Raw genomic sequence first — 127,715 nt, forward strand, 5'->3', positions numbered from 1 at the left:
ATCTCACTCTGGTTTCAGAAAACTTTCTCTTTTGAGAAGTTGGCTGAGCTTTTGTTTGTTCGCACAGTCGTCCCTCTCTCCCAGGAAATGCGGTCGGATCTAACGTCTTCTTCTGTGAACAGCCTGGTTGGCTCACCGGGCTGTTAGGAACAGCGGGCTGGCTGCGTTTACTGCTTTTATACCAGAGCCTTAATGCTCTGACAAGTTGAGAAACGAAGAGCAGAAGATGTTTTTGAACTGTGGAGGGAAAGGAATGGTGAGGGTGTCTGGGCCTAGGTGGGGAGACAGACACCCCTTTTCATCCCGAATTTCAGTGAGACTATGAAAGCACAGCTATTATTTCCCAAAAGAGGCGTTTGGAAATACTGGGCAGATGCTTTTATTATAGTAATACAGTCACTGCTAGTACAATAAAAATTAAAGGCAACTGTTTCCCCTGAGCCAGGGAGAGAGAAGACATGCTTTGTGTGCCCTCTTTCCACAAACACTGGTGGAAGGAGCAGTACTTTAGGGTGCTTTGAAAAGCAATGGATTAAGACAGAAGTATATGGATTTCCATGTCCAAGACCTACTGCAAAACACTGTTAGTATTACAAAAGATTGCAACTGAGGTCTGTCAGCCCAGGCTTGTTTTATCTGAGCCCTGCAGAAACTCGGGGTTTTAAAAAAAGCCCAAAGAGTTGCCTTTTCCAGGTATATATCTTCAAGATCGCAGCTGTCCTGAAAAAAATTTCCAAACCAAAGAGTTGTAAGTGGGTGACCTCTGAGAAATGTCCTCTCCACACTCTCAACACCTGAGAGCAATTCTACTGACATAGACTTGGTTGATCCTGAATGATTTCTCTGTCTGATTGGAAAATCTTTCCTTAATTAGTAAATCAGTGCATAAAGGAATAGCTCCAAACTCCTTTTGAGATTGCTATGGCTTGAGTCAGGGTCCCATTGACATTCTTCTCCAGTAGCGGTAAAGATGCGGTAAGACTAGGAGTTTCTGTGGAGGTCTTGCTCCTCGATCACTCATTGAGCCTAATCATGCCATGGACATGCATACAGAGAAAGAGAACATCCCTGGCTAGAAGGCTAAAAAAACGCAGATGGGTGCAAAAATAGCAGGGAAGCATGAGGCAACAGCAAGACAGTTAAAACAAGCTTGAAAATACCTTGGACCTCTTGACCCTTACCACATCCCCACTGTGGTGTTTTAGCTATTGTGTGCAAACAAAGAGCAGGGAGGAGAAGCTTTAAAAATGGCTCTGCAGTCAAAGAACTTTTTAAAAATTCTTTACACTCAGCCTCCATTAGTCTTGTAATGTTAATTATGTCTCCTGGGAAGTAAATGTTCTTCCAGGACAGCCTTTTGCTGGGAGGTAGAGTACAGACTGGAGGGAAGATGATCGTTCTTTGGGAACAGAAGGCTCAGAAAAGGCCTTTGATAATTCACAGGTCTGGCTTACTTGCAGATTCCCCATGGTAATACCTGTTTATCTATGTGGGAGAACCAACATCCAGGAAATCCAATAGAGAGGGTTAAGTCTTCCTTTGTGTGGTCATAAGGGCCCCAGAAAATGATGGGCCTTTATAAACCAATCCTTAGCCTCTAGCAGTTTGTTGTTGAGGGCTCCTTAGAGCTCTGACTATCATCAATGATGTGTCTGATATGTTTAATGCTTAGATTCAACTAGCTAACTACCAATAATTAGCCCTTAACCAGCCATACTTGGCCTTTGAAAGTGAGAGGAGATACTGCAAGCTTCCCAGTGTGTTTCTGTCTAGGTACTTCAAAACCTGTGACAGCAGGAAAGGCTCCACCCAAGTGGATGACCATCTGCATCATGGTGCTCAGAGGGTTTTGATCCATTTAAGCATTTCCAAGGAACAACTTACCGACAAGTAAAAAACTTTAGCCCATCTTCCAGGAGAGCAAGGCTACCAGTATATTATACGACTACATCACATAACCTCCAGACAGAATATGTTATTAGGATTTATTAGGTTATAATCCTTTTTTGATTAAAAATTATAAATCAGCTCATGTTTGATGTTAACCCATAAATGCATAGCACATGTCAAGCAAAGTGTAGTATACATGGCCCCTGGGCATGCATGGAGGAGGCCACCCTGCTGCTTCCACCGCTTTGCAGAAAATAATGGACCCGATCAAAGGAGTGTGGCCCGCGCTGTGTCGGGGACATGGCTTTCAAGAGGTTAACTCTCAGAGATGGAGCATGCTAAGCTGTTGCATTTGATTTATTGTCCCTCCTTTCTTCTTGTTTCTCCTTGAAACATAAAAGCTTGCAGCCCACAGACTCTTGACATTTCTTTTAAATGCTCTTGTCATTCAGAAATTGCCACAGTCATCTCCCGTAACTTTGCACTTAGTGTTCCCAGCCTGTTTGGGATTACTTGCAGAAGTTGAAAAGGAAATACAAATAGATTATAGGGCTCAATTCTGCAAGGTGGAGAGTCTTCTAGCTCTGAACCAATAAAGCACTTAACCATTTACTTAACTTCAAGGGTGAGAGTAGTCTGACAGAACCGTGTTACCACTAACTGAATTATAATCTTGAGAATGAAATTGTGAAGATGTCTGCAAAATAAACAGCCACTCTAGCTACTGAGGGCAGGTGACACTGTGTGGGATTTTTAAAGGATCTTGTTGATTTATGAGCACAGTTATGGCTTGCACTGGAACCTGCCTCTTAAATGCTTTTCTAAAAATCTGCCTCCCTATGATTTGGGGTTAGGTCCCTGGGCTCCTTGAATTCTCTTTCACACAGCAGGACTGTTTTTCTGCTCATCCTGCCCGTACCATGCACGTCTCCCTCTCTCTAATGCATGCTAATGAAGGAGTCTTTCAACATGCAAGACAGTTGAAGAGGTTTGAAACTTATTATCCCAGACCCAAACAGCTCCTTCGGAAACTCAGTCTCTGGCCTTTGTAGCCATCTAGGGTTAAGAATAAAAGTTGAGGGTTAAGAATAAAAGTTAAGAAAATCCTGGGCTTTTGGGAAAGCACCTTTATTTACTTCAACACAATCCAGGAATGCCAGGTGGAGCTTTCATCTGTTTATGAGCCATTGAGCTAACAGCACATTTTTTAGCTCTATTAGCTACGTATATGAACAGGGATAGAGATAATCATCTCGTAAATGGCACTCCATTCAATATGAAAACAAGCATAATACCACCTTCAATACTGACTTCTGAAAGACAGCCAAACAGAGTGGAGACACCTATCAGGACCTTCATCAATCTCTGATTGACAGGAAAGGTCCTATGGTTCTGACCTGGCTGGTGCTGTTGATCACTGATAGTGCTTGGGTTTGGTTTCTTACCTGTTGTGAACCTTATCCTCCGTCCAGTGGTCATCTTCAGGAAACATTCCCCGTGATCTAGTCCCTGTATACAATTTTCTTTTTCTTTTCTTGGAAATTTTCTTGATTTATCCTTTTTGGTAGAATTTTTATTTTTGTGACTAATGCTTCCAAAATCCTTTCTTTTCAGCCCTGAGCACTAGGGAACCTGAATACTAGCCAGCTCTTCCAAGGACACGTGGAACTCGTATTTCCTAGCTGAATCCTGACAGTTCACTGGGCAAAAAATCTTTTTTGTCTCATGCACACTATAAATTGGAATAAAAATCTTAACTTTTTCAAGTTGCTTGTGGCTGAATGTAGCAGTTGTTTCAATGAAAAGGTCATGCAAGAAAAGCATGACAGGGTGGTGGCAGATCAGGGTTTCAGATCTCCTCAGACAGAAGAAGGGAATGGACCCAAGTTTTCAACTTCTTGGGTAAGTGCTTGAAGACAAGGTTACTACGGAAAATCTGATCCCTTCTCTTTTCACTGTACCCTTTCAAATGCAGTGCTGCTGGAGTCCAGAGAGCACCTCGCCTTCTGGCGAGGGCATTCCGGGCATCTCGGGCAAGCAGCAGTGTTTGTGGACACCAGAGTGTGGGTATGGGACCTGGATGGGCTTAGTGAAGACAGGAGCATCCCCAGGCATGGGGAACAGCAAAACTTCAAAGAGTTTCCTTGGAAGCTTTTGCCAGGGAAATGGAGACACTTACAACTTTGCAGGCACCCAAGTGGGATGGCATTCTTTTTTTTCATAGATCTCTCAGTTCAGTTGAGGTGTCTATATTCTGTGCAACTGCTGTTTTAAATGTTGCCCTTTGTGATTTACAAGATGAGGCCTCAGGTGGCTTCAGGAAGCCGTGCTGCACTGAACAGGCACAGCTTTCTCTCCGCAATCCTGGGTAACATACCAGCGACAAGTGACGTGAAAGGTGCGTTTTTTCATGATGTACGTGGAAAAGCCAATTGCATGTAATTAATGTTGGTTAAATGCTTTGAAGATAAAAAGCTTTTATATAAGTGTGATTAACATCTATTCTGTCATAATGATTGTCTTTCTAATGTTTTAAGAAGCCTAATAGCATGTTTCAGCTTTTCGGTGTTTATCTCTGAGATGTGATGACCCTATGTAAAGCATTCACTGGAAAACTATATAAGAAAGGCCTTCAGTGGGAGTTGATGTTGGCCACAAACCAAGAGTGAAGACTGAGAGACTGTGGGACAGAGATGATTCACCTGTCAACAGCTCAATCTCTTACAAAGGTTCCTAATCAGCAAACCAGTTCAGAGATGCTGAAGTATTGTCCTGATACAAGGTCTTAAATTGTGAGTGCTCACTGCTGGATGGCTTATGGAGCCTATGAAAAGATAGTCTGTGCACGCTGGATCTAGTTTTAGAAGGTGCATGGTAAGGCGTACCAGCTTACGCTTAGCAGGAGCCCAGGATCTGGCACAGGACTGAACAGACACCTCCATATGGGAATTTTGCCACCGATTTCAATGAATGCAAGAAAAGACTACATTTTAGCACGCACAAAAATAAGCTGTTATTGACTGAAGGCTTATAGTCAATTGTCTTGCTCCGACATATTTTGCTTTCCACTGTAAATAAAGTGGGTTTCATTGTAAACCACTCACAGGAGATGAGAAACAATAAGGGTCGGACACTGAACAATAGGCGTTCTGAGAAAATAGTGAGTTCATACATTGGCAGTTGTTATTTTCTGAAAATGAGTGCAGATGTTTTAGTATGCTGAAATCACTCAAGACTTTTATGGCAGAAAGAGGCCATGGAGTAAATAAACTGGTGACAGGTATAATGAAAGGCATTCAGTTTATTTGCTTGTTCAGAGTTATTTTATTCAAGGGAGCCCTGTTTTGCCTACCACAGGCAAATCCTTGAGACCGTCTTGAAGAAGTATCTCCCTAGAAAAAAGAATCGTGCAAGACCATGTAGCAAGCCCAGGGCTTCTGGATGACAATCAAATGCGTTACTTAATTCTTTGTAAGCAATTCCTAGAAAGCATCGGTTCCCAGAAGAGACATATATGAAGGCTCCACTCTTTATTTGCTGGTGGGGAAACACAAGGGCTGTACCTCCAGTAGTGAGGGGAATGCCATTTGAATCGTTCATGGTGCTGTTGCCAAGAAAAGAGTCCAGATATCACTGAACATCATGCTGTGATTAAATCAGCCAGATAAAGGTCAGGGAGGTTTGCAGGGCTATAGGAATGAGCAGAGATCATGCTCTTTCCCTCCATCAGTTACCTTCCCGGATGAGCTAATCGCCTGGTGGGTTAGGACCAGTCCCTGCAGGTTTTCCCTGTATGGTGGAGGTTGCAAGAGAGCTCCGAGAGAGGGTTGCTGGGATCACCTTTGTCTTAGCCAACCTACAACCCCCTTCCCTGCGCTGCCCTCCTGGAGGTGGTGGGTGAGCGGGTGCTGGGGTCAGTATTGGCATCAATTGCAGCGGTGTTTGCTACCGAGCATGGGGGCAGTGTCACTCTGAGCTATCATCCTTCAGGACACCTCTCTTGAAGTTCAACGCATCCCTCAGAAGTACCAGTGATGTGGTGGGGGGCATTCAGGACTCACGAGGTGCCACCTTTACCCAGTTGCAAGGTCTGTGCTTACCTTATCACTCTACACATGGCAAACCAGGTGAGACCAGCCGAGCTTCACTTGGACCTGCTAGCACACACAAAAGATGGATGAGGTCCTCAGGGCTTATCTCTGTCAGCTCACATGTATTAATACTTTGGCTGCTTACCCTGCACTGGGATTTTTCCTTGGGTTAATTACTCTGTATTTGCTAATGCCATGTAGGAACATATATTTTTTCCCCCCTGGTGAAGAGGAGCTGGATCCAGAGAGGCTCTCACCTTTAGTGCAGCTTGTGGGAGCATTGGCAGCTTTGTCATTTAAAAAGGTGATTGGTAAAAATGTCAAAACCGCTTCCATGAGGCTGTTGCCCCAGATGGGGATTCAGGTGCTCTCCCACCAGGCACCGAGGTGTGCTGCTGGGAAAAGGAGCATTACTTGGGCTGCACCTCTCCCTGGCACTTACCATGCATCAGGTTTTCAAGTCCACCACCTTTCATAAACACTAAATGCCCTGAAAAAGAGTTTTAGAGGAGAAAGCTGCAAGACAACCAACCTTTCCCTTGAAGGGAGGTGTATGATAACTTCAGCTTTTGTTCCTGTGACCTGCCCTTGCAGGACTGAAAAGAGCTTTGAGCACACACCCAGGAGAGCAGGAAATCTCTCCTACGGATCACTTGTAAAATGGCCCGGTTTGAAAAACACGCTGCAGAAAGAATGAAGCCTGACTGCAAAGGAGAGTGGGGTTTTTTTGCCCGTGAATAGGATTTCAAACTAGCAGCCAAAGTGAATCATTATACATCCTTGCCATATGCCACTTTCAATCAATAAGGCCTTATGCTCTGCTAACAATCATCCTAAACTATACCTATTAACAAGAATGCACATTTTCATAGTAATATTCCATGCACGTCACCGCACACAGACTGCAAACAGTCGAGAGTGATCACAGCCGAAAGGAGACGGAGTTTCTGAAACAACGGGCTAAGTGTGTGGACGTACACCACACTGTAGAGGCTGCCGCTCTTACACGTGTAGGCTGGTTTTTGCTTTTAATGGCATACGCTCCTACAGACTGATGAGGGGTTTTTTTCTCTCTTTCAAGCGTATGCTTTCCTGATGACCCAGCCAGTTTCTCTCCTGATGACCCAAGACTTTCTCAGAAGTGGCTGATGCACTGAGGATAAAGTGCAGCAATAGCCACAGGGGGATGAGATATGGCTTCAGCAGGACCCCTTCAGTTTGGAGGGAGAGCGATGACAACAATCATCATGAACTAACCATCAGTATGATTAGTTCGTACCTGAACTAATCCCTCTGTGAAGACACGGAAACCTGCTATAAGAGAAGCAGGGTTTGAGGGACATGGTGCAGGAGGTGCAGACTTTATTTCCTACTGATCACAGGGCACCTCTGTTTCCCACCCGCTATTTCTTTTGTCTACTTAAATTGCAAACTCCTCCTGATGGGTGTCGCTTCTCCAAAAATACTGTGCTTGCCGCTGAAGTTATTGACTGAAATGCCAGTCTGAGCTTCTCAGAGCAGCCAAGTCTTACACTATGGGCACGAAGTACTTGGTAGATTCACCCAACTAAAGCAGAAGTCTGCATTTGAGCTAGTCACCCGTGGCTCCCTTGCTAGTCAATGGAGAGCCAGTCAATACAGTCAATGGAGTCTACAGTGATTCATCTCTTCCTGAAGTAGATGGTTAAAACAGAGCAGATGAATTGCATAACAAAAACACTTATTTCTTCTTGCAGCCTGGAAAGCCCAGTGTGTCAGCTCGCATTTAGAAGTCTACTCTGTAAATACCTGAAATGAGGCGAGTCTAATCCCACCACTGCCCTCATGGCCTTCCTTCATGCTCTCTGTGCATCTCAGGCATTTGCTGGTGCAGCTCGCTCTGTATCTGTATGCCAGAGCAGAGTGGCAGTCCCACACACAGGTAGCTAAAACGTACCACCCCTGACCAACATCCCACAGCCCCAGGCCCTCCCATGTGTCCCCAGACCCCAGCCCCTCAGTGCCACTCATGAGTCACGGCCACATGACTCGAAACGCAGCATGTGAGCTGTGCGTTGGGACCGCATCAGCCCTGGGTGTCTGGTTGCGCAGGAGCTCGGGCTTGACTATACAAAGTTCTTATGTCTACGGATCCTGGATTGGTAGAGCATGTACAGTGCAGCATGGTCCCAATACAATGGCCTTCAGACGCTACCACACAAAACCCCCTTCTTTCTCTCAAAGGGTGAATTTAATCTTTGCTTATTTCTAGGTTTTATAACAAAAGGCTGTTTCTGCAACCCCTGTGTAGATATCTCACACACGGTCTATGTGACCTTCATGAGTAATCCTTGTGTGTTTTGCAAGGTTCAACATAAAAATTCTTTGCTAATCAAAAGGCATTACTGCTCAGATGTTTCTGTGCTGCAAAATAACCCCCAGTCAATCAACCCCTCCTTCAAACAATCCCTGCCTATGCTTATTGCTTTGCAACCTTGTTTTCTGCAGGTGAAGGTGGGAAAGGAGAACATGCTTACCTTTGAGCAAACTGCTGTGCAACTCTGGGTGTCAGTAATACCACCAAAATACACCTGAGGTGGTGCAGTGCCCTTTTGATGACTTTCTGTGCAAGCACATATCCGTAATAGCACCATTTGTTGTGAAGATTTCACTTAGTTTCTTCCTCTCTGGCATGGTATGCACTCATTGAATCTTGAAGTCCTCATTCCTCAGACAATTCCTCTTGCCTTTGCTAAAGATCTGTAATCCTGGAAGGGCTGTTGAAAATTTATACGACTAATTTTTCATATTTGGAGATATTAATGATGTACAAGTTACTGGATTCGGTACAAGATAACTGGCCAAATTGCTGTAGTCTATTTTATACGTGAAGTAAATATAAGTGATCAAAGGATAACTTCTGGCTTGAAAAGGCATTAATACTACTAATATCAGCTGAAGTAATTAAACTGCATGTATTTGTTTAAACACTTAGTGTAGCTGTTGACCCTACGGCATCCTCTCCCTTCTTTTTAACATCCATAGACATTTTGGCATTGGTGGGATCTTTAAGAATGAGGACAGTACAGCTGGGCAGAAAATAAGCTTTCCCATCACAAGAATGTTCAAGATCATGAAATAACCACACTCTTTTTCCAAACTGGGATGAAAGCTCAAAATCACAGCCCCAAATCCAGTCCCGGCAATGACAAAACCACACACAGTCCCATCTAGTTTCACATCTGGAAAAAATAGTCAAACACCTCTTAACATTTTTGGCTGCTGCTTCTGGCCGATGCAAGATGCACCTGCTCCCAAAGCAGCCCTGCATCTCTGGGGATCTCGTGAAGGCACGCGATGGGGGTGCAGGTGCTCCCTTACAGCAGCTACATGGGGATAAAGTCAAAAGATGAGTTTAGCTGGGTCTGAGCAAACAAGGTGGTGGGTATTTCACACAGAAATGTTCCTTTTACGTTACTTTAAAGGGCTGTGGCTAGTTGAGAGGGAGATTTGCATCTGCCCATGGCGATTCATCCCCATGGTGTCCCCAGGCGTGACATACTGCACGGTTTGGGACACACGGCTGCTTTCTTACACGGCTTCTGTGATGTTTTAGGAAGGATCTCAACTATCGAGATAATAATTTTGTTATCCGGACTATATCCAGAAGTGCAGCGCAATCTCATGCTCCGAGTCTGTTGTTTCAGACACAGCCAGTGGGGCCGGCTCTGCACGGACATGTTGAGCTGAATTTTGAGCAAACTCAACTCCCTGTGCTGCAGCTAATTAGAAGGTGCTTCCAGTGGGTGAGATACTGGAGAGGAGCCTTAGCCACAGCAAACTGTGATCTCCAGCCAGATTCAAATCCACACCCCCACCAACTGCAGAAGTGCGTTTTCTACCCTGCGCAGAGGACATTTATTAATATTTGTATGTCATCAGTTTTTTCAGCCTTCATTTCCCTTTACATAGTTTTATTTTTCCCAGTCAATGAGAATGATTTTATTCTTCTTAATTAGGGTTTTTTTTTAGGTTTCCCATAGTAATTAATGTACTTTTCTTCAGCAGTATAACCTATTACAGTAGTTAAAATATTAAATCATGACTGCTGCCAGATCTAAGAGACCAAGAAACATAGGTTTTTCAATAGCCACTTTGTCTTCATCTTTTGAATTAGTTTGCAGCCTGCTTTACATTTTTGGGTAAGTAATAAGATTTGTTGATCTGAATGAAGAACGATATAAAAATAAATTGCATTGTACTTTTAATTACATAGTCTTAATTTTTGTGGTGACACTCCAGGCTCTCATATAATGTTGTTTAATGTTTACTTCTCTTTATTGATTTGATAATTTAAATACAAAAATGTTGTTTAACTTGCAAATTTCTACATTCATCGTTGGGGTGCTGTGCTCATTAAGAAATCAGGGGAATTCTGTCTTTTCCCCCATCTCTTTCATGCACACGCAGGCCTGTGTATGATCCATATTCGCTTTCTCTTAGGCACCAAATTTCATCTAGAGAGATGCTTTTCTTCTCCACTGCTGTGAGACTGTGATTCTCCCTATGCTCAACATTTCGAACCAGGGGACTTGGTGTGAAATGGGCTGCTGCTCCAGGGAGCCCTTTTTATGGGACTCCTTGGAGGTGGATGAAGATAGCAGTGGGTAAGTCAAGAGGCACTGTTGGACACGCTAGCCTTGGTGGGCTCTTTCTTCACCTGGGAAGTCAAACACCCTCACAGCACTGAGGGTGGCTTGAGTCCACCCATCCCCTGCAGAGGACACAGTGGAAGCAGATCTTGCAACAGCCCACAGAAATGGTAGGAAGAGCCCGGTTTGGTCTTCTTGGGTTTAGAGTAAGGAGGATGTCTTCACTGCTCTCCAGGTGCCATTCAGAAATAGCTATGAGAATGCAGCAAACCAACAGCAAACCTTCAAACCTTCCTTCCTCCATCAAAACCAACATCTCTAACCTGCCTCTTCCACTCACCTCAGCTCTCTTGGAGAGGAGCCACAGATACCACTTCATCCCAGCCCAGGCCGTGTCAGCCACCCGGCTAAAGCCCAGCTTTGTGGACTGGTATTAAGGTGTTTGTCTTTTAGTTTTGGAGCTGCAGGCACATTTCAGAGTTTCTAGAAGTTAAGCAAAATTAAACTTTTCTTTCAAAAATCCATCACCATAAAACTGTTTTCCCCTCCTCTTCATTAATGATTTACTTTCTGTGGAATAAATGCACCAACTGAGGACAGAATCATTATTAAAATCTCGGTTAACAACACAATATTACTTTGGTCCTTTCATTTCCTCCACTATTATAAAATTCAAGATTCATTTCATCTATTAATATTAGCAATCTATTTTTTTTTTAATTTTGACCAGGCACAAATTAAAGGGGGAATGATATTATGGAAGCGGCACTAGAACTTATTCCTTTTTTTGTAAAATCTATTTTTTCCCTTCCATCAGTTCTTTCTTTGCATCTAATATTGGCTTCTTTTGCATTGATATTCCCAGTGACTTCATTTGATACCTAGCATTACTCCCATGGAAATCAACTGGAAGAGGCCAACAGACTTCCTTGGAAGGTGATTAAAATTAAGGGTCAATGAAGAACTGAAGGCTGGCACATGGGTTTGGGAGCAAGGGAGCTGGGTTCTGGTCTTCGCCCTGCCACAAAATTGCTCTGTGACCCTGCGCAAGTCATTTCATTTCTCTGTACTGCAGTTTCCATGCGTTTAAAATGGGAACAAGAGTGTTTGCTACTCATCATTCAAGTCTCCTAGCAAATAAAACGTGATGTATCAGAGCTAACTGAGCAAGAAGGCACAGATCCTTCTCTTGAGAAATCTGTGTCCTAGAGTAGCAGCAGTGAGGACAGGGGCAGAACGGAGATGCACTCTATTTTTCCGAGAGCTCACAAATTGCTCCTGTTGCCTTTATAACAGATCATTGTCGGTGGGTTCTAATGAGATTTCCTTTGTGCCACTCTAACACTAAACAGAATTGAGATTTCTTTACAATATTTCACACGGAAAAGCTCCGCTCATGTGCAACGTTTCCTTGTCAAAGAAAGGCTGGATTTTTAATGCTCTAGAATAACCAACTTCTACAGTTATGGCACACTTATTTTTTAGCTTGTTTCTGTACCCCGACAACCCTAGGAGCTGCACACCAGCTAAATATGCATTGCATTGCTCTTGCAATCGCAAACAGGTGATTGCTATTGTGGCAGGTCTTCCCAAATGCTGAAGTGCTGAATTCCAATGGTTTCAGCAGCAACTGGAAGAAATAGGAAAAGAAAGTTGGATAAAGCCCTCTAAGAGGCCCCAGGTACAATCAACAATACCTCACCTATCCCTTTGTCTAATATCTTCCTGCAGTGACAATTCCACAACAGCCCAGGGGAATATAACCCTGTGCTGAGCTACCCACAGCACTGGAAAGCGTCTCCTGATCTTTTACCTACGTCTTTCCTGCTGAAGCTGAAGCTGAAGCCGAAGCCCATTACTGACCCTACTTGCAGAAGGTATAAGCCTTCATTGTACCACTCCTCTTTGCATCAGCCTTGCATGTATTTGGCAACTTGCTTTGTCTCACCTTGGTCCCCTCTTCAGACCACACACTCTCTCAGCTTTTTGTCAAAGGCAGGTTTTCTGCACCTCCAGTCTTTTATTTGCACCTCTCTGGGCTTTTCCCAGCTGAGCTGTATCTTTCCCGAGGTGTGGAAATTGTTCTTGAGCCAAGACCCTGCCACTGCCAAGCTGAATGGAAAGATTGTCCCATGCCTTCTGCGGTGTGCCCCTCCGCACAGGCATCCTGGGAGGACCGCCGCATTTTTGCAGTGCTGGATTTCCGATGTGCTCCCAAGCATCACAGCCCCTGATCTTTTTCTGCACGGCAGCAGCCTGGCCAATTGCTCCTCATCTTGTATTTGAGAAATTGATTTTAACTCCCCTGCCAGGGAGTGCAACATTTTAATTACTTCTGTGGATAAAGCCTGTTGTTCCCATTCTGATCAGGACTTAAGAGATAAGTAAAGCAAAGCCTATCAGAGATCCTGCAGAAGCTTGAGCTGGAACCCAGGCCACCGGAATACTCCCAACCAGTACCTCTGCCACATGTCCTTCACCCTTCTCATCCTTGTCCCATGCCATCCCTGTTTTTTTTAAAAATTATTACTGAATTCTTTTCAAATCTGCCACTTTCAACCATCTAAACTATTGTAGGTGAATAATTAAGGGTCTGTGCACTATCCCACACCATGGATAGGCCACAAAAATGGGAAACAGATTGGTTGCTTGCTGGATTATTCATAATTTCCCTGCTGCCAATTCCTGCTTCTCAACACAAATGAGTGGCATTTGGTGGCAAAAATAAAGGACAAGATCAGTGGCCTTTGGGAGCAAGAGAGTCTGAGTGGATATGGGGCCAGGAAAGTCAAGACATGAAGTGCAGCCTTCTTTCCAAAGGATGGAATTCCAATTTAGGGGACACAAAGACACCTACAAACGCATAAAGACTTGAGGCTGGCTACAAAAAATATTTCTGTCTCATCCTTCTGAAATCCACAGAGAGGCACTGCCCATGCCAGGAACCCACAATACCCTGGCATCTCAGCCTGCAGGGCTGGCTGCTCTCACTTGTGAATACATTTATCACTGATAATATTCCAAAATGTCCAAGAGTTGAATGCCAGCGAGTGCTGGGAAGGAAAGCAGGTTCTTCTCACAGGCATGACCAAGCGCAGCAGGACTTTACCTGCATCTGTATTGGCAATGAGTCATTCCTGTCTCTCTACAAAATCGATGGACCAGTGGTTGGATTCTTAACAGAACAGTGTTTATACTTTTTTATGACATGTGGTATGTCCTGTGCTATGAAGCTAAGGAAATAGTCTGAGAAAGGGCATTAGGGCAGCTGGGCAAGAAGCATTTGATAGGAGGGTAAAGAGGTAAGACCAAGGTGGAAGCCCATGAAACCCAGAAATTGCTTGGATGAGCCCCTAAGGGAGCCCTTCAGCATCCCAAAGACCTGCAGTGTTAACTGGGAGGGCTGAACCACGAGAACTCCCCCAGAGCTGAGGAGCGCGTGCCAGAGACGGTGGCATGGGGAGTCTAGGACTATATTGACCATGGTGGCTATGTCAAAATGTTATCAGTGATAGGACAAGGGTAACGGTTTTAAACTAAAAGAGGGTAGATTCAGACTAGATATAAGGAAGAAATTTTTTTATGATAAGGGTGGTGAAACACTGGCACAGGTTGCCCAGAGAGCTTGTAGATGCCCCATCCCTGGAAACATTCAAGGCCAGGTTGGATGGGGCTCTGAGCAGCCTAATCTAGTGGAAGATGTCCCTGCTCATTGCAGGAGGGTTGGAGTAGATGACCTTTAAAGGTCCCTTCCAACCCAAACTATTCTATGATTCTAAGGGAATTCAGCCCCTAAGATATGGCTAAGCAGCCCAAGGGATGGAGCAAGGGTCATGCTGCACAGCCAGAAATACGAGGAAGGGACAAATGAATTGTCCTGTTTTGGCTTTGGTAGACTGAAGAGAGACAATCTTCCCACACGTAAAAGCTGGAGCAGAGAGAAAAGGAGCAATCCGTCTCCCAGGTGCTCAGTAAGGACCAAAGCACAACAGGGAAGGCTGAGGTTATGCAGGAGGGAAAATGTTCTGCAGGCAAAGCTTGTGAAGCCCTGGGAGCCTGGAGCACCATGCAGTGCGCAGCACTGCAGGAAGAGGTCGGATGAGCAATTCCCAGGAATGACACTGGTTGAATGAACACTGCCAAAGGGAGGAGGATGGACTGGATGACACCTGAAGATCCCTTCCAACATTAACTCCCCACTTGCACATTGCCAGCTGCCAGCGTGTGGAAACAAGTTTCCTCCAGGCAATTTGTACCAGCATTCCCCCGCGACAGGCAGCAGAGACAGACACTTTATGGTGTAAAAACAACCTCTCATCCCAACAAAGACAAAAGGAAAACTACCTTGCTAGTGATGCCCAATTCATTACTCAATACCATGTAACACAGTAATGTTGCACTTTAAAGCTTAGTGCATCTGCCTTGCTCTGTTCGTACTGTGGTCTTGAGCGTTTATCACCTCCTGCTAATGGCAGTAGAGTATTGCCACAAAAACTTAATTATTTGCCTTCTTTGAGAGGGTTTTTTTTGTGATTAAAGCCCTCCTGAGAGCAATGCAGGAAGCACTCAGCCCCACTGGGCAGTCTTATCCCCTAACCACCGAAATCTGGGACAAAGGCCAATAATCTGGGACAAACTCTAAAAATACACCAAACACTCCAAGACATATTCTATTGGTCCTTCCATACCTGCTTTGAGCATGTCAGGAGGCACAAGGCCACCGCTAAGAGTAGTGAAATAAACCCTCCAGCATGGTCCGGCTGGCTGCAGGAGGGATACGGATGCTTTTCTTAGGCAGAGCCATTTCAGAGAGACACCGCACCTCCGTATGAACCTTCCTATTGTTAAAGCTTAATTGCAACCAGTTTAAAAACCCCAAGTCTAGCTTTTTAAATAAAAAACTGGAATTTGAAAGACGTTCTTCTGCCAGCCAAGCACCTGGGGAGGAAGGAAGGCGAAGGAGCTGGAGAGATGACAGGCCTTGGCTGTAGGCTGCTGTAGCCACTGTATGCATTTTAAAACACCTGCACTGCATTTTCAGGTAAAACATCAACAGCTGAAGACAATGTGGGTAAATACCTACTATTTTCTTTTACAGAGGATGGTGGCTTAAACAGATAGGGTTAGGGAACAGTCTAAGGGCAGTGACTGAACATGCTGTTCTCACTCTACAGATTCGAGGGTGGTTATATTCCCAGGCTCAGGCTCTTTTTTAGGTGTTGCAAAACTCTCTGGGATCTGCTGGCAGCCACCCAAAAGAGCACAGCACTTAAGGCTGCCCTAACCTGGTCCAAAGGCACTCCAAGCACAGAGTTAACGCCTAGCCCTTCGCCTGCCACCCCCAGCCGGTGTCAGCAACGTCGGCTGTTGTGCAAAGCAAAGCAGAATGACCAGAGTGATTCGGCAGCTCCCGAGCCCCAAACTCGCAGAGCTGCACCCCGGCTAGCCTTACCTCGAGGATGGGAAGTTTGCCCTCCTGCTTGCCCATCTCACATACAGGCTTTGTGATAGCCTTTATGCAAGCAAAATGATCTGACGATGGGACCTGTATTTGTTTACCTTCAGCTTTTAATGGAAGGAGGACAGAGTGCTTTATGGGCACAGAGCAAGAGATTAATAGGTTCCCATTACTGGAGGCTGTCACAGTCACCGGGATTGTCACCAAGAAGCGATTCCAGTGTTGCAACCACCAATTTGGGAGCACATTTTCCTGACAGGCATCCAGGCAGTCTTAAACATTTCAAGCAGAGGGGATTTTGCTGCCGTGGCACTTGGTAATCTGTTTGAATGGTTAAGTACCGTCAGCTAGTAGAAACATCTTCCTACCACACCACTGAATTTTAGATGCCTTGACTTCAACTTGCTGCAACGCGCACTCTTGAAAGTTAGAGAAATCATCCATGCTGTATTTGTATTTTACAGGGAAACTGAGGCAGAGAGCTCGAAAGCAGGATGTTAAAATGAACGTCTAAAGTTTGGTACCGTAGTTTGCTTATGGAAACACTCTGCTTTTCCTGACTCCCGGCCAACAGCTTTTGCAACAGCCAGAGCTTTTGCACCTGAGGTTCAGGGAAGTCTCCCTGCAAGCTGGAAGAGCAGCACAGCCTGGCATATTCAGGGGAATTTGAATGCTGGTTTCTATCACTAAAAAAACATAGTAGCACTCAAGGGCATAGGGCATAGGACAAAGCCGGCGGCCACAGTAACCTTAACTACAATGAATCTCCATGAAGAAAATACCTGAAAGGATCCTCAAACATCAGGCAGACCTTTGACGCTACGTCCTGGGTTAAAAAAAGATAGAAAATGCAGTCCTTTACCAATTAAGCATATACCGTCATTGCAGAATTAGTCATATGATGTCCGTAATCCTCCTTGTCTGAGGACAGAAGTCTCCAACTCGAGCATGGGCATGCTTTGGTTCCCGGCGAGCTGGCATGACTTGGGGGTACGGATTAGAGCCTGGCTTCTCCTTTTTGGGGAGGGGTAACATGCTCACAGTACAGCTACCATCCAGTGCCGACCGTCCTCCAGAGCCTTCTTGCAATTAAGTTCCTCACCCAATAGGCCAGACAAGTTCTCCCGGATTTAAAGGGAAGTAATTAGACAACAACTCTGCTGGTTACAGTGGTAAAAATAATGAGGTATACCCCAGAAGTCCTAACAAAATTCACGGACAAACAAAGCGCCGCTAAAGACCCAACCTGAACAAAGCTTTGGCATGTGGCTCTGACACAGGCTGACACGTGCCAGTAGCTGGTATTTACACTTTAATCAAAATACAACTGAAAACCCAAGGGAAAAGTTCAAATTCTGGAGGACGGCAAAACTGCCGGTTTATGGGCATCTCGGTAACAGACCTCTTTGCTTGGTATATTCCCCCCTAATCTGTCAACATCTGATGCCTTGCTCTTTAGTCTGGAGCTAAGAAAAGCTATGAAAAAATACCTTCATATAGTTTAGGGCCCATTCTGTCTGCCATATCACTCGCTATTTTTACCGGCCACACTGAAGCCAGACCGCAAAGGGCAAACTTGTCAACGTGGGTGGGCTTTTTCAGTGCGAAAACCAAGGGCTCGTACAGACAGTAGCAAAGACCATCTGCATACACGTCTGGAAGTTCAGGCTCTAATTTAAAGCTGCTTCAAATATAGAAATTCCAGCGAAGTTAATTGTAGCTGCATTATGGAGAGGTGACAGCAGCGAGTCCTTAGAAAGCTGGGGAAGGTTTAAATCTGCCTCAGCTCTGCTCCCTTCAGAGTTAGGTTAATACTGGGTATAAATCCTACTGGGAAATTCTGCAGGTGAGATACTGACCGCACAGCAACGACATTTCTTGAAAATAAGGATAAAGTTCTTTAGCAAAAGCACCTTTTCTCCACATGTTGAGAACCATGCAACACTGCCCTGCTGTTTTAACTGGTCTGTACTTTTAAAAGCATCCTAATTCTACTCACAACTGAGAACTTAGCTTACCATTATATTAAGAAACTGCTTCATAGTGTGGGTTGGTTATTACTGGGAAGCACTTAATTACAATAAAATATGTAGTTAAAGTGACGATTTATTTACTCAAGGTTATGAACATAAATTGTTTTTTCTTACCCACGAATTTTTTGAAACGGGAAGGTAGAGGCTGGGATCCCAGGAGTTTCTTCAGGCTGACCGATTTCCTACAAGCAGCATTAGGAACCCATACGGAAACTGCAGCCTGTGAACCAGTTTGCTGTCTCGGTGCCTCAGCACACATTTCTCACCTGTTGCAAGTAACGCAAGTTTTGCTTAAGAAGACTGGAAACACGTCCCTTTAATTGCATCAGAGCTCTGTAACCTGCAACGAACCACAGCCGAGCTGAAAAATAAATCCCCGTTAGTGAATACATGAAGAGATAAAGGAAACGTTGGGTCCCCTTCCCCCAGTATTTTCCATGTTTTATAACGCCTCTGTCAGTATAAATTTCCATTCACTGAAGAAATTACATTTCACGAGAGCTACAATAGGATTTTAAGATAAATGACATGCGAGCACTGCAGTTTTGTACAGGCTTAAGTGATCCAAGTATCTTTATCACGTGCGGGGTATCAAAATACATGAATTTGACTTGTTACAACAGTCACACGAGAAAGATTGAGTGTCATACGAGGCTGCAAAGCATAAAACCATCTTAGCTAAAATTTATTTTAGTGCGGGAGGCTTTTTTAACTGTTAAGTATAATTATTTAAAAATGGTCCGAGCTGTGCAGCTCTAGTGATAACTGGAAACAGAAAAAAGCTCTTGAAAACGCCGCTCGTAAGGGTACTTCTTGCAAGTACTACCCGCTCTTAACACTTGCTACCTTCCTTCACCGCTCTTTCCGAAATTCTTGGAGGCTGACGAAGTTTTTAAGTGTCATCTTGCTAAGGCTGTAACATTATCTCCAGTGACAATACTCACTCCTGGGCTTTTATGTTGCAAGTGGAGACAACATTTTAGCTTTTCAGGAGGGTAAACATCTCCCTGTGAAACAATGTAAGCAAGACAGACGGCAACCCTGGTGTTTAATAAATGAAAATTCAGGGTATGATTTATCCCAGGGCGATTTTTGCCTGTCTCTCTGTCGGTTTGCTCTTTGCAGCATCGCCTGCACCACGAAGCAGCACGCTGTCCAAGTGCAAAAGGCCACGCTACGCCCGCCTCGTTGGGTGGCTTTAGGACAAGATCCGAAGCGCCCTGGGCCCGTTTCTGCAGAAACGGTGACAGCCACATGATAAACATGCTCCCAGGTCTCTGCCTGTAAAGCACAAATTCAGGTACCGTGAAACGGGGCTTTTCATAGCGCAGCGATTAAACGCGGGAGCGGCGTTTTGCAGGAGCGTTTCAGCCGGGGCAGGGACGCAGCCCAAGCGATGGCTATGTTAGCCACGCTGCCTGCTCCCGAGGATTAATATTTTCTTGGTATGAATTAAATGTCTGGTTTTAGCTAATCATGGGGATGCCGGTACGGTGAAACACTGGGTTGTATTTTATCCCCCCACACGTTTCTCCATACTTCACCCACTTGGTAGCTGTTTAAGAACTTATTCCTTGAATGAAATAAGCAGAAATATTGACCTGTTATTTGCTTCAAAGGAAATAAGCAGCCTTATAGGAAATATTGACCCATTATTTGTCTCTTCTCTCGAGGCTCCGAATGCACCCCGAGCTGCTGCAGCCCATGGCCAGGACATTTACTTCTCCTCTGACCACTAATTTGCACTCCCTTTTGCACCCCGAGTGGCCTTCTCAGAGGTTTGTCCCACAAGCGTTCCGCGACAAAAATCAGTCCTCGCTGTCTCCAGGTTAAAAAAAAATCAAAACCCTACTTGTGAGTGCTTGTTTCTGAATAAATAGGGATCGATCCCTGACCCACCCCTTTGACAGACACGTCTCCTCCTTATTTTCTACCTGTGATTTGACTAGCTGGGTGACATTGCCCACCTTGCTTTTTCCATGTCACAGACCTGCCCAGCAGCGCTCTCCAGGACTTGTTTTTGCTGCTTTTTGCTCCACAAATTATTTTCTTGAGCATTTTCTGTAGCTCTACCAATTGCACTGCCCACCGGTGCACATGCTGGCTGTAACTTTTCCCCCAAGAGTCTCGTGTTTAAAGCCGCAACCACTATATTCCTGCTGATGTATTCCTCTTTACTTATAGCAAACATATGAATGAAGTATGATACCATGAATGATACTATTAATCAGTTTATTGCAACTCCACCTAGGAATCCCATTCACAGTTAAGACCTTGTTACGCAAGTGCTATACATACATAAAAAAAGTCTCCAGCTTCAAAGAGGTTACAAGTTCTTATGAAAGCCTCCTGAAGTTTCCTGTGAGCGTCTTACTGTAAAAAATTATACATATATCTTCTTGGAAAAAAATGCTTCTCAAACTTTTAAAGAATGATTCATATTTACTTTTATTTCCCTCCAGAGGAAAAAGCGAATGGTTTTAGAAATATTTTCAGCCTTCCTCCCCATTGGACAAATTAGCAAGAGCTGACCTGCGATTCACCATCGTGCGCAGGAGCTCTGCCGGCGCAGCGCCCGCGCCGCAGCCCTTTCTCCCGATGAGTCAGTGGACCTCGCAGACCCAAAGTCTTGGGAATGACCCAACTTCAGCATCTTCCCTTCCTCTTCCTTCCCCTTAAGATTCCTTTGGTGCTCCCTAATGCCGTATTATTTAGTTATAATTAAAATAAATTGCGGAGAGAGTTCAATTCCTGTAACCCTGGCAATAGAGAAAACCTTATTAACCCTGAAACAGCCTGAAAATTGATTTTGCTGAGGTGCCTCTGGCACCCCTGGACACTTTCCTCCTGCAAGATCTTGGGATGAAGGGACTTTTTTGGGTGCAGGGGGCTCCGGGGCAGGCAGGACACGAGCAGGGAGAACACATTCTCACCAACCTGCAAGAGGAGGATCGCTTTTTTTTTTTTTTTTGCCGGGACAGGGTTTATTCCTGCCCCCGGGGGGGCCCGCGCTGCTCCCTCCCCTGGGAAGGCGGCGGGCGCAGGGGGGGGTCCCGGCGGGCACCCCCTTTTCCCCGGGAGGCCGCGGTGGCTTCGCCCTGCGCCCCTCCATCCTCCTCCTCCTCCTCCTCCTCCCCCTCCGCCCCCGGGCTCCCCGCGGGGGCTGCGCGGGCGGTGTGCGGCGCTCCGCGGGGCGCGGCCCTGACGGGCAGCCCCGCTCCCCACTCAGCGGCCGCGGAGCCCCCGCGCCGCTCCGCCCCCCTCCAGCCTCTTTGTATCAAACATCCGGGTTTCCCCCGCTGGCTCCGCTTCGGCTTCTCCCTTTTTTTAGAAGCCATTTTGGACGCGGTTCAGGTTTTTTTTTTTTTTTAAATTATTAAAAAAAAAAAAAAAAGACCACAACAAACCTCCCCTTCCCCCCCGCATTTTTTTTTTGTTGTTTTTCCCCCTCCCCTGTACATGGCAACTCCCGACCCAGCCTCTGCTCCCGCCGCCCCCTCGCTCCGCGCAGCCCGCGATGCCGCGGCCCGCCGCCGCCAGCCCCCCGCGCCCGCTCCGCGCCCGCTCCGCGCCCCCTCCGCGGGCCCTTGCCTGCCGCTGGATGCGGGGTCGGTAACCTTGTAAAGTTTCGCTGCTGCCGCCGGCGCTGGGAACGCGTGTGCGTTGCACGGGGAGTGCGTGTGTGTGTCTGTGTGCGGGGGGGGGGGGGGGGGGCGTTGCGCGCCTTGCACACGGCTGCGCGTGCTTTGCACGGGGAGGGGAGGGGGGGAGGAGGTGCGCGCACACGGGCGTGTGCGTGTGTGCTCGCCCCTGCTGCTGCTGGGGGAGCCGGAGGGGCTGGGTTGGGAGGAGGAGGAGGAGGAGGAGGAGGGGGAGTCGGTGTGTGGTGCACGCCGCGCTCCCAGCACAAAAGCCCAGGGAAAGAAACTCTTGGAAAGCTCGGAGCAAACGCCGGGGCCAGGCAGGAGCAGGTCGAACCGTCCGGGCGCTGCGGGGCTCTTCCTCTCCACTGGATACATTTTGCAACTGCGAAGGAATTAAATCCGATTTTCCGCCCCCCCCCCCCCCCGGATTTTTTTTCTTCTTTTTTCTTTTTAAGAGAGAGCGAGAGGGCAGAGCCTCGCTTCTCCCTCCCCCCCCCCCCCTTCTTTCACTCTCTCGATCTTTTTATTTTTATTTTTGTTTCCCTTGGGGATAGAGGGGCACACGAGGAAAAAAAAGTAAAGGAATATGATTGCTTCGTGGCTGACTTTCGCCTTGCTTTGTGGAACTTTCTGTGCAGGTAAGTGCATTTCTGCGTGTTTACCTCCCGCCCGGGCTTACGGTCGCTTCTCCAAATGCAGAATTGAATGGGCCGTGCAATTATTTGCAGCCACCTTCCAAAACGGAGCAGAGCAACCAGGGAGCCTGCAAACCGGGGAATAACCCCGCCGCTGCCATCTGTTTAATTTTATTATTTTCCTTTTTTTGCTTTTTGCTTTTCACCCCCCCCCCCCCCCATTTTCTCCCTGTTCTCAGGACGAGCCTTCCCGTGCTGCTTTTTGTTCCCTTCGGGCAGCCTGTGGGAATTAATGGCAATGTAAACACGGCGCGATATCGAGGAAACTTTACAAAAATGGGCATTTACTTCTGGGCGGGTGCTGCCGGAGTGGTGGTGGCGGTGGTGGTGGTGGAGAAGTTGGGAGCAGCGAGCGGGGAGACCTTGGGGTTTGCTCCGAAATGGTGCGGAGCCGCTCAGGTAGTGGCCATGTGTGCGCCCCGCTCCTGCCGGGCTGCGGTGGTGTGAGGCGGGGAGGTGGAGGGGAGGCCCCCCCCCCGCGCTCCGCCCCGAGGTGGTGGTGGAGGGAGACCCCCCCGGTTCCCCCTCAGCCCCCCCGGGACGCCGCGGTCCCGTCGGGGTTTGCCTGTTCAGCACGAAACGAGCCGTTTGGGGTTGGCGGGCGCTGCGGGGAGCTGGGAGAAAGTTGGGGGAAAAGGGGGTGTGCGGGGCGGGAGGGGGGGGCCTGGGAGAGCATCCCCCGGGAGGAGGCTTCTGTGGCGGGGGGTGTGTGTGTGCGTGCTTATTTGGTATGTTCTTCATTCCATTTATTTCATGGAACTGGGCTGGCCCCTAAACTTCAGCTCCAACCTGGAGGGTGCGTGTTTTGCGGGGTGGAAGTTAGCCCAAAGCCCGGGCACGGCCGGGGGAGCGGGAGGGGGCACCCGGGCAGCGCTCCGGGGGCGGGGGCGCGTCCATAGGGGTGCCCCCTCCCGGACCCACGGGGGGGGGGGGGCAGGAGGGAGGGGTCAGACCCCCTGTGCCCCAGCCCTGAAAACGCGGGCACGCTTGAATTCCCCACGCTCCCCACTTTCCCTCCTTGTTTTTATTTTTTTCATTGCTATTATTGGTTTTCCCGTTCCTTTTTATTATTGCTGCATATTCCCCAGGAGAAACCGGGACGGCAGCAATTTTATGTGTCGTGTCCCCCCCCCCCCCCCCCCCCCCGCCTGGTCACCACAGCCCCTCGCCCCCTCCCGGGGGGCTGAGCCTGCCGCCCCCCGCCCCGGCGCTGGGCAGTGACTTGTTACGTTACCTCCATCCCCCAGCCCGGGGAGAGGGGGGGGCCCGGGGGGGGGGGGCTGTTTGTGGCCGAGGGCTTCCCGGGGGGGGCAGGGTGTGGGAGGCAGGGATGCTGCAGCCGTGCCCTTTCGCCGCTCCGCGATGGGCAGCCGGAGAGTTCCCGTCGGCTTCACCATCGCGGCTTTATTGTATTGCAAAGCGGGTGGGAGTTTGGGGGGGGTGGGGGTGGTGTCCCCACGTCTGTCTCTGTGTGTGTGTGTGTGTGTCCCGCCCCGGGGAAGGGGGTGCCCGGCGGGGCCGGGGCCGGGGCAGGGCGCGGGGGGAGCGGGCGGCGGAGCCGGCCCCGGGGCGCTCCTGCAGCCGGGCTTCCTTTGTTCCGAGTGCCCATTAAATATGCACTGCCACCGCCTGCCTTTGGCATCATAAACACTGCCATCGCCTCATTATTTTTTTTTTTTAAGTCACACCGAAAGTGTGAGGCGGAGTGAGGGGGGGGGAGGCAATAAAAAGGGAGCGGGCAATAAAAATAAATAAATAAAAAAATTACAATAAATTAATTTGATGGTGAGCAAAGCCAGCTTGGGCTTTTTTATCTGATCGCTGGGACACTTGTACGCAGCTTTGTTTCCATGTGTTAGGAAGGGGGTTGTGCGGGCTTGTATTTACATAGCAGTGCTGAGGGAGAGCAGGTATTTTGGAAGAAGCAGGCGGTGTGTGTGTGTGCCATCAGTATTCCTGGTGCTCGGCGTTGCTATCATCACAACAGCTCTCTTGGCTGGAAAATTCTATTATGTGCATAAAGGAGATTTATGGTCAATGTATTTTCTTTCCATATATCTTGGAATCCTTTTATCTCGGGTGATTCAATAAAAGAGATGGCTTCCGGGTTGGGGTTTTTTGTTGTTGTTGGTTTTGTTTTGGGTATGGGGTTGGGTTTTTGTTTGGTTTTGGTTTTTAACCTGGTCCTATGGCTGTGTGCATATAGTGGTAGAAATCTAAGTTGGAGGCAAAAAAGAAATTGCTTTCAAAAAATTAACCCTGAAAGCTTCTTAAATGTATCATGTTATGAAAAGGATAATCTGATAGGGCATACCTACGCTGACTTTTTCTCCCCCCTTGAAAATCCAATACCCCCAAAAATGAATATAATTCTGTTTACGTGAAGGGTCCTCTTGGATCATGAAATCAGTGAACTCGCAATTCTGTAAATCCCTCCCTCTCTTTTAAAGCTTTTTTTGCCTTTCTTGTGATATTTATGAGTGTTTATCAACGTGATCTTTATTGTCCAGTTTTTCCTAAAGCTGTTCAGTCAAAAAAAAGAAGAAAAAAAAAAAAAAAAAAGAAAGCAACCTCAAATACCCAAAGTTGCAATGTGTTGCTGGGATTCATAGCGCTGGGCTTTGCTTGAAGTATGTCTTTTGTGTGTGTACACGTTAGGACTGTGCGAAAGTGGTGGGCTTTTTGAAAATCGCTTGACCTCCATTGTTGATGCTTCTCATCGTTACCTTGGCTGGCTGTAACAAAGCAAGCATGGGCTGCTATTCTTTAAAAAAAAAAAAAAAGAAATCTGTTATGCTTAATTTTTGGAATACTGAGGATTCATTGAGGAAAACATTATGTTCATTTTTAGCCCTTTGTTTGCAAATTTTCTGCAGCCCAAATGTTCAGAAATCATGTTTTAATCTATGAGCTTTAGAAAATACAGAAGGTGTAAAAGGATTTGTCTTGCAGAATGCATTGCTAACACATTTTCCCGAGCCATTACATTACTTTTATTTTGGTGCAAGTTTAAGTAATGCCATGCAGCAATGAACTGTGCTGCAAATGGATCTGGTCTCCTCTTTCACTGTCTTGTATTTATCCTCTTGTGCTTGAGAAAGGGAATAAAACTGGCTTCATTAGCTTGCTAATTAAACACAATGAAGTGCATGGCCCAAGGTTAATGGCAATGGCCTTTAAAAACACAAAACTCTTGAACAGGTGTTTGGGATATATATTTTTTTTTTAATCTGTCATCAAATCTAGATAATTATACCACCGAGATAACCATTGTCACAGTTCTGTGGAGAAGAAAATGCTATGTTAGAGATGCAAGCCTGCAGTGTATTATTTTTAGTGGCATTATTTATAAACACCTCGCCAGGTCCTGCACAGCCTGGTTTAACACCACCCCCCCCCCCCCCTCCATTTCAAAGCATCTTCTGCACCTTCCCTTTGGTGTAGGTTTCGGTGGATCAAGCAGAGTTAAAAATTTAGTATCCCTGGACCGGAGTGAGAGTCTAACCTGAGCCTGGGTAGTTAGCTAAAGTATTTATGTGCTGAAATTTCTGCCATTTCTTCTGTCTTTGAGCAGCCCATCCAGGCTGTAAGCTCCTGCTCGCTTGATGAGATAGCAAGAAACAGCCAGTTAAAGCGGAGGTCTCTTACTCCCCGCGTTCGAGCTGTCACCAGCCTCCTGTCCACTCTGGTCTCCATCAGCTAAAACATGCTTGTCAGGTTTTTTTGTGCTTTACGTGACGCAACAGTTGTAGACCTCCCTTGCTGCCACTGAATAGATGGTAGAGAAGAAAGAAACAGGCCAGCCCCACTTTTTTCCTTCCCCCCTTTTTTTTTGTTGTGTTGTTTTTGTTCTCTTCTCTCTCTCCCACCATTTTCCCCCCTTCCCTACCATGCACACACTTCTGGCTTTGCAGGTCAACCTAGAGGGGTTTTCCTGGTTTCACCAGTTCTGGGAAGCAGGATGCAGGTTCAGATGGAAGAGGAGCAGCTTTTGGAGCGTTGGTGATGGGATTGCCCTTAGGATCAGCCCAGGAATCCCGCTGCTGTGATTTGCATCGTGCCTGTCCATGGGGTGGGTTCCTCTGCAGAAGTGTTGCAGGGGTAAAAGGAACCAAGGGATGTTTATCTTAATTTATCAAGAGCGAAGGAGGTGGATGGAAGAGATGGTTTGAAGCTGGGCACCCAGCAAAGGTGGACTTGTACTCTGTCTACATGGTACCTCTTTCTAGAAAGCCAGGACAGCTATAAAATAAAAAGAAGTCAAAGTTGCTCCACTTTTGGGCCTTGTAGTGGAAGGTGTTATGGCTGTCATGTTCCAGGGCCTACTTTTAGGAGCATTTCCAAAATTTAATGTTAATATTAGTTGAGTGTGTGGACCTGCACTAGAATAGTCAGAATTAAATGGGATTTTGGTAGCACTGCATCTTTCAAGCCCCATAAAAGATAACACCATGCTACCAAACACACCCAGGACAGTTATTTCGAGCTTAATGTAGTAGCTATGGCCTGAAAGTTGCAGAAGCGACTTGATAACCCCCCTGCTTCTGCCTGTGTGTGGCCAAGGCAAGGTAGTTTGCTGGATGCCCTTTCTCCAGGGAGTACTGCAGCCAGTGCTGGGGGCACAGCCTCTCCTTATGGCACCTCCCATCCCTCGCCTGGAAATCCATGTATCCGACGCCGTCAGCTGGTGCTGGAGAAGCGTTGCTGTAATTTGGGAAGGGTGGAGGCAGGGGAGAGAACCTGGTTGGGTTCAGTGGTGGTCAAGACCCAAGTGAAAGCCCTGATGGGGTCTTACCCTCAGCTTCAGCAACTGAAGAACTGCTTATGTGCTGAAAAAGTCTTGCGACGGCGACTCTTATGAAGTCAAGGTTGGTTGTTACCTGCTTTAGAGTTGGCTTTCTCTTGCCGTTGGACTGAAGGAGTGGTGTCAAAAAGGCAGCAGTGTTTTCCAGGTTCCTTGGTCAGCCGCGGGCAGCGTGGTGCCGTGCCTGGCACTGCCGCGGTACCCCGGCTCTGGCGCTCCTCCTGTAACAAAACATTGTGGGAAGTTGGGAAATGGGAACCGCAGAGCGTAATCTCTGCTTTAAAGAGGTGTTGTCTTTCCCTTTTATCCCTCCTTGGCCTTTGATTTTAAAACTAGCAGGGGGGTGTGATTTTCTTGCCTGGCCAATAGCGCTCCTGGATCTGAATTATTCAGTGTAGCACTTGGCATTCTGCACCCTGTTCCCACTTAAGCTCTTTTTCGCCTGTTCCTTCATGTGGAGATTTTCACATCAGTGAAATTGGATGTGTTTAAGAGAGGTGTTTGTGGCCACAGCATTCACCAGTATAAGCTCTCCTTTCCCCTGCCTTTCTCCTCCATTAACCATTGAGGATCAACTGATGTCTAGTCTTTTCTCCTCATTATTGCTTCGTTCTGAAATAATTTTGTATCTCTTTAGTCATTTATTCCTTTAAGGTATATTAAAAAAAGTATACATCACCCCCCCCGCCCCCAAAATCTTCCTTCTAAGTTTTCTTGGAGCTACTGAAGTCAGAGGGGCAGAGAAGTAAATTAAAGATGAAATACTCCGCCTGCATTCTGCAGACCCAGCACATTTTATGCTTAGATTTGAATATAACCGTTGGTCTTTTTCATCAATTTCATGTTCTTTTCTCTCTGTCATCTTCCTCCTTTACTACGGTATAGCTTCGATTGAAACAAAAAGTTAAGAGCAGCAACTGTTAGCGTACACTGTAAAAATAATAATATGCTTCCCTCTAGCACACAGGTGCCTCTTATTTTGCCAGTATTTGAGTCTCGTCTCTCTGGTTATGTTATTGCATGTGGCATTGGTCCATCATGCTACTTAAGAAAAAAATATGTTACTGATGCCTAGGTGCCTTCGAAAAATACAGCTCCTCTTTTGCAAAGTGCTGTTTGTGTAGAGAGAAGGTCCCTGCCCCAAAAACACTGAGCAGAGGGGCCAAGCACGAGAAAATGTTACTGTCTGCAAGTGCTCCCTGCTGCATCGTGAAGTGGCTCACCCAAGGTCACACCAAATATTTTGTACCTATACTAAAAAAATAAGCTGCATGAGGAAGTGTTTCTGTATCGGGTAAATCAGGCTTTAACCTGGTAGTGTGCTCTGGCCACCCTATGTGATGGTGGTTTTTTTATTTTTTTTTTTTTCTATTTTGGTGACTTTGTTGGAGGTGGATGGTGTGTTTTTGCTCTTAGAGAAGATCCTTTCCTCTTAGGTTGGGTTGCCCGCCAGCAGGGACTGGCTCACGCATTCAGGTTTGTAATTTTAAATATAAAAGAAACACAGCAGAAAGAGCGAGCCTGTTTGTGTTGGGCTGGAGGAAGATGCAAATTCCCCATTTCTCATTAACAATTCTGCAATTTCCAGCTTGGTGTGCTGTTTCATCGCAGATTCAGTTTCGGATCTTCGGGGAGCTCTGGGGGCAGGAGGTTGCTCGGAGGAGGGCGCGGGGCTGGGTGTGGGCAGGGATCCCTCCCGAGCGCTGGGTCCAGGAGCAGCCTGGACCTGGAGCACCATTTTTTGTCTCCCTGATGGGTTTGGGAAGCTCGCTGATGGGTTTGGGAATAAGGAGCTGAAATGAGCCTGTTAACATGTTTGCACAGGAGCTGTTAGAAGTAAAACTTGTATCCGTGGATGTTTGCATCCTATTCCTATAGTGCATAATTTATGGGATGTAACAAAAGTTTACGAGGTATTGCCACCTCTTTTGTGGCGGGAGTGACTTCTCTGAGATCTTGGGAGTCAGTGGCAGGGCAAGAGTGTTGCTCCCCATCGTCTTGGGTCCGTGGCTGGTGCTCTGACCGCCCTGTTATCCTTTTTTGTCCACCTGGAGTTAAATCTGTGGAGAAAAATTGAATGTTGTGTTAATTTTATGAAACCAGAGGTATCGTTTTGTTTTTTTTTCTCCTGTCTCGGTTTCATGCTAATAGATCCATATGTGAGTTCCTCCTCTTTAAATAAAAGAGAATAAAGCCCGTTCATGAAAAGATGCAGCGCTTTACAGTCTGAGCTACATTAATTTTCCATCTAAGTGGATACTCGTGCAAATTAAGACATGGATTTTGAACTCGACTCTTCATGTCTAATATCTATCCTTGTGTGACGACGAAAGAAGAAAAAGGGGCTCACGGGAGCAGAGGGAGTGCATTAATCCTCCTCCAGTAAAGCTGGAAATGAATGTATTGCTGTCACTTTTATAGAGAAAGAAACAAAAACTACGAGAGATGAGTGTGTCTCTGGCACTTTCCAGACCAGTACAAAATCCCAGGCCTGTGCTGAATGATTCCCAAACCACAGTGGCAAAGGTTGTCATTGCAAAAAGGCCACGGTAGCCGACGCTGCCCTGTAGTGTCTTAGGTGCTGCGTCTACCTTTTCTTATTTAAAGCTTTTCCCATTATAGAACTTGTTTTCTAACTGGTAGCAGAAGTTTAAATTTTCTATGTGGTGCCTGTAGTGCTAATGTAATGCTTCTTCCTAATTTATTGCTCCAAGGTGTGAGATTATAAGCCTTTGAGTGGATGAGAGGGATAAAGTTAGCTCCATTTGTGCCTGATCTATCAAATGGTCAATCTAGGTGGCTAGCCCTCCTTTCCTCCAACATTATCTATTTAAAATGCCTTGTGTAATGTGTGCACCTTTTAAAATTTGGCTTTTAGGAATGTTTTGCTTATACATAATTTACCTCTGCAGACAGTTTTGAATTCCTGGGGAGGGAGGAAGGCAGGCAACCGCGGATCTGAAATGAAGAAATGTTCAATCAAGCTCTGTCTCCTTTTTGTGACTTTTTAAAAGCATTTCATAAAATGAGGGTATTTTTAGGCTTTTTAAGCTCGTTTAGTGCTATTCTCATGTTTTGTCGTCTCCGGCTTGCTTCTGTGGACTGGTGGCTGTTGCTGGGGTTTGGCTGAGCTGTCTGCAAACTCCCCTCTCCGTGGCTCCATTTGCCATCGATACTTTCTTTTTTTGGGAAACGAGGGCACGTAAACTTTGCACAGTTGATATCCAGGCCTTTCTCTGAGGCAGCAAGCCAAGCTTTACGCTATTAAAATTATAAGGAGAGTATGGTACTGGTCTTGGAAGAGCCTGTGAGCTTTGTAGGCGCTCAAGAGCGAGGAGGCATTTGCTTTGTTTGAGACCCATACGCTACCGCCTGGGTTTGCCGAAGTCCCTGTACTCAGCAGAGAGACACTACGGTTGACTTGAGATGTGGTGGCTCAGCAAAGTGCCGATTTGCGGTTACCTTGGTGGTAGCCTTGTCCTGGCAAGTTCACTCTTGGGACAACTCAGACGTGGCAATGCAGCCTGTGGGTGCACGGTTCACTTGTTTGTCCAGGTCTTTATTCTTTCCCCAGTATGATAACAGAAACACAGTGGGCTTTTGTATTCCTGCTTTAGTTCCTGAGTGTAATTAATGGGTTAAGAATGCTAATTCCCTTATATATGTGCAGGCTGGGAAATTCAGTTGTCCTTGGGTTTTCGTGGTGGGAGTATCCAGTTACAGCTCGGTGGCTATTGGGTAGCTCTCGGGTGCATGAAAGTTTGAACTCGGAATCCCTTGCTTTCACATGCACCCACAACTTATCAGGCACTTTTATTTTTATAGGGAAGGCTCTGCTAAAGCACATTCTTACACCTGGGGCAAGGCGTTTTCCCAAATACCTATTCCAGTTGCGCTCGATAACACTCACCTGCTTGGCTCCTAAAAGGCGAGTTTGGGGCACCATTGCTGACATACCTGAAGCAGTTCCCTGCTGTGAAATTCCCATTTAAGTAAGGTGCCTGGGATGCAAGTGAAATAAAGCTTAGCACAATCCAAAGGAGAAGAGGAGGACGGTGTATTTGATGCTTGGCGCTGCCTTACCGGGGTGTCGGCTCTGGCTGCTGGCAGCATGGTGTGGTGTTGTGGGTGTCCAACTTCGGTGGTGATACTGGAGCCATAGCATCTCTGGCTGAAATGCTGCGTGTGGACCTGGGGTGGGGATGCTCTCACGCAGCGTGCCCTGCCACGGAGCTGCCTCATCCGTGCTCCCTTGCCTTCCTTTGAAATATTCCAAAGAGACGTACTTTTTTTAAAAAAAAAAACAACCCCAAAAAAACCTAATGGAGATTTTGATCTGATCGCTGTTGTTTTACCTCCCTTCCTCAGGCTCCTGGAGCATGGTTTCAAAGTGAAAGCGTGAAGCAGGAACCTGCAGAAAGGGCAGGCTCGGCATGCTTAGTTATAGCAAGAAATTACCATGTAGATTTTAATCACCTTTTAGTGTCTTGGAAGCAACACGGTGGCCCTTCGTTCTCGATTTCCAGGCTTCTTTGCACAGGCGATGAAGAAAAGCAAAGCCTGATGGAGCATTTCTGATGAGCACGCTTGCTGTGGCTGGGCAGTTCCCCTTGTGGGTGCAGCTTGGCGGCAAAAACCTCATTCAGCCTGAATTTTGAAGGTGATGGATGAAAACAAAAAAAAAAAAGGGGGGGGGGAACAAAAGAAAAAAAACCCACTGAACGTACGGTCCCTGCAAGTGCGTGTCCCTGCGGCTGTCGCCTGGCTGAAGCCCTGGCACCGTGCCTGTTTGCATCGGCAGGGAGTTTGGCCCGACGCGTCCATTCCTAGGGGGGTATTTTAACATTTATGTTGTACCTGAGATAACTGGGGAAGTCTCTTACAGATAATTTTTATGGCTATAGATAAATTTCCGTGGATAGCTTCTGCTATCATCTAATGGGTCAGAGTTAGTGCTGCTAAAAGCAAACATGAGAAACCTTTTTTTTTCTTTTATTGGTAATAGAATTTCCTTTTGCATGCAATCCGGTACAGATCGGCTATTTATTATGTAAATAACAGCTAAAAGAAGCCTTTCCAAGGTAACTGTAAGCCCCAAAGGTAAATGAGATCACTCCTACCCTGTTAGATAAGTGAGATGCAAGTGTATCTGGCTGTGTAACTGTGTCTGTAGGCTCCTTCTCAATGAATTGCTGATGAAAGAAGAAACCCCGAGCGAGGGACGTGCCGTTCTTGCAGCCTGCGCTCGAGAATCGCCCCGTTGACGTCCCCGACGCTTTTTGTGCATGGAAATGATTTTGAACCAGCTAACGTGTAAAACTTTGAAGTGCGGTGCGACAAGATAAAGTTGGCTAAAAATAGGTCTGAATATGAAAGCCAGGCAAAAACTCAGAGAGGGGGGAGCTGGGGGTCGTTTTACAGGCATTGTTGATAGAGTTTCAGGGTCCCGAGAAGGGAAGATGAATGTCTTTCTGTTATAGTAACAGCTGCTCTCTGTCCGTCGGGATCTACTGTTTGCCCATCCAACTCATAATTATTAAACAAAAGAGTTATTTCATAGCAGCCTTGGTGGAGGATTTATGTTGGAATTTTATCTTTCTCCATTTAGACTTTTTTTTGTCTATTAAAGAAAAATACAAAGTTAACCTCTCACCTGGACTGGCTCTTGCCTCTTGTCAGATCCAGCTAATTACTACTGGGAGGAAGCTAGCTGTTAACTGGGCATTCAGAGTTATATTTAAAAAAAAAAAAAATATCTCCAAGTTCACTAATGCACTTGTCCTTAAAGCGCTCTTCAGGGTTTTTGTGTCCTGAATCCCTGAGCAGTTGGGTGACTCTGCGGGGTTGTTAGTAGCTAGTATGGCTGTGTAGTGTGACATGGAGATTTCTTTTCTTTCCCCTTATTTTTTAGGGATTCTCCCCCCCCTCCCAGTTCTGAGAGCTAACATCTAGTATGAACAAGCAAACAGCTTCAAAGGAGCTGCAGATGCAAAATGTAGCAGCATTTCAGGAATGGATCTACATCGTGGGACTTTATTCAATGTAGTTAACTCTGCAAACCCCCCTTGTATGGGTCAGTCTTAGAGGAGTCACAGAGGTCCAGAGCAAGGCAAAGCTTAGTTACTCGGTACCTCCTCATGTATTCAGCCACAACTTTTAATACAATTTGGGGTTACATCTGCACTCCAGAATAAAACGGTCCCTGGCCAAGTGGCATGGCGTGGCACGACTGGTGCCATGTGCTTCAATTCTCCTCCCACCCGAGCAGGATGGCCACGTTGGAGCCCTGTCCCTGTCCTATCCCCTGGGCATGGGCTGGCAGAGGCACCGGCCAGAGCCGTGTCACTCATTCCTCCTCTTTGCAAATCTCTCCTACCATTTTTTGTCATCTGCCTCTGCGCCTACAGAGGGTTTCCAGAAGATTGCACCTAGAAATAGCTGGTTTGTAACTTTTTTTCATCACAGTGGCACAGGTTTTTTTAAAATACTCTGAAACTACCATTCCTTGAAGATCACAGGCTTGAATTTATCCAGTGCTGAAGCACCACGAGAAGCTACCTGAAGCCCAGGGCTCCTGTCGCAGGATCCTTTCCCAGGTCTTAATGGGATACATGCCTCCATGTAGCTGCCTTTTGAACCCTCTCTGTTAATTTAATACCATTTACCCTTCTCTGAAGGAGAATAGGCCCAGTTGGATGATAAGGTTAAAACCTGAGCTGTGCTATGTTTATATTAATAATTTCCACTGGTGAAATATGGATCTGAGACTTTCCTCATTCATTTAAACCTCATAGTTAATAGGCAATAGTGGAAATGTACCATGTACATGATTATTGCAGTGACCTGATTTTACATGCATTTCTGATCTAATGTCTGTTTAAAAAAAAAAAAAAAATATATATATATAAAATTGATTTTGGGAGCCCTGGGAAGGAGAAGGAAACCATTTATTTCAACCCCCAAATTCCTTTGAGCTGTAGAAACATTGTCAAAGTAATTGTAGCCTTTTCAATTTTTTCTGTGTAGATTTCTTTCTGTGTAGTCTCGGAAAAACTGTGTTCTGTTGATGGATGTCACTGTTTTTTTACTTGTGACAAATATCTCCCAAGGTATTGTTTGAGTGATGTAAAATTGGTTCATGTGTAAAATTCTAGCTTTTCATGAATACTTTATCATGGATATGTGTATGCCAGCTTCTTCTGGATTAAGGTGTTATACCTTTAGTGGTTTGCTGCAGGATATCATCTTAATCATTTTTGCTGTAATTTAATCATCTTAATTAAAACTGCATTGAATTGTGGAAAGTAATTTGGGTCTGGAGAGCAGTGGGTTTTGTATTTGTATTTGTATTTTTTTTTGTTAGAAGACAGTAATGGTCTTGGCAAGATTCTGCTAAAAATTAGCACAGTGTACAAAAACTCATGTTGCCAAGTTAGTACAGTATTTCTCCAGCTAATTGTGGCCTTGAAGGGTATAATATAAAAGGTCATCTTTGTTAGTGAACTGCAGGCTTCTCCTGCGAGACAGAAATCCATGTCCTTATCAAGAATGAAATCTTGGCTCCTTGGTTACACAATTGAGCTTTGCTATAATTTGGACATCATTAGGCTCTTTATTAAAGCAGCGGAACCCTCTAATCAATCTTGGTGCTTTGCTTTCTTAAATGTACTTCTGTACGCAAATTTGTGTTACGGCTTCCCTTTCTTCTCCTGCTCCATGAACCCTGCAAAGGGGAAGAGTCTGAAGATGAGGTGGAATGAAAAGTTGCTGTTTTCCCCTTTTTGGGGTGTTCTTTGCTCAGAAGGTTCCCATTTGTGACAGTGGTTTTGAGAGCTGGGATGTTTGACCTCCTCATCTTCTTGTGTTGAGAAGGACCAGGAGGAGACCATTCTGGAAAAAGCAGCCACTCAGTTTGTGCTGTTAAACTTAAAAAAAAAAAAAAAAACAAAACAAAAAAAAACACAACACAAAACTTCATGAAACCAAAATTTGATTTAAAAAGTGGTTGGCATTACTTTTCTCTTTCTCCAAAACCCAAACAAGATGGTTTAAATTTTTTTTTTTTTTTGGGTGGGGGTGGGGGTGGTTGGGCACCCAACCCAAAACAGATTTCTGTTTCTGTGGCATATGGTCATGGGGCAGAATTGTGGGGGAAAGAAAGGTGGGGTTTTTTTGTGCTTTTGCCCCTTTTTCATATTCTGGGTTTTGTTTTCGTTAGGATGTTGGCACTCTCAGGAACGTATTTTTGTGGCTCTGACTTATGCACTGTAAAACATAGCTGGAGCTTACCATTTCTTTGTTAGATTGCTGTTTCTTTAGCCAGCAGATATTTTTCTAGTTGGATAGATAAATGGATCTTCCCCACTTACTGGACAGTTAGATCTGATTTTCCACAGCTATAAAAGTTAGACTTGTGCTTTGGCAGAGCTTCATTTGCAAGGTTTTTGAGACTCTAAATTTTGGTGCCTTCCATCACCTATATTTGGGTGGATGATGTGCTGGAAGTGCCTGTGTCCTTGAGATACTCACTGGTGTTAAGAAACACTTGCAGAGGCAGGAACAGCAGTATCAGATCATCTCTGTAAAGGACTGTCTTCTGCAATATCCCTGCCAACTTCTCTTTCATACATCTTGAAGATGATAATCTGAGAGTACCACCCCAGCAGGATGTGGAAGCGCTGTTATTTGCATGCACAGATGAGGACTGGAGCAGAGAGATGTGCTCTACAGGAGCCATGCTTAGACCCTTGGTGGTGTTTGGGCAAGTTAAAGTCTGTGGTCCCTGATCCACAAAGACGGGGGTTTGTATATGGACCTCTAGATCATCTCAATGTTCCCATGCTGGGAGGTAGATACCTACAGTTGTTATTATTTTGATAATGTGCCATATAGATGGCTCCGCCTCAAGCACAGATGCTGTGACAAATGCCTAGTTTTGCAGCCGGTTGGTATATGTGCTGTGGCTCTGCTCAGAATAACATGTTATGTCTTTAAAAATAATTAAAAACTGGAAAAGAGATTGTGCTTGCAGGTGAAGAAAGCTCTGTCCAGGGACTTCTGGCATCCAGCAACTTCTTTTCAGGAATCCTGCTTTTCCTTGAAACCCACTTACCAAGGGCTCCCAACCTTATGCTGGTACCACCGTTCGCAGCTCCTTCCTGCATGGATGCAAGCCGAAGTGCTCAATGGCATTTGAAATGGGTTGTGCACTACCTCATTTACAACCCCGTGGTTGGTACTTCCTCAGTTTCTGCCTAACAGATACACGTGCTCTTCAGGAGCTCTCCCCAGGTTTTGCTGGTTTGTGCAAAAATTTGTTCTTTGAGCAATTACAAGAGCCAAATGTTTCTGCTCTGAAGGGGCGAGCTTTCTTGGGCTGCAAGTTTTCAATGAAAGCTTTAGGTTATGAATGTGTCATCATCTCATTACTGATCCTTACCGCTTGGCATCCTGTTGGTCTAAGCTAGTTTAACTGTCTCCAGCCTAAATTGAGTGCTGCTTTCAGTATTTATAAACTCTACAACTGTTAAAACAAACCAAGCCTCCAGTTGCAGCAATGGCAGCGGGGTTGAAGACAAGGAGTTGTCTCTAAGGAATATAGTCTATTATGTGTTGGGTATAAATCAACCTCTCACTTGTGGGTGTTGGGAGGAAGATTTCCTTGGGGACTTGTAATCCAGAATCAGCTTCTTATAAATCTGCTTGGATCTTCTCCTGAAGCCTGTGGCAGTACTGGAGAGCTGATTATGGATGTAGACTGTGGACCTGGGAGTGTGAAATACTGCTGCTCCTTCCCTTCCATCACCGCGCTGGACGGACAGGTCCGAGGAGCAGATTATTTTCAGTATCTTAGAAGTGATGAGTTTATTGTCCTGTTCTCTCCCTCCCTCCCAGTAAAACCTGCAGACTTGGCTTTAGATATTGGGAATTGAAAGCAAACAACAAATATAACTGGGTTGGGTTTATTTGCTTTCTGGGGTTTCAGGTGCAAGAACGCATACTGGTTGCATTTTTGTGCTTTTTATATTTCTTTTCCTGTTCCTTGAGGGCTGGAAAATATTTTTCTTTAAATGGAAAGTGATGCTTTACATTTTCTAAATGTCTCTGAGAGATGAGTTTGTAGCAGACAAAAATCCAGCTCTTCACTGGGTAGCAAGAAATCCTGGGAAGGAAGAAAAGGGCAGGAACTGATGCTACCATATTTGCAGGGTCAGGTTGCCTCATGCCAGCTGGACATGATGGTGTGTGTGAAGTTTGTCATTGCACGCTTTCTTCAAACAAAGTGGGTTTTTTTTGTCTTTTTGTGGTGCAGCCTAGTTGCTAGCAGCAATATGAGTGCTGCAGGTTAAGGTACCACTCACAGGATGGGTTATGTGAGCAGCTCTGGTCCTTTGGGGGCTTCCCTGAAGAGCAGATATGGTTGATGTCCTCTTTGTAGCTGGTGAAATTTTCCCCAGAAAGGTAAACCTACGGCACCTCTAAAATGTCATCCCTATTCTGTGCTAGAAAAACACCAGCAATTAGGGCAGCTTTATTCTCTCCAGTTGCCTGGTGGGTTCATTGGCCTCCAGGTCCAGGAGGCTGCAGGATCAGGCACCTCCTACAAGACGTAGGACTTGTCCATTCCTCGTGTTGGTCACCTCTTCATCCCTGTGTCCATCCTGGTTTGCATGCTGCTCAGATGTGCTTACAGGAGGTTTCTCCTAATGGGAAACATGGGCAGTAGCAAGTGCTATATGGGCTTGGGTTGTGGTTTTTTGTTAACCTTTTTCTTTTATCACTTCTCATGCAACTTGTCTACTTCTCATCTTGCCCTTTTTTTTTTTTTTTTTGGTTGTGCTCTTTCCACCTTTCTCTCTCTTTAGAAGAAATTGTCTGTTCCGACTTCAGTAAATGTTTTCTCGCTTGTCAGAACAAAAACAGCTGAGCCGGGTGGGCTTTTTTGTTCGTGTGTGTGCAGGGAATGTGTCAGGGTGTTTTTGCGGGCACTGCTGCCGAGCTTGTCAGCAGCGGCTGGGCCAGGAAAGCCAGGCTCCTTTACAGATTACATATCTTCACAGATTTTTATCTCCACTTTGCAGGGAAGGGTAGCCTGAAGTCAGTCTTGACAGTTCAGTAGAGGAGAAGGCTGTAACCACACCACTCGTGCAGTGCCTTTGCCCACCAACCCGTCCTCCTGCCTGCTGGCAGAGAAGAGGGGTGATAGACGCTGTGGCCAGAGACCCTCTCCCAGCGTCTCCATCACCGGAGAGACGTTGTCCTGTGGTGATGGTCGTATCGATCCTTCTGCTTTTGCAATGAAATCTGCTCCCTTCCCCTCCCCTCATGCATCTTGCTCCTCACAGTTGGAGGAGCCTAAATGGAAATCAAGAAACCTGTCCTTGCCCTTTCCCCATCCACGGGACAGTCCTCTCTGACTCACTCTTTGGAGTCCTAGTGAAAAATGATTTGCCATTAGTAAGGAGTCCTTAAAACCATGCACGATAGAGGCTTTTTATTTGTTTTTCTCCCAAGTGGCTGTTTGGGGGTGGATGCTTGCAATTCTTTGTGCATATTTCTTCTCCTGCTCCTTATGTTCACAGGGCCCTGGAGAGGAGCCGAATCAAACCCTCTGGGCTGGAGCATCCCCCACCCCGGGGTGAGCTCCTGTTCCCAGCACGACCACGCTTGTCCTGGTTTTTGCAAAGTCTGGGCAGTGCCTGTTGTGATCGGATCATTTTGGCTGCAATTTAAAGATGTTACAGGGTCCCCTTGCATATATGGGCATTGACACTCATCCCTCTTCCCCTATGGTATCTGGGACGCCATTACCTACAGCAGTTCTGTTGTTTGGTGGAGGATGAGCTGTCAGGAGTTAAATTGCAAACAGGCAGCAGGTAACCGGGCTGAACTAAACTGCTAATTCCCTACTAAACCCCTTCTCCCTCCCCTCACATCTTTGGAGATGCCTTTTATCTGGACTGTAAATTAAATTATCGTTGTTGATGTTGCTTCAAAGAAGCTGCAGGAAGGAGTTAATGGGAGCTCCTGAGAGAGGTCTCCTAAGAAACTCTCCTCTTAGTAAAATGTTAAGGCATCTTTTTTCCTCTCTTCCCTAATTTTTCCAAAGTTAGAATAGAAATAATCATTCTGTCTTTTCCACTTCAACTTTCATGATACGTTTACAAAGAAAAAAAAAAAAGCCCTATAAATGTTGGAAGTATTATCTTTTCTTGCAGACTTCATCGTAAAAATATTTATTGAGACCTCACTGGCTTAAAGTGAGCATGATGCTGGTTGGCATCATGAAAGTAATGTTTTTGTTTGTTTCTTTTTTAATGGTACTTTAAAAAAAAAAAACAACACCCCCCAAGAAAACCCTCGTAGCCTGGAAATGCTTGTTTCCCTGGCTTTTTGGTATTTCTTTACCAGATAGGAACCTGAAAAGGAAAAGAAGCAGTTCATTTCTGTTGTCAAAGCTAGCAGCAGAATAGGAATGTTTAAAATAATGCTGTAGTTTAGCAGTATATAAAGGTTTTTCTAAAAAAGATAAGGCATAAAAGATACACTGGTTTTTTTGTGGGTTGGTTTTTTGTTCTTTTTTCTTTTTGGAGGGGGGGAGTGGTAGTGAGTTTTTTTGTTTTGTTTAATTATCCTGGTTTTGGAGCTGTGGAGGGCCCAGTTCCCAGGGAAGAGAAGGAAGGAGAACATCAACCATTTGCACGATTTGGAGAGGAAGGAGCGGGGTAATGGGCAGATTTGCAGGAAGGGAGGCAAGGCGGCCTATCGGTGCTTCCTTGCACCCTTTTTTGTTTCTGCACCTCTCCTGCCTCTGGACCTTGGTATCATGTGACTTAATGTTTTTGATATCGGCATCTCCTGTGCATCTGTTTGTCCCTCTGCTAAACCTCTTCTGTCGAAAGCATGCTGGCTTTCGTCCGTTGGGGCTGGACAAATGGCACTTGGGCATATGGTGGTGCGGGAAGGTGGTGGCACGTGCTGGGGTGCGAGCGTACCTGGAGGCCGGCTTGCACAGTGGTTATTGTGGGTTCCCTGGGATGTAAATTAGTGATTATAAAGTAATGGGGAGATGTTCCTGAGCTTTCTCAGCACTGATGCCCCCTTTGAATTTCTCATGGAGACATTCATGTTTGTTGTCGTGCATGTAGTTGAAAACACAAACCAGCAGTGGGGTACTTGTGGGTCCCAGAGCACCACTTGGAAATCCCTGATGTCAGGAAAATACAGGGGAAAAAATAGCTTGGAAGGTATTTAAGAGTCTCAGGCTGGTATCTTTTTATGAGATGTAGCTACCTAAATTTTTCTTACTATTTCCATCTCTGTAAAGACATGGGGCTCAGCCCTGTCGTGAGCTGCAGTGGCATTTAGCCAGGGCTGGAAGCTGGGACTGATGCTGACGGTAATGAAGATCAGATTTTGATGCAAGAGATGGACTTTCTGGAAGTGACTGATGAATTAATTCCCCTCATTCGTCAATGAAAGTACAAACTTTGGAAATCCTGCCCCCGTGCCGGCCAAGAAAAGACAAAAACCAGTCGGGGAGAGTTTCTGTAACAGGGATATCGCTCCCAAACCCAGCAGCAGTTTCTTGCCTGCCAGATCACACTGCAACCTCTCCTCCTTGAGCGGTCGTGGTGGCTGATACAAACCGTATTTTTCAAGTAAGAAATTATCTTTTCCGCAAAACACAAAGGTCACCGTGTGTGTGTGCGCACAAACCTTCTGTCTGTGAAGGGAATAACGTAACCTCTGTCCTTTCGGGCTTCACCTCAGTTGATCTGTACCGCATGTCCTTCAAGGTAAGCTGGGTAAGTGGCTAGCAGTCAAGGCAGAGAAAGAGAAATCCCATTTGAGGCTGACCTGATGCCATCTGACATTTTCCTTATTTGAAAAGAGGAGGTTTGGTATGGAAATGGCATGGCAGGGCTAGTTCTGAGTTGCTGCAGCCCCTTACGACGTATTAATCTTCAGGGTGAATTACAGCCTTATAAAACAAGGTTTTTTACTCTGTGGTAAAGACTTTTTCTTCCACGGGCCACCTAAGTCTGCTTGGATCCTATAAGCATGGGTAGGAAATTTAGACTGCTGCTCTGCTTGCTTTTTCAGTCTTTGTGAAACGGTGTTAGCTTTGAGGCATCTTGATACTTTCTGTTGAGTTTGTGCCAGGGGGAGGGTTGCTCGAGCCTGCCATCCAGCTTTCCGTGACCGTACAGTTTGGAGCGTGCCATCAACACGCAGCAGATACGAGTGGTCCCGCCTTGGCGCGGGAGCCCTTATGTGCCCTGCCCTTATTCCAGCTACTGGTACTTGGACTGGCAGAACAGGTGCAGCTGCTGTGGAGAAGTTTAAGGCAATAAAATGCCTGTCATTCGGAACAGAAGTTACTGAAACTGTGTTTTTCTCACTTTTGATTGGCACGTGTGATGTCTCCAGGAGGAAGGGCAGCATCTTTTCTGTTTGTCCCCTCTCCCAACATCCAGCAGCTGGCTCGCAAGGTGGCTGCACCTCTGTCCCATCCACATCCCACCTGGTGCATAAGCATGCTGGGCTGGGGTTGCATTTCTCATTGTGCTCTCTGCTGGGTGCAGCCAAAGGGTGGGAAGAGCCAGAAGAATGATCTGATGGTCCCTGTCCCGTGAGGACGTAGGGAGGGGAGCTCTGCGTCTGCGAGCGATCTGGGCACTCTGCTGTTACGCTTTCTGCCCACATCCCCTTCTACAGTTGCATCTCGTCCAACATTCCTGATTTTCCTTGGCCCAGCGCTTGTCTCTGAGATGCCCTGCTGGGTGCTCTTTAAAACATACTGTAATGTGGACATTGGCTCCGTGTGGTCTACGGGCCACTGGCTAGGGACGGGAGCTGCTCTCTGAGGCGAGATCCAGCCTGGCCACCACAGGAGCAGGTGGACCACTGACTGCTGTGGCCTTGGGGGGCATCCACACGGCCATGCTGCCCCAGACGGATGTGGGGATGGGCCAGGGGGTGCTGAGGACATGCAGTTGGTGGGATGTGGAGTGCAGCGGGAAGGTGAAGGACATCTGGGGATCCTCAGTGGAGCCATCCCAGGAGAGCAAGGGTCGTTAGCTTCCACCTACTTGAAGGGTGCATGTGGCAGCTCTGCACACTCCCATGCCGTTTCCAGGCGGTAGTGTGTATTTCGGAGAGGTATTCAGGATTTTCCTTCCTAGAAGGAATTGCACTGGGTGACGATCCCTGCATGGAAAAGCTGCTGTTGTCCTGGTAGGATCGCGTTTGAGAGTGCCCTCTAATTTGAAATCACAGCTGAACCACGACTTGCTTCTATTTTTTTTGTGTTTTGTTTGCATTCCTAAAAGTCATCCAGACTTTTTCTTGTCTTTAAAAGCAGCAGGGCTGCAAACCTCTCCAGCTGCTGTTACGAAATGAGTGAGTTATTCTAGCTAAATCGAGTAGATTGGACTGGAAGCACTTCTGGAAATACTGTGCAGGTTGTGGACCAGCTGTTGGCAAAACTAGCCAGGGTTTCATACACGCTGGGCCTCAAAAAAGAAATGGTATTTTACCATAGTGATTCCCCCCCCCCCCCCCTTTATTTCGCTACAAGCACAATCCTGCACTCTTTAATTAAAATTTGAGCTGTTTCAGCACTGGGAGAGGGTTGTAAGTCTGCAGCACGAAAGGGCAGTTGTTCCTTCATGGTAGCTGGTTTCTGTGCTTCCATCGGGCCGTTGGTGACCTGAGACAAGAGCACGTATGAGGGAACAGAGTGGAGGGAGCTTTTTTTTCTTCTGATAGCAGAGTTTTCCTTGCCTTTCCAGCCCCCTTCATGAGCTGACTCCTCCTTTGCTGCACTCAACGGGTGGCCCAGCGGCAGAGGGAGTAAAGGAAGAGTTTGCAGTAATTGAGATAACTCAGCAGAGCATCCAGCGGGGAGCAGGAGGGGTCTATCGGGGACAGGAAGACCCGTGCTGATCTTAATCCAGGCTGGCACTTGTGAACGTCTCTGTTTTTCCTTTAGTGGTCTCTCCACGTCTGCCTCAGTTTAATGCTCTTGGGCCCAACCCAGTTTCTTGGAAATTTTCTGGCTTCCCAAGAGCATACCCAAACTCTTTAATTTAGGGCTATGGTTGTGCACGAAGGCTTGCGAGCCTCCTTCCCTGTCCGAGCAGCTGGGGCAGGTGCAGCAGCCTGGATGGGGACCCAGCACAGAGCAGCCCCAATGGCTTTTGAGTTATTTTTCTTTTGGATGCATAGTCAGAAATTCTCCCAGCGGTGTCTCCCCTTTTTCACAGGGAGGAATATTATCATCAAGCAAAATGGAGAGAGCCAGATTCTTCAGCCTACTGCTACTCTTCTTATTTGTGAAGTATATGTCCTTTTTGACTTCTTTCTTGAATATTTCCCCTTTCCAGTTGGGTCACCTCTTAATCCAATCAGGTTTTCAATCAGGCGCACATAGATAGGAGTTTTGTTCTTGTTTTCTTGCTGTACTTGCTTGTTGTCTGCTGTCAGGTATCCCGCCAGGTCAGCCGGAGCCAGCTACTCCGTCCTGCCTGTGCAGGACCCGTAAAGCCCAAACCCAGCCCGACCACTGCTGGCTAGGGTAAACTACCATTAGTTTCTAAATGAATCCAGCTTTAATGCCTTGCTGTCAGGGATATTTGAGCATAAAAGGGACCTTTTCCCCAACTTCCCAAAGATAAAAAACCCTAAATACTTTAAAGCATTGTATTCAAGAGTCTGCAACTTTCTCCAACCGGTTGACCGACAGGTTGACAGAACTGGTGAGATGCTGCTGGTAACGTCCCTGAGATGCTAAAGAAGTTTTGACTCCCTTAAAACAACTTGAATTAGTCTTTGCAGATTGAGATGTTCCTGCTCTGCACTGGGTGTAGCGTTTAAAAGTAAAGGAGGAGGTGGATGCTAGCCCCTCTGTCACTCTTTCTACAGAAAACCTTGGAGGTGCTACAGGAGGAACTGCTTCCTCCAGTTCCTTGCAGTCTGCCTTGGCCAAAGACTTGCTTCCATTTTGATGCATTTTAGCAAAAGTGTGATACTTGGAAGCATATTTCTTGTTGCAGAGTAGCAGCTGTATGGTGCTAACTCCCGCAGCTAACTTTGCAGCACCAAACAGTTTTGAAATGTTGCTTGTGGTCCAACAACACATGGCTTTAAACAATGGCTTGAAACTAGGCCACGCTCTGATTTTGAGGAAGACAAGGCAATGGGGAGCTGTAACTCGGCAGCTGAGTAGGCGTGTTGTAGCAGGGAGATAAGCTACCACGTCCTCCCTCCTCTGCTGTAAATTTTACTGGAGATGAGACACAAGTAACGTTCGTGGTGACATGGTTAGGTGACCTCCCAGGGCCTCACTTAATTGTGGGTGGGAACTTCCCTGCTTTGCCTTTGTGATGATTTGAGAGTGGTATAACTATCCTGGAATTGTTACCTTACAGTAAAAAAAATAATTTGGGGGGGAATTTTACTCTTTAGCTGCTTTATCTTAACTTGCATTGTAGCTTGAAGAAAAACACCCATTTTATCCTGCTGTGTGCGGGGTCAGACACCCTGCATACTTGTCTGAAACCCAAAAGCACTAGGCGAACTCCATGGATAGCTTTACTAGGTGTACTTGAGATTGCGGTATGCTGATACACTGCTTTAAAATGCTATGTGAGCTATTTGGCTGGGACTTTTGGTTGTGGACTCCACATGCTTTGAGAAGCACTGTTCTCCTCTAGGCAGGAAAAAGGAGGATCTGAGGGGGCTCAAATTGCCGCGATCGGCCTCGGAAATCCTCCACTGGACCGTGCCGAGCAAGAGCCTCGTTCCTGGCATCAGTGGAGAGGGATATCACCCTTTGGAAACGTTTCAGTAGCAAGAAATGCTGTCCCTCCCAGCGTGCCGACCCCGCAAGGCTGAATTTTCCCCTGCCCCCTCTTGCTGGTGTAATTTTTATAGGTGCAAAAATTTTGCCTTGAATTTTTCAAATTTGCATTATCAGCACAAATTACTTTCTCTTCTCTCTTAGGTGTAAAAAAACATTTTGAATGGCCGATCTGCTTTCCGAGGAGTTATTTAAGCGCAGTAGGTCATCAATGTATTGCACATATTACGGCCATGCCTTGGCATTTGTTTTGCATTTGTAATCCAACACCCAGCTGCTTCAGCCTCAAACTCCAGGCAGCTATTTAGTGGTTCAGCTAGTGTTGAGGAATGCATTGTGGTGCTGTTTACTTCGTTACGTGCAAGGCTTATATGGAGTACAGTGAGGTTCAATGAAAAAAAACCCAAAAAAACCCCCAAAAAAACAAAGCCAAAAGCTGAAAACCCGGGCTAGGAAATGAAGGCTTAAGGTAGATGTTAACCCAAGTCAGAGTAGAGGGACCCAACAGAGAAAATTTGGGTTATATTCCGCAGTCATTGCAAGCATTCTTGATGATGAGAGCAGAGATTACTTACAGTGTGATAGGGAACTGGACCAAGAAAAAAAAGAAAATATCCATCTACTCCTCTGCTGCAGCTGTTCTGTTGCTCCTCGATCTCTGGCTGGGCAAAAAGCCCTGAAAAAACCCCACCCAGAGCAGTAAATGGGGCTTTCCTCTGGGTCTACTCCATTTTTGCTGGTCCTGATCTAGGTTAATGTTTCAATTGTAGACTTGACGGATGGTTTCACCCAGGGTTTCCACATCCCCAGGCTCTCTAATTTTACTGAAGTGCTATGGGGTGAGTTGCCCGATGCCTTAATTTATATCTAGTGTGGTAGTGAAAGTGCGTGAAGTCAAGGCGAATTGAATTCATTATGTTTAGCTGGATAATTAGGATGCTGCTAGCTGGTTACGTAAAGGGCGGTAGTAAGCTAAGCTTTTGATCAGCTGATGAGGATTTTGCGCGTATTCCTGCTGAGGCTCTCTAAGTCTCTCGGGGGGTGAGGAGCAGTGGTAGCTCTTAAGAGGATATAAGGTACTGAAATCTTGCTGCTCCGGGAGAAGGGGGAGAGGGCAGAGCTCTTCCCGCTCTTTAGCAGGTGGAGATTGTCATGATGGTGTCTTCTCGGTCACAGAATAGCTTCTCATGACAGACGAACATGTCGTCTCTGAAATGAGGAATGATTAATGGGGGCTATTCCCATCCCTGTGCTGCAACAGCTGGCGTTGGAGGAGGGATCTGAGGATATAGAAAAATTCAGGGAGTTCAGCCCTTGTCCCTGACCATCGCTCTCGTGGATGAATTTGGTGGGGTCAGGGTGAGGGTGGTTAGCTGGACTCCCAGTTTGGGCTGACCACATACTGGGTGTTGCCAAAAAAAAAGTGAAAAATATGCTTTTCTGAGATAGAAGTTCAGCCTATGTGTGTGTAGTCTCTTGGAAGAGCCACTGCACTGCAGTAGTACCTGTAAATGCTCCAGCAAAAAGGTCATGATGCTCAGTCATAGGGATTTGCTGGTCCAAAGTGTTAGTACCTGGCTGGGTCACTTCATGGTTTTGCTGGAAGAAGAGAACGATAACCTTCTCCTCATGCTTTACAAAGCATGGGCCCGTTGAACTCAGATTTCTTTAAAAAATAACGTATGGCCTGAAAAGAGCAAAGGTGGCATTAGGATATAAATCTCAAGGTAGCTTGGCTGTGTGACCTGGGCACCTTGCACAGCGGGGTTTGTTGGGGGTTTTTTTGTGTGGTTTTTTTTTTGTTTTTTTTTTTTCCCCCTGGTTTACCCATTTGTCATTGGACTTTCTAAAGATGATATCATCCTTTTTAGTTTCTCACTGTTCTTGTGTGGAAGAAACAAGTGACATTGCCTGTAATGGTACAAGAATATATCCAGGTAGGCAGTGGGGAGGTCTGGAGTGTTGGATGGACACAGCTGTTCAACAGAGGAGGTTTAAGATTTGGGTTTATTTGAGCAAAAAGTCCCTTGGCATATGTAGCTGCACCTGACTTGGCATTTGAGTTCAGAAATCTGCTTTAAAGCTCGTGTATCACTGACACGTTTTTGGAGGATGCTGTTATATCCAGCAAGCAAACTGTGCTCGGCTCTAGGAAGGGTTTAATGAGTAAAGGTTGGAGCAGTGACCTTTTCCACATGTATTGTTTTGGATGTGATCCTGCTGTAGAGCCTGGTGTCTGACTGCCCTGCATTTGTGGCTGGAGTCAGGGCTTTATCAGCCTAACTCAGCATTGCTTATCAAATCCCGGGACAGGAGTTCCGTTTCAGTGCCAAAAGGAGAAACTCTTTTTTTTTTTTTTTCCTCCCCCCCTTTTTGTTTTTCTTTTTTTTTTTTTTCCCCCCCTCTCTTCAGAGGAATGAAATTTGAGGGGAAATAAGAGAGACTGTGGTCTTCTCCTGCTCCCCTTCCCAGGGCGTTGAACTGGTGGAGGCTGGGGAGCGAGGCTGGACTCCTCCCCACAGGTCTCCTAGAAATGAGTACGGAGGAAGCATCCATTAGAAATAGATCTCTGCACCGTGCTCCCGTGTTGAAAAGAGAGCGGGAGGGAAAAAATCTAAGCCTATTTGTAACAAAGCAAATAAGAACAAGTAGTATTTTATTGAGAAGGGACTGAGACATCCCTTAATTCCAATAAGCTCTTTGTCCTTTACAGCAGCAGTAAAGAAGGATCTTCCTACCTCAGAGCTGATGCTTCCAGAAGGGTTTCCTCCGTGTACAGCAGCAGTCTTTAGATTCACAGAGATGTTGGATCCTGCAAATGTCTTCAGCTGTGAAATGGTTATTATCCAGCTATTTTTGTAGCAGAGGGCATGTAAAAGTAGCTGTGTGGATTTGATTTGCCTGTTTTCCCTGTCAGTGTAGGTTAGGTATCTTGTCATACTCTGCAGTGGCTTTCATTAAAGTGGTTTCCAAGCAATAGCACTTCAGTGGTTTTGTTTTCTTTCTTTCTCTCCCTACTTTTCTGTCAGCACGTTTCAGGTTTGAGAAGAGTCGAAGAAAGCCAGGCACGTTTTCGGTGTTTTCTCACCTAGCCTGCAAATCCTTCCCTGCAACCTGGGACCAACTCCTACCTGTGCCCCATTTTTCCAGACTCCCAAACCTTTGCGGTACCAGGCTTAAAAAGCCTAGCTGATGCTTTCTTATATGTTATGGGATAGTCTAAAAATAGTGTGCTGCCCTTTTTAGCAGAAGCATGTATTATTAAAGAAAGAATGAATAGGCACCAGAACCAGAATAAAATCCCCCTTCTTCTCACTGAAGACTAGCTTTAAAAACCTCTAAGCCAAAATATTTGACCCTCTTGAAAAATGGGAACAACCCCTCGGGAACTGCAGTGTAAACTTTGAATTTCTCAGCTTGTGGCAAGCTGGTTGTTTGCTTTTGCAAATTTAGTTCCCAGGTGATGGGTGTGGGTTTTTTTTTGTGGGGGGTGTGTTTTTTTTTTTTTTTCCTTTCCTCCAAGAGAAGCAGCAGCAAGGAGGGAGCTGGAACCAGCATTTTCCTAACCACTCTGTGCCCTTGCATTTCTGCCAGGCGCTCGTAGGTGCTTTATATATAGTGATAACGGGGCCGATTGTATTTACCTCGCCTGGGACGTAGCAGTATAAAATACTCCTAAATTGGGCTGGTAGCATCTGACACTGCACAGTCATTCAGGCAGGTGCTGTGGTGTGTAAAACGATACTGTGCTGCTGCGGTAGCATCTTATATTCGCTGCTGGCGCAAATGAAGCGAACAAGATGCCCTGTGTCTTTTCTTATCTGAATGACCGGTTGGGACAAATTATTGCAGGGTGTTTATAAGCAGCAGGCTCTTCTCTTTGGCTCGGTTTTACTGTGTGTTGCTGGTTGAATAACAGTGTGTATAATAAGCAATTAACGTCTATACATTTAATTTTAAAGGACACTGTAAATAACAGGTTTTACTTCCCTCCCTCCCCCAACTGTTGCATTGAATTTCATTCCCTTTAATTATACTAACAAATGTGGAAAAAATTATAAATATTTATAGTGGACTGGGTGGCTTTATTCCATGAGTGAGTGAATGTCCCAAGGTTGATTACAATCTTCCATTCAATCACAAATCAAAAGTATCTATTATACAACTTCAAGAATGAAACTCCAAACTTCTGCCAAAGGCAGAATGAAGCAACATCGGATGTCGAGAATGTTGTTAGTATGAACCGTGGTGTGACGGGCCAATACGTTCTTGTTATCCGTGCTTCTGAGCAGCTAAAAAGTGAATTATATGGCTGTAATTCTGGTGTGACCGTGCATTTTAGATGCTGCCAATAACTAATTTTTGGAAAACAAATGTCAAGCATTGTGCTTTGACATTGACTTCAATTCAGCATGTCTTTTAGAGTTTTAATTTGTTAAAGGTTATTTAGCCAGGCATATGAAATGATGGGTACACAAGTATTTTTCCCACATTTTTTTACATTTAGCGTAAAACCTCTACATTCAATATCGCATTTATATTCTAGGTTTCTCTCTGACAATCTAGAAAATGCTGTATATCCATTCATCTTGAAGAGTATTAGCAGCATAACCCTTTGTATGTCCCCCAAATTTTTTTTTACTTAGTTTTCTGCCTTTTTTCCTCACTTGAGAAGTGCTGTGCCATTAGAGATGGGTCTTCTCTTGCTGCAATAAGAATATATAGTTTCAAGTGGAGCTGTGGAAGAGTTGATGCTTGGTAGAAAATAAGAGCTAGAAGTTTGATATTGTTTAAAACTGGTTAGTTTGCATCAGCATATGCCTGCTTTTGCTTTATGACTGTATGGCTGAGAAGAAAGGAATAAAATATCTCAGCTTTCACCACTGAACATTTGATTGTCACTTTAGTGTTAGTGCTGTGAGCAGCTCTTGGTGGATGAATTCCTCAGTCCATGTGCTTCATCTCTGCCAAACTGCTGGGACTCCTTCTGTGGGCTCTGTGTATCTACCTCAAGCTGCTCCAAAGAGGACCTGCCTGAGCTTTTTACAAATGAGGGGAAAAAATGTATATATATATAAATATATATAAAAATATAAAAGTAATATAAATATATATAAAAAAAGTATGGCAGCTATAACCACTGAGTAATGGTCTGTTTGATTAAAATTTTCTTTAAAAGAAAATGAAGAGAAGACTTTCAAACCTTCTTTCAGTTCTTTATTAGTTATTTTTCTTTGTATCATCCAACTGCTGTAAGCCAGCCAGCTAGCCTTTTAATGGTACGGATTGTATTTTATAAGGAATCCAGCATAATAGAGTCCTAACTGGCGCCCATAATAGAATCACAGAATCGTTTAGGTTGGAAAGGACCTTTAAGGTCATCAGGTCCAACTGTTAACCTAGCACTGCCAAATCCACCACTAAACTGTGTCTCTAAGCACCACATCTTACCTGTCTTTTACATACCTCCAGGCATGTCCCCCCTCCAGGGGACTCAACCACTTCCCTGGGCAGCCTGTTCCAATGCTCGACAACCCTTTCGGTGAAGAAGTTTTTCCTAATATCCAACCTAAGCCTCCCCTGGCGCAGCTTGAGGCCGTTTCCTCTCGTCCTATTGCTTGTTACTGGGGAGAAGAGACCGACCCCCACCTCGCTACAGCCTCCTTTCAGGCAGTTGTAGAGAGCAATAAGGTTTCCCCTCAGCCTCTTTTTCTCCAGGCTGAACAACCCCAGCTCCCTCAGCCGCTCCTTGTAAGACTTGTGCTCCAGACCCTCCACCAGCTTTGTTGCCCTTCTCTGGCCACGCTCCAGCACCTCGATGTCCTTCTTGTAGTGAGGGGCCCAACACTGAACACAGCACTGGAGGTGCGGCCTCACCAGTGCTGAGTACAGGGGCACTGTCACCTCCCTGGTCCTGCTGGCCACACTATTCCTGATACAAGCCAGGATGCCATTGGCCTTCTTGGCCACCTGGGCACACTGCTGGCTCATGTTCAGGCAGCTGTCGACCAACACCCCCAGGTCCTTTTCTGCCAGGCAGCTCTCCAGCCACTCCTCCCCCAGCCTGTAGTGTTGCATGGGGTTGTTGTGACCCAAGTGCAGGACCCGGCCCTGAGCCTTGTTGAACCTCATGCAGTTGGCCTGGGCCCATTGATCCAGCCTGGCCAGGTCCCTCTGTAGGGCCTTTCTACTCTCCAGCAGATCAACACTGCCGCCCAACTTGATGTCATCTGCAAACTTAATGAGGGTGCACTCGATCCCCTCATCCAGATCATCAGTGAAGATATTGAACAGGACCAGCCCCAACACTGAGCCCAGGGGAACATTCCTTGTGCCTTGCTGCCAGCTGGATTTAACTCCATTCACCACAACATAATGGAGACAGTGATCATTAGTGGCCAAACTAAAATTAGTGTTTAAACTGGCAAATTTGCGGGAAGTGACTTGTGATTTTGTAACTTCAGATGTCTGTCTTACCTTATGCTTAAATAAACGGGGTCTCAAATTGGGAATTTAAGGCTTAAATTAGACTAATATTCCCACAATTTTCATTATTTTTGTTTTAACTTTGAAGAGCTGAAATAAAATCACTTCGGTGTATCACTCGTCCCCCTCCTTTTTTATTATTGAAGAGGACTGAAGTGACAGTATTTTAAATGTGGTCAGAAGAAACGTTGATTACGTAACTTTTTAATAGGTGCTTTCAACTGCAAATAGCAGGTTTGAGTTGAGGCTTGAGCAGAAGGCATGTCAGACAGAGATTTCTATTCTTTTTGTTATTTTTTTAGTTTTTAGTTTTTAAAATAATTTGCAGCGATAGGCAAATGCTATATACTCTCCCATGCCTAGGCTCCTGGTATTTGCTCCTTTGGCCTCTCCTCTCCAGCTACCAACCCTCCGGCCGTCCCCACTGCATCACCTCTGTGAACATCCCCCAGCCTTTCCTTCCCCCTTTCAACGTTTCCTCCATCCCCAGTATCACGTGATCTTTTTTAAGCTCCTTTTCCTCATCTTTAAAGATTCTTCATGGTTCCCTCTCCGGTCGCTTAGGTGATGTGGTGCTTTGCGGTGTCACTTGGACGATGCCAGCCTTAATCATCCATTTGTCTGGCTCTCCTGCGGGTGTCCTCGGCTGCTCTTTCATGTGCTCCTTAAATGAGTCCATGAAGATGCTTCTTTTTCCTCTAAATTGTTCTTTAAGACTCCAGGGATCCTACAGAGAGTTGGTATTCACATATGCTAGGAGAAAGGCCCTTTTGATTTGCTCAGATAGATAATTCAGGGAATCCTGGAGGTACCGTTCCATAGGAGGCTGAGGGTTTTAACTCTCCAAACCCCATGAATTTTAGATGGTGCCTGTGTAAAATCACATTATCTGTGTGGCTTGTTGTGGGTTTCTTTTCCTATCTCTGTTTCTCTCCCTTTCCGTTGTTTCTTCTCAAATTAAATTGCAAATGACGGGGTGGCAGAGAGGGAGGAAGGGCAGGAACCTTTCCTTATGTTCTTGAATGGTTCCTACCACAGGGAGAGCTTGGTCCTGTTTCATATCTTTTGATACTACTTTAATGTAGACTGTTTCGTTGAGTGATACGCATCATTCCCCAACAGCACCGTCCACTGGCACCTTCCTGGGGCTAGCTTGTGCTCCATGCGTGGGCACGCAGCTTTCACGTGTCTTTTATATAGACCACAGTGACCTCGAGATACTCAACAACGACACATTATGTTTTCTTCTGACTCCTTCCTAAAGCTGGAGTAAATTACTTGTGTGGTTGCTGGTAAGGCTCCTGGTAGTCCAGCTCAATAAGTCAAGCAAAATTGGTTGTGAAATGCTTCCCCTGTATTTTAACCTCAAGTCATGCCATGCTGGATCTCAACGGCCATGTGGTGGGAAAGAGGACTTGTGCTCACCATGCTGGCAAGACTTGGTGCACTCTGCTGCAGGAATTTGCCTTGTAGCTTTTGTCGTGTGTAATAAAAGTCATATTTAGGGATCGGTAGTGGACACTGTCCCATTCCTGAATAGCGCTGATTTGTACTTTGCAGCCCAGGAGGCACCCAAGTGTGCGCCAAGGGTGAGAGCGGTTGAAGCTAACTGGGAGCCAAGTGCAAGAAGGAGGGGGAGAAAGCAAGGTCCTAATTTTTCTAAAGGAAAGCATGGCTGAACACCTGCTGTTCCCCAACAGAATAATATGAATTTGCATCAAAAAGGGGTCCCAATCAGTTGTGCTGGCTGCTTTTGAGGAGAGCAGTTGTGTCTGGAGGCATTCTGTTGGGGGAGATGTCTTCCAGTGAAAGCATTTTCCACACAACGGCCGTGGGGCCCACCCTGCGGCTGGCATTTAGAGAGGGGTGGAAATGCTATTTAAATTTCAAATGGACTCAAGTTTTCACAGTTGCCATGTCAATAGATCAAGTTCCTTGAAATACATTTTAAGCGGAGTTTACACAGAGCCGCAGGAGCCCGCATTGACTCCAAGGCCTGCCTTTATTGTGCCTCCAGCAGCGGTAAGTCAATATGGCATATTGAAAGCAGCTCTGCTCCGCCGCCGAGTGAAAGTTAGCAAATTCCCCCGTCTCCTTCCAACTCTTTTCTTGAGTAGCAGCATGTTTAACTAACTGAAATGGTCTTTTTTTTCCTTCTTTCTTCTTCTTTTTGACTTGTTTTGGGAAGGCGGTAATTAGATCAGCCATCAAACTCATCACACCTTCCAAAACGCCCTTCCAGGCAAGGCTGAAAAACCAGCGTGGTACAAGGGAAGGTAACAGGAAAACAAGCAGGACGGGGCGGTGCTGATAAGGGCCGACAGTTGCTTAGTACAGAACAATAGAAAATAAAACTCGGAAAACATGACCGGCCAGAAGAGTGGTCGTATTTCATTGCGGGAGCTGATAAAGGTTGCAAACTGTAACTCCGGCAGTTCCAGGAACAACATCCTCTGTGAGCGACCTGATCTGACCCTCCCTCCAACTGCTGCCCTTGCCTAATAGTGGTTCACACTCATTTGTCTTCACTCCCTATCCAAAATATCTCCAAACCACGTATGTCTAGGGCTTGCAGCAGGTGTGGTTTGTGGGCAGAGACTGCTGGAGATGGGATTGTCTCCAAATCGAGGTGGGATGGGAGCTCGCAGCATGGCTGGAGGTGACCGCTCCTGGGAGAGGCTCTGGATCTTGTCATTAACTGCACCAGCTGATCCATCAGGCTATGAATGTATCTGACGTAAACGTCATGGGTTACAACTGCTTGATATTTTTTTCCCCCACCCTTTTTTTCCTGGGGGAATGGTGCATGGAGCAACACGTTGTGCTTCTGCATGCTGTTGTTCATGGCTGACGCTCGAATCAAATGTTGTCTCTGGTCTTCTAGTGTGCGTCTGTATTTCGTGTGTGGGTGCATGCAGTGAGTCTGCAGTGCTGGAAACTGTCTTTGATTTCTGCAAGATGTGTTTGAAATGCTTCTGGAAATGCGTGCGCTTCCTTCTCCATCATCCACTCATGCATGGAAAATAGTAATTTCTCCTTGGTGTGACTACCATACAGGTTGTCCCTGTTAAAGATGCTTGTTTACTATTTCTTGCTGGGCATTCCCAATGGACACGTGAATCTGAACATCCCCATCCATGGTGAGTGGATGCCAGCAGGTACTTCTGATTTTGAGTTTGACCTGCTTTGATATTTTAAGATAGTTGCTAGCGACGCGCGGTCCTCTTTGCGCTGGTGTAGCGTGTGAGGAAGCTGGAGCAGTATGCAAGCTGGAGTCTAGACTTTGAATTTTAAATGCTCTGGTATGAGTTGTTTTGTTTCTGTTTGGATTGCGCCTACCACTTTTATACCCTAGTGTTACCCTGCCAGGATAAATCACTCTTGAGGTGACCACGCATTTCCTGAGACATACTGTTAACTTAAACAAGCAAATGAATGACCTGGCAAATCGCCGTGTGTTGTTGGGCACTGATGATGGAGCCTCTGACTCTGCAACCCAGTGAGTGTTCCTCTCCCTTTTCTAGGGCTCTGGTAAAGCTCTGTGATTGTGGTACCCAAAAAAGGATGGCTAGATTTACATCCTGCCAGAAATAGAGGGTGGCATGGGAGAAACATATGCCTTGATTCCTAAATGGCGAAAAAGAAAATATTTAGGAAGGAAAAACAGTTCTGTGACTAATTATTTTTAATTGTTTTCTTTATAAAAAAAGATCAAGATTGTTAGAGTGCTTCTTCCCCTCCAAAACATCTACAAGTGATCAGGCTACCGAACAGACTAATTAGATGTCAAATAGACTTCAGTTCTTAAATTGGTTTAGTTACACAATGCAAAACATCACATTGGGAAGCAGATGGCGTGTCATTTTTAATATGTCTTCTAACTTGCCTGAAACCACTTCAAAGTTTCCTTAAAGAAAATGTTGCTACTACTGACCAAAAGAGATGCCGCTGAATATCTCTCAGCATAACAGCAAGATGCTGGGCCAGTGCCTTGCCAGGATTGTCAGTGCCTTCAGAGGCTTCGAAGTAGAGGTATCTTTTTAAAGGGGTTTATGGTCAGTGGATAAAGAGGTGATGCTCTCTTAGAAAATTGGGACTCTTTAAGGTTGAGCAAATTAAGCACCAAAAAAAAATAAATCAAGGCTATAATATAATTAGTTTTGAAAAATCTTTCTCTGTGCCCAGACTATATAGTTCAATTGGCAAGCCTTTTGGACTATGCGTCCCTTAGAAATGCCTGTGTTGCACTGGAATCTAAAAGATACGTTGAATAGGAATACAGAGAACCAGAAACCCTGCAGCAGCGGGGGGAACCCTTAGCCTCATTTGCAAAAACATGAAAATGGCTCAATATCTTGTAACTCGAGTCATTACAGCATTAATAAAAACAGCATTAAGTGCTGCCAGGCTGTTCCATTGCAACCTTAATTACTGAAAGAGTAGGAAATGAGTGTTTGGGTGAAAAACAGGTTTAGGATTGTGGTGGAGATTAAGTAATACCAAAGTGGAGGGAGAGCTGTGCTCGAGTGATGAAAACTAGGAGATAACCTCAGTTGTATTTTGAATCCATACCCAAATATGCGTCAGTGGCTTTGGAGGGTGTGTTTGTTGCATAGGGGGAAAAGTCCATGAGATGCTGATAATAGCAATGAAAATGAAGTCAGAAGTAGGTGAAGAGAGGAGTTTTTTATAAGCTCTAGTGTATGTAAAAGGTCAGTTTAAGTATCCTCAGATGATTTAATGCTTGAAGAAACACATCTTCCCATTATAGGTTTCATTAAATATTATTAGAAGAGTATCAGTTTGAGTTGGGGTGAAAATAAGAAAATAAATCAGTATAGGCAAAATAAGGCAGAGGGTTTAATTTCTCTTTAATATTCTCCATTCATACACAGCATTAGTTTTGTTACTTAACATTCATATTTTTAAAGGAAAGTGATAAATGCAAAGGATTAGTTCCAAATTAATATTTTAACTTGTTGACCAAACTTTCTAAATATCTTCTTTTATCACAAAATAACCTGAAATAGTGGAGTCTCCTCCCTCCTTCACATAACCATCAGGAGGAGCAGGGTAAGCTTTGCCACGGGGCATCCTCTTGTCAAAGATGCTTAATTGCTTCCGAGTCTACTAATCTAATATATGAACAAATACCGAAGCAATTAATTGTGTTGATTTAAAACCCATTTCCCCTCTTTTCTTTCTGCTTTGCCCTCCCCAAATCTCTTTCCATATTCATCCTGTTGGCAACAGACTGTCAGTTGTGAAATTGGGTGGTGTATTGAATTTTTTGGGTTGGAAAGCTGTGGCTTGCAGGGTGAGCGCTATTTTAGGAGGGAAGGAGGAGACAGAGGAGTTGGTTTGGACGCATTGGTGACAGGGCAGGCTTTCTGCTGGGATGAGGTATGATCCAAAACTGCTGTTGGATGTGGGACCTTTGGTCATCCCCATGGGGAAAGAGGAAAACCAAGCTGGGTTACACCTTCCTTGGGCAGGGAAGAGGGGAGCTGGCCCTTTTGAGTTCTTTTCCCACCCTTTAGTCCCCCTGCTGGTAACAGAGTTTATAATTAACCTCATTAATACGGTATGCAGGGCCGCAGTCAATCTCTGGGTGATTGCTCCCAAGGATATCTTGCTAAAGGCCTATATGATAAGCACATTTGGCACCAGAACGTGCTGAAGATCTTTGTCCGCGGCGCTAATTGCTTGTGTCATCCTTCTCCCTGCTGCCAGGTATGCACGGTTCTGGAGATTCTCCTGAATGGCAAAGAGTTTCCTTGGAAAGAAGAGAACCTTGCTTGTATTTTTTGATCGTTTTATATGGCAGCGGTTGTTTTTTGGTGCTGCTTGGGGGGAATTGAGGAGGTGGAGGCAGGTTGGAGGAGGACCCGCCGTGAACCCAGCGGAGAGCTGGGTGGTTTTGAAAGGTGCTTCTCACTTTTGGGTGCTTTAGAAAAATCTGTTTCTAAAAAAAAAACAAAAAAAAAAAAACCAAAACCCAACACAAACCGAAGGTGTAAAACAAAAGAAGCAAGAAGCAGGATCACTTGCCCTTATTTTTTTCCTTGCTTCCCCAAAATGGGACTGCAGCGTGGAGCTACATCAAGGTCATGAAATTTGCACAGTAGCAACCAGGTGGAGGAGAAAGGAAAAATGAACACAAAAAGACTGGGATTAGTTTGGGGTTTGGGGGGAAAATGTTTGTCTGGGGTGTTTCTGCGGTAGGCTGCTTTCTGTTGAGTGCAAATCGAGTCATCTCATTTTATCCAGCTCTTGGCATGACTTTGATTTTTTGGTACCTGGTGGGGTTCATCCTGTGTGGCTTTGTGGAACCTTCCACATTTTTACTAAGGATTTACAGATCTCAGGGAGCACCTTTTAATAATATTGGCAATAGAGTTGCTTTTATTTGCTGTTTTCCTAGGCCCTTCACAAGTAGTCCTGGGATCCATAAGGGTCTGTACATCAGTAGCTTAAAACTCCTAATCCCTTGAATTATGGTAGTGCTTCAGCTGATGGACTGGGACGTGTTCAACTCTTTTTTTTTTTTCTAAAAGGCAGAGTGAGACTGGAAACTTTATTTTGTTGCAAAGGAGTTGCAGAAACTTTCAGCACGACAACACTTTTTATTTCACAGCGGCAGTAAAGATGCCGGAGCATTTAAGAGAAATCGTGGCGGGAGGGGGGGAGGTGGGTTCTGGGGTGCCTTTGCCGATGGGTGGTTGTGGGTGTTTGCTCACCTTCCTGGCGGTGCTGGATTATTGGCTTCATGCGATCCTGGTGTGGGAAATGTGTTGGAGGAGGAAGGGAGGAGCAGCTTTTTTGCCCATCTTGCACACTGAATCCTGCCTTGCTTGTTAGTTTAATTACAAATGTTTTACTCATCCATTTGTTTGCATGGAGGCTGGACTCTAGCAGCAGCCACTTGACCATACACTCAAATGAACAAAAATGACCCGAGAAATCTGACCTGCCACTGTCTTTCATTCTCAAAGCTATTTTCAGTAACTGTAGTTTTTGTTTGTGCTACATCTAAAAAAAAAACCCTTTTAGCAGGCCCAATTGGTGGGCTGCAGGAGGATGGGAAGGCCCTGTAACCATTTCCCCTGTTTTATTTTCCATAAAGTGCAAGCATCTTAAACAGAAAACCTGACAAGTCGTTTCCTATCATGCATTGTAATTATCTATTATAATAGGGAATAAAGGATTAATTAGTTTTCAAGCTGCAGATATGATTTAATTAGTTTTCAAGCTGTATCTGAAACACCTGTCTCAGCAAAATCAAAGTACTTTTATTTAGGGGGAAAAAATAGGGGAGAGAAGGAGAGAGCGAGTTCAGGGTCGCTGATGTTTGCCGACCCATGGGGTCGCTCCCTGGTTTTACACCCTCAGCGAGGTATGATGTGTTTTTTCTTTTTAACTGTCCAATTTATGACAAGTGTTTAATTGCACTGATGTGTGCACGCATGCTCAAGGCATGTCATTGCCAGTTCATGCCACTACTCCCCAAAATTTAAGAAATTTTGAGTGGCCTCTGTAAGATGCATATGCTGACCCCAGGGAGGTCACGGCAGAGAGGAGAGGACCAAAACCCAGGTTTTTGTGAAAATCGCAGCTCCAGACACTTTGCTGGGAGAGGGCAAACTGGTGGCCGTGAAACTCTCCTCTGGGCATCGATTTGGGAACAGTTCAGTGCTGAGTGGTCAATTTAGGTCAAATGATGTTTTTGCTGTAGGGGGGTGGCAGCTGAAGTCTCCGTCACAGGCAGGAGCGTCTTTCCATTGGGATTAAGTGTGGTTTGGGAGGAAAACGGGTGTAAACCAGGAGGATTGAGGAGTGAGTTTTACCGTGGCATCACCGCTAGCACCCGGCACTTTGGGATGGTGTGGGAAGATGAACCCCCAGGCTTTGCCTGGGGGCCAGCTCTACCTATGAGTGAAACTGCATCTTTTCTACTATCTTTTCCTTCCAAAATAAGAATAACAACAACAACAACAACAACAACAACAACATATTAATTAGATAATATTATTAAAATTAATTTATAATAATAATAATTATTATTATAACAACAACAACGATAATAATAATAATCCTCTGCAAGAAACTAAGCTGCTTCTTCCATATTTCAGGGTCACTCCCTGGGAAGAGGTTTCCAAAGGAATGGGAGTTTTGCATCTTAAAGGTGGGAAAAATGGACCTTTCCTGAAAAAGACCTTTTTTTTTTTTCCCCCAGTATCTAAAGATTTTCTTGGTGCATATTTTTTTCCCTCCATCTCCCTTTCTCCCCGCCACTTTTATTTTGAATTCTGCCTTACAAAGCAGCGCTACCTACCCAGGCAGACGCAGGGTGCAGCGTGCTTTCTTCCTGTAGTAGTAGTAAAGGTCACGCTTCCCTGCGGTGGCTTTTTTGGCTGGGTTATTTTTAACTCAGAACAGCCCATCTGCGCTTCTCCTCTCCCTTGCCATCGCGTTTGCACGCGACGGGGTCTGCGGGAGCAGAACAACAAACCGATTGCACTTGAGTTTATTTTCTTGTTGTTATTATTTTTGGGGGGTGGGGGTTTTTTTTGGGTTTTTTGGTGGTTTTTTTTTTTTGGAACCGCTGGGGCTCTGCGGTTGGGTTGCGCCTGGTTGCTCGCCAGCAGCTATAAATAGCGTTGTGTACAAGCAAGAAGTGCCTGAATGAGGTTGAGCGGCAGGAAAGGAAAAGCCCCTTTTGGCTTCCAGCTGGCTGCCGGCCAAGCAGCGCATTGCTTCAGCAGATGAGTGTTTTGAGGTAGCGTGGGAAGGAGAGAGCAGTGAGTAAGATGGTCTTTCTCCAGTTAGAGGTGTGTGTGGATGTCTGTGTGTGTGTCTTTTGTTGGGATTTTATTTTATGAATGGCTGCCTGTGGGCAGGGCGGTGCTGCCGGCGGGGATGCTGTGGGCTGCGAGCGGCTTCCTACCGAGGTTTGATCCCTCGAGGTGTTAATGAGTGAGCCTTGGGATGGGCGTAGCGGTGAGGATGCTCTGGAGGATCCCTGGCGAGGTGGTGCTGGGTTGGGAATCAGGTAGGTTTTGGTTGTGATTTTGCCCCTGCTGATGATGAGTTTAACGTCAGTCAACTTTCTTCTCCCTTTTTTCTGGTCTGGAAACATGCCATTGCATTCGAACTGGGGTGTTCCATGTGTTTATGGGTGTCCCATCTCCAGCGCTTCTCATGACAGCTCGTGATCCTGGTGGGTTTTGGACTTTCAAGCTCAGACAATGGGAATTGTCCTTCTGCAGCAGGAGGGTGGGACCGTCAGGCATCACTCCCTTCACCCCCATCATCTCCGGGGCTGCGCTGCCAGTTGGGCACCCCGAAGGGCACCCATAACCCCAAACACACTTCCTTGCACCCAGGTTCTTCTTTCCTGGAGGGTGGTGATGATTTCTTGCTTTACTCTAGCACGGAGTGGACCCGGGTGCAATTGGGGCTGTGCAAATAGACTAGAAGGAAACACTCAAAATCGACCCTTGATATATATTTTTTTTTCCCTTCAGTGCATAGATAATTTAATTTTAATCAAGGACTTTGCTTGAGAAGTCTATTGTCTATACATACATTAAAAAAAAAAAAGGTGCCTTTAAGTGCTATATATAGAAGCACGGATTAAATGGCATTCTTACTATTGAATTAAATGAGTTTTTATCAGAACACTTAGAGACACTTTTTCAATAAAACCTGAATTGGACTGGGGGAAACCTGACTTTCCTGTGTCCAGTTATTTCAGCTCCACTGAAAGGCTTTCTAGGAAGAGCCGCAGCTCAGCCTGGAGAGGCTGCCAGGGTTGTGGGAAGGAAAGAGGATGAGGGGAGAGTTTGCTGTCTTTGGCTTTCAGTTTTAAAAAGAAAAACAATAAAAAAACCCATCAAATTTCCTTTTTGAGTATAGTCTGAATTTGCTAAATTTTCATCTGAAACTTGAGTATTTCAATGAGTTATGAGATACCAAGAACAGGGCTGAGAAGTAGAAATATTTAGGGAATTTATTCTCTCATCCCTCTCCCTATTATGATTTGTTTGTAAACTCAGTGAGAAACATTTATGCTAGAAAACCACACATTATATTCTTTAAGAGGTACAATTAATGATTTACTTAAGATTTCTTAAAACTTCAAAACCAATGAATTAGCTTTCCAAGAAAGTAAGCAGGACATTAGGGTTCGGCTGATATGCTGATGAAAGCAGCATTAGTTTTGAATAGCGATGATAATGAGTTAATGATTGCTTATATGGCAGAACAGTATATTCAAATGTTTATGGCTGTCTATGCTGTGTCATGCTATGAGTTAGCAGTTACTGAAACCATCGCTGCCCAGAATAACCTCAGATCCTGCACAGTCTGCTTCAGAAAAGCCCTATACCATGGGGTTTGCTCTCTTAAATGTTTTGGGGACTTTCCCTTTTTTTGAAGCTTCCTGCTAATTGGGTTGATCATCGTGCAATACAGATAATGCAGCATTAATTTAGTAAATAAATAAATCTCCCTCTTTTTGGTTTCATAACTATTCAAATGCTATAGCTGCATTATATTGCTGGATGATTTTTTTTTTCCCTTCAGTAATTGAATAGTCTCAAAATGCAGAAATCGCACTCTATTTATTTGAACTGTTTAGAGGAAAATTAATTGGGCTATTTTTATGATTGGTCTTTTGTGTCACAGTCTTACTTTTCACTATCTGATTTCTGTAGCTAGAGTAAAAGGACCAGAAAAAAATCTGCCTCGTTTGAATTGCTGATATTTCTTTTATGGAGGTTTAGGTTGGGATTTTGTAATTTCTGCTTTCGGAGCAGGAGACAGAGAGCTCGTGCAGGAGAACCTGAAATACAAAGTTTCTTTTACGCTGTTGGGGTATTGGGGCTGCTTTGATCTCTCATGATGAAATGTAAGATTCTGCAAAATAAAGGGTTGCTTGAGAGACCGAGGGGGGCTTTTTCCCCGCCTTAGATTCTTCAGGCAGCTGGATCAGAGAGGGATCATATGCCAACCGTATCCTGGGCTGCATCACAAGAAGCGTGGCCAGCAGGTCGAGGGAGGGGATTCTCCCCCTCTACTCTGCTCTGCTGAGACCCCACTTGCAGCACTGCCTCCAGCTCTGGGGCTGCCAACGTAAGAAGGCCATGGACCTGTTGGAGCGAGTCCAGAGGAGGGCCACAAAGATGATCAGAGGGCTGGGGCACCTCTCCTATGAAGACAGGCTGAGAGACCTGGGGTCGTTCAGCCTGGAGAAGAGAAGGCTTCGGGGAGACCTTACTGCAGCCTTTCAGTACCTGAAGGGGGCCTACAAGAAAGCTGGAGAGGGACTTTTTACAAGGGCATGTAGTGATAGGGCAAGGGGTAATGGCTTTACACTGAAAGACGGTAGATTTGGAGTAGATCTTAGGAGGAAGTTTTTTATGATGAGAGTGATGAGGCACTGGAACAGGTTGCCCAGGGAAGCTGTGGATGCCCCATCCCTGGAAGTGTTCAAGGCCAGGTTGGATGGGGCTTTGAGCAACCTGGTGTAGTGGAAGGTGTCCCTGCCCATGTCAGGGGGGTTGGAACCAGATGATCTTTAAGGTCCCTTCCAACCCAGACCATTCTGTGATTCTATGACCCTCTGGAGGGAGCAGGACAGGGTGGGGGACACAGGCTGGAAATGCTATTAGAGGAATTTGAGCGACAAAGGTCGGCAGACCCCTTCCTTAAACCCAAGTGAAGGTTGCGACCCCCAAGTCCTGGTGAGGCACCATCCCCTTTGAGGCTGCAGGATTGCTCCTGGGTGAAACCAGGACACGGAGGGCTGGCTTTTCCCTTTTTCAAACTAGACAATTTGTTCTCTGTGGTGGTGTTTGCTAACCCAGGTCAGAGATGAAATGCCAGGCTGAGCAGGGAGGTTGCAAGCGATAGCTGGGGAAGTCTGTAAAGAAGTGGACATGGGAGCACCACCTTCCATACCAGGTTTGAAGCCTTTTCCTGAGCTGTGCTTTCTCTCTCTGGTGCTGGCACTGTGCATGGATGTGGGAAGTTTCCACTCCAATTACTCAAGCAAACCCAATTTTAGGGTGGGGGTGTGGTAGCTGGCAGTTAGTGACTGCCTGGCCATGTCTGTCTGTCCCCTATTACTTACAATGCCAAGAAAACAAGGTGGCTTGAAGCCCTGGAAGGAGACACAGGGCTGATGTCTCTGCCTGCACTAAGGAGTGGGCAACTCCTCAAACCCAGCCCTCACCCAGCCAGGGAAGGGGCTCCTGGCCATGCTGTCTGCACAGATAACCCTAGAAGAGAAATGGGTGCTGCCTGCACCGTGCCCTGCCAGCGCAGCTGGGAGGAGCAAGCCCATGGTGGCCAGGCCCTGCTGTAATTGCTGCCATGGACGTACGGTGTCCCGTGCTGCCAGGTAGGTCACATCTCTGGTGATTTTCCTTCCTGTTGTGCTGTGATTTTAAAAAACCCGCTCTTGGCTGATTCCCCCAGAAGGTTTGCTAAAATATATATAAATGTGTGGTCTGCCATCCGGCAAAGTGAGCTTTGCTGAGTGCTGGCGCTGGATCAGAGACTGTGGCCCCATGGTGAGCAGCTTGTTTGATATAATTCATTTAAAATGTTGAAAGTTTCTTTTTTTTTTTTTCCTTTGTGGTTATCATACAGATTATTTGAAGCAGATAATTATCACCAACTTGTGGTTCTGTCCCTTTCCTCCCCTCTCCTTGTGTGAAGGTCTGTAAGGACTTGAGCTGGGGTGCAAAGGGACTGGCCGCCCCTCCAGCCGCTCCCCGGCATCACCGCAATGCTGAGCCGCATTGGAGGTCACTGGAGGAGCCTTTTCTGACAGTAAGACTTTGCTGTCCAGGGAAACGCTGTTATCTCTGCGATAAAATGCTGTTTATGTTTTTTTTGGCAAATAGCCTTCTCCCCTTACAGTCGCAACTACTGGAGGAGTTCAATCGTCCAGCACGGGATGGCTGCTTTAAGGAGACTGAGCCAAGCGAGGCACTTGGAGCTCTGCTACCCCCGCTCCTTCATGGCCTTTGCTCATTTGTGGCAGCGTGGCTTGTTGATAGGGAAGTGTTGTCCTCTAATAAATGAGAAATAGTGGATAAGGACACGTTAAAGGTGGAAGGTGCTGCATAAGAAACAAACACCAAAAGCACTTTGATGGCCGTTGGTGGTGTTTCCCTTCCCGTGCAGACTTTGGTGTGCTCCTGGGCTGCACAGTTCATGGACAGTGTAAGGGTTGTTAGGAAGCTACTGTTAGCTCTGAGGCTAAAATCTGCTTTGGCTAATTATGCTACAATACCTCTCCATTTTACACTGATTTTTTTTTTCCCCCTAAACTGTATTAAGTATATTTTCTAGTTAAAACATCTCCTGGCATGACACAGTTTTTAGTACTTTAAACACCTGATGCTTATAGTCAGCAAAGGCAGCCAGAAGACCTTCTGCTTGGGGTCATGCCATGTACCCAAGTTTCACTGCTCCAGAAGGGATTCACATCTCCTGGTGCAGCTGAGGAGGTCATACATCGATGGAGAGAGACCGATCGAAACCACGCTGCTAGTTTGAACTGTGGGCAAAACAAAGTACATAGACGTCATGCTTTAACTCCTCTGCTAAGTTGGAAAAAAAGGGGGATGAGAAGATAAGCTTCTTCCCATTAAAAAAACTATAGCCATATTGGTTTTATAGCCATTATAGGCATAGTTGAGGGCCACCTCTGCTTCATCCTGTTGATGAGAGGAAGGATGAAGCAGTCATCAGAGCTCTGGGCATGTGGGAAATCCTGGGATGATCCCCTACTCTCTTGCAGGCTTTCCCTTGTGGTCCTTGGTAAGTCTCTGCCTTTCGGTGTCCCAGCCCCCAGTCTGTAAGCACAGAAAATGCTGGGAAGCTGAAAATAATGCATCAGGGTTTGTAGGGTACTCAAACTATCAAGTGGAGGTTGTGTATGCACCCAGCAAGTGCATGCTGAAATTGTCTCCTGGTCATGTGTACAAGAAATTGCCGTTGTGATAAACGCACATGTATAAGGTACTCATTTTCCTAGGTGATCAGGTTGCATCAGTTTGGGTTGGGTTGAAGGACTACCAGGTCATGACAAGTGCATTCAGTATGCGAAGAACAAGATGCGTCATCCCTGACCATCAAATCTCTTCTTTGTTGCTACTGTTACGTACTTCTTGTGTTTACTTATACAGACGTGCATGGAAATTATGGAGAGGGTTTTGCAGGGTTGTTTCAGGAGCAAAACACTGTAAGTGATCTGGATGCCTGTAGTCACCGGAGAGGGTGGGTTGCAAGCATTACTAGATCATGTTCTCTTTCTCTATTTGAAACTTTGGAGTATGAGATTGTATGGAGTTGTGTTTCTGAGACATGCAAAGCAGTGTATTTGAGTGTACACTGTAATTAGCAGTGTAATTAAACCTCTAATTAATGAAAGCCTTGATTTGACATCCAAAATAGTGTCCTGGCGGTTGGGAAGAATACATATCGGTGTGATGGGATGGCATGGTGTCCCTAATGACTGCACTGAGAACTGCTGGTCCAGGGCACTCCAGCAGAGCTGCCATAGGGATCCCAATGAAATATGCAGGGCAGGGATGCATGCTATTAGGAGAATGATATAGGCACACTGCCATGGAGATAGAGGTTAAATCACTGTGGCCTAATGCAGATTGGCACTAAACCTTGCCAAATTAAATGTTCAACCTTTCCTCTGTCAAAGGTTGCATTAACCAATGGTGTAATTAAGAAAAAAACAGTAATTTTACTCCGAGAGAGAGTTGAGAGGGGTCTTGTACCTTGAGTTGCAAGAGTGAATAATGCAAATGTCTGTCGAATTCCAGTGTTCATACTAACAGGTTTTTACCAAAAATGAGTCAGTAGGGAGAATTAATTCTAGTGCCAAGCAGAAGTTCCTGCTGCAAAGTACCGTGGCCTAAAGAAGGGGAGAAGATAAGAGTACGGTTAAAAGGAAAGGTAAAACTGCTCTTTTGTTAGTGAGGTGTCGATGATAATTGGCTGTGCAGTGGTTGCTTTAGCTGTCTCTAATGGGCATAGGTTCAGACTATGCCTTCTTGTTATTTGTTTTTATAAACTATAACAAAAACCCCACTGATTTTAAGCAGCTGAGCCATTTAAACTAGATTTTGGGTTTGCTTGTTTCTTTGGCTCCGCATCATTCATTCGCACCAGTGAAGTCTGCTGGTCTGGAGAGGGCTGGAGCTCCAGAGGAGCAGTTGTGCTGATGTGGTGGCCCAGACCTTCACTGGATTTTATGTTCCTCCTGATGATACTTTTTATTTTTTTGAAAGCTCCTTTCTGCTGTAGCTATTCGGTGTCATCTTGGCAAGCTGTGTGAAATTGAGGCTCTTGGTTACAGTCACTTTGCAATGCCGGAAGGAAACGGTTTGGTTTTTGTGTTGCGGTGATCTGTTGAAGTACCTGATCCTTTCTCTGCCTGGTGAGAAAACAGAGCTGTCCCATTGCAACTGATGCTTTCCATGGTGGAAATAGCACAAGTGCGTGCATGGGGATACGGAGGAGAACACCCATTTTCTTGGGCTGGAGGAGCAATGCAGGAGGAGAAAACCTATTTTCTTGGGCTGGAGGACTGGTGCCAGAGGAGAAAACCTATTTTCTTGGGCTGGAGGAGCAGTGTAAGGGTGAAAGAACCTTTTTCCTTGGGCTGGAGGAGCAGTGTAGACTCAGTGGAGGTGGCATTCTGCTAGTGGGGTTACAGTCAGCCAGTCTGCAAGAAATCTTCAAGTGGAGTGAGACTCCCAGGAGCCACGTAGTTGCTGATAATCAAGCCCGGGCTCTGTGAAGATGGTCTCAGCAGCTGTGCTGGTCCTTTCATCTTTCCAAGATGACCCGAGCGCTGTCACGGTTGTTCAGGTATCACGAAAAATCCTCAGTTTAATGGCATGGTCTTGATGTCTACAGCATCAAGCCGAGCTCTGCCAGGAACTGCCCCTGTGGGTGTTGTTTGACTTGACAGATTGAAGGTGCTCGTTCAATTAATGCTGCATCATGGTTCGCTTTCAGTAACGCAGGAGGTGTCAGCAGTTTTGTTTACGAGCCTCCCTGCTCTCCCGGTTTAAGTCATTCCTGACAAAAGGAAGTTTAAATGCTTGCATTGATTCCTGGCTCTGCGCTGCAAAATATCCGCACGTGGCAAAGACGCGGAGATTTTTCAAAGCAGCCTAAAGGATTTAAAGTGCTTTTAACATCTCAGGCACTGAGCTCCCAGGCCTTGGACCACTGCTTTTAAGCATCTGTAAGTCACAAATAGATTTAGAAGATAAAATACTGGAGGCTCTTAGTTCTCTCAGCACATCCTTTAGTTATTATTTCTTTTGAGGAGAGCACGCTTACTAAATGTACCCTTTGTAATGTTCAGAGATTGGTATTCACAGATTTGGCCTTCCTAAAAAGCATGTTGGGTTTTGTAAAGAATATTATGGCTTAGAAGCAAGATTTCTTCTTCATAAGTCTCCTCCCTGTCACTGAATAAACTACCCAAAAATATAGTCCTTAACAATTTAATATGTGATACATGTAAGAAACTAAGATGCTTTTTAGTTTTCAAGTAAAAGCTTGAAAATAGTGGGGAGAACGGTTTTTTTTGTTTGGTTGGTTGGGTTTTTTGGGTTTTTTTTTGGTTTTTTTAGGAAACCCAAATTTTTAACAAACATAGTTAATTTTTTCCACTTTTTTTATGGACTTAAAATGTTCCACATTGAATGTTTCCTTTGAAATTCTTTTTAAAAGGCTAATTCTGTGTTTGCTGAAAAAAATTAGAATATAATTTAATAAGAAGTCCCAGCATTTGGGGAAAATTGTGTAAGAAAAAAAAACAATTTCAATTTGAAACCATTTTTACATGTCAGATATTTTGGAGTTAATTGGCTTTTGTATCTTGTTCATCTGCAGTGGATCTACCAAAATAGCCTAGATGATTGCTCTGCTCCATCTGGTTATTATCTTGCTTCTTGTAATATCCTTGTGCCACGCTGTTGTGGCCAGCCGCGGCTGAGAAAAAGCTTGCTGGAGATTCCCGAAGATCTGCTCTGTTATACGTTACCAACTTGTCAGGGACTCACTTGACAAATTGAAAATTAGCCAAATGCTTTTCCAAGCCAAAAGTAGCCTGAGATGATGTCTATGCATCATACCAAAGAGCTCTTTTTAGTTCCTTAAGGTGACTGACTCCAAATACTCCTCAGATTATTAATAGTGCCCTAATAAACCTGGAGAGTGATCCTATAAATTTCTACATGTTCGGGGGTCAAGCAGTGAAGTCAATATTAATTAATAGTCAAATGCAGTGTTTTATTTCATGTAATCAGCCTCCTGACAGTCTGAGCAGCCTTGGAGGTTAGTTACGCTCGAAGAGTGGGAGCGATGCCAGAGCATCCCATGCTCCATTGTTATAAAATAGCAAATAGTCTTGAGCTGTTGTGTGTCATAGCTGCAGATTGAATACATTGCCTGAAATGCTCCGTGCCCTTTCATAAGGGGCGGTAGGAGTGATGTTCTGGTGGACCTCGCGGTGGTTTCTCCTTGCCCTCTCCACCAGCGCTCAGCTCAGGAACGTTGCAAAGCAACAGAAAAAGTTGGCTTACCCATGAGAGCAGAAGAGGGGTGCAAAGACCCAAGTGTTGGGGCGACCTAGGGTGGTTGGTAGCTTCAGTGGCTTCATGGTGGCCGCTCCAAGGCAGAAGGTTACAGGGAGAAAGGAAGGACAAGTGGAGAAGCTTTGCACTCATAGCACAGATGGAAAAGGAGAGGGGCTCCAGAGAGAGGGAAGAGGATGCCCCTGAGGACGCCCCTGATGTCAGCTCTGGTATAAACTAAATGACTTCAAAACGGACTTCAACTGAACAGTTGGACTTGATGATCTTAAAGGTCTTTTCCAACCTAAACGATTCTGTGATTCTATGAAAATTGTTTATTGTGCACTGCTGGGAATATTTAAAGGATTAAAATTCTTTTTTGAGGGGGAGTTGTGTTTGTGTACCTGGACTGTCAGATTACTGTGCTCAAAAGCAAATCCATTTATTTGAAGGAGTCATTTATAGATTATCCTGCCTTTCAATAGCTCCTGGAAATTCCTTGTAATTCCTTTTCTCCTTTGCCTGGCTGGCACTTGGCATCTCACTGGGATTTGACTGTGGTTTAGAGACACCCTTGGTGGACAAGGGCGGGTGACATCTAAAACTCATCGCAGGACCTTTGATAATAGAAAGCCCATCTTGTCCAGAAGTTCCGCCTTCACTCATTTTCATGCTAGCTTGAAACTGTAGCGCGTCCCAAATGCCACCCTTCAACCCCAAAAAGGGCTGATGGGGAAGAAAGGAAAAAAAAATAGTATTTTCAGGCAGACGCACAGATTCCTCTTAGCTGAGGATATTTGACAGTGCAAAGATGGATGCCTCATCCAAGTATTTGTATTTTCTCTCCAATCCGTTATCAGAGTGAATTAGGATACCTTTTGGCTACCACCTCTTCTCCAAGCAGCAGGCTTCTCATAAGTTATTTATATGGGATATGTCACATTATTAATTATATTCCTATATAACCTTACGGGGCTGATGCAAAGTGTTCCCCAGCATGAGGAGGATTCACGTGTGATAGAGCCAGGCTGGATCCATGGTGCTCATCTCCGAACCTGTGCCATACTTCATTCTTGGGGAAGAAAAATAAAAAAAAATTGCAGAGATTTGTGGCCAGTTAACCCAGGCAATACTTCATTTTTGTGGAAGAAACAAAGAGATTTGTGGCCAGTGAAAGGTTTACTATTGAATTTCTAAAATATCACGTATATACACATGCACACATAAATACAATACGTGAATATAAAATAAACATATATCCACTGCTGGTGCTACTGATGGTACATTAGTGTTTTAATTCAATTTAAATACATTTGGCCTGCTATCCCGTTGCAGCTGCAGTTGCAGTCTCAGGTTGCAGTGTCCTCAGTGAAGTCCCTCACTGTAGGGCAGCTGGCTGATGGCGCTGCAGGATAGAGCCAAGCGTGTTGATGTTTCCAAAGCAAAACTTCTCTCCCTTTTCTTTTTTTTTTTTTTTTTTTGACTGTTGAAGCTGATCAATTCACTCAAAGAACATGAAATTTTGATTGAAGTCTTCCTGTGTCCCAGTTTTGGCCCCTGTTCAGTGGAGCACATCTTGCAATTCTAGTTTAGACCCATCATATATTTATATATATTGTCTTAATGTCATGGTTAAGGCCTTTGCTGAAAGATGTGGACTAAAGCATGTTGTCTGAATACTCTCTGAATTGGGGTTTTTAATAACGTTAACCAGATGTTAGGCAGCCTGTTTTGGGGGGGATGTATGTAGATGGAGGGTTGGAGTGGCAGCTCTTTCTATCATGCTCTGCTTTTCTAACACTTAAGGACACAGTTGTTCATCGTCCTCATTTCTATATCCGGATGCAGATAAAAATAAATGTTCCTGGTTTTAACCATTTTTCAACAAAATTGTTTAAATCCTTTCTCAAAGCTTGGGCTTCCCTTCCATGAGCTCTTCTTATCCCAAGTGTTTCCTAAAGGAGATATGAGGCAATAGTGTTACATGTCTGCCTGCTCTGCTCCAGCTCAGCCTGTTGACGTTGGTGCCATCTCGATGGATGAAGTTTTCAAAGGCAACATGTGCTTCTACAGCTATCCCGAGAAAAAGCTGCTGGGTGGAAAGAGTTTTTTGCCATCTTCTTGGCCAGGTGTTTTTTCCTATCTGGACTGTTTGGGGTTTTGGGGTGCAAACCCCAGCTGCCGGATGGGAGCTGCAGAAGGGATTGACCCGGCAAACCTGGCCGATGGGGCGTCCCAGCGCTGGTGTAATGCTGTATACTTTTACAGTCGCTGCCTTTTTCCGCATTTTTTTAAATAATGTTTTGACTTCATCTCTTCCTGTAATGGATTTTGTGCAGTTGAGGAGATAAACTGAGAAGCTCCACTTGAAGGTACCTCGTTGACAGCCTCTCCTCTGCCGCAGGAGTCCTTGCTGTTTCTGGCCAAGTGTGGTTTTTAGCTGTAGCGGACGAATTTCGAGTGCGTATTATCAAGCACGTCGCAAGGCTTTTCGGTCGGCAAAGCGCGTGTGCACGCAGCACCAAATTGCCCAGCATTACAACGAGTTTTCTTTTAATGCCAGCTACATCAAAACAATTTAGCTAGATCCCTTCTTTCTACATTGGTGCAAAAGCAGGATAAATAACCAGAGATTGATTAATCTGGGAGACGGGCTTTTTGGGGGAGGTGTTTTTTCTTCTAATCCGTGGGGCTGAAAATTGGTCTTGGCTTCAGTGGGGATGAAGATGTGTTCCTGTGGTGTGGATTTAGATTTAGCTGCAATCTGGTATGTCTTCCCCTAATTGAGAGAGCTGGCTGCCTCCTCTCCCCCGTAGCATTTCTTGCTCCATTTCTTGTCTTTTTTTGTTTAAGTGTGCGCCTTCCGTAAAGCCCAGCAGCTTGAGCATCTTTTAGTCTCAGTTTAAGTACATGCTTATGCACTGCCTTGGATAGGGGAGGATTTAAGTCCTGAACTGCCACTTTCTACATTGCCTGTTCCCTGAGAATCTGTCTGAAAGATTAACACAAACCTCCATCTTTTTTTCAGATATGCTTGTGACGTAAGTAAATAAACAACTCAGTGCTTTCCTAAATGGCCAAATATACTCCATAACTAGACCCAATAACTCTCGTTGTGCAGGCAGAGGTATTTTGGATGAGACCATCCAACTAGCTGGTATTTTTTGCACTGATATCGCTGTGCCCAAACTCGAGCTTTTATTGCCGTAGCTACATCAGCCAGGGATCGGGCAGCCGCAATGCCGGGGGAAGCGCCACATCAGGTGTTTAAATAGCTGCTTTTTGAACTAATTCCTCTGTCGTGGGATAGGTCTGAGTGGATGGAGGCTGATTAATGCCTGCCGTTGAGTTTGAGCATTCGTGCCTGAACTCCCAAGTATCATTTTTATGATGGGGGAGGCAAAAAAGCAGCTGTGTGAGCTGGTTTAACTGGTGAAGTGTTGGTGTTGTGTGGCAGTAAGGGGCATGGCGGCCAGGAGACCGGGGTGCCCGCTCGGCTGTGCTTTGTTCTCCAGGATGGGAAAGAAGGTGTAGACCACAGCCATAAAAAGAAATAAAATACTTAAGCATCTCAATATCTTGGCAGGTCTGAGCCGTAGAGCTGGTTTTCCAAAGGATATCAGGCCCCTTGCGTGATTGTTGGGTTTAGGTGATACCTGCCCAGGCACATCCAAGTTTGCAAGGACGTGTTGGAATTCAGTCCTCCGTCTTCATGCTTGGTTTTTTACTGAGTGCTGAGGCTTTGGGTGCGATGCTGGCACCCTTTCTCTAAATGGGTCCCTCCTATATTTGCAGGGCAGCTTAAGCGCACATGCAGAGGCAGGATTTAATGCGAATGCATCCTTGGTCAAAATCTGTATTAAATGGAAATAGGGCTTGTTGGACTCCCCTAATCTCTGGTTTGTGTGGCTAAGCGATGGAGAGAGTCTTGGCCTACTTTGAAGTGAGAGAAAGGGAATGTGTAAGGGGAAGCAGGAGCTGGAGTTGCTAGGGAAACACGAGCGGGGATGCTTGCATGGCTCTCACCTGATCCCTGTCACAGCAGCTCCGCGGCGCAGGTTCCCTTTCATACAAGTGTCATGTAGCCTCCTAGGTGCATTCATGATCACAAAAATCTGCTTAAATTGTCCACTCTGGGAGCATTTTTCTCCCGAGGCTCAAGGGGCAGCAGCGGTGCCCAGCAGGACCCCAAGGAGATGGGGACACGCGGTCAGCCCCTGGGCTGCTCCGGGGATGCGCTGCCCATCGGCATCGTGGCTGGTACCCGAGGGTTGCACTGAGGAATGAGGCAAATAGAGATTTGAATATCTGGATTCCTCTTGGCTCCCCCGCCCCGCGTAAGATTTCATAATATCTTGTAAATGTTTTCATCAGCTGCTCCTGTGTTCTTTAATTGAGCACAGATGAATGAATGTTTTTTGTATGACTGGGGTTTTTTTCATGTATAAGCAGCGATCTGTTCAGCTTAAGCAGTGAGCACTTTTGGGGAATGGATGCGGGACTGTTTGTAGTGTGATTATTTTCTTAAGTTTAGAATTAAACAGTTGAAGAGGAAAGCAATTGAAACTTTCCTGTGCCGGCTGGTTCCTTGGGAAGCAGCCTGTACTGTGCAGGAATTGGAAGCAGCTGGCTTTGCTTTATAATTAATCAAGGCAGCGATTATCTTGCGATAATCTTGCCCCCTTCATCTCCTATTGCATAAGTAAACACAACTTCAGCTTGTATAAACTGAGTTTTGGCCTTCCACCTGTTGCTACCAGAGGTGAAAATTCAGGCAGGCCGTGATGAGCTGCCCCTCCAGCAGCTCTGCCTGGCTCGTCATCCCTATTGCCCTGGGACGGTGCAAGAAGGGGCTGAGCCGGGCTGGCTCTGCCAAGGGCGGTGATGGAGCCCAGTGCCAGCGTGAGCTGTCCCCAACGCGGTCAAGCGGGGACCACATTTCACAGACAAACAGCTGCACGAGGAGAAGGTGTACATGGGTGTTGCAGGGCTTCAGCTGCACTCCAGTAACTGGTTTTTTTTTTTCTCAAACGAAGCATGTCTCACTAGAGGCTGCTGCTTTCAGCTTTAAACAGAAGAAAGGGACCAATTAAAAAATGAAAGGCACCTGCTAAGAGGTGAGCGTGGCGTTCCGTTCTGGAGTCAGCATCTCGAGTTCAGTAGGGTGGCACTGGGTGGGATGAGCTCACATTAGCTGAACTTGTGTCCTTAAGAGCCTTGGTTACATCCGAACTCGCAACGGACTTGAGAGGCGGTTGGCACGCACACGGCCGGCTTTGGGGCAAAGCCTCAAATCCCTTTTGGCCAGCTTGTCCGAGTGCTGCCGGGGGTCAGCATTGCTGCTTCTGCAAATCCCAGCACCCCAGGCTGGGCTTTGCCTTTGCATTCTTCTTTCAGGTCCCATTTAAAAGGAAGGAGAAAGCACGTTTGAATAGCAGATTCTGCATTCATCTCTGATTTTATTCCTTACCGTTCCCCTGCAATATCTTACCTCTGGGAAGGTGAAACCATGAGCTGGAAGGAACCGGCTCCTTGCTTGTCAGTGGCGCCGGTGTGGCCCGTTTGCTTGCCCGGAGGCGGGGGACGCTCAGTGCCAGCTCCTGGTCAAAATGCATTTGGTTTCTAAATTAAGACGGGGATTCTGCAGAAACACTTGGCATAGGTGAGTTGGAAAAAGGTTTTAAGGGTAAGCAGGTTATTTATACTCTGCCTTGTGTGTCCAGCCTGTGTTTGTACTGGTAAGTCGTATATGTTTATTTTCTGGAGAAAGACCTCTGCCATAAATACTCCTCTAACCATCAGTCAGCAGCAAGTGCAGGGTGGCCATAGGGCACAGTGTCCAGCTTGGATGGAGGAGTCTGGCTGGGGAGATATGGGCTACAACCCCTTCCCAAGGACCGTGTCCTGCGCCGTGTGGCAACTAAGAGGGAGCAGTGGGCTGGGTGGTGCAGAGATGAGCAGTCCTGCCCTGAGTTAGAGGTTAGGGCATCCACATGCACACGTGTACGGGTGTCCCCAGCCTCCTTCCACCATCCCTGGGCAACTTAATTTTAAACATTGGAAAGATTTTCAGGCTCCTTGGGCTGGGAGCAATCTCAAGTTCATGCATATGATAATTTTTTAGCAGGGATTGGTGTGTTTATATGAGCCCTGCTATGCTATGGCAATGATCCCACTCGTGAAGTCTCTGGAAAGTACTGTTTAATATGCATTTTCCTCCTCAGGACATAGGTATGAACTGGCCATTGGGCACTGAGACTAGTAAAAGGGATTTGAAGGTGCCTCTTGGTTCAGAGGTGAAGGAAAAGGGTTGGGCAGGAGCTGAAACCCGCAGGGTAATAAAGAAAATCCCCATCTTCCCATAAAATGTCTGCAGAGACTTTTACCCTCACAATTGTCTCATGGATGTTTCGATAGGAAAGAGTTAAATGTCTTCCCACATGTGTTGATCACCACAGCCTTGAGGAGGTTTCTCTTCTTCAAGAAATAAACATAGCGCGTGTTCAGCTAAAAATATTGCAGGAGGAATCCTTCCTTGGCCACAGCCCCGATATAGGAGAGCAGCTGTGAGTCGTGGGGATTTTGTTTGTTTTTAAACTTTATCTGTCTTCAAAGTGATGCTGTGGCGGTTGTGGGGTGTTAGAGGAGCCAAAGTGCCCACTGACCTTTAGCATCCAAGGGTGGACGCAGACTAGGACTTCTTGGCAGCTATTTGCAACGTGTGTTGGAGGAGGCTGTTGGTTTTGTTTGCAGTTACCTGCAAAAGCAGAAAACTTGGAGGTTACTGGGGTGGGTTGCACTTGGGTGGCTGCAGGATGGAGCATCTTTGAGGTCGCTCATCGGCGTGATGATCTGCTGCTGCACGGAGGTGGAGGGTGAGGAGAGGTGTCTCAGCTTAACTTTTTGTGGGAATCAGTCCACGACATGGAACCTTCCTCATTGAGCAAGGCACCTGGTTCGCTGTGTTAACGGGTAAAATGAATATTGACCCCGTGAATCGACTGTCTTCCTCTAACCGTGTGTGCCTTTGATCAGTTCACCGTTTTTGAAAAGTCAAACCGCTCCCGTGCGTCTCTCAGTGGGGTGGGATTTCTTACGTTTGGCTTAACCTTCTACTTTAGGGCCTTTTACCCCTGCAGGTAATTTCAGCTTAGTGTTTCCATTCTTAAACCCGTAGTGCGGGGTTACTGCTGCCTCGCGGTGTGGGAGCCTCCCTAGAGTCGTGGTGTGGGATGGGACTTCCTTGCCAGCTGTATTAACACCGCAGGCGAATGCTGCTGCTCATCATCATGAAGGTGCTGGGAAGCTGCATTCAAGGACTGGCATGGTCTGTGCTAGCTGCTCCCACTCCCAGACAGATCATTTTAAATTGTGCCTTACTTTGCATTGTAAAAGTAACCCTCCCCTCTTTTTTTCTTCTTTTTTTTTTTTTCTTCTTCTTTTTCTTTTTTTTTTGCATTGCTGGCCAGCCATTCGCCCACCACCCCAAATCCCAATTGAGACCTGATGCTGAGGGGCAGATGAGGCAGCGAATGTATTCAGCCCGATGATTTCCACATGAGCAGGGCTCTGTGCCGGTGAAAGACGTGAACTCATTGCAGAAACCTCCCAAGAACAAAGCTTTGGAGAAAGGACCAACCTTATTAGCACATTTAAGGAGAAAAGGGGTTTGTCACTGTATCAGTTTATGCTTCAGCACATTAGCGTTGTAAATCTCTTTGTGGAAGGATTGATTAAAAAACTATATTTACTTTCCCCCCTAAAAACCTAGAAAGAAAAAATTAAATCCCCAGCATGCTAGTTTGCTGTAAATCTTTTAAACAAAGTTTATGGTGTTGGATGGTTTGAAGCCTCCTGCAGTTAAAATTATTTTTTTTTCAAGCGATCCTTTGGTTTCCCAAGTATTCTTCTGGCCTTTTCACTTGAAAAGGAAAGGCAAACTTTCATGAATTGAGCAGGGGCATTCTTTGAATGAAGCGAGGGTCAGTGCTTCTCCAGGCTTTTCTTCCCATTGTTTGAAGAATACACTGAGGATGGTAGGAGCAGATGTGCTGCTTCTATCCGGGCTTATTCTGCCCCTAGTACGGATATGCGCTGCCTTTGCATTAATTCCTCCGATGGTTATTGCGGTTTAGTCTATGTTACCTAACGTATTGAGGTTGTTCGTGAGCATAGGACAAGGTGCTTCTGATTAAGAGTTGGTGCTTTACATTGACACCATCCCATTTAAAAACAACACCACCAAAACGATGAAAAATATCAGTAGAAGGGAAAATCAGTGGAAATGTTTCGGTTCTGTGATTTACGTTGCAGGATGTGTATCCTGCACTTGTGACCCCTCGTAGAGGTGTATCTGCCACACAGACCTGCCACGGCTGGGATCGGCAGATATAGCCAGCTGTGTTAGCGATGGAGGGTGAACTGGTGCAGCGTCCAGCCATTGATTGCTGAATATGAAATGTTGTTTGTAATAGTGCCTGCTGCTGGGATTTAATTCCAGGAAAAAAAAAATGTGGAAGGTGAAGGAGATTGCATTTAAAATAAGCGTATGTGAATGATTTATCTGTATTTCATAATATACAGAAAGATCAGCCATGCTTTGAGCACTAGACTACTAATGGCTTTTGTTTGGCCAGTGACTCTCAATTTAACGATGCTATAAATGAAATGGAGAATGGGTGCTCCTGGTGACAAATGTTTTAATGTTAGCAAAAAAAAAAAGTATGTTTTTTATTAGGATAGAGGTTAAGCAGTCTGGCTTTGGAGCAGAGATGCTGCATTAATTAAAGGCAGCCAGAAACCTGGCAGATTTTTTGCTTTTGAGGAGAAATCCTGCAAACAGGGGCTTGCTTCTGACTATTCAAGTTGACATGAAAATCTCTGCCTTGTGTTAGTTACAGACGTGGCATCCTTGGTTGGGCTCTGTCCCGTCATGGAAATACTTTTATGTCACTGCATGTTGCTAGCTGGGCCCTGCTGTTATGGTATCTTTTAAGGTAGGTTTTGTCTCGTGGGCACACATCATTGCAACCACTGCTTCAAGGACAGTATCTCTTTCACAAGGACCGTATCTCTTTCACCTTCTGAATCTCTCATCCTCTTGAAACAGAGCAATTGTTCAGTGAAGAATGTAAAGTCACATCCTCATCCCTACCTGCCACTAATGATGGAGGCGGTTTGTTTTGGTTGGGGAAAAAAATATAAAATACATATAATTACTCATCTATTCATCTCCCTTTCTGTCCCATTCTCTTACCTTGTTTACACATGTGCGTGGGATGTGGTTTACCCAGGGGAGAGGGCAGAGCTGGGCTCAGGTCTGTGCAACACGAGGCAGCCATGGGAAATCCTGCTTGTGTGAGCGATGGCTGCAAAGCAGCAGGTCATGGTCCGCTTGTCCCCTTTTACCGGACGAGGAACGATCTTTACCCCATGAAATGCCCATGTGGAAAATCTATGACATGTGTCCCTCTTCCCCAGAGGGGGATATACTGGGGAGAAATCCCAGTCTGCTCTGCTGGAGCTGCCTTTGCTGCAGCCCCCTCCTAATTCAGCCTCGTCTGGAGGAAATCACTGGTTTGCACCTGATTCATTATCAAAAAATATCCACTTGCAACGACGCTGGATTAACCGTGACATTTTACAAGGCCAGCTGGGAGAAACGCTTCATGATTAAGTGAAGCTAGTTTCTACCTGAGCCATGTGCTTTACTCTGCAAAATGTCTCATTTTTGGAGGGCAGGATGCGTATTTCTCACTTTCTTTCTGACAAGTGCATTTTAAAAACAGGGCTAAACTGCAACCAGTCAAACGTACTCCATCCCCTGGTCAAACAGTGTTGGAGAGATGCTGTCTTCAGCAGGATTTATGATGCATTTGTGTGCTTGGAAGATGCTGTATGATACCCAGCCATAGGCTGACCATTCAGGGAAGCGGTCGGATGGCAAAAGGAGTCACCCAGCAGAAGCTTAGTGCGATGGGCTTGAGATTTTGTAGACGTTAAGGTTGTTAAAGAGGACTGTGGTGCACTAATTTAATCTTCTACATAGCGTGGACAGAGGAACTTTATCTTCTGATACCTGCAGCCTGTCTTTTTCCTACTGGGTACTCTTCAGGCTTAAAATCCGTTCCAAGATAAGAGTCTACTTAAGCCTCTAAGATTGCATAGCAGTCAGTAGAGCTGGAAACAGCACAATCGGCTGAGGAGCAAAATGGTACTGGGTATATTGGTTCCAAATCCTGCGGGGATACCCATGATGTGGCAGAGGCTGTTGATACCGATGGAAATCTCTGCTGAAGGAATGGGACCAAGAAATCTGACTGTAATGAAACCTAATATCCACAGTGGTGTTTGAGTTGAAAACCATCTGCTTGAGCTCTCCTGCTAGTCCGGCGTGAGAAGCTTGTGTGCTTCCAAGAGGAACTGTGGAGAAGTTGTGTCCTTCATCTAGAAGTGAAGGATGGAAGTAAGAATCAGGAGACAGAAATCTTCCATCCTGGGATAATGAGGTGAGAGAACATAGCACCGGGAGAAAATACCTGGAAGGCTCATCTGGCTGATGCAGACGACTCCTCTGAAAAAAAATTTGTCAATCCTTAATCTCCTACTGAGGATGCCCTGAGTTTGGGATTCCTGTTGTTCTCCAGAAAACATGTTGCGGATTCATTGGGCTTCCCTGTGTGTTGAAATGCGTGAGAAAGAGTCGCTTGCTTTCTAGCACTGCTGTGGCATGCTCTGTTCTTGCCATCCCTTAGGCGGATGGTTTGCAAGGCAGGATTTTGACAAAGCATTTGGTATTGACTCAGCCCTACTTCCAGAAGCCAAGGGAAATGTCTGCTGAGGCACTTGGAAGCCCCTCCTGGAGTTGCTCAGGTCTGTGGGGACTTCAGCATGTGCTTTGATCTTGCTGCCTGCTGCTCTTTGAAACAAAGATTTTGTGGAGACCAGATAGTCGGGATTCCTGAAGACTTTTAACTTCTGTTCTGCAGCAGCTCTCAGTACATCTTGTCTTTATGGTGACGATCCCCCATCCAATGCAACTTTGTCACTGTCTTTGGTGTATGCCAGGAAGACACAGAGGGCGTTCCTGGAGCTCTGAGTGGGGTTTTCGGTACGGACAAACTCAGGGCAGTGGCTTTCTGGTTTGCAAACTCTCCTACTTGACGAACAAGAGGACACCTTGCAGAAGGGGAAGAGACAGGAATTTGGGGGAGGTTGGATGCAGCCAGCAAGTCTTGGCACCAAAACACCGGGTGCGGTGGGGAAGATGTCCTCATCTGAGTGCTGTGCTCTTCGAGTCCTCGAGTGACTCTGAGTCTCTGCAGAGAAGGTGGGTTGTTCTGTCCTTCACCAGTGAAATTGCATCCACGTGAGGCTTTTCTCCAGTGGCACAAACCTGCCTCGCACTGCTGCCAACAGCTCCTTGGATGCTGCGTTGGGAAGAGCTCTTTGGACTGCTGTTGTAATGCTCTCGCTCAACATACCCCGTGTTTGCCTACCCGGTTTAAAGTGTTACTAGTTCCTGAATACAGAAGCTATTTGCAGGAACTCATTAGCTTCCCTGCTCTTGAGCACTACAGCTTTTAGGAAGTGGCTGCTAAGTATGTGGTCAGATCTGCTATTGAAATTAAAACACAATATGAATGTGAAATAGCTGCTCCTAAATGGCTGTGTGCATGTATATATTCCTAATCGGAAGCGGAGATTAATTTTTAATCTGTTGTATTTCATTGCAATATATCCACGAGGCTAAATTGAAACAAAACAATATTATTCCAGGATAAACATGTTCGCCCGCGGGTATTCAGGAGGAACGGGAGCCTGAACAGCTCTGCCGAACAGCTCTGCCGAACAGCTCTGTGTGTGCACAAGCCGCAAATGTATTGCAGGCAGCAATCATCTGCTGCGATTTTAAGAGGGAACCCATGATGTGGAAAATCCTTTGCAGCTGATATGTCAGTCATACCTGAGGATTGGTCAGGAGGGAGGGCTAACAGCACGTTTGCTTTCCAGTCAAGGGCAAGCACCTTGCAAAAAACTCGAGTAAAGCTGGAAATAAGCTGCTGGGACTTAATGGGGAATTGCAGTGTGGCATACAAGCAGTTATAATGTTGGAGAATAAGAAGGAAAAACACTTGGGAAAAAGAAATGGAGCTGGTGCTCAAAAGGAGTAAGATTGGTCAAAATTTCTTGCAAACCACCATTTTCTGGGGCGTTTGCTCGAGGCTCGCTCTAAGTTAGCTGGCTCTGCAGGAGGCATCTCTGTGGGGAAATTTTCAGGGTGGTTCTGGGAACTCATTAGGCTAAAAAAATATAAATCTATGGTGGGTGTAAGTGGTCACTGTATTTTCCTCTTTTAACATGCCTGAGCCAGGCTCCCCCACCCCTCCATCACCCCCTCCTCTCTCAGTGCCCACCTGCGTGCACGGCTCCGGACGTGCCAAACCAGAAACACTCCTCTCTCACCCCTTCGGCCAGATTTTTGGGGTAGGGAGAGAAGTTCCTGGCTCGCAGGGGTTGAGATGCGTTTGGGATGCCTTCGCTCAGGCAGAGGTTTCCATGCCGGGCTGCCTCCTCATCCTCTGTGCCTCAGCCTGTGCCGCTGGCATTGTGCCGGTGGCCCCAGGCAGGTCGGTTGGCCCCGGTGCCAGTGTCCCCGCATCCAGCGCGGTTGTTGCTGGGCAGGGCGGAGGGATGACAGGCGCTGGTGGCACCTGGGGCGTGCAGGTGTGTGACCACGAGGCTGCTCCAGTCACCGTGCTCCCCTGGGTCTGCCAGTTGGAAGCAGTGCAGGATGCCACGTTTTCCTTGACAGAGGTAAATAATGCTTTTTTGCTTTCTTTTTTTCTTTTATTTTCTTTATTTTCTTCTCTTTTCATGAGGGATTGTGATGTGCTTCTGCTTCAGCTGTTTATCCATCCAGACAACCCTGCCTGCTAGTGCAGGTCCCTATTTTAGCACAGCCCAGCTCCGTCCTTCGACATTGTCCTCACCTGGTTTATTTTGTGATAAAACGAGCCCATCTTCATCCTGGCTTCAGCTTCAGGGCTGTGAGTTATCTGAGTTAAGAGCTATGATATTTTCTCTTGGTCATATAGAGATGCTCAAAGCCTTGGTGCTAACCAGCATCGATCCAAGGACCGGCTGCCCAGGGTCATGGGTGCCTGTGGGAATTGGATGAAACATCTCTTTGCTTTTTGGACTTTTATATAAATTGGTTTTGCAAATTGGAAGAAGCTCTAAAAACTTATTTCCCTCTTTTGTTGCTTAAAAACCCACAAACCCATCGCTTCAAAAGAGTGAAGAGGACAGGTAAAGGGCTGCAGCTGAGATTGCGCGTGGTGGTAGCAAAGCAGTGAAATGCGGTGGGATCCTGGGCTGTCGAGAGTCGTCACACCCCTGTGGCATCTTCTCGTTGTAGAGAAACATTTGATTTTATCTTAGCAAAACCCGCAGGGTGGTTTGTGCTGGGATGGCAGTGGTGGCACATCAGGTATATTCCTTGTATTTGATACTGTGCTGCTTCACCTCCAGTAGAAATGACATGCTTTTCATCTAGCCCCAACATCATCTGTGCTAAGATGGTTGATGATTAATGTGATTTTTCCCCTAAATTCAGGGAAATCTCAGCAGAAGGTTGGAGCGGAGCAGGAAGCAGCAGCAAACGTCATCTCTCCCTCATGGGGAAAGATCCCCCTCCTTCCCTATTAAAAAATTAACAATAATGAAATAATTCCTTTGTACTCATAGCTGGTCAGAAATAACTTGCCCATCTCAGGGAGTTTCCTTATGTGTTTGCTGAAAATCTTTTTCATGATGCAGGGCTTACTTTCTTCTAGTTCAAGGAAATTGCATCCTTGCTGGGAGCGATGCTGTAATAGCGTGTTGATGAGAAAGCGATCCAGGCACTTTGGTTTCCTCTCGTATTAAACCTTACAAGGGGTTTACCTGCTGGAATCACCAGGATTTCAAATGAAAGCGGAGATGTTCAAGTGAAGATAGTGCGCTGAGTCTGACAGTGATGGGAAACGACTGTAAAACCTTAGGGATGGTAGCCTGAAATCTCAGGCAGTCAGAAGGCAAATGAAAAGTAAAGATAAAAAGTTCCTTAAAGGTGTTTGCTTAAAAAAAAAAATTAAAATAAAAATCTTGTGGAAGCAATTTGGTGCTAATGCGCACCCAAAAGATTTGGCGATTCAAATAAAGAAAATGCTAAAAAAAGAAATTAAAATTCCTTATATTGTTTGAAAGGCAAGAGACTGCTGCCTTAGAAGAAGCATCATTGGCATGTGTGGTATGTTCTGAAATTGCTTAGGAGAGAATATTGAACTGGGGGGGGAAATGGAGGGAGAGACTAATTATATATAATCTTAAAATGAATTAGGTGATATAAATGTAATGAAAGCAAATCCTGTTCCTGGAGAGACTTTTCAGTTTGCATTTTGATATCCTAGGGCAATGGCATGTTGCTCTCTGACAGACAACCATTTGATTTGGAAATATGTGAATAATTGGGAAGTGGAACCTCTTTGAATTTGTTACTTTCCCCTCTGGCGTTTGAAGGACTAATTATAGGAAGAGCTGCAGAACGCCCTATGCGGGCATGCATGCAGCCAATTTTGTACTTTGCCGGTTGCATGAGTCACTGCACTGCATCCTGTGCTCTTTGATATGTGTCCTTGCTTAAAAAATTAATATATTTATTTTATAGATGGAGAGAGAAGCATGTTATACTCTGTGTCACTGAGCCCTTGCTAAAGATACCTATGGTATAAAAAACCTGCAGGAGCTCTGTGGTCGAGGCTGGGGATGGGCTGGGACGTGCAGGTGGTTGGGCAGGAATAAACACACATGCGGAAGATGGGGAAAGTGTGCGGCTGAAAGCTTAAGCATCTTGGCAAGGCTTGTGCTGCCTGCTCGATTGAGAGGCATCGCCCTATTTTAAGATAATTTTAAAGTGTGTCTGAGGATCCTCCTGTCTGCAGTTCTCTGCTTACCAGCAACCGGAGGCTGACCCTGTGCTGGGCAGGAGGGACCATCTCCCTGTAGCCAACGTGGCCACTGCTAATCCTGTGGATGGCACGAGTGAAATCGATGTGACTGACACAAGCTCTCCAAGGAGGAGAGAGGGTTAATCAGCTGCATGGCTGGTCCGAGGCACTTGGTCTCATTTATCATCTCTGCCCGTGCCCAGCCCCAGGATGGTGGGTTTGAAGAGGGATTAGGGCCAGCATTGGGGTGCAGACGCTGAGTGTGTAAATAAAAATACTTCTCAGTCTGGAAAAAGCAGTATTTTGCTACTCGTAAGAGCTCACAAATCCTAAAGAATAATACTGTATAAATGTCTTAAAAATACATCAAGTCCTTCTCTCCCACTGAAGGTAACATTCATGATGGGAGCAAAACCACTGCTGGGTTGGGCCGTGCAGGGGGGGAGAGGGGCACTTACAGCAAGGTGATGGATATAAAGCCGCAAGCCTGAGTGCGAGATCTGTAGTTCCCAAGCTGTGCTGAGCAGACCCGTTATAGTGTCTTAAGTTAAGCTTTTGTCGTTTAGATAACACGGAAGGTTTGGGATCTTCTGACATTGATGAGTCAAATATTCCTAGTGGCTTGTTCCTGACCCGATGTATAACCTTGGGCTTGGAGCTGTGCCTCCTCCTCCGGCTCTCCCCACCTGTGATAACTGGGATAACAACATTTGCTGCTGTTTGTAAAGTAGTGCTGGCATGGAGAGCTGCAAAGTAAACCGGGATGCTTCACTGGGCTAGGATGCGGGAGGCTCCGCTCACGGTTTCGGCCAAGAGCCGATGCGGGAGGTTGCTGAAGGCGCAGTGCATCCTTTGTCTACCCTTCTTTAGGCAGTATCCTCTTTGGGAAGAGACTAGTGCAGTGAGGACCAGATGTACGTTAAGCCCTTGGGGCCATACTGAAAATGCAAATGGAAATGAAATAGTGTATTACTTCCAAGAGCAGTAATGGTGGTGTAAAGATGAAAACGCCGTGTTGGTAGACTGCATCAAAAGCGGATAGCTGGGTATCAGCCCTGACAATGCTTTATCCTGTTGGGAAACCTGCATGCAATGCAATGTTGTATTTGGGGTTTTGAGGTCATTGTTACACAGATTATTTGAGCCTGGATGCATTTTTAGCTGGACTTTGTCTAAAGAATAAACATAGCCAGGGCTGTTTTCCAGTCATCAGCTAAACAGCCAGATCGAGGGCTTGAGTCAGCGATCCTTGCAAAATGTTACTGGCTGTCTTCAAAAAAATTTCCTAACACTTTTTGCTTTTGAAAATGTAATCGTGCATAAAGCGATGCATGTTATTTTTACTTCACAAATGATTCTGATGCCTGGACCTTGTGTGTGTGTGTCTTGGCTCTGCTTCTCACTTGTGTGTGTGGTGCTCTGCTTCCTACGTGCATCCATGTGTGCCTGAGATGGCAACTAAGATGGGAGTAGTCCTCTTCCAAGAATAAAAGAGCTGAATTATCTCCTTCTGAAAAACCAGTGGCACAGGGACAGGAGTTATATTTTTGCTATGCTAGGGACATGTGGCTTGTATCAGCATAACTAACATGTAGTCCCTATCCCACTAGAAAAGCCTGCTGTAAACAAGGGACTCCAGCTCTTGCTGCAAGGCTTCTAGTTCTGCCCTTGCTTTTCATTCAATCCGTAGAACTGCTTTTCAGTAGAAACACCAGTATTGTTCAGATTTCGCTGTGAAATAGCTAATCCCCATTAGTTATCCCAGGCCACAAATGCACCTTTTATGGCAAGGAAGACAATATGTTAATTCATGGCTATGCCGAGATCAAAGGTGGTTGTGAGATGCCAGCTTGGACTGAGCACTGTGGTGACTTCTCCTCTCTGCTTAGATTTTTCAAAACTGTGTAGTGGCTTGTGGATACTTAATTTGGGACATTTTAAACATTTTTTGTCCCCTCAAGAATCAGGCATCTTTTCAAAATAGTTTAGGCTGGCCACCCTACGTGAAAATCTTTACTCCCTTTGAAACTCTTGGCCCACATCTTCCAGAATACAGCTGGGCAGGCACGGCGGCTTCCTCTGCTTCAGTGTAAAGGTCACTTATGATGTGTTGTTAATGAATAATTACTACTTTATGCTTCCCTCTTTAAATGGCAGGGGCATCCTTGCTACGTAAAACATTAAAAAGTTGTTAAGATGGAGAATACCAATGAACAAATGAAAACCCCGTGCAAAATCTCAGCCCATTGGGAAACAGTTGCAAGGGTTGATCTGAAGGAGAGCAGGGATGGGCTCTGGCAAGGAGGAGCTTGTGGAGGCATTGTGTCCTTCTTCCAGCAGCTGTTGGCTCCAAATGGCACTTCTGGGCTCGGGGCAGTTGTTCGAAGGGATTGGGTTCCTTGAATCCCAACATGAAAAGAAATGCACACTGTCTGAATAGGTGAAATGGAAATCAAGAGCGAAGTTGCAGTCAGTAGCATACTGCATTTCATTTACCAGTAGCTGCTTGGGTCTTGCAAAATTTGAAGTATTTTTAAATGATGTTTTTCAGTTTGAAGACATTTAGTATAGGAAGTGGACAATGGCCAGACTGGGCCAGAACAAAAGCCCACCCAGCCCGGTGGCCTGTCCCCATCTATAGCCAAAAGGTGCGTGGGGAGGAATGGCAGAACAAGCAAGCGCATGTGGTTCTTCTTAAAACATTATGGGGCATCTTCTGAGAAGGGGTTCCCCACATTGCGTGCCCTTTGCGTGACGAACTGCCTTCTCCAGGTTTGTTTTGAACCTGAATCCCACCCACTGTGATTGTAGCTTCATCAGCTGTCTCACCCGTCATCAGTTGTCTCACCCTTGCAAAGTAGGGGCCATCTTTGAGATGGAGGAGAATGTTCAGCAATATTATTCTCCAGTCTTAATTCAGCGTTAAGAAGAGTGCATCTCAGTGCTCACCAGAGGTCCCAGCTGGAATGATAGGTTATGTTTTGCTGGCGTTATTATATTAAAGAAAGTGAATCATAGAATCATAGAATCGTTAAGTTTGGAAAAGACCCTTAAGATCATGGAGTCCAACCGTTAACCCAGCACTGCCAAGTCCACCACTAGACCATGTCCTCAAGCACCACGTCTACCCGTCTTTTAAACACCTCCAGGGATGGGGACTCAACCACTGCCCTGGGCAGCCTGTTCCAGTGCCTGACTACCCTTTCGGTGAAGAAGTTTTTCCTAATATCCAACCTAAACCTCCCCTGGCGCAGCTTGAGGCCGTTTCCTCTTGTCCTATCCCTTGTTACTGGGGAGAAGAGACCGACCCCCACCTTGCTACAGCCTCCTTTCAGGCAGTTGTAGAGAGCAATAAGGTCTCCCCTCAGCCTCCTCTTCTCCAGGCTGAACAACCCCAGCTCCCTCAGCTGCTCCTCATAAGCCTTGTGCTCCAGACCCTTCACCAGCTTCGTTGCCCTTCTCTGGCCACGCCCCAGCACCTCGATGTCCTTCTTGTAGTGAGGGGCCCAAAACTGAACACAGCACTCGAGGTGCGGCCTCACCAGTGCAGAGTACAGGGGCACTGTCACCTTCTTGAATCATTTACTAGAGTATTTATATTGAAAAGCTTGAACTGTGACATGATACCCAAGGGAAATGTGTACACGTAGTGGTGGGCTAAAACCCTCCTATAGTCTTATCTTTGCTCTGACCTTAAAGATCTAAAAGGTGGAGACTTTCCCGTCCTTGTTGCTGCCTTGCCTGGGGCAGGTGTATTCACCTGCTTGTCAGTGTGGAAGTAGATGCATGGTCCTGCGCTCTCCAAAAAGTTATCAAAAACTTTGTTTGCTCTTCTCGGATAGCTGCAACACCTTACCAAAGTTCAGGAAAATTGGCTGAAGAGCACTGAGACCTGTGTGTTTAAACCTAGTGGATAGCTTAGTGGTTTTATTGCTCAACCGACTGGTGTCTCAGTGAAACTTTTCGCATTGCCTTGGAATTTTTTATTTATTTAGAGAAAAATGGGATTTATTGGCGGTATGTCTTCCATTTCTGTTCCTGCTGATTAACAGGAGTGTACGGTAATGTCTCATACTGCACCTTTTTATTAGAGAGGTGGGAGTAGTTTGCACACCTGTGTCCCTGGGTATATCTGAGCAGGGGGAGGCAGTGAGAAGATGTGTTCAGGGTTGCAGTTTGCTCATCTCTGTGTAGCTGCCAGACCTCTGCGTCTATGTTCCTGCAGGCACCTCTCTCATCTTACAACTCATGCACGTGGAGGTAAACAAGTGGCTATTGCATCTTGCTGATGAAGCTCTTGAGGAGAAAGGACAGGGTTTGACTGCAGCCTAAAATGATCATGTTGCAGGTTATGGAGGGAGTATTTGAAAGATTTTTCGCAAGGTAGTTTAAACAAGGATGAATTGATCCTTGGTTGCCCTTTTACTGAAATCTGAAGGAGAAAGAAGAGAAAGAAGTGTAAAGTATCTTCAAGTTTTGAAATGGTTTGCTCAGTCAAGGTCAAGGTCTGGCCTACTCTCTGGTATCAAGAAAGGTCTCTCCACTGAGTGTTCAGGTTAGTAGAGGGAGGATTTATATAAAATGACTGCTTAGAAATTCAGCTAGATCTTACATAGTGCTTCAGACATCGATGCCTGTTGATAGTCCTTTTTATCTACAGGGAAACCAAGGCATGGCAACTCAGGGGGTGACTTGGGGCAGTTAGTGGCCTTGTGGTGGAATCAGGATGGTGGCTTTGGCAGCAAAGCAATGCTGTGTGCTCTGGGTCACAGCTGGTAACACTCAACATGATGGCAATCACCAGGGATCAAACGTCCTCTTGTCACAACAGTTGTGTAACTGAGGCTGACAACCATATACTGTTGTTTTTCTTTCAGAGACCCAACTGTCTCCATTATAGAATCACAGAATGGTTTGGGTTGAAAGGGACCTTTAAAGACGATCTAGTCAACTCTCCCTGCCACGGACAGGGACATCTTTCACTAGATCAAGTTGCTCAAAGCCCCGTCAACCTGACCTTGAACATCTGCAATGATGTGGCTTCTGCAACTTCTCTGGACGACCTGTTCCAGTGCCTCACCGCCCTCCTCATAAATAATTTCTTCCTTATGTCCAATCTAAACCTACCTTCTTTCAGTTTAAAGCCATTGCTCCTTGTCCTGTCACTACAGGCCTTGGTAAAAAGCCTCTCTCCGTCTTTCTTTAAAGTCTCCTTTATACATTGAAAGGCTGCAATAAGGTCTCCCTGGAGCCTTCTCTTTTCTTGGGTTCTCATTGCATTTCCAGTGCTAAATCCCTCTAAATGCTTGCGGAGTCCCTGAAAGTGCCCAGACAAGGGCACCTCCATCATCTCCTTATTCTCATACATCAGCATCTGAATACATGGGAGCAGCATCAGAGCTGGGGCTTGTGGAGATTCCCACCTATTTGAGGTTAGGAAATTGTCTAGGAATACAGTACTGAATCTTAGAATATTACTTTATGTCATTTTACGTAATATTGGAGCCTGGTCACCATGGGAACAGACGTCTAAATAGCAAGTCGAACTGGAAGGGGATGTGCCCAGTTTCTGGGGTGGAGCTGTTGAGCTCATGTCATCCAGAAAGCTCGGACGCGGATGGAGGGTAAGTGCTTCTTCCATGCCATGTGCGCACTGTGGTCCAAAGTGTTTTAGTCTTCCTTATGGCTTGAGAAAACTATAAAACACCAGGAAGGAGAAAACCTGTCCAAGAACACGCAATTATTTTATTGCTTTTTGCCTGTGTAACAGGCAGAGTTTCAACTCTGGGACAAACTGCTCAGAAACATTTTTATTTCAAAGTGGAGTCCGGATGTTGGTGAGTACATGTAAGATGAAAGCTAATAGGTGACTTTATCCCCCCCCCCCCCCCCCCCCTTCCTAATATCTCCTCAGCATCTCTTTTATAATTTGTCTTTAGAGAATCACTGTAGTTATCCAGCCGTTTCTTCTGTGCCTTTCATTATTGTAACAGAAACAATCACTGGAAATTGCATGATGGTATTGGATTGTGCTACATTCCTTCCTCAGGTCATTTGACCGTAGCTTTTTTCAATAGACCCAAAGGAGATAGGTACATTTCTGTAAACATGAGACAAGTCCTAGATGTGCTATAGCCACTTGGGAGAAAACTCCATTGTAAAAGAGGCTTTTAAAATTGCTCATGTGGGATTTGCCATTAAGAGTGTAAAGACGGGAGAAATGGACTTCTGATTCGGCTGACAACTTGCTTCTCATCCGCCAAAGAATTTTAGGAATGTCTTTACTTCCTTTTGGAGGGCTTAAGGCTAGTGTGTGATTGCAAGGGCTAGAGAGTTGCTTTTCTGCCTGCCTCCCTTCACTTTCAGGCTAGGTTCAGCTGCCTTCTCATGCTTTGACTGGAGCTTGTTAACTCTTGAAATACCAGTGTACACTGGGAAAGAGGCTTTTAAAAGTCAGTGGTCTCTTCTTTTGCAAAACTTGAATGATCTGAAGATCTAGGATGTAATGTAAAAGATGTCGCTTGCTTCAAGGAGTTATCAAGTATTTTCGTACATACTGCTGTGGACTGAACTGAGGAAACTCTGACTGGGATGTGGTAACGCAGGCTTGTCCTTCATCAGTGTAACACTAGCTGTAAATTGTGCTAGTGCTCCTTTGTGCACCGTACTTCGACCCTGTTCTTACTCTTCGAGCTAAAATGCACCAGGGTGTCAGAGCATCGGCGATTGCTCACGCGCCAGGGAATGCAGGGCAGACTGGCAGCTAGAATTTGTGCGTTTTATTCTGTAGAACATAGGGAAATATGGGAGTTTTGTCATACTGTATTTCGATGAGAATGGTCTTTGCCCAAAAGGACTTAATTACCCATCAAAACATTGAACGCTCAAGCATGCTGTAGGGAGCCATGGACTTTGCTGCAACCCCGGGCTCTACATAAAGAGCTGGGCAAACATCCCCCACATGGTCCTGCAGTATTTTTTTCTTGCTGAAGCCCTTGGTTCCTCTGAAGCAGAAGTTTGATTTTCTCAGGTGAATTAAGTAGTGACCCCAGTTGGGGTCAGCCAACAAATGTCCATTATCACACTGGAACGGAGATTTGAACTTATACATCTGGTAAGATTTTCTCTCAGCCACTGCCTCCGCTTCAGCTGGCTGGCAAGGAGAAGCTCAATGACTGTAAAGCCACGGAGCAGCAGAAAGGTAATCTTAGAAACCTGATTTCTAGATAGAGAGAATCTTCTGCTGACAAAGAGTTATCAAATTAATTCTTCCCTGAGTTTCTCACTTGCTCATGTAATCTGCTGATTAAGTGAGTCATCTCTATGGTGTGTTTGAATTTTGGTCAATGATGGAGTTTAAAACAGTGATTTTGAACCCTGTCCCACAGTTCAGAGTGATTGTGCTTTTTTATTTCCTTTCTTCTTCCATCCTGCTGAGAAAACCGCCCAACTCCAAGCTTTATTATTAAGTGGAAGAGGATGACAAGAAGACAAACAAACATCAGTTAGTTCTTGGGGGCACGCTTTCCTGATGCTTGACCTTTTGGACTTCCAACATCTTCTTGTCCATTTACATGCATTACAGTTTTTCCAATTACCAGTGAATTAAATTTGGAATTGTGGTATTTGGAAATGTCAAGCAGAATCAATAGAAAAGCACTTGGGGCCCAATCTTAGTAGACTCAGCACATTTTAAAGCATATTTGAAATGTCCCTGCTGATAAATCTCAGAGGACCACATGTAGATTATGAATTGAGGTGCTGCTGTTTGGGTACCGAAGCTCTCTGTGGCTTGCCAGGTGGGCTGTGGTGTGTCAGACACATCAATCTCTCCCTGGAGAAGACCTTAGAAATCAGGAGCTCTGAAAGGCATTTCTGCTGATGACAGCGACATGGGAGGATGAGGACGGTGGGATGGAGCAGGCACACGTGAACGAGCTGGGAGAAGTATTGCCATGTGGTTATTGCTGTTCCTTAAATCTCTGCACTCCACAAGGAGATGCTCCTGTATCCTTATCCCTTTGCCTGGAAGGAAATTTCTTTTGTAGGCTTGCTTTGAAAGCTTTTCAAAACTTCACTGTGTGGGGGGAAAATATTTACGAACATACATGATTTCACTTCCTCCTCCCATGCTCTTTGGAGACCTCATGCTGGCTCCTGAGGAGAACAGGAGAGAACAAATGATTATGTTTTAAATGTCATTTCAGAATTCGCTGCATATTTTACTTAGTGATTTGTGGCATCTGGTCAAAATCTGCCCTCTGTTTGATTTTTAGCAGTGTAGTTGGAAATATCTTAATCTTGTAATTAAACTCTTAATATTTTCCATCACTGAGGCTGCAAAGTTTGGGGGCTGAGGCAACCTTCTCAGTAGCTTATCTGCACAGTGCTTAGCCCACAAGGGTCCATTTTTCATGCCAGAGAGTAGTCATTGCTGTTCCAAGCCAAATAAATGGTCTGCTTAATGCTTTTATAAATGCACACCTCAAATTTAAGAAAAAAAATAATCTCTATAACTATATGCTTGTTTGAAAACTCGTGGTCTGGGGGTGAAATAAAACCTCTCCTCTATGGAAATCCTATACGGAGCAAGGCATTTTCTTGGTGTAGTGGTGGAAAAGAAGCCAGGAGGTGTCTCCAGAAGAGCAGGATGGATGGAGGAGCAGTCGGCATTCTCCTGCTACGCTCGTGGCAGAGGTCCTGTGCGAGGTGGCATCCGTGGGGACAGTCACACATGGATAGACAGCAGCGCAGCATCCCGGGACGTTTGGCCGGGCGGTCTGCAGCTTCACGTGTTCTCCTCCACCCCGCGCCATGTGCTGGAAGGCAGTCGGTGGCGGTGCCCTTTTTGGATGAGTAACTTTCTGTTTATCAAGGCTGACTTGATTTTGGTTTTATCCTCTTGGGTGTAGCGGAGGATTGTGTATCTGTAAAAAAAAAAAAAAAAAATTGGGCCTTTTTTGTGTGTTATTACTAATCCAGTTTGAGCTCTGCTGTCCAAATTGCCTCGTTTGTGACCCAAAGTGCATTTAAACATGAACTGCAGAAGCACCACGGCATTAAATGCTTTTGATTGATCTCCCTGATGGTTTTATTAAAGAACTAAAACCTTTTTTTGGGGAGACAGATACAGTTAGTGATGCGAAGGGAGAAATCTAATTACATTTTGGCTTTGTCCTTAACTGAAATGCTACAAAATAGGCTTTTTCTAATGGATAACTAAAATGATCTCTTCTTTAAATAAAATATAGAAATGACCAGCTGAGTTCAAGTCAAAAATGCACTGCTTCCAAAAATTGATTAACTGCTGGCAACGTTTCTGTCCTGCCGCACACCAGTCCAGCCGGTGACCTGGCCAAACCTCCTTGGATCACTCTGCCTGGCCAGAGGAATGATTTACTAAACCTTTTCCTGAGGGATCCTCCCCTTTGGGCCAAGAGATTAATCTCATCAGCTCTGTGTGTGTGTGTGTGTACACTCAGTATTTCACTAAATTGAATAACGCTGTCATCTCACTCAGCTCCGTCTTCTCTAAACAGGAATCTGCCTAGTTTTATGGATTCGTAAGGAGCTGGGATGCTGCATGTCCTTCTCCGGATCCTTCTTCTGTCCACCCTACTCCACTTAAAATACCAAGGAAATTATTCAGAAGAGTTAAACCTTTATTGCATCCTTTCCCCGAGCTGGTAATAATGACTCTTAAAACATGCTCCCTATATTTTACAAAACGGGTTTTACTAGCATTTTGGGGGAAAATTGTAATAAAGCTCTAATTCTTTTGAATAATTTCCTTGTTATCTTTTACTGAGTTAAGCCCAAGTTAAAAAAGAGATATGGGGGGGGGGGGGGGGGTGTTGCTACACAGATGTCCGTGGACGCTGTGAAGTGTGAGTCATGGTGTGAATATAGAAGCCCTGAGTTGTCATCCCTGGTGAGCAGGGAGGATGTATTTCTTAATATTAAAGTTCCTTTTTTAATTTTAAAAGAAAATGACTTAAAGCCTCCTGTCCTTTTGAGACTGGTTGTCAATGGCATCATTGCAGGTTACCATGGCAATATATGCTGAGATAATAGATTAACAGCCATTGATTGACTAGAAAACTTAGAGCTCTTTTATCGTGGGATATGCCAAATGTATTGACAGAAAACAAAATTCAAAGTAATATCCTCCCTTGGCATTACACCACTGCTGTTCTCGGTGCTGCATGGGCCCAATTTTACCTCATCTGGCTTAAGAACGAAAACATTTTGAAATAGTCGGTGCTTTACCAGGTTTTTTAATAAGCCAGGGCACTGCCCATCCCTGCATCCAGTTGGCTGGAAGGGGCAAGCCCTGGGTATTTGATGGCTCCGTGCGCTGGCCATGGGGGTCCCCAAAGGTGGGGTGATGTTTTGTCTTGAGAAAGGGGGTCATTTCTGTTACGTGGGGCTCGTTTCTGTTACGTGGGGTTCCGCTGTTTCAAGGCATTTGTGAAAGAACAGGGGATGCAAGCAACGAGTCTTTAAATCCTCATGTACAGTTACGTACTTAACCACAGATGTCATCGCTAGTTTGATGCTTTGCCTAAAAACGTATTTAAACCCTATTATTTAAGTACAGCAGGAATGAAATCACTCCGCTTGGGGAATAAATGCTGGAGCAACACTTACTAATTGCAGATTCATTATCGGCTCTGTAGAGATGCAACTGGGTGGTCTCTCTAGAGCAACATTTTCCGAACTTTCCCAGTTGCAAGCCTTCCTCTGGCTTGATTTTGGGATCCAAAATGTTAGCAATAACTTCTGAATTTGTTTAATTTGCAGTCCTGCACATAACTTCTGGGCAGGTGCCTGGGAGAGGGAGAGCTGGGGGGCAGCAGCCCTCTTTCCCTGCCTTTTTCTCCCCACCAGTGCCTCCCAGTGTGCTCTACACGTGGTTAGATCGTGGTCCCCCCACTGAATGTTGTGCCAAAATTCAGCCTGGGATTTGGAGGCGGCTGGTTTAGCATCCCTGCAGGCACTGAGCAATGGGAAGGGGCGGGCGGGAGCTGATGCTGAAGTGGCTCATCCCAGCAGATGCTGCGCTGCAAGGTGAGCGCCCAGCAGCCTCTTCTTTCCCGGCTCTGCTGAACCATGCCGTGGTTTGAGGGATAGCTCTTGAAAACAAACCCAAACCTCAAACAAAGGGCCCGACTTTCATAATCACACATGCAAGAATGCATCCGCAGTTGCTTAATTGCTACGTGCAATTACCCTCCAAATTAGAGGGCAATTACCCCAATTCAGTGTACAATCTCTGTCATTTTATATTATAAAATTACATGTACAAATAGCTATATAGGGACATAACTAAGTGTTTGCAAATAACTTCAGTTGCATACACAGTTTCATGTATAAAGCCCGGTGGTTTTGACAGTTAGGCAAACAGACTGTCTGGTAAATCACTCAGTGTTTATGCAGACTATTTTGACACATCCCATCTTTTCATATATACTTTCATTTTAGGTTTTAAAAAGGGGACAGGCAGAGATAAAGAGCTGAGATTTATAGCAGCCTTCAGCCTTGGGGAAGATATTCCCTATGTATCTAATTATGAGTTAGGAGCCCAGCAACTGCTAACACCTAGACCTGGAGTTGCTACACTGGATCTTGGCTATAATTTAGCAGCTGTTGGATAATGACACAGCCTCAGTGATCTGTCAGCAGCTCCAAATTAGGAGAGCAGAGTTTAGTCGCAGATCAGCAGCAAGGTCCCATGCCTCAGCAGGCTGAAGTCCTTCAGTTCAAGAGGACCCTTTTTAATGAGCTCCCTCTGTGCCTCGCAACTCCCAAGTAGAGGAGAGAGGTCTTCCCATGTCGCACGGTGTTTCGACTGCTCTTCCCATCATTACGTGCCTCAGATAGGTGCTGGGGGTCTTGCTTGGCAAAATCCTAGTGATGCTTCAGTCATCTGGAGCAGAAAATTGACCCAAGGGAATTGGCATAATGATAGTTTCTCAGGACTGAGGTCAAAAAGTTGACTTCCACCCCAAAAAAATGGGTGGTGGTGGGTAGCTTCCCTTCATGATGTGTTGGGAGTTTTTTGGGCTTGGTGGTGTTTTGTGTAAAGGTATTTGTGTGTGGCTTTTGTTCGAGGAAGGTGTTGGGAGAAGCCACTCTGCGTCATCCCCAAAGTGCTGGGTGGATGCAGCGGGATGCCAGAAACCCATCTGCTCCTGCAAAGCCTAATTCTTCCTTAGACAACTTAGATTTCAAACAGGACTTCAGACTTTATTCCTTAAATGACTATTTGTGGATCATGGCATTAAAATGTTTATTGTTTTTGCCTGCCTGCGAACACGAGGTTCTTTTCCGTGGAGAGAACTGGGGCTGATAGCAGGCTGTGCTGCTGGAGATGCCATGCTCCTGCCCAATGGTGTGCTCCTGGTTTGCTTGCTCGCGTTTTCTGCAAAGCGCTGCCGATGCAGCGAGGCGGTTCTGCCTGTGGTAGTTTCTACAGACATGGTTGAAACATCTCCCCTGCAAAATGCATACATGTGGCAGGGGCGAGCAGATCCCATCTGTGTTTGTACCTCTTGCCTGTACCTAATGGGAATCCTTGCTGGGTAGGAAACAGCTTTTCTTCCAACTTCTATTTTGTGGCTGGCGGAGTTGGGTTAGGTGGGAGGGGAACGAGGCCCCAGTGAATTAAACCAAGTTCCGACGGCAATCTTCCAACACTTGCTTAGCAAATGTTTTATATCTTGTTACACCCAAGCCCTGTTGACTTTCTGCCAAAAGCTAAGCATGGGTGTCCTTACCAGGCAATGCCACCAAATGAAGGAGGTCAGGACCTTTCCTACCACGTGCCAATGCTGGCATGAGGGACATGGCAAGAGCATCGTGGGGAGGGAAGGGCAGGACTGGGGGGACACAGCCCCTTTAGTCCATCTCAAGCTGTGGTTTGCAACTGCACCCAAAGGCTTTTGTTTCAGGAAAAGCTTTTTGTTGCCAAAATTAATCCTGTCCCTTCCCTCAGCTGCTCAGGTTTGGTTCAACACCTCCCTTGAGCCACGTCGTGCTGCTGTGAGTTGAGGGGAGTCAACTCAAGTCCAACCCCACCCTAGTTGCGGTAATGCATCAGCTGCGTCCGGTGGAAGGAGACAAGCGCTTCCTGCATCCATTTTGGTGCAATACCCTCTGATTTTTGAAAAGAGAAGCAGAACATGGTTGAATTGTGCCTCTCCCACCTGTGTTGCTCTGCAGAAGTGTCCAGCTCAATGTTTCTTACAGGCCTCTGTTGGCTGTGGGGGAATGGGCACCTCCATACCCATTGCCCAAGGGGGAAAGAAGAGGCAGGAAAAACTACGTGGCTTCCTGGAGATGCGGGAGCAGAGCTCAGATTTCTTCCTCTTAGTCCCTCAAAGGGACAAACCCCTGTTTCAATTCCCCCTTCCTCCATTCAGTTGAGGGTTTTAATGCAGTGAGTGCAGATAAGGCAGTTAGCTACAAACTTTGGTCTCTGCATGATCCATTACAGAGCAAGGTGTGAGTGCTTCTTGATGAGCTAACGCAGCAGGTAAATTAACACCCAGTTCTGGAGCCATTCCTCTTCCTGCTGAGACCATCTTGGGCACAAACAAAAGGGTTTCTTGCGGTCCTGAGCACCCAGCAGGATGAGGATCCTTACCAAACGGCTTTTTAAAAAGATCTGAAAGCAGGTAGCAAACACGCAGGTTTTTAAGGCGTCTCCTTAATGCAAGCATCCTTAGGAGCTGTTTTAAGGAAAACATGCATGTATTTAGTCATCCAAAACTTTGTACATGCTTTTATTCAATTCATCTAAACTTTGACAGCAGGGGAAAAACTGCGAAAGGCCTTTTTCCTGGCGCGGTTGCTGTTTGCTGAGTTGAGTTTGCATGTTTGCAAGCAGATCTTAGTCTTCAGCCGAAACTTGTTCCAGAAAAGACAACTGTCTTGGGGGAAGGGAGCCTGGGCTCAGCACAGGATTTAGCAGACTCGGTTTGCTGGTCCCAGAGCCGATACAGCTCCTGCTTCACATCTTTTTAACATTCCCTTTTCAAAGCACAGTGGAAACATCAAATCTCACTGCAGCTTTGTGCATTGCATTGGCCCTCCTTGCAGGTAGAGAAAACAGAGGCTACGCAATATTGCTCGAGGTTATAGACGGAGGTGGCTAAGCCAGGATTAGATTTTGGGGCTGTTTCACAGGCCAACGGTTCATTAAACCTTCCTGCTTTCTGGGAGATGGGGTTGGGGAGGGAGAGGAAATTTCCATCCAGGGATTCATTTTGGGATGATGGAAATGATATTACAAAATGTATTTCAAGGACTGGAACAGAAGGCAATAGTGAATATTAGCTATCAGGTATCAGCTGGAAGCCATGTGTGGTATTACAATGAAGCTAAGATATTTAGTTATTCCTTTATAAAAAGATATCACCCTCCCTGCACACAAGACAATGCTCCTTCGCTTTCCTGCTGATTTAACCAGTATTTAGCAAAAATGCTTAATCTGCCCTAACAAAGCGTGGTGTAAGTATCAAGAGAACAAATATCAGGGCTTTAACAGGGAGTGTCAATATTGACACTGTTCTGTGTTGAGGGATATTGGTAGGTTGTTTTTATTATAGTAAGCAACTTGTCAGAGGAAAACTCAGATGGAGCTTTGCAAGTGCCGATAAAATCTGCAGGTGCTATTGAAATTGAGCTCTTGTTCGTGTGTGCTTTGAATATAATTTCCAGTTTCAGAAGTCAGCTTTATGACTTTCTCATACCCCTCCTCCCTTGCAGTCTCTCCCACGATGCAGATTAAACATTCTTCCCAAAAAAGAGTTATTGAAGGATTGAACACCTCTTCAACTTGCAAAGACATCTTCCTAGTCTGATTAGTTTGCTCTGTACCATGAAAATTACCCATCGCTGAGGCCAGGTGTTGGTATCAGGAGCAGGCTGGACACATCACCCCTAGCTTGTGCAGAAACTATGGTTTCTTCTGTAACCTTCTTGCAGTTCCACTTCTGGTCCGTGCCAGGTCATCTGTACTCCTTGCTTGAGGACTGTTGGCATCAGAAGGTTGATTCCCTACAACAGAATAGGCTACATTCAATAGCTTGAATGCAATCTCTAGCTCAAGTGCCACCTCTAAAGGGCTCTCCGTGCACTGCAAAATGGGAGGTGAATCCTGCCACCAGGTAACAGCTTGGAGACTTGGCAACTTGAGGAGTTGCAGGCTGTGGAAAGGCAGGTCAGGCTCCCCACAGCATCCTGCGCACTTGGGACAAGTCGTTTAATCTTGGTGTGTTGGATCTTCAGTTGGGAGTAATACTCCTTTCTCTGACTGGGTGTTGTGAAGGTACTTACATGAGTAGTGGATGGGTGTTCAGGTATGGAAATGATGAAGCTACAGAAGCTATCCGGGGCCTGGAGCTGGTGCCTGTGCCCAGACTGGGTGTTTTCTCTGCCAGCCGTAAGCCACTTGCTGCTCAGTGTCTTATGAAGACTGAATTGCATCACCTTGTAGATGTGCATCACCTTTCAGAAGTGGTTGGTTTGCCATGTTGAGTGGGAGTCACAGGCTGGGTTGCATTTAGATCGTCCAGATATGGCCCTGGCTGCCTTAATCTCAGCATTAAAGATTGCACAGCCTTTGGAGAAGATGATAGACTCATGAAAGCACTGCAAAATTTTCCAGCCAGAAACTTAGTTCTGTGCTTTGCAAAGGTCTGGCTATTCTGGGAGTGCAGCACTTTCATTTCACCATCCTGCGGGACCCATTTGTGTTTTCTACCCAGTTGTCAACACATTTTATTGGGATACCTACATTTTCCATGATTGCAATCCATCAAAATAAAGGCCAGGTCTGACCTTGCCTTAGGTTGGGTAATCCCAAAGAGAGATGCCTGCAGGGCATCTCAGGATTTACGAAATCACAAGCTTCATGGTACCTTTTCTGGTTGTCTGCTTACGTGTCATGTGTTTGTTTCGTTCTTCTTCCCATTTTAAACTAATCCTTAAAATGCCACAAAGCAGAATATTTTCAAATGAAGAGAGGATTTCTGAGGCTTAGGACAAAACAAGTCACCTGCAGATATCGGTGTTCCCTTGCTTGAATCCATTTTTAATGGATGCATCTGTAATTGTGTTTCAGTTCTGTGCCGTGGTGGCTATGGGGGAATTGTTTCACTTGGGGCAGTAGCAATTTCTCGGTCCTTTGCTACAAGGCTCTAAAGGGGGAAAGACCCACAGGCTCCGGACACTCCTTTGTTTGTGGTGGCCAAACGTCCGTTTGGGGTGGCCAGAGTTCTTTGGGGAACAGAGTCGCTTTATGCTGAAGGTCTTGCTTGGGTGGAGAGGCAGCGTGAGCTGTGTCAATCACAGCTAAAAACATGGTATTTATCATATGGAGACTTATCCAAATAAGCCTGAACTGGGATCTAGGTGAGGAATAGGCACTGGTCTGGCCCTCCTCTGCAGGATGAATATTCTCTATTTTCAGTTACATCCCAGCCACGTAAGAAACCATTTATTTTTAGGTGGTGTTTCCCAAAACAGTGGTGGAGAGGGAGGGTAACTCCTTTGTGTGACATCGCAGCAAGCAGCAAGTAGCACCCTGGGAGGCTGTCTTTCCTAAACAGGGTTTCTGTGGTTAGAAGGTACCGGGTATGGGTTGCCTTGTACATGCCCCTGTTAGGGTCCTGTGGTTGAAGCACTAGCCAGAGGAGACCTGGGGGGGTCTGAGCTGGGCTCTTGACTTCACCATGAGCTCCTGTTGCAATCCTAGGCAAACCTGGCCTCTCTGTTCCTCGCCTCATACCAGCAAAGGAGAATAACCCTCCACACCATGCTGAAGCTCACATCGAGGAGGGAGGGAAATGTATGCATCACCTAAAGCAAAGACACATGGAGATGCATCTCCTGGGATCTGTTTCTGATTTTGCTTGAACCTACTTGGGGTTTGAATTTTGCTTCAGGACCAGGCCATGGGGAGGCTGAGACAAGGGAATGCATTTACTACAACGCCAACTGGGAGTTGGAGAAGACCAACCAGAGCGGTGTGGAGCGCTGCGAGGGGGAGAAGGACAAGCGGCTCCACTGCTACGCCTCCTGGAGAAACAACTCGGGCTCCATCGAGCTGGTGAAGAAAGGCTGCTGGTTAGATGACTTCAACTGTTATGACAGGTAATAGCCTAACTATTTTTTCTGAATACAGGTTTAATTGTTCCTCCAAGTGCAAAGGCTCATGATTTTTTCATCGAGGAAAAGAAAGCAAGTCCAAGTCAATTGGCCCATTCATCCCCTGTAATTACTTCTGTAGCTAATGTGGCTCTCAGAATTGTCACTTATTGCCTTGACTTTCTAAATAGAAGCTGCAAAAGGCACTTTTAGGGTTTTTTGTTGTGGGTTTTTTCTTTTCCTTAGCAAAGCTTTGATAATTCTGGCATGAGTTGAAAAACGTGTCCTGTACCATCAAATGAAGAACAATATGTTCTTCCAAGAGCATTTGGCGATACAAAGGAAAACTTGGAATCATTTGGAGCTCTCTAGAAAAGCACAGATATCTGGGGGTGGTTAGAGGTTGAGATATTCTGGCGTTTGTGATGTTGCAAAAAGTTTCGCTGTTCTTTGGCTGAGTTAAGAGATAAGCCAGGAGAAGGATTGGGGCAGCAAAAGCAATACCTGTGTTTGTGTGTGGCTGCCTGTAGCGAGCTGAAAAGGAGCGAGGTTTTGTAGTACGAAGGCTCCAGCCTCATTAAATAGCTGAGAAAATAAACTAGTCTTTTCTCATTTCCCTTGATGCAATTCTACAGAGGGGAAGGGAATTACAGCTGAAGAAAATAGCCCTCTGAAGTTTCAGAGTTTAAAAGGACAATGCTCAGTAGCTGTGGACTCACTCAGGGTTTCTGTTAAAAAACCCCCAGTGACCAACCAACCAACCAACCCAAACCCATCCCTTTCAGTGAGGATTAACAGAACATACACTTCATGGATTTCCCTTGCTGTAACACCAGTCTGGGTTGATCTCACCTTTGTGCAATTCCCAGCTGCGCACCTTTGTAGCTTCTCATTCGAAAAGTTTTAGGACATCAGATCCTAAGCTGTGGGGCTTAAGCTGGGACTAGATTTGTCCCATGGCTGGAGAGTTTTCTCCCTTTGGTGCTGTACACTATCCCTGCTTTTGTGCCCGTTGTCTTAGCTTATCCCCGCTGTGAGTCGTTCCTCATCTTCCTTCTATTATTAGCGACGGGGTTACTTTCCCACCACACCTATTCCCTTGCCAGTTGCATAGCCAAGCTCTATATATAGTTAAATTTTTATTCTTTCCCGATAAATCAATCCGCCTTGGCCCATTAGTCATCTTAATGCTGATCCTTCTGAGAACAGAAGGTCACTCTAGTTTCCTACTTCCAAGCAGAAGTGTTTACTGTAAACAGATTTCTCCTTTCAGTGCCTGCTCTCGTATACAGTGACACTTGTATTGTCACTGAGTGTCTCTGTGCAGGGATGTAGTGGTTCTTAAACTTTGTCATAATGTGTTGCTCTGTTACAACAGTAAAAAGTTTCCAGGGCTCCTCACAAGCCTTTTTGCAGCCCCGGGGTTGAGCATCCATTATCCTGCAGCCTGATTTCTTCAAAGCTGCAGTTCCAGGGCAAAGCTAAAAGATCTTCTGAGAATTAACAAACAGTACAAGTGTTGAAAGCAACATTTGAAATAAAGGTTAGCTTTAATTAAATAAAGGCTGTTTAAATGGAGCCTTTTTTTTTACCCCTTCCCTTGAGTGCCCTCGCAGTCTTTCATACAGGTAATGTTGCATCCCAAGATGGCAAAAATGGCTAAAAAGATGATTTTTCGATCGATGGTGCTGTGCTGATGCCCTTTCTGTCTCTGTCTTCAGCACCTTTGGATGCCGAGCTCCTGGGTGCAGCCTCGGGAGATGCACCTGTACCTGTATCTGCTGTATCTGCAAGTGTCCCCTGGATGCAGGGCAGGCTGCAGCTCCTCTCCTAGCGCAGGCAGCACGTGCTGCTCTGTGCCCAGCGCTGCCTCCTTGTCGCTGGAAGGTGAAAAATTCAGGAGTGCAAGGGTTGGGATGTTGAGGGTGATGGCTCCTTACTCTGTTCTTTATCTTAAGGAAACAAGAATGTGGCACATGTACATTTAAGGCTATAGGAAAAAGGTAGTGTTTAAAAATCGACTTGTGTGCTCTTCATTTATTTACACAGCCCCACCGGAGAGGTCGTGTTCACGTTCCCTTGCAGAGCACGGGAACCACTACGAAACGTGCCCTCGCTGCCATAGAAAAATGTGTCATTCTCTCCCACTGTCTCATTTGTAATTTTTGCTAAGTATAACATGTCATATGTACCTGGATGGCTGCCCTGAGCGCACACCAACTCAAAGACAGGGATAATGAATTGCAGATGTGGAGCAGGCTGTTTTCCCTCATTAGCTTGATTTCTTAACCAACAGATTTAGCAAAGGATGTGTTTTCTGTTGAAGACTCCAATACTGATGCTGTTAAATCCAAATGGCTTGTTATCTGATTTCACGAAAAAACATTTGGAAACATTGCTTAACTTGTTGAAACATCTTTGTTCATCTGAATAAGTCAAATAGCTGCTTTTTTTCTTTGAAGTTTAAAAAAATAAAAGCCTGAAAAACAAACCAAGTGCTTCCCAGCTGAGACCTTGCAGGAGACATTTCAGCTATAGCTGCTTTTTTTTCCCCAAAAGGAATAAAGCACCAAAAACTACCCTGTGTTATGATTGAAGAGAGCCCTTTCCGTTCTTCTCGTGGCAGTATGTCAGTGATACCACGGAAAGGGAGGCTTGGCATGGGTTCATAAATGAGTAATAATGTCAAACACATATGATTGTTTTGCTACTTCCTCCGAGTGGTCGAAGGAAGGAAGTTATGCATATAATTTAGCTGGGCTTCAGGAAATAGTTTGATACAGTTCTCTGCGGAGAGCAGCTCTGCAGCCTTAATAGCTAAAAGCAGAGGGTAATGTAGCAAAAGGTGGCAGGGAAGGGAAGCAGGCATTTAAGAAAGAGAAAGAAATGACTGCTAGAGCACTGCAAAAATACTGCACGTCTCTTGGCATTGATCTGTGGGAGAGGGAGGATGTGTGGAAGTGGAGTTGGTCTGATCCGTGGAAGTCCCTTGCACAGTGTGGAAGGAAACCTCGGTGCTGAGAAGGCTGTAGCGCTAGCTGGATGAGAGGGAAATACGAAAAATGAGAGCTGCAACCTGATTTTCTTAAAGGCTTTTGTGCAGGAATAAGTTTTTTAAAGGAGGAGGAGATGGCACTTGAAAATTAAACTTTAAAAAAGAACTAAAACCTGCAGCCTTCCTCCTGCCTGAAGCAGGACTGTTGCTGCTGCTGCCTGGTGCCCTGCTAGTGCATGTAGTGATGCTCAAGGCTGTGAGAGCAGTCTTAGCTCAGCCCTCGTCATACATGCTTTATGGCACAATCTTTAATTGCATGATCAAATGCTCCTCTCCCCTGACAGCCTGCATACAGGCTGCGGGAAAGACACTGTTCAGGGCAGGAGGCATTTCTCCATCGTTTCGCTGCTTCTCATTCAGCTAGTGGCGGCGGCTGTTACTTTATTACTCGCCACCTAATGCCTTTGGTACATACGGAAGCATTTGTTTCCTTTACGGTCTTTTCAAGGATCTTTGCTATCCACTGGGGTATTTGAGTGCCAAGCTGTTTTCTGTAAGTGGAGACTGCCGATCTGTGCAGCGCAGCAGCAGGAGAAGGCGTGTGGAGAAGACGATTCTGGGCAGGTCGGCTCCAAAGACGAGAGGCAGGAGTTGGCTGACTTTTTTTCTCTTCCCTTCATTGCCGTGTCTGTCCCTCCCTGATGCAGGCAGGAGTGTGTAGCCACAGAAGAAAACCCTCAGGTGTTTTTCTGCTGCTGCGAGGGCAACTATTGCAATGAGAAATTTACCCATTTGCCTGAAGTCACCGGCCCAGAAGGTGAGTGACTGGGTGGATGGGGAGTTGGGGTCTCTTCCTCTAGACCCAGTTTGTGATGACTTCGAGCTGTTGGATGTTGAGCAAAAAAATACATCCGACAGGACACAAAGTACCATCTTGGTTACAAAGTCCAGAAATCCTTCTGCTGGGATTCTTCAAGAATAGCTTTTTAATGTTGTTTCACTCTGTGAGTAAAGGCTGTTGTACCAACACCTTGTATACCATCAGCAGGGATTAGATTTTCTTTAGCAGGCTCTTTCAAAACAAAATCCCACACAAGGGGAAGAGGGTGATGTGATTTATGCAATATGGGTCAACTCAAACTCTTTAAAAGGTATTTGACACCTTCTTCATTAATTTTCATAGATCGTAGGTCTCCAGATATCTTGGGCACCAAGGATTTTTGTATTTGATTGGTCTTTTCTTGGTCTGGGGATTGAAAGGGCATGGGTATGCGTGTCAGTTTTCAGTTTGTGGATATACTTCAAGGAGGAAAAGTAATAGCAAGTCCTTCTTCAGAGGCTAATAGAAAAATGATGATTCTTTTAGCTGTAGGCTTGCTAAAGTATCATTCAATAAAAATTATTAAAGCAGGTGGATCTTTTCCTTAGGATGGTTTCTTATGCTATCAACTACCTGCATTTACTGAGATGTTCCAGTAGACCATTGTCAGATTTTCCTGGGCTTTCCTATTAGGTTTTTAATTGTTTACATGGGTTTTATTATCTCCTGTTATTAATGTACCCGTAGCAACCTAGTAGCAAATATTCTTTCTCTCACAGTTTTTTGTTTAATTTGGCAAGTCTTGCTATTTTTTCCTTCCCTGTCTCCAACATAGCAACATGGCTCCATTTAGTATTCCCATTGTTTGTGTCTCAACTGCACTGATGTAATTTGGAACAAGAACTACTGTGGGAATAGTGCATTTGATTGTGGCTCCGGCAGCATTTTACTAAAAACTGACATCTTGTCAATCACTGTAAAAGGCAAAGCAATGCTGCAAGGGATTTTGTGCTCACTTAATACATTCAGAAGGGTTAAAAGGAGGAAATTTTCTGCTTTTACGTATCCCAGCAAGAAATACCTATCTTAAATAAAGGTCAGATGGAGGCTCAGCTTGCAAAGTGTGGTTTGGACCATTGTAACTCCATTATTAATAACCATATGGAAATGAGTAAACCGCAGAGCCTTATGAATACTGTTGGATGTGATGGGACATGCCACTAAGCATTGTCAGCTTTGGAGTAGAAGGAAGGATGGTGTTTGGTTGCATCTGGACGTGTAGCTGACAGTGCTGTTGCATGCCTGAAGGGTCCTTTCCCTTGTTTACCCTGCTCTTTTCTTGCAGTTATATACGAGCCGCCGCCGCCAACGCCCTCCCTGCTCAACATCCTGGTGTACTCGCTGCTCCCCATTGCTGTCCTCTCCATGGCTATCCTCTTGGCCTTCTGGATGTACCGTCACCGCAAGCCTCCCTATGGGCACGTTGACATTAACGAGGTGAGGGAGTCGCTCCTCTTTATTTGGACCTTACTAAAGGCACGGAGGCTGCTCAGTATATGTTCACATCCACTTTTGCTTCACTCTTTTCAGGTGGCTGAACTTTTCTTCTCTGTCTTTTTGAAGCTGGTGGTACAGTTGGCCTCCATGGTGGTGTTAGCATCCCCTGTGAGACTGACAGGTTTAGACGGTGTTATCACCATGTCCGAGATTGCTAAGGGATAGATGGAGTTACACAGCCCTGCTTGGTGTCTGCCCTTCCCCCCAAACTCTCAAACCCATTGCCTGATTTCAGCCAGCTTTGCAGAGGAGCAGAGATCAGAGAGATGATAAAGTTCCTACCAGCTTTATGGGGCGAGAGGAGATGCTTTCCCTGTAGAAGCTCAGTTTTTATGAGCCATCAGAGAATGCATGCAGAAGGTCACCCTCATGGCCCAAAGCCATCGGGAACTGGTCCTTGCTGGCTCTGCTGTGCCCTGAGCCTTCTGGTTTCTTCTGAAGAGCTGAGCAGCTACCTCTCCCGCCCTCCTCTGCCCATTACAGCCCATACTGTGAATCTTTCCCGTCTGAAAGCAGATAGGACAGAGCTCCAACCCCACGCATCCTGCGGGGTTGCGTTGTTCTCCTGGACAAACACAGAGTTTAAGCAGATACGATCTTTATGATGCTGACAGATCTTTATGATGCTGACAGACCTGTTTACTGCCCATTGCTAGGGTTATGTGAAACACACCTAATAAAGTGCAAAACAGTGGGAGGTTTTAGGTGTAGTTGGCTGTTGGGTCACAAAGATCAAAAAGTTCCTACTTTTGGCAGGAGGTAGCCTTGAGGTCATCCGTGTTTTACAGCCCAAAATAGCTCTTGCTTTGAAAACATAGGAGAATTCAAGTTTTGCCAGAGGATGGCAGGCAGTAGTGACACACAAAGTGACACTTGGAGACATAGATTGTTATATATGTTCTACCTGCTCTACACAAATACCCTACAAAGCAAGATAGGGAGTTTCAGGCTGCTGTTGGTGCAAACAGTACATCTAAATAATTTGTATTAAATAAAATGTCACTTCTTTATGCCTCTTTCCCCATAAGCAATCCCTCCATTCCTCCTCTGCCTTTGCTTTACAGTCCAGCTTCAGCTGGCGCCAATGTTTTTCTCTCATGCAGGACCCCGGCCCGCCACCCCCTTCTCCCCTGGTTGGCCTAAAGCCTCTGCAGCTCTTGGAGATCAAGGCGAGGGGACGCTTTGGCTGCGTGTGGAAGGCTCAGCTGATGAACGACTACGTGGCAGTGAAAATCTTCCCTATTCAGGTGAGAAGGGTATTGCATTAGGTTCTCACTTGCCGGGCTTCCTCACCGGTGCTGAGATGCTCTAAGTGCCTATGGAGGTGTTTTTAAGACCATAACAAAGATGCATTTGGACTCTTCTGCTGGGGGGAAAAGTTCAAGGACCCTCCCTTCCTACACTTTTCTCTGTGTTGTCTCATTACCAAATGCTTCCTGTAGTAGTAGTTGTTGCAAGAAGGGCAAAACCAAGCACATTTTGAAATCTACAGGGTATGTGAACTTCGCTGCAAATGTCTGTGTTGTTAAAGTCCAGCGAGGCAGCGTGCAGCTGCGATGCCCAAAGTGCACACAAAGGACCAAAGCCCCGGCTTTGTGTGTCCTGCCTGGATAGATTGTAAATCCAGACCCGAACGTAGCAAACAGTTTACAGCTTACAAAGGCATGGCCCCGGAGCTGTGCAAGCTAATTGCGCTGCAGCGTTTCTGTCAGCTCACGTCTTCTGCTCTAGGAAACCTTTGAACACTGGCTTGACTCTCTAGGAATTGCAGATGGAAAGAGAAAAGCAATCAGAAGTCAAATGAAAGAAGAATGACTGAAACATCTTTGCGTTCCTCCTCTATCTCTTTCTTCGTTAATTTTTCACCCCGTATTTATTGTCACAGCGTTGCTAAAGGAGACTTGCACATCTTCTGTCCAAGCCAGCTGTGACCTACTAGTAAATATTCAATAGAGCCGAGATTAGATTTTGCAATCATCACAATTACAGCTACAATGCAGATCTGGGTGCTGTATGCACAGGCTTTATTCTTGCCAGCATTCTTAGGAAATCTTGACAAATCTTATTTCTCAGTGAGGTTGGGTTTGGATTCCTCCCCTCTCCCCACACATGTACTTTAGGAATGTCTGAGGATAATTTTGGAGAGGGGAGACTGAGAACAGCAACTTCCAGTCTTTCTTCAGCATCTACCCTTTAGGAAAACAGCCTCATTTTGAAGAGATACATCCCTTCCGAATGCCGGAGGATGATATTAAGAGGAACGTGAGGAGCTCTGACTGAACTGAAGGAGCTGTTTGCTTTCAAGGGAAGCGTGATCTTTGATGGTGCATTTCTCCCTGCTTTAGGATAAGCAATCTTGGCAGAGCGAGAGGGAGATTTTCAATACTCCTGGTATGAAGCATGAAAACCTTTTGCAATTTATCGCAGCAGAGAAAAGAGGGACAAACCTAGAGACAGAGCTCTGGCTGATCACAGCTTTCCACGACAAGGTAACGTATCGTTGCACATACATTTTGGGAAGGCAGAGAGGTGGCTGGTTGTGAAGCAGCAGGATTTGGTGTCTAGTATTCTCCCAGAAGCTCCCCTGTAATCTATCCAGTCTGTCCCTGGTGAGCCATGGCTCAGTGGTAGCGGAGAAGTGCTCCTGCTCCCCTCCTTCAAAGGCCCCTCCTTTAGCTTTCAGGGCTTTCCTACACAAACATAGGATTAATAAAGGTAGGACTTGGGGAGAGAGAGAAGCATAAAAGGCCACAGCTCACGTATGTGGTGGTCACCATCTCTTAATGTGCGTAGACGAGCACGTGGGAGCCGGGTGTCACAGACCGTTGCAGTCCCAACTCGCCCCTTGCAGATGGGCTCTGTGTTTGCTTTTGAAGCTCGGGGCATATCTCCCATTTCATGGATTGCTTTAGCTATCAAACATGACTCACACTTAAAATAAAACAAACACGCACAAATCCGGGGTTGAGCCAGCAGCATTATCCCTCTGTTTAATCCAAGGTCTACTGAGTCAATCATTGCCACAACCAGCTGATACAATGCATCACCTTCTTGCATGGAAGGCTTTCCCCTTTCTTACGTTAGATGAATTGCTCTGTTTTGAGGTGATTTTTTCCCTTCCTTACCTCCTTCTCCTTCCCTGGCCGATTAGTAGGCTCCTTTTAGACATCCAGATACTTTCTGTGCTGTCAAGGGCTGAGGACTCATGAACACTTCTGGTTTTTCTTTCTTTTTTACTTTCGCTAGTGATTATTTTCCCCCCGTTAAATCAAGGTTCAAATTTCTCAAGCACTCATTAAAACCATTTTCTAAACTGATGAGTTGGTACCTCTGTCACGGAGCAGGGTCTACGATTAAGACCGTACGATGTCCTGTTTTGCAGGGCTCTCTGACGGATTACCTGAAGGGCAATATTATCAGCTGGAATGAGCTCTGCCATGTTGCAGAAACGATGGCCCGTGGCTTGTCCTACCTTCATGAAGATGTCCCTTGGTGCAAAGGTGAAGGACACAAACCTGCTATAGCACACAGGTATGGCCTCTTTCCTTGATGCCATTCAAGTGCTGTGTTCAAATGTTCGCAACCTCTTTGAAATGATGCTGTTGAATGGAGGAGGAGATTATGCTGTTAGGAAATAAATGCTTTTTAATCCAACAAATCCTGTGCTAAGACAAGAGGTTTTTTCAACCGCATATGAAATGGTGAAGGGCAGGTAAGTGTCCTGTCTGTGAAACAGTCGATATGGTTGGTAGTGGTTTATGGCAAATGTCTGAAGGGTAGGTGCTTCCCTCTTCCATCAACTCTTCTCTTGATATGTAGTGGGAAGGGAAATCTGGTTGCTGCAGAACTGCTCTTTGAAAGGACTGTGCTTGATAAATCACATTATAATCCGCGTATTTCTAGATTTGGTCCCTATTTTTCCCTAAGCGTTTTAGACTGATAACTCCACTGCGTGTCTTCCCACAGAGCTTTTATCGTTAGGTAAGAAATGGAGAAACTGTAGAAATGCAGAAAATGGCTGCTATTTATTTTTCACCGTAGTTTTATAGTGCCCAAATCGTGCCAGGGTGCTTATGAGAAACACCAGAGCAGGCACCACGGTGCCTCTGAGACCTCTGGGCCCACGCTACACCCCACCCAGGTGGCAGCACTGTGGGGACAGGGAAATCCAGAAGGCAGTGGGTTAAGCCATCCTTATCGCAACAGTACTTGTTTTAGCCCTTCTCTGCAGTCCCACATTACTTGCCCTGGACTAAGTTATCACTACCGAACGGTTTGCTAGTGGCACGGCAGGAGGGGGGGAGTTTTCCAGAAAGGATTTACATGGGCTACACGCCGTAATCTGCGGCCGTACTCCCCCACCACCCACCGCATTTCATCTAGGAGGGACTTAAACCTCACGTCCAGCTGCAGCAATTTGTACCCGATCTAGCAGGGCCATCTTCATGGACAGCAAGATAATCCCTGGTTTTGCAAGGGTGTTCCTGCCCCCAAAACAGCCCCCCTCCCCGAACCTGAAGGTTTCTGCGAGCTGGGGGCTGTTGAAAGAGCCTGCAGCTGCCTTTGTGCTGCTCCTGGAGCTGACCCCTGTGTCCCTGACATTTGTCCCCGTGGAATAAAGGCAGTGGTTTATTCACGAAAATTCCTGAGGGTGGGGAACAGAGAAAGGCTATAGAAAGGCTTTAAAGCAACAGATCATGCTCATTAGTGTCCCCATCCATTTAGCAAATGATGAAAGATGGAGAATGCACCATTTGTGTGAATTTAGCACATACCTAGGGAAGAGGGATTTCAGGACACAGGGGATTTCCCTCGGATTACCCCACTCCTTTTAGTTTTATTTTTGTTTTCAAAGAAAACACAAATACATTTTAAATCTGGGAGGGGGGTGGTATTTTTGAGTGGCTTAACACAACGCGTGCGAAGATGCTGGAGTTGGCAGGTGGGACTCCCCGAGTCGCTGCTGGGCAGGGGCTCAGCCAGCTCCTTGCTGGCCCCCAGCACTACAAGGAGGATTAAGGTTATGGGATCGCTTGTTGGTGCGAAAGTGCCCCCACGTGGAAGCTGAAAAGAAAATCTCCGCTGTCTGAATGGAATTAACGCACCCATCATTCATAGTCTGCTCGCTCTCTAATTCCCTAGTTTGAAGCATTACATGGAGAAAGGTGTTTTCTTCTTTTCAGGCCACTTTCCTTTATCAGGGACCATTTTAGGATGGTCTAATGCATACGGTGTAAGTGGGAATTCTATTTGGCATGGCTTGGATCAGGTCTTTCTCCCTGTCCTGGATGTTTGCATTGCAGCTCACACTTGCCAGTTCAAGGTGGTTTGTGGAAGGAGGGAAAGCATGGGAAAATGGGGAAATGTGTGGAAACAAGGGGGAAAAAAGAAGCAGGAAGGGAAATCCCTGCATCACGTATCAAGATGTAGCAGTTAACTGTTGAATGCCCAAAGGGCAGTGCGGGTGAACAACAGCAGCAAATGCCCATGCAATAATTCTGGTTTACATCTCGCTTCACTTTGGAAACATATTGTTCAGGCAGACTGTCTAATAATTTCTGTGTGGTCCACTGTTTTGTAAAAATCTCATGCGTGATCTCTACCATCCTGGAGGGCATAATCCCCTAATGCTGACCGAGCGAAGGAGTTTATCTCTGTCATTAGATGATGGCTGTTTTCTAAGCCTGTGGGGAAACTGCTAGAGCATGGAAGCAGTCAGTCTCTAAGATGACAGGTATTAGGTAAATGGTGGTTTTCTGTGTAACGGTGGGGTACAAATGTTTTGCAGGCTCTGCAAAACTGTACTGTGTCCCTAGAAACCCCGTGTGTCCCCTTGAGGTGATGGAGGCTGGTTTCTGCTGGGGTTCCTTGGCTGTGTGATGCTCTCCAACTTCACACCCACTTCCCCTGTCTTAATCCTCCAGCCAGAAATGCCCATCATGCTGTGTTTAGTTTAAAAAGGAAAAATCCTTTCTTCTGATTTTTTAAGCTCAGAATCAGGAGCTGGGTGGTACAGGATGATTTTTGCTCGCGGTGCTTTGCGCTGGTGCTCTGGCACCCAAGGCCGCAGTGAGCAGCCCTTCTCTATGGTCCAGCAGTTTCTCTCTTCCCAAAGAATTTTGACAGGTCTCTCTACTGCGGAACAATTGTATCTGCCCTCATTAATTATTTTGTGCAGGCCTGCAATGTCCTGCAATCAGCAGGGTCACTGAGTGAATTGATGATAGGGAAATTATAATGCTGAGCATACAGGACAATTGCCATCTGCTGTCTAAGGTCTGTAATTTAATTACATTGCCAAACATTCCTTTTCAGATGAAAATGCGGGAAGCCCAGGGAACAGGGCTCGACTGGTTAGGCATCTCGACCCTCCTCCACCTCGCCTTTCCAGCCCCTGCAGATTTACCTGAGCTGCCCTGAAACAATCCCGCTGTGGCACAGGACTGACACAAATGTCCCCTTAAAGCCACCTTCGAGCACAGACCCACCATCTCTACCGCAGATGCTTACGCCTGCCCGTCCGCCGCCCGGCCCCATCCCGACAGCTCATCTGAGTGTGGGCTCACCCCCTCCCCTGCTTGCTTTCCAACCCTCCAAATTCTCCAGGGAAGATCGGCCCAGCAATTAAAACATAAGTGTAATAGATGACTACGGCAAAAGTCTGTTGAAGTGTGTAGTCGGGGTGAACAGAGTCCCACCAGCATCTGCCAATTTCCAGAAAGATCTAATTTTTCAGATAGGAACAAACATCCTTGCTAGGATAAATAGCAAATTCACCTCCTTAACCTGTCTTGCGTTTGCTGTTGGGAGTGAGCAATGTAAGGAGCAAGCAATGTAAGAAGCGCCCAGAGGTGAGGATCTACAGCTGGTGCTCAGAGCAAGAAGTGGTGCCTTACGGTGCCTGCTCTAATTAAAACACCCCCTTCATATCACTCCTTGCTTTTATTTTGAGATTAATTCTCTGTAGACTTCGGCTGGCTCTGTGCCGGGCAGCAGAGGGCTGCTTGGTTGTCTTGTAGGGACACAGGCAGCGAGGAGCAGCCGAATTTGCCAGCGCCGGCTGTGCCGGGGAAGGAAGGAAGGAGCTGATTTACTGGGGGCTGCTGGGCCTATAGACTTCAAATGTGTTGCAATGTGATTTAGACACATGCCTTAATAAACCCTTCCCAAACTTGCTTCTTGGCTTGTCCGTAGGGACTTCAAGAGTAAAAATGTCTTGCTGAAGAATGACTTGACGGCAGTGCTAGCCGATTTTGGACTAGCTGTACGGTTTGAACCTGGAAAACCTCCAGGGGACACTCATGGACAGGTAATCATTATCTTTAACAATAACATTTTAAAGAGTTGGGCTTGCCATAGCTCCTTGGGAGCGGGGGGTAGTTTGTATAGGTGTGTTTAATTCTCTTCAAGATAGGTATTTTCCATAAAAGCTTGTGCTCAGACATAAATTGCAGGAGCTGCTTTGATCTGGGTGAGCGGGGAGAGCGCTCGGACCCTCCTGACCGCTGTGCAGGTGGAGTCCCCCCAGCCCCGGGGGGCAGGCGGCTTCTTCCTTCAAACACGCGACTTGCTGACTCTTTATTGTCTTGGTATTAAATATTAATACTCCTAAAATTATTCATTTATTTTTAAGAATTCAGCCAGGCTGGCTGCTTGGGTGACCTTTAGCAATGGCAGATCTTGTGAGCTGGCTGTGCGCTGCGTAAACAATTTATTATGTTTTTATGGGTTCTTAATTTTCTGCCTTTGCGTTGTGGCGAGCGGCCCCTCGTTCTGCTCTCGTGCCGGGGCACAGCAAGGCCAGCATCCCCTCCATGTGCCTCTGGGGATTTTTGAATGCCCGTCTGCAATGCAGGCTCCCTCTTTACCTTTATCTCAGAAGGAGCAAACACTTTTCTGGGTTAGCCCCCCCCCCCCGAGCTTTCCTCATTTTTGCCCCTTTTTGGGGGCTTTTCCAGTATTTTCCATGCCTGTTCACATCCTGGCTTCCCCCTGTCCCCACTGCCTCAGGTAACAGCAAGAATAGATGAGAATTTCCTAAAGGAAAATGTTAAAGGCATTTCAATTCCCATGTTAAAAAGGTGGGGTTTTTTCCTTGCTCTGCTCTCCACTCTCCTACATTATGGGCTATAATTCCGCCACGTGTATAACCACAACCACATGAGGAGCTCAGTATGGCTCTGCCTGGACTAAACACAACAAGACAAGCACTGTAATGAGGACTGAATCCCCTCAAAGCGAGAGGGGATCTTTTCCGAACAGATCACAGCAAGCCAGGGCAGGGTAGACTTTGAAGGTTCATGCTTTACTACTCCTGTGGTTGCAGGAGACTTGTTTTATCCAGGGCTGTCAAACCAACACCTTTTCCTACCATTCCAGGATATATCAATTTCACTCTTCTCTTTTTTTTTTTTTAATATATTTAATTTTTTTTTCAGTGAAAGGGGATTGAACTCACAACGACTGTGATAACCAAGCCTGACTTGACCTCAGGGTGTTTTGTGTGTCTCCAAAGACAGCATTTTCTCCTGCAGCCTGTGCTGCTGGAGCAAGATGCGGTGGGACGCAGAGAAGGCAGGATTTCATCCGTACTCACCGTGCCGCGCTGCATTTAAATTAGACCTGTAGCGTACGCTGAACGAATATCACACACGTAGCCGTGCACTTTGGCGTTTTCCTTCAGGTAGCTTATCTAGACTCGAGTCCTCTTAATGAGAATCAGTGTCAGAAAAAACCAGCCCCCTTTTGCTTGTTTTTCGAGTGAGGTGCAACTTTAGCAGAAGTAGCCTTAAGGCTAATGAAACCAGCTGTCATTCATCTCTAACCAGCGGAGGCTGACGGCCCCAACTGGAATGTAACTCGAGTTGTGTTTTTTCTCTGTAGGTGGGAACAAGGAGGTATATGGCTCCCGAAGTGTTAGAGGGAGCAATCAACTTCCAACGAGACGCCTTCCTGAGAATAGACATGTATGCAATGGGACTGGTGTTGTGGGAGCTAGTCTCCAGATGTAGAGCAGTTGATGGTAAGAATAAAGATCATTTCTTCCCTGGGGAGGGCTCTGTTTCAGCGTGGTTTAGTGGTCCAGAGAATGGGCCTGGCTTTGTTTAAAAAAAAAATAATCAGTGGTGTATTTTTATTAAGCAGCTAACCTGTTTTTCACTTGCTTGTTTTTTAACGTAAGCTGTCATTCTCTGTAGATAATAACCTTTGTAGTGTTCAAGTCTCAAAGTGCTTTTAACTACACCGGTTACATTGCAAATTGGCTGAGAACTCAAGAGGGAGGAGGAGTAGGTGATTCCTCCATCAGTGGTGGGTGTCCTTTAGTCCTGAGCCTGCCCTGTGCTGCTCTCCATGACACTCTGCATTCCTGCCTGGGACCTCTCTGGGCTTTGAGCTCCAGAGAGGAGCCACGCTCAGCTCCAAGCCAGAGCTGTCACACCTCGCTTCTGCAGGACAGTGTGGTAGCCTGGATGGGATGCCCAGAAGTCAAGCACCTTGGTGAAATAGCAGGAACACAGGGCTGGAAGGATCTTCGTGGGTCAGCAAGCCCATTTCCCTGCTATCATAAGTCATTAGATATTAATCTTTGACTTCAAGCCCTCTCTCAGCAGTGGGCTGAGTTTGTTGTTCCATCTACAGCTTAGGAGGGTCTCACTTTCTCCTGAATGATCCAAAAGAATGAACTTTCATGGTGTCTCCTTTCTCAAGTTTTTTATCCTAAAATGATGCTGCAAAATGGGGCATCTTTTTGGTCCAAATAGCACATCTGCCCTTTGGTGACACCCTCGCCATTTGCAGGACCTTGGCCCTGGTCAGGGAAGCAATCATTTCACTGTAGTAGTTCCAAGGGTGCTTGCCCCCACCTTCTTTCTTCTTGTATAGATATGGGTGCTCTGGACTGAATATCAAGCTCATAAATTAACAGTACCTCACCTGGACTGCAAATGTTTTTGTTAGTATTACAGTAGGACTGAGGAGCTTGATTATAATTAGGCTGTCTGCATAGGTGTGTGGTAAGAGAAGGTCTTTTCTTCAAGAATCTACTATCTAGCCAGATAAAATGCTGGAGGAGCAGGGAGGTAGGAACACAGTGGGGTGAAACAGTGGTACCCAGATCACTTATATAGAAATAACCCTTCTCTGTTGAGGCCCCCCCCAGATATCCACTTGGATTTTTGCCTGTCTTGTTTGTGATCTCCTTCCAACTCTTAGGCAGCAGCTGGCCAAGATACTCCAGGGGCCATACACAGCACCGCTAAATCAGAGGGAAGGCTTCCTTTGGGATGATGGGGAGTTGCACTGAACCTCATCTGCACTTCTGGCTCAGAAGTGATGTTGTGTAAACAGCAGATTTGGCTTGGAGATCCCCAGTGCAGTTCTTCATAGCCTTGATTCCTCCTGGAGCAAGAGGAAGGGAAGGTCGTGAGCGTTACTGTGCCGTCCTTTGGAACGAGCCTTTCAGTTCGGTTTAGTGACTGGCATTGTGTCAGCAAGAACAGCGATAAGCTGTTTTAGTGATTTCGGGTTTTTTTAGATTACCTAATCATGTTGTTGGTGTCAGAGTTCATGACCAGCTAAAGTGGTCATGCTCTTTTATTTTAGTCTGGAAAGGCCCTCTTGAAATATCTCCACTCTTGAAAGAGGTCACTCTTTGCTACCGAGAAACCAGAAGTGATGCCACAGAGCACCCTGAGAAAGCCCATCAGTTAAGCTGGGCTGCCGTTTGTGAGAGAGCATCTACGTGTTGCCAAAAGCCAAATGACGTTTCAATAAGCAGAAGTTATTGCTGCCATCCGGCATCCGCACTGATACTCATAACAGTTGTCTCATTCCCGTGGCCCAGGGCAGTTCACAGCCATAAGTGGTATAACTAAAGCGTTCAGAAATCATTTTGCACTTAGGAGCTGGTACTTGGGACAAGTGCATCTGGCTTGCTTGAGTCAGGGCTGACTCAAACCTATGAACAAGCCAGATCACAAAGCAAGAAATTATAAGTGTTGTGTATGCTTGACCTTGCCAGTCAGTGCCTAAAATGAAATCATGCTCGTGCTGAAACCTTTCTCTAGGTTATTGTGTGTTGAATTGCTATGCTAAAATGGGAAGATGATGGGCTGATTTGCTCTTTCTATTAAAATACATCATGGACTACCCGGCAAGCCTCCTCAAAGGAGAGTGGTGCGATCGGCACGCCTGGCTGAGGGTTCACATTCGTAACTCGATGAGGTGGAAAATGCGTGGCCAGAGAAGCAGCAGGGACAGCAAAGTCCATTGTGCAGCAGGAATGTAAATCACATTTGTCTGCAATGCCATGTGAACGTCAGGCTTTGCTGCGGTGGGCTGAGGTTGCTCTGGAGCCGCAGCCCACTCATGCATGGGGAGGACGTGGCTCTGCCGATGACATTTCTGTACTAACCCAGTTCTCCACGTGCACCGTAGGTCCAGTGGATGAATACATGCTGCCTTTCGAAGAAGAAATAGGTCAGCACCCATCCCTCGAGGACCTACAAGAAGTGGTGGTTCACAAGAAGATGCGCCCTGTGTTCAAGGATCACTGGCTGAAACACCCTGTATGTCCCTCCTGGTCAAGGCTGGAAAAAGCTTTCCTGTGTGATGGGAACGAGGGATGGGTTATGCATCACTCGGTAGCTTCAGGGGGAAGCTAAGCGGTCCACCCCAGTGCACAGACCTTCTCCCTGCTGTTGGAGAGAGTCAGCGCCGGGGAATGAGGGGTTGCTCAACACCTTCATGCTCCCCTTTCCATTTGTCCCTTGTATTTAGAGAGTAAACCAGCTGATTCAAGTCAGCCAGTGGAGCGTGTGGTGGTTTAGTGGGACTCCTTTAATGTGGTGAAAGAATGGCAAATAAAGTCCCTTTCATTAAGAAAAAGAAAACAATCCGTACCATCGGAGCCACCTTCCTCACAAGCTAGATAGCGTGCAAGACCTGAACAATTTTTTTTGAGGAAAAATTAATTAGACGTGAAGGCAAGCAGACAATGAAGCAAAATGCAGCGTGGGTTTCCCAGAGGCAGATCATTCCAGGCTCGTGTTTTTAATAAAAGGTGATTTTTTTTTCAGACTGGGAAACTGAGCAGATGATGAAATCTCACAGGGCTTCAGTAAGAAGCTGAATGCCTCTATCCTGACCGAACTGCCGCGTTTTGGCTAGGCTCAGGTGTACTAACTCATTGCCTAGAAGTCAAGGAGAGCTGTGGGTTGTAGATAAAGATGAGTGTTCCGGTTCAAATGAGGGTTCAAATAAGAGCTGCGCTCTTCCAGCAGTGTTGAATTTGGTTATTTTGGGGATATCGACAGAAATGATTGCAAACAAAGCAACGGTTTCGTAGTAACTGGTATGGTGCTGCCAGCTCTTACGGGTTTATCATGGGAATCGTAATACTTGATGTCTTTTAAAGCTTTAACTGCTGAATCTCAGGATGTATTTTGATATTAAAAAAAGTACTTTTGGCACTATGAAAAAAAGCTGGATGTGACCAAGCCGTGCAGCCTGAGGAAGCAGAAGCTTAAAAAGAACCCAAAACACATATTTGAAGTAATTTTTAAAGCTAATCTCATGATAATTTGCATGCCGTGGAGAAAACATTAGCTTTTCTTCGCAGCATTAAGCTGTGTTAAGCGGACCTCCCTGTCCGCTGCAAAGATGGTCCCCAGAGCAGACTTTGTGGCTGAAGGTGCTTTCTCCCCCTTGTTGTCCGCAGGGCTTGGCGCAGCTCTGCGTGACCATCGAAGAGTGCTGGGACCACGATGCGGAGGCTCGGCTCTCGGCGGGCTGTGTCGAGGAGCGCATTGCGCAGATCCGCAAATCTGTAAATGGCACTACCTCGGACTGCCTCGTCTCCATCGTGACGTCCGTCACCAACGTGGACTTGCCGCCCAAAGAGTCTAGTATCTAAGTCCTGGTTCACTTTTGTCTTTCCAGACTCAGTGGATTTAAAAAAAAAAAAAACAACGAAAAACGTTTTAAAAGCAAAACACACAAAAAAACAAAACCACAAAAATCCAACAAACACATGAATGCAGCTGCTATTTTATCTTGACTTTTTATTGTTATTGTTATTATTATTATTATTATTTTTTTGGATTGGATCAATTTTACCAGCACATTGCTCTACTGTATTAAAAAAATGGACATTTCAGCAAGCATTCAGGTGCCGACTAATGAATGCAGAAAAGGTGCAGGTACCTCAGAACCTCAACAAACTCACTTCAGTTGTTTTTATTTTATTCAGTTTTCTGGGTTTCTCTTTATCAGTCTGTCTTCTGAGCGGAGCATCTGTGACATAAAGGAAAACCACCTACCATCTTAGAAAACACAATGCTGCAAACTGTGGAGGAAACTTAAGACTGTTATATAAAGAAAACACCTTCCTCAAAAGGATTTTTTTCCCCATTTTGTTTTGGTTTTGGGTTCAGTTCCTTTTTTTTTTTTTTTTTGGAAGTGAGCTTCAAAAAAAAACAGCAGATGTGTCTTTTACGGATCTAACGGGTGTCATTGTAACATGGAAAAAAAAGTAACTGGGCGGAGAATGTTAATTCTTGATGGTAGAATTGAAGGGGGGAGCATAGAATAGGGGTGGGGAGAGTGACGTTGGACTTGGCAGCATTTGGGGAAACATCATTTGCTATGGAGCTACTTCTCAGGTAACCATTAGAGGAGGGAAAGGACATTTCTGGGCAGAGTATTACCGGCTGCAGCGTATGGAGAAAGCTGAGTTAAAGAGCCAGTGGTTGTAAGCAAGGCGCTAGTTCTTTCTTCCTCCAGTATCTTGGGCTTGGGTGGTAAACGAACAAAGCAGAACTGTCATTACCTTTTATTTTTCTATTCCAGGTAGTAATGGGAAGGATGCTTTTAAGCAGTGTAATTGGAAGAGGTGGGAAAGTGTGTTCTCGGAAGCACTTTGGTAAAATACTGGAAGATGGTAAAAATTTTGCATCTCGCTTTAAGCGCGAGTCGGTTCAGGAAATTCGGCTTTGGGGTTGATCATCTGTCAGCGAAGCTACCGGTGCAGACGGCGAAAAGAGGAAAAGTGTGAAAACTGGCTCTATAATTATTTTTTTCCTTATTAATTTGGGGTTGGGGGGGGGGGGTGTGGAAATACCTGCACTGGTGGCAGAGGGCTCCCGTAGCATCCGCGCAGCCTGTGAGCTGCCCCGTGGCAGGACGCAGAGGCAGCTGAGCGGCAGCCGTGATTATCGCAGCATCTCTCTGACTGGTTTCTTTGACGCTGCTTTCTCCTTACTCTGTGACGAAACTCTTTTGTCTTAAAGTGGTGCATATTCTGAAATACCGTTACTCTTATTATGCCATAAACTCGCTCTAGTCAGTGAATGTTCCTAATGCTGCTGATTCAACATTGAAATATTTTTTTAATTTGCAAAACATGCAATGTTTAAAAAAAAAAAACCTAAAAAAAAAAAAAGATACCACAAAAAACACACACACACACACACACACACGTTACGTGGCTTCCGAGGTTTAAACTGAAAAAAAAAATTAAAAACTTCATGACCACAGACCACCTCAAACCAGAAATACCTCAGAATTTTCTACTTGTATGAGTTTTATTATATATTTTGTTAGTTGTGTTGTCTTGTAGTAAGTATATTTTAATGTAAGTTGGCTTTTATGACAAGGGAGTTTTAAAAAAAGAAAAAAAAGAAAAAAAGTTCCAAAATCTTTTAGGAAGTGCTACCATTTTTTTTTTGTTTTATAAAGCACCATTGTAAATAACTGTATACAGTTGTAGAATAACTGCCTATATAAGGTACCTGGGCATTATTCACTCTTATTTGTGAAGGCTGTTTTCCATTCTGTGTTATTTTTTTTGGTCTGTTTTAGTGAAAGGACAGTACATCTTTTTTTTTTTATTACTTTTTTTTTTTTTTTTGACTTTGAATATAACATGAATTCTGTGTCTCGCTAGACTGACAAGGTTATGTCCATTGGATGGCCAGAACTTCTAAATTTTTCTGTGTGTTAAGCCAAAATGCAGTCCTGACCTAATCACCCTGTAATGACAATGTAAAAAGTCTGTATTATAGAAATGAATTGGACTTCTTGCCACTGCCAAATTGTCAGCGTGCACCCTTGCACAGATATAACTTCTTAAGCAAGCAGAATCGCTAATTGGAGAAAATATAAAGAAAACTGAGATATATTTCTTGAAAAATATAGCTTTAAAACCCAGAGGTCACAAATGAGGACGCAGTCCTTTATCGTGAAGAGACATTAAGAGAATTGCCTTAATTTGTCTATCTGAATAAAGTCTTAACCTATTCTTTCAAGTTACTGAATGTATATTGCATATTAGTATGTACACAGATGTAACTGTATTTCCGTGTGTAGGTTTGGAAGTTTCTGTTTCTTAATGTGCTTCTGTTGAGAACACCTTGGCAAAACCAGACGGAACGATACCATTTTGACCCAGCCGATGTCCGCCGTGGTGGCCGACGTCTTTGGGCCTGATGCTGCAACAGACCCGTGCTTAGCATTAAGCGTGTAGGTAGCTCTTCTGGTGTCATGACATTAGGCGCTCGCTTAATGTTAAGCATGGTCGTAAAGGTTTGCAGGATCAGTATTTTTCATGTTCAATACATTTCTGCACTGAGATTTATATGAAAATGTGACTATGTTTTAGAAGTGAAGTGATGTAAGGGTAGGGGTGGAGCGTAGAGCAGTTAAGGTTGAATGAATACTTGTTTCGAGGTGGGCTTGCTCCCGTTTCCCCGGGAATGGGAGCCAGTTCATATTGCTGCAGAAAGAAAAAAGCTGTACTGTCTTTTAACTGTTAATATCTGTTTGCTGTTCTGGATTTTTTCCTTCAGCATTATGTATTATGGCTAAAACAGGCTTATTACAGCAGTTGCTTTTTTTATCCTGATTTCTTTAAGAAGCTTTAAAGTATTTATTGCAAGTGCCATATGATTTTAATAGCCTATTAGACAGTCTCCGAAATCTTCTCTTTTGAGAAAGCATAAACAAAAATTCTCACGTGTAGCTTATCTTACTGCGGGGAACTGCACGACCGTACAAACTCTGACCAAACGTTGATTGTAAAGTATTACATCTTCCCTGGTGTAACGGTTCCTTATAGATCATCTTGTCAACAGGATTCAGAAACTGATTTTAAAAAGAATTTCCAAATTGCGTGTGTGCTCAGTTACAAATTTTAAATGTACGTAGGTATGCGTGTCTTGCTATCGCAGCAGAGAAGGAAATCCTGAACTTTTGCTTATTTACAAACTTGTACCAGTTTAGCTAAAGCTGTTCTTTTAAACTGGTATTTATTTATTTTATTAATGCAGACAAGCTCTCATTAACTTATTGGTCTTTCAACACTTGGGCTGTCAAGCAGGTAGTTTCCTCACCGCTAATCTAGCATTTGAACTCTCACTGACAACACGATTTTGGTTCTGTTCAGTACTGCAGGGGCTTTTCCCAAGGCAGCGATCGGGCACATCCGTAGGTGTAGCTGTAATAAGCAATTGCGGCTCTTTCCCTCTTCACACTCCCTGGAATGTGGTGAGTCCAACACCTCTTGCCGTACTGCCCAAGCACTACATTTCCCTTCCCATTCAGACTTAGAGGAAGCAGCTCTTCAAAAACTTTGCTGCAGAATTTTATTGTTGACCTTCCTCTCTTGTATGGCAGTTCTTAGGTGAATATTAGCCGTGAATATCCTGGGTAAACTTCTCCTTGACTTTAGGAGCCAGGATTCCCCATCTCCCTGGGGTAACTCCCTTTATGAATTTATTGCACTGGCTGGGCTGGTTTCCTAGGTGGAGGAAGATTCAGTTCACATTTTGAAACTGGAACTAAAATTGCTTTTTTTGGGAGGACAGAGCTGTGACTTGCTAATGAAATTGCATTGGTACAGCAAGGCTGGAAATGGTATGTGGCTCCTGTTGAAATACACGTGCGTGTTATAAGAGATGGCTACAAACCAGTCCAACCACCAGTTAAGTAGCGCCAGGCTTATTCATTATGATTAAGGATTTTAGCTAGTCCTGATCAATTTTCTCTATTTAAGACAAAAGAAAACCACTTTTTATTCTGCCTCATTCTTCAGCTGAAATTCTCTTACAGAATAAACTATGCTAGATAAAGTTACACCTATGGAAATGCTGAGGTCTTTGTGTACGGTTGTTTCCAAGAGAAGGTCTGTGAGTGCCCCCCAGTAACTCCGCTGCACTTTACTTGGGTCTCCTGACTCGCTGCTGTTCCCGCTTGGAGCTGTTGGTTTCAGGAGAAGCAGCAGAAGCCTTGGGCCCACTCAGTGCGACGTTGCTGGGGGCATTTCCAGGTTGGCTGGGTCAAGCCTCGCCTTTAGGAGTCCTGATCCCCCTGAACATCACAGCACAGAAACCGGAGAGCACACGTTTAATTCCTCTTGTGCTACTTTCTAGGCAGACTGTCAGAGCTTGCCCTGTTTGGCAGGGGAAGGATCTGGTTTCACTTGGTATGGAAGAAGCTCGTATTGCAGAGGAAGGTGCTGGTTGATAACGCTGTGACAGTGCTGTTGTTGCAGTCCCCTTCGAGCCACACTCCGCTTGAGAAGTTGCTAGGCAGGAAGCGTCCCGCAAACTATTATCACTTTTACATACAGAATATTGTTTGGTAACATTGTAAATAAAATAGACTATATAATAGAGGAAAATAAGGACATTTTGACTTTTTTACTTTTGGAAAAATATATATATATTTTAGTTACATATACAAACAAAAATTCTACATTGTGTGAGAATTCTTTTATACCACAAATTATTTTTGTAATGTCTAATATGTTTCTGCAGGGAAAAGGGAGAAAGGTCTGTGTATGCACAGCAAATAAATAAATAAATATATATATAAAATGTTTAAAGTAAGTGTGCACTACATCGAAGTCTAGAGGATAGAACAAGTTTAGCCTGAAACCAGTTTGAGGAGCAAGGTTGGATGTACTCGGACATGCGTTGAGGATGGCACTGAGTATACGTTTAGGTTATCTTGCATGTCGCATCCCTTCTGCTGAAGATGCTTCTTGCTTTTCTGTGACCATCTTCAGTTTAACCAGGAAGAGTTTTTTCATGTATTCATGCGAGTATCCATGTGTGAGCAGTGTGTCTTTTGGCATAGGCTGTGATGCTGCAGTGAGTTGCGAAGTCAGGGTGTTAAGAATTTACCGAGACCAAATAGCCGGGCTGATCCCGCTCGCTGCCGTATCCGTTTATAGCAGCTGCGTCTGCTGCATTGACAATATGATCTGTAAGGAGCTGTTGCCAGTAGAGTCCTGATAAAACCAATTCCTAGAAGTTCCTTCTCTCTGAAGTCCCACAACTAATCAGGCTTCACCAGAACGCGCAGATAGGTGCTTTGCGTTCCCAACGTCAGATTTTGCAGCCCGGGTCGGAGGCACTAAAGAAAAGGAGCGCTGTCATGTCCAAAGTCCTACTTAGAAAAAGAGCATTCCAAATTTGTGTAACCAGTCCAAAGTTTTCTAAAAGTATTAAAGAAAAAAACTTAAAATGGATTCTTTTCACTTAAGCTAACTTTGCCTGTTGGACCGAAAATTCACTCCGGTCTTTGGTTCCTTAGCCTTGACAGCACAGTGTCAGTGGGGTAAGAGTTAGTTACTGAAAAAAGCTTTAAACCAAACAATCCACTGCGCTACGGGGAAGCTGGTTTGACAGTGTGCCTTTTCCACTTAGTGCTGAAAGGACTTCGAGCAGGCTCCTGCAGTGGCCGAGTCCTACACCTGTGTTGCTGGTGAAGCCCTGGCCCTGTGGAAGGCAGGGGCAGACGTGCCATCCGATTCAGCGGGACCACGAGTGTGCGTGTGTTCCTGGAGCACTTTCTAAACACACCTGGTCCCTCACGTACACGGGACTTCTTTTTTAAAACTCTAGTTTTAGGGTGATGCTCAGTTCCCTGACTGAAGTAGTAACCGATTGAGTGAGCAGTAATCCTTCTTGTCGGGACACTTCCACAGAAAGAGATCATACTTGTGTTATGTCCACCCAGCTGTTCTGCAATGTAACGCTATTCTGTTGTGCCTTTATTTTTCCACGTAAAAGCAACTGCTGTAAGCTTTTTTTTTCTTTTACTAGTTTTTTCTGTCTGAAAAAACACTTTTCATTGCCCAGCTGTTATTTCTGGATGCAGTCTGTGATCCAGGTATTTCAAGAACCAATTACCTCAAACCTCATGTTAAACAGTGTTGCTATCTGGATTCTCCTTGATACTACAATATTGTAACATACACAAACAGGAACCTTGCTATATATGGGTGTTTATATATATGTATCATATACATATATACACGTATATATATGATATATATATGTAAATGGAAAGTGATCCCCAAGGACTGAAGGAAAAAAGCAAAACTTTTGTTTTCCAACATGGAAACCAAAAGGGCTTCTCTGAAGCTCTGTAATGGCATTGTGCTGGATATATATCACGAAAGTGTTTTCTGAAAAGTGCTTCCTTTCTTAGCCTTTTATTTCAGTATTTGAATGGGGCAGATGATGTGATTAAAACACTATTTCTGCATTTTTTGGCCCATTTTGAAGCAGAGGCCTCTTAATCTTTCCAGTTGTTATAAAAAAATAAAATAAAAAAAAAAACCTCAGTGTACAACATTCCAGTAAGGTTAGTATTGCAAAACTAAAGCATGTTCTGGGAAGACTTCGTGGCTTCTGATTTTGTGAAAAGGAAGGCATTGGCCATACTTTATTCAGCTTTTCCACTGTTTTAAGGAACTGAAGTTTAACCAGTAACCATCCTAGTCAATTAAAATCCTAATTCAGTAGTCACTGGCATCTCTGCATTGCCACCCCTGTTAAAAAACAAAACGCCCCAAAAAAACCCAGAAAACAACCCAAACCAAAAGTCCAACCGTGACAGAGGAGGAGGAGGTTGGAGCATTTCATAGCTCCTGAAGGTGGACTTAGCACCAGAGCAACTTTGTGGATAGCAAAAAACGTATTGGCAAGACCTAGAACCTGTCTAGCCCTTTCCTTTTTCCAACTACCTTCTCCCAAGAACCTTCTCATAAAAGCAGACCTTCAACCACAGTAACTTCTTAATGGTACTTTGCTGAAGAGAATTCTGTTCAGGATATATTTTCTGGGGGAAAATAAAAAGTTAGACCATTCTTTTCAGTAACATTTTACTGTACGTGTTCCCCTCCCGAATGTCTGTTTTTAAAAACTGTATCCATGTAGCTGATGCAACATTACAGTCTGTATTTTACTTGGACAAAACAGTAGCTTTCCAATCCAAATAGTAATGAATTCACTATTACTAGCAATTCATTTAATGAATTAATTACTGGTAATGAATGGCTAGTAATTAATTTACTCTTACTAAGGGAAGAGAAGGAGATGTTTCTCTTTCCTCATTTTTTCCTTGACTGTCTAATGTTTCTGTGGCTATCGATGGTTTATGATTATCTTTGGTAAGTCCTTTACAAGAGTACTAAAATCTCCCAGAAGGAGGCATTTTGCAATGCTGCTGGCTTTCCAATGGAATAACTATGATGCAAACGTCGATCTGTTGGTGGATGCGAATTGAAGGAGATGGTTACTGCAAACTAAGTAACATTCTTGACCTCAGTTCTATGCCATAAGTCCGCACAATGCCATTGTCAATCTGCTCGAACTATCTGCGTATGAATTCTGCATGACCCTCATGATAGAGTTGAAAGCCTGATCTTTCACCTGTTAATATTTTCACATTCGTCCTTAAGTTTGACAAATTTTATACTGTAAAGTTGACTTAAGTACAGTTTGATGTCAATTCTTGTGGAAAGAGCTTTCTGCATGTAACATTAGACACATACAGTTAAACAACACAGCATAGTACAAAACTCACAAGAAAATGTTTTGGCACCAGCAGAAAGAAATCTCACCCTAACCATTTGTCATTTTAAACCATCTTATTGTAAGTTTTACCAGCTACTTCTAAATTTGTG

At 45.4% G+C, this 127,715-nt stretch overlaps 1 protein-coding gene across 1 annotated transcript; it reads left to right on the forward strand.

Moving 5' to 3' along the window:
• Positions 1–22,333: 22,333 nt before the first annotated feature.
• ACVR2B (activin A receptor type 2B) lies at positions 22,334–120,224 on the forward strand. The gene is made up of 11 exons (XM_087763818.1): positions 22,334–22,385; positions 101,168–101,375; positions 105,072–105,181; positions 106,530–106,681; positions 107,845–107,988; positions 109,087–109,230; positions 110,124–110,272; positions 113,936–114,050; positions 115,625–115,763; positions 118,178–118,308; positions 119,460–120,224. The coding sequence occupies exons 1-11, from the start codon at positions 22,334–22,336 to the stop codon at positions 119,652–119,654; spliced, it is 1,539 nt and encodes a 512-aa protein (XP_087619944.1). The 3' UTR covers positions 119,655–120,224.
• The last annotated feature ends 7,491 nt before the right edge of the window (positions 120,225–127,715 follow it).

Source organism: Nipponia nippon, unplaced genomic scaffold (assembly GCF_047370975.1).
Source record: "Nipponia nippon isolate SJK-2023a ecotype South Korea unplaced genomic scaffold, ASM4737097v1 scaffold_1, whole genome shotgun sequence".
In the NCBI taxonomy this organism is placed as follows: domain Eukaryota; kingdom Metazoa; phylum Chordata; class Aves; order Pelecaniformes; family Threskiornithidae; genus Nipponia; species Nipponia nippon.

Coding starts and splice junctions, on each gene's coding strand:
- ACVR2B (XM_087763818.1), top strand. CDS start 22,334: ATGATTGCTTCGTGGCTGACTTTCGCCTTGCTTTGTGGAACTTTCTGT. Junction 114,051..115,624: donor CAGGGGACACTCATGGACAG/GTAATCATTATC, acceptor TTTTCTCTGTAG/GTGGGAACAAGGAGGTATAT. Junction 115,764..118,177: donor CAGATGTAGAGCAGTTGATG/GTAAGAATAAAG, acceptor CGTGCACCGTAG/GTCCAGTGGATGAATACATG.